General features: G+C 40.3%; 1 protein-coding gene across 1 annotated transcript; it reads left to right on the top strand.

Moving 5' to 3' along the window:
* The first annotated feature begins 56163 nt into the window (after window positions 1-56163).
* LOC122816141 lies at window positions 56164-121041 on the top strand. Its single transcript, XM_044088897.1, has 3 exons — window positions 56164-56233; window positions 103418-104783; window positions 120825-121041. The coding sequence occupies exons 1-2, from the start codon at window positions 56164-56166 to the stop codon at window positions 104665-104667; spliced, it is 1320 nt and encodes a 439-aa protein (XP_043944832.1). The 3' UTR covers window positions 104668-104783; window positions 120825-121041.
* Window positions 121042-144179: the final 23138 nt, after the last annotated feature.

Raw genomic sequence — 144179 nt, 5'->3', positions numbered from 1 at the left:
CACACAAGCATGTGTAATCAGACATCACTCCAACCAGTTAGGGTTTTCCGTCTGATGCGTAGGCCTGGCTTCCATAGAAAAGATGTTTGCTGAGCCACTGCATTCTCCTCAGTGATTCAGTCTTCTAATGATCGAAAAGAGTATAACACCCATTGTAGGTATTCAAGTCTTTTTTCAAATTTGTCTTCGTCTGTGTGTTGAGACTGACAAATTAGAGATTTTCCCCTGAGATGGATTAAGATACTGAATAGTCTTCATTAGTCAGTTCTGCTGCAAACAGTCACTGTTTAGAAGAAACCTACTACATTGTGTAGAAATCACTCTTGTCTATAAAATAACTCTGTTCGCCTTCAAAGAAAAAGGCTTTTCATCACATGAGGTAGAGCATTGTGAAGCTTTAGTTATTTCTCTTCTGGATGTCTTACAGTAATTTGCAATTTTGGGATTGGGGTAATGGTTAATATGTTTACTTCACAGACACAAGGTACAGGGATTCTCACCCTTGAGAGACAAATTGGCTAGGCTTAAAGTGGTCCACAAAGACAGTTAGCCTAGTACTTACCTATGAATGTCTGTTAAGGGGAGGAATTTGGCATAATGGCTAAGGTGTTTTCCTCGCAAACAAGATGTACAAAGTTTGATTCTCACCAAATGGAAATTGGTTTAGCTTAAAATAGCCCACATGGGCAGTTAACCTTATACTTATGAACTTATTAAAAGCAGGATTTGCTACAGTGGGGGAACAAATGTATACTGTTTATATACTCCATTGTGTCTCATAAGATAGAGCCAGGTATGTTCTACAGTATGATACAAGTGCTGATGGAGGTCTGTCAACTTGGTACAGCACACTCGTTTTTTTTTTTTTCAGATTTTGAAAAGGTGCTGTCAGTGGCAGCAGAAAGAAGCTGCCTCACTGCCCAGTGAATGTTGGTTTCATTTGTGCCATTTTGTATGTTACCTTTTACAGCAGTTGAATGGTTTGTATGGCATATCAACCAGTTTTAATCCTCTTAACACCTAGGAGATATGATGCATTTCAGTCAAAAAATAAGGTTACCACTCTTTTGGAGATTGTGTCAGGAGTCGGTCATTTCTTAAATAGGCTTCCCAAGAACTCAAAATGTTTATTTTAGAAAGCTTTGGACTTGATTTTTATATGCAGTTGCATTCCTTGAAACAGGATTACATATAACCTGTAAATTAAACATTGTAAAATAACTTAAAATATGTATCAGAGTGCCACTTTGGGGAAAGCGAATGAAAGTAAGACTTAAGTAGCTGACTGAAGATTGATGTGTTGCTCTGGTAACCAGTTTCATGGTTTATTCTTATTACTAGTATTGTCATCAACAAGCTTGCACAGCTTGCAGTTACTCCAGCTGTACTGTAAATTGGTGTAGCCACTCTGTTGATTTATGCTTTCTTAAATAACTGTTGCTCAAATGCTTGTCAGTATATACAAACTTTAATCCACTGTATTAATGTCCATTTGATTTAACAAATGCAGTATCAAATGCTGAGAATTAGTGTGGAGCACATGAATCTTTGAGTATGGAACAAACAACTTACAAGCATGTTGCATCTAGCAAATAAATGAATCCTTAAGAGTTGCAGCAAAATGAAGCATTGGTGGCAGTTTAAATAGCAAGGAAAGATCTCTTGAAGTCCTCCTGGCAGATAATTTACAAACCTGCCCTCCCCAAGCTGAACACTTAGAAAACAAGTGCATCTCTGAATCTGACATCCAAGGAATCTGAGGACTTCACGGTGTTACTGCAGACATATAGCCATTGCTATGCCATCAAGACATTACAGTGAGACCTACACCGTCTTTTCTTCAGCATCTGAGGTGAATCTCCATGCATTAAACTGGACATCACTTCATATTTTAATTCTACTTAAAATCAGTATCTTGGCTTTAAAGCATCTCTGCAGCAAAGATCAACACACCAGAAGAAAATCATGTCTGATATAGATGGTTGCCAGGTTGAAACCAGCACCCATGAAGAATTTCTACTGAAACAGAAAACAGATTTACTAAAAAGAGAAAGACCAAGAAACCTAGGTGTATTATAACACTTGCAAGTTCTTTGGCCTGCCAGAAGGAGAAGATTCCTTCAGCTTTTTTTTTTTTTTTTTTTTTTTTTTAATGGTGGCTACCACAGATCCTAAGAGATTTCTCAGGCCTTCAACATTAATTCACAAGATTTGATGCAGCCCACCACATCCTTTGCTAAATCTGTGGGCTCATATATGTTTACAAGAGCTGTCGTAATTACCTAGTTCTGTTTGGACACTGGAACTGATAGCCTTTGGAGCCTTTTCATCATGGCAACAACAAACTCCTGCTAGCTCCCTTGGTTCTTCAAATTTCATTCTGTCATTGAGAGTTTCAGTGACTGTGTGCACTGCTTTAATGAGTGGTTTTGATGTGGATGTCATGTGTCTTGGGGCAAGGAATCTTGACTGAGCTTTAATCATGTAAACAGTTTAGCTAGCAGACCCTTCTGGGCTGACATAAAGTGATCCTTAATGGCATACTTAAATCTGATCAGACTAGAGAGAAGTAGAGAGAAAGTTAGAGAGGGATTAAGGCAATGTCAAGGATAAACCATGTCATCCAAAAAGAAAAAGGGAAGAACTGACGCATCTCGCAGTCCCATACTAGAGAAGCTTCTCCCAGTAGAGGTACCTCTAAAACTTGCCAGAGTGTCAGTAAGGTTACTTCGGAGAAGTTTCTAAAAGAATCCAGGATGGAAGACATCTCAGATTTTATTTTTCTCCAAAGGTTTTGTGGTCAGACATGACAAGTGAGGATGTTACACTGGAGATGGAGCATAACTAACCCATGTTAGTGAGTGCAAAGTGAAGGATTTTGTTAACACTAGTGGGCACACTAAGCAATTGTTCAATAGCATTTGTGTTTGTTAAATTGAAATTAGCAGTAAACAGGTTACACCGACAAACTGTAAAGTTGTATATTTGTATAATGACAGATTTGTTGAACCCTGTTGATCAAGCTCTACTGGGAGATTAAGCATTTTCTTTATAACACAGATATAATACTGTCAAGTACACTGTGCTTTCTCAGCTGACTCGTATTACCAAAATGTCCACCAAAAAGTATTTTACAACCACCTTTATAGTTTCAAAACTTTGTTCTTGATGAAAACATTCTATTTGATGATGTTAATCTTCATTCATTCCTTACTGATGGGTGTCTGTTCCATCCTCGGAAGTGAGTTGGCCTTGTAACAAGCTCGTGCCAGCCAAAAAACTGTCGAGCTAAGCTTTGATCCACAGTACCCTTCTCCCTGTTACCTCAGATCTCATTTGCCGCATAGCCATAAAGACATGTCAAGCCAGCTCTCGGCTAAGTACTTCAGATTTTTCATCTAAAAATCGTTTTCTTAATTTCCTTGTTTTATTCCTTTAACGTACTTCTTTAATCGCTAACATTTACCCACCTTCTTAATGTTTTTTTATCTACGGTCTCCCTTACTTACTAGGTAATCCTTAAGTACCATTTTGGTACAGGCCCTTTCTCTCTCTCTCCTTTTTCTTTTTCCCTTACCCTTTAAGGTAATTTTGATACCATTGTTGGTATTCCATTTCCTTTTTTCATATTAAAAAAAAAATAACTTTCCTCTATCTTTCCTTTTAGAGTTTATCATAGTATTAGTTGATAATCTTGTTGTCCGCCATGTCAGAGAAAAAAGGAACATCAGGTTTTAAGCAATGTGACCAGTGTGGTCGCAAAATGCCAAATTCTGACATCCATGTATCCTGTGTGTCCCTCATCTCTCAGTTCAGCCTCCTTGTAATATTTGTAAAGGGTTTAGTTCTCGAACCCTTAATGAGAGAAAGAATAAGTTGATTTTAAAGGGCCTTCTGAAGACACACTTCTCAGAGGGTATTTCTGGATCAGAGGGCTTACCCCCTCCTAGTAAAGAGCACAAAAAAGATACCTCATTCAGCTCCTTCCGCTCCCTCTGGAGATAAGAAGCAGGAACCTAGGCAAAAATTACCCAAATTGACGACTTCTGCCCCAGGGTCCAAACTGGCATCCACAGCACTGTCTTTGGTACCAACTTCGGTGCCATTTTCAAAAATTGTGACTTTGGCGCCGACAATGTCTATGGCACCAACCTTTCCTAAATTGATAATCTCCACTTCGGTGCCATCTTCGCAAATTGTGACCCCGGCACCGACCATGTCTACGGCACTTAGCCTGCCTCCAGTATCTGCTCCATCTGCTCCAGTACTGGCCTTAGTCTCTCAGACACCGGACACTTTCCCCATACATGTCTCTAATCTTGAGACCTTAGTGCCAATAGATCATTTTGCTCAGACCCGATACACCCATGGTGGATCCTTTCTTTGGGCAGCAGTTTATCCCTTTAGAATGGCCTGACTCCCCATCGGGGATATCAACACGATCAACCAGGAGCCTCCTGGAACTGGATGTGGTGCTTCTTGTGGATCAGCTGCTTACAGCTAGAGGGATTTACACTTTCCAAATCTCCTCCCATTTGGAAGTCTATCTCCACAGACTCCAACATATTTTCCTCCTTTGATCTCTGCGCAGGCATCAAAGTCCTCTGCACCAATGCTTCTTTTGGTACCCACTTGTTCGGCTCCAATGGTGGACCTCACCGTGGTGCCAGAGCTGGGCCATTCTCAGGATCATGACTGGACTGTGGGCACTGTGACCCCTAGTACAACACCAGATGTTCGTGTTTCACTGTTGCAGTCATTACACTTGAGTTATCCTGCTGGCAGGCTACCCGCAGTCGGCCAGAATTCCAAAGTCTAGGTCCGGTGACGGTTGCTGTTGCCTCTTCCCTGACGTCAGTGCACCAGGGGTATAAAAGATGCAGCCGACGCCATTTTCGTCTTTCTTGCCACATGGTGCCCGAAGCAAAAGCAGTTCGCAAGTGCCGGTCGGTCAACTCCTGAGATTTTTGAAATTGAATTTCAGAACCGAAGTCTTCAATAAAGCCAAGTACCCCATTGGGGAAACTTTTTCTTGCTCCAGACCGATGTCAGTAAAAGTTAACAATTATATTTCTTGTGGGAAGCAAATACCTCATAAGAATTTTCACTCTTACTGTATTCCTTGCCTAGGCCCTGACCACAACGTTGCAAGTTGTCGGTTTTGTGCTAGATTCAACCAATGCACTATTAAGCGTCGGTTTGATTTTGCTTTTCATTACTTTGGCCGAAAATTTAACTACATAATGCCGTCGGAACAACCAATGACAGGAATTCATAAAAAACGCAAAGACAAAGAAAAAGACAGGCATCCGAGGTCCAAAACCGACAACGAAGCCACTTCTAGGCCAGTCGCCGGTTCTCAGTGAGGTGCTTTCGCAGCCCCTGACACCCGCTACTTCAGAGGCACAGGCTGCATCCTACTCCCACATGGAGACACCTAGGCCTCTGGAAACTCAAGGTATTGGGCCTGCGGAAACTATTCCCTCAGATGGGTCTGGAGCCGCTGAGCAGGCATCTGCTTCTGAGGGTGTTTTCAGACCTTCACAGATTACTACAGCAGCCAAGGCAAAGTCAAAAACACCATTAAAGACAAGGAAACAAGTACAGCATTCTCCCGGACAGTCATCCATGCCAAAGAAACAAATGCTTAAAATGGCCAAGGACCTAATTACTTTGATCAGAGGTTCCCATCCCCCTCCTGATAAAAGGCCTAGGCAAAACACTGACTGACTCCTCTGACCAGGTTTCTATTTCCCCTGATTCCTCTTCAGATCAGGGATATTCTCTCACTCCCTATGAGGACTCTGATGCAGAAGAATCTATACCTTCAACCTCTCCGCCTGAGGATTACTGTTTTGGGGAAACCTTGCACACCATGAGGGAGCATTTCCATTGGGAGAGCCAGGATTATTAAGAATCCAAGAAGAGGCTCAGAAACTTTCTTCTATTGCCTCAGCACAGGCCCCTGGTTATCCTCCCTGTGCTTGATATTGTTGATGATGTTTTCTCCCACTCATCACAAATCAAATCTAGAGGTCCCCTCCCCCTATGCCCATACAGCAGCTCAAAGGGTGAAAAACCTGTGGATTCCTAGGGGACCTCTCTGTAAGCAAACAGATGGGGCAGATATTTGTCCCACTCCCTCTTAAACTGGTCTGTAAATGCTCGTAGCATGGTCTGCAGTGTAGAGTTTAACCTCTCCACGAGACTGTTAGTCTTAGGATGGTAGGGGGTGGTCTTTAGGTGCTTCACCCCACAAGGCTTCCACAGACAAGCCAACAGGTCTGATGTGAAATTGGCGTCTCTGTTGGTCAGTATTTCTTTTGAGAAACCTATGATTTCATGACAAAAACTATAAAGTAGTCCAAAATACTGCCATTGGTTCGGAAAGCAATGACATTCAGCAGAAAAAGCCAGTCAAGTCCTTCAATAAACTTTATTTCAATCCAGGAGATTTCTCCATTAGTATATCAGAGGGGCCAGAACCTGAAAGCTTTTTTGGAACAGAAAAAAAAAAAAAACAGGTTTACTAAGAGGAAGGTCTGGTATGACAAAATGTGGAGCCTGCTCATATTGTAAGTTCATTTATGAGGGGTCCACATTTCAGGTAAGGGATGCAACCTACCATATTAAGGGTATTTTTAACTGTGAATCTGAACAAGTTGTCTATTTAGCGCAGTGTCAGAAGTGTCCCTGTTTTTAGGTTGGAAAAACAGACTGTATTTATGAACATGCAGTATTAAAAAATGAATTTCTCTAATGTCTTAGCTACACGTGGATATGAATGAGTATAGTTTTTTTTAAATATTTGGTCATTGATCATGTCTCAGTAAAGGTGAGGGGAGGGCTTTGGGAACTTTATCTGCAAAAGGAAAGAGTTAGTATGGCAACTAATTTTTAATGCCTATTTTTATTCTGGGTTGAATGACTACAGCAGTATGAAACTTATTTTAGCATTAAAAGCTTTGACTAGATAGGTAATATTTTAAGTAAGTATTAACTACCTTTCGATTAAAATGAGTTATTTAAATAATAAGGTAGTTTGGTCTTGTACCTGTCTTTGTTCTATATTTAAAATGTTTTAAAGAAAAGGGTGGCTGGACCTTTAAAACACTTGAGGAAGTGATGTAATGATTGCATCCTTTTACTTGAGTCTTTTTAAGCAGAGCTGTTACTGTGGGTGAAGACTCTGAAGAAGTTCACATATGGTTCAAGTGAACAAAAGCGCTTGTTTTTATTGAAATAAAGTTTGCAGAAGGACTGACCAGTTTTCTGATGAATGTCATTGCTTTCTGGACCTGTAGCAGTAGTTTGTGTCTTAAAATCAGAAGTTTGTGATTTTTTGTGATCTGCTATGGAATCTGAGGGCTTGGCAGCTTCTCAACCTTTGTTCTCTCAAGAGTTAACAACACAATGAGAGGGCACTGTGGATATTCATGGTGTAAACCAATAGATTGGGAATCTGACCTTATTGTTGCAGCAGCTGACAAAGAAAATGGACACATTGATGCAGTTATTGAATTCTAATGGAACTGAGATACCTGCGGGCCAGCTGCACCAACAAAATAGTAAAAACCTTTTTTATCCAATATTTAATAAAAATAGATCCCTAACACATAACAACATAATGCTGGGTTTGAGAAGAATGAACATGCTAATAGAAATGTTGGCATTACTGAGGCTGGAGCTCATATGGTTTTAAATACTCCCTCCACAATTAACCCTGCTATGGGGAAATTTTGAGTGGTAATGGTGGACAAGGAGTGAGTTCACTTGTAGAAATGGAAATGAATGCTGGCAGTTTATCATTACCTAATTTAGGAGAATGACTTAACAAAGAATTTGATTTAAATATGGTTAGACTCTGCCTAACCAAATGAGTGGCACATTACAATAAAAGCTGGATGAACTGGATTATAAGCTTTTTAAGTGTAGAATAATTACAGTTAGAAAATGCTTTAAGGAATGTGTCAAAAACAAATGGGTACCTAAGGGGCTGGTTGTGACTGCATCCCACCAGCCTCATTAGAAAACTCTCCTTTACATGAGGATTTGCTTATATTATTTGATAGACATTGTTGCGAGTATTTAGAAGTATTAATGAAACGTAATTCTAAATTGCAATGGTTAGAACTTATCTAACACCTTAGCTAAACATGTGAATATGAAGGAGTATAATTTTTTTAAATATTTTGTCATTGATTGTGTCCCATTAAAGGTAAGGGGAGGGCCTTGGGAGCTTTATTTGCAAAAGAAAGAGTTAGTATGGCAACTAATTTTTAATGCCTGTTTTTATCCTGGGTTGAATGACTGCAGCAGTATGAAACCTATTTTAGCATTAAAAGCTTTGACTAAGGTAATATTTTAAGTAAGTGTTAACTACCTTTTGGGTTAAAACGAATTATTTGAATAATAAGGTAGTTTGGTCTTGTACCTGTCTTTGTTTTATATTTAAAATGTTTTTAAAAAAAATGTTTAAAGAAAAAGGGTGGCTGAACCTTTAAGACACTTGAGGAAGTGATGTAATGATTGCATCATTGTAGTTGAGTCTTTTTAAACAGAGCTGTTACTGTGGGTGAAGAGTCTGAAGAAGTTCACATATGGTTTAAGTGAACAAAAGCGCATATTGTTATTGAAATAAAGTTTACTGAATAACCCAACCGGCTTTTCTGCTGAATGTCCTTGCTTTCCAGACCTGTAGCAGAATTTTGGACTATTTTGAGAAATGTACCATGCTGAAAATCTCTAACAAAGCATTTGCCATCTTTTCTACCTCAATGGAGGACAGAGCCACCACCTCAGGGTATCTGGTAGGATAATCAATCAGAATATACCTCCCTGTGGAACTTTGGCTACTCAGAGGCCCTGCAGTATCCATAACTACCCTCTGAATTGGCTCCTCAATCACAGGCAAAGGCATCAATGGAGCTTTGACCTTGTCTCCTGCCTTGCCTATCTTTTGACACTGCTCACAGGCTCTACAGTGCCCTGTTACATGCCTGGAAATCCCAGGTCAATAAAAGTTTTGCATAATACATCTCTTGGTACACTTTATGCCCACATGACCTGCAAAGGGAATGTCATGGGCTATAGGTAGAAGTGACAGATGAGAGGCCCTGGGCACTACCAACTGCTCTATTACCTCATCTTCTTGACCTCCCTCAGGGGTCCACTGTCTACACAGTAAACCTTTGTTCCAATATACAGATTTCCCTTTTCCTTAAGAATCAGGTGCCTGCCTAACTACCTCCCTTAAGCCTTGTAATATAGGGTCTGAGAGCTAAGCCTGTCTTAACTCTGTCTTTGTAACCCTTCCCAGTCCCCCTTCCACAGGAAGTCTGGTCTCTTTTGATAGTGGTGCCTCACTGTCAGCCTGGTTACTACTACAACTCACCTCTGCCTTGCAATCACTCTGACCAAGGGAACATCAATACCCAACAGCAGCTGTGGCTCACCTTCAGTCTCACTGCTACAGGGTAGCTCTCTCTCTCTGACGTAACCACCTTACCAGTCCTGGCTTCAAGTGTGTGGTCTGTCTGTGTCCTCCCATGCCTGTTTCCAAGCCTGACTACATGTAACTGCATGCGCACAAGGTACTGCATCATCAAAATCATTCCCTGTCAGGACATCTGCAAGGATATCCTCAAACACGCCTACTTGCTTGCTTCTTTTTCCATTCTCCCAGTCAAGGTGAACCCTAGCCAGTGGTATTTGGAATGGGGGGGCCTCCCAAAGCTCTGGAGGAAACTGCCCAAGCAAGTAGTGTTCCTCTTTTACCATTACAGACTTCACAGTGGTTAGGTCAGAGGCTGTCTCTCTCTCTCAGCAGTGCCCTGATGTTCTTCATGTTTCACTGTTGCAGTCATTACATTTGGGTAATCTGCTGGCAGGTTGGCTTCAGTCAGCCTGATTAACAAAGTCTTGGGTCCTGCGTCGGTTGCTGTCCCTTCTTTCATGACGTCAGGTCATCAGGGGTATAAAACATGCAGCCGACGCCATTACATCAGTCTTTCTTGCCGTGCAGTGCCCGAAGCAGAAGCAGTTCGCAAGTGCTGGTCGTCAGACTCCTGCAATTTTCATTTTCGAGTTTCAGAACCGAAGTCTTCAACTTAAAGTTAAGTACCCCGTTGGGGAAACTTTTTCTTGCTCTTTACCGATGTCCGTAAAAGTTAATAATTGCATTACTTATGGGAAACAAATACCTCATAAAGATTTTCATTTGTACTATATTCCTTGCCTAGGTCCTGACCTCGACGTACCTTGCTGTTGGTTTTGTGCTTTATTTAATCAGCGCACTATCCCTCGTCGGTACATTTTTGCCTCTAAATATTTTGGTTCTTGGTTTAATTATCCAGAAATGACCTCTGTTATCTGACTATCGGAATTCCAAACAAACGCAAAGAAAAAGACAGACCAAGGTCCAAAACTGCTGATGACGCTTCTCCTAAGCCAGTCTCCAGTTCACCGGTACTCAGTGAGACACTTTCGCAGCCCCTGATACCCAATACTTCTGATTCGCAGGCCTCTACTGAGATCCATTCGGAGTCCGGTATGCTGCGAGATGCTTCACCTATGGAACCCACAGATGTCTCTACCTTGGATGGGTCTGGAGCCGCTGTGCAGGCACCAGCTTCTGAGGGTGTATTCAGGCCTACAGACTTGCATATTAAACTGACTCCACCTTCAATTCTAAGGCCTAAATCTCGATCTATGTCTAAAAAAAACGATGCCCAGGCCACATGTTCAGGCCCCTATGCCTAAAAAACAAATGATCAAAATGGCTGAAGATCTAATTACTCTAATCAGGGGTAGTCAACCCCCCTTCTAAGAGGCCTAGAACTGAGCTTGACTATGAATCTTCTGATCAGGATTCTGTTTCTTCTGACTCTTCTAATGACCTGGATTTGTCCATACCTACTTATGAGGATTCTGATGCAGAGGATTCCATTCCCTCTGCTTCCCCCCTAAGGACTTTTCTTTTGGGGAAACTTTACATACTGTATGGGAGCATTTCCACTGGGAAAGTCAGGAATTTTCTGAATCCAAAAAAAGGCTTAGGGATTTCCTTCTTCTTCCTCAGCATAGGCCTTTGGCTGTACCTCCTGTACTAGACATTGTTGATGTGTTTTTGGAATCCAGTATGGCCCATGATTCCCTACCTCTGGCTCCTAGTAAACCTGACAGATATTACAGGGTTCCTGAGTCCCACAAATTCCTTTTCAAAAATCCTGTTGTGGACCCAGAAACCATTTCTCAGGGGCCCAAGGGCATTAAGGCTTCTACTGCTAAAAATCCTAGACTCCATGGCGCTGGATAGATGGGGTAAAAAGGTTTATACTTCTGCAACCTTGGCAATCAGGGCTTTAAACTGTCAGTTTCATATGCCAAAATATCAACAGCATATCATGGTAATGCTTAAACAGAAAATGATGTTGATTTCTGACTGTGTGGAAAATAAAGATTTACAGGATTTATTGCATTCAGCTGAACAAGTTGGAAAACATACTTTGCAATGTAGTTTTAATTCTTTTAGAGGCCTCTTGCAGGGCTGCTCTTACTGGGTCTGTGCTTAGAAGGCATGCTTGGCTTAAGGAGCAATCTCTGCCTGATCGTGTTAAAGCAAAATTGTTGGATGCTCCTTTAAATCAGGACCGCCTGTTTGACAATAAGGCTGAAGAAGTTCTAAAAAGATAGAAGATAAAGCTAAACCTATGCAAACTGTGAAAGATTTCTTACAAGTGCAATCTCCAAGATTCAGTAGGCACTGGCCTACTAAGAACTGGTCCTTTCCAGCTCCTTCCAGATCCACTCAACCCAAACCCAGACACACCAAAAGCACCAGGTTTCAGTCCCAAGGAACTCTCAGAACTAAGCAATGGGGTGCTTCCACTTCCAAATCTGAAAATAACAAGACACCCCCCTGTGGTAAACAGTCTCAATGACTTTCCTTTAAAATTACCAAGCACTTAACTTTCAGCTGCCCCTTTGGGGGGAAAGATTGCTCTTCATGCAAAAAACTGGCAACTCATAACCCAGGACAAATGGGTTTTAAATAGTGTCCCAGGGATACAGGTTTCATTTCCACACATTGCCAACTCCATACGGGTGGCCAGACCAGCCCCAAAATCAGTGGGCAGAGGCTCAGAAACAAGTACTTTCCCTCTTAAACATGGGGGCTATTCATCCGGTGTCAGAAGAGGAAAAGGGACAAGGTTTCTATTCCAGACTTTTCCTGGTACCCAGAAAAGACAAATCATGGCATCCAATTCTGGACCTGTCTACTCTAAACACCTTTCTGGACATTCCAAAATTCAAGATGCTGACTCTTCAGTTGCTTCCTATGCTAGGCAAGGATGCCTGGTCGGCAACTCTAAATTTAAAAGAAGCTTACCTGCATATCCCAATCAGGGAATCTTGCAGAAGATACCTATGCTTCAAAGCAGGCTACTTGCATTATCAGTTCTCTGCACTGTCCTTTGGCTTGTCTACTGTGCCCAGAGTATTCACAAAGTGCCTGGCTTCAGTAATTGCATTTTGCAGGCAAAGAAATATTCAAATATATCCATACCTGGATGATTTGTCTAATTCAGGCAGAAAACCAGGCCATACTTATAAAACATCTGGCATTTGTAAAAAGGGTTTTAACTTGTCTAGGGTACACCATAAATGAAAAGAAATCACAACTGGTACCCTCTCAAAAAATTACATTCCTGGGTGCAAGCTTGAATACAACTGCCCAGATGGCTTTCCTTACACCAGAAAAGCAAATTCATTTGGTAACTTACTTCATACAGGTGGCCACAAAAACCCTGCTATCTGCAAGACAAATACTGCAAGCCTTGGGGTTCATGGCTTCCTGCATTCTTCTAATTCCATATGTAAGACTGCATATGAGAAAACTTCAGTGGTACTTAAAAAGTTTATGGAGTCAACATTGTCACAGCCTGGAAACAATGATTCCTATCATACCTTGCATGTGCCTAGAGTTCCTATGGTGGGCAGACGCCTGCCACCAAAACAAGAGACTGCCATTCACACTACCACCTGCCACCCAAACCCTAACTACAGACGCATCAGACTATGCATGGGAAGCTCATCTGGCAGGGAAGTGCATTCAGGGCAAATGGAGCCCAAATCAAATGCACCTACATATCAATCAAAAAGAAATGTTAGCTGTACAGAATGCTCTGACAGCCTTCAAGGGCCGCATTCATCCAGGACAACTACTGGTAAAGACAGACAACACCACAGTTATGTTGTACATAAACAAGCAGGGGGAGTGCACATTCCTATCTCCTCTGCAGACTAGCCATGGCACTGTGGAACACGGCCTTGAGCTACCAAGTGCAGCTACAAGCTCAATTCCTGCCAGGAAAACTGAATATTCTGGCAGATGAACTAAGCAGAAATCTCATGGACCCACATGAATGGAAACTGGAACCATAGATTTTCAACTTGTTGACAAGTAAATGGGGAGCCCAGACATAGTTCTATTTGCCTCCCCCAGAACTGCCAGTTGGACAAATTTTGCACAAGAAGTCCTCACAAAAAAGCCTGGAAAGTGGATGCTCTGTCCTTCAGCTGGAAAAATCTATCAGTCTACGCCTTTCCCCCCTCTGCCTCTGCTCTCCAAAGTTCTGCTAAAAGTCAAACAGGACAAACCAAAAATGATTTTGATTGCTCTACACTGGCTATGCCAACACTGGTACCCACTCCTGTGCAGTGTGTCACAGATTTCTCCATGGCACCTGCCTCAGACACCTTCCTTACTGTCTCACAGGAGAACCAAATTCTGCACCCTCAGCTCCCAACATTGAAACTTACAGCTTGGCTAATCACTTAAATTCCCCCTTAGCATCCCTCAGCAAACCTGTGATGGATGTCATTTTGGAGGCGAGACGACCTAGTACTAGAAAATCTTATGCTGACAAATGGAAAAGATTCTGTGCCTGGAATCAGTCTCAAGGGATGAGCACAGCAGCGCCCAATTTACCTCAGATTTTGCAATACTTAACTGAGATGCTTCACAAGGGCCTGTCTTTTTCCTGCATTAAAATCCATGCCTCAGCCATTTCAGCTCATTACAACACAGAACCTCCCCTCTTCTCTCATCCTCTGCTCAAGCAGTACCTCAGAGGGGCCAAAAACTTGAGACCACCCAGGAGAGCTCCAATCCCTGCCTGGGACCTTAACTTTGTATTGGAGAAACTCACTCTACCTCTTTTCGAGCCAGCTGCTACTGCAGACTTAAAAAAATTATTTCTTGGAAAACAGCCTTCCTTTTAGCAATCATTTTAGCTAGAAGGATATCTGAATTGCAAGCCCTTATGGCAGTGGAGCCTTTCATCATCTTTCATGCGGACAGGGTGTCAGTCAGGACCAATCCATCCTTCATGCCCAAGGTTGTATCCAGTGTGGCTCTTAATCAGTCCATTCATTTGCCAACTTTCTTTCCCAATCTGCAGAACAAGGGGGAGTGGATTCTGCATTCATTGGATGTGCACAGACAACTTAGATTCTACTTGCACAGGACTAAATCTCAAAGTAAATCTGAACTGCTGCTGGTAGCATTTGATGCAGGGGCTGAGGGGAAGGCTATTTCCAAACAAACCATTTCTAAATGGATAAGCCATTGCATTCATTTCTGCTTTAACCACCATGGAAAACCTGTCCCCCAGGGGATCAGATCTTATTCCACCAGGACTGCATCTACTTCTGCAGCCTTTCTCAGAGGTGTTCCTACCAGGGATATTCTAGAAGCTGTTGCCTGGAGTTCAGTTCATACTTTCACCAAGCATTATCACTTAGCAATTTTCTCTAAATCCAGAGCTGGCTTTGCCACTGCTGGTTTGCAGGGCCTTATAGCTGGTCCTAATGCTGTATAAATCCATCCTTCCAATCACAGCTTTGGGAATCTACCCAAATGTAATGACTGCAACAGTGAAACATGAAGAACATAGTACAGTTGTGTACACTTACCATAAATGTAGATGTTCGAGTGTATTCACTGTTGCAGTCCTTGTTATCCTCCCTCCAGCCCCCTGTTTTTCTCTTACTATACCTCTAGTTTCTTTTACTATGCTTAAAAGCCTTTTTGGTGTATTTGCTTTTGGTTGGAGGTATATTTTTGTGTTTTTAATTTTATTTTGCTCCCCATTTGGGGGGGGCACCTGACATCTGGGGCAAGAAAAACTGATATAATGGCATTGGCTGCATGTTTTATACCCCTGACATCATGGAAGAAGGGGCAGCAACTGACGCAGGACCCAAGACTTTGTTAATCAGGCTGACTGAGGGCAACCTGCCAGCAGATTACCCAAATGTAATGACTGCAACAGTGAATACACTCGAACATCTACATTTATGGTAAGTGTACACAACTGTACTTTTCCCATCTACGAAGATAGGATATAACCTCTTCTGTTAGTTTGGTACCCTTGTTGTCTCCAGACAACTTATTGCTGGCATTCTGTCATTCCCACTTACTGGCTTCCCCACCTTGCCTCCATGGACATCTATATGCTACATGGGCTCCACTGGTTGCATTTAACCCTTGTTCCTGTTTGTGTACCCAAACTAGTGGCTTCCCCTGTTACTGGTAGACTCTGTTGGGGCAGTTTAGGCTGCCCAACCTGGGTTCCCTTATACCCATGTGCAGCACTGGGTATCCCTTTCCTGTGCAGTGATGCCCTGCTTGCTAGGTATAGGTCTCCCTTTTTCCCTAACTCATCTGCGGTATTGCATTCCATATCTGCCAGATTCTCATGCTCAGGCAAAGTGCTAAGGGCTTGTTCCCTCACCCAATGGTCTGACAGCCCTTAAGAAGTGGTGACCTGACACCCACCTATGAAAATAAGTGCTTAACTCAGCAACATAATCACACACCCTTTCATCTGCCTTGCATCTATGCTCACAAAACTTTTTTTTTTAAAAGCTTCAGGTGTTAACTTAAAACACTCTAATAAACATTTATTTTATTGGTTATAGTATCAATAATCAATATCAGACAATTTAGAAATGGCAATTACAGCTTTGTCATAGAGTAAGGGGGTCAGGAACCGTACCCAGAGTCCTTGGTCAACATTATACTGTTTGCATACCCTTTCAAACATATGAATAATACTGTCAAAATTATCATCCTCTGTAAATTGTGTAAGAAATGTACTGACCTTTATTGCTTCTTGGGTATTCCCTTCCCGATTACCTCCATGACCCTAGCAGAGAGACAGCATCTCCTTTTTATGTTACCTCTGCCTGTCATTTTCTTCACCTTCCAGATGTCTCAGTCTCTCTGCTGATTCTACTTCGACATGCAAATGCCACAGTCTCTCTGTTGATTCTGGCTCAAAACATTTGGCCTTCAGTTCAAGTCTCTTTAACTCCAGATGGATTTTTAAGTCCTCTAAGGCAAAGTTGAACTGTCTTTCTGAAAGTTGTATGTCCCCACAGCCAGTCTGGTTGTCTTCCTCGTTGCTGGTCTGTGATGCAGCTGTGACTAAGGCTGCAATCATTTCTGCTTTAGTTAGGTTTGCATGCACCAGTTCTTTGGCTTGGCACATCTCAGCCAACTGGCTCCTTGTCAGCTTGCCATAATGCCCTGCTGACAACTTACCTGCTCTCCCTGACTAAGCCAATAAAAATTAAATACAGCTTTTGTGATATGAAACTGAATTTTCACCATGTGGCAGCTTGAGAGTACAAATACCTTCTTTAGTGACCATGGTTTACAGGCTACAGGAGCTCAATATCCTTACCATTGAATCCCAATATGTGATGTGATGATCCAGTGCCATCCAATTAATATGTGATGCCCCACCACTGGACAAGTAATCAAAAAGCCTCAATCCTCACCACTGGCACCAGTGTGAGATGTTCACTGAGAGGTTAAACAGGTACGCACACAGTATCTCCAGATGCAGCTCTCTGCATCAAGTGCAATTTCCTTTAAGAGCACACTGAGACCACAGTCAGTCCAGGGCTGGTTTTCCCCTTCTCCTGCAGATCCCCAATAAGACTCCATACTGGCACAGATATACAATAGAGTCATAAGCCGGGGTTCCAAGCCAAGTCCTCCCACACTCTCTCTGTCGTGTCCCTGCCCAAGTAGCTGATACACACACACACACACACCTGGGAAAGGCTGATACAGGTTTACTAGCTATGCCCCCTCTTGCCCAGACAATAATGTAGTTTTCACTGCCACCAGAACCCCTTGACATCTACTTTAAGGCCCTTAAACGGTGTCCATTCTTACTGTGTAATATTAATACAAATGGTAGTTTGACTAAGAGCAAGGCTGCTGGGAGTGGCCTACACAGTGTCACCAAATAAATATGCAAGTACTCTCAAAACCTAAATATCATTACTAAAGATAATCCACAATGAAAGGTTTAAATATATTCAATAATAAAGAACAGAACAAGACAATACTATATATATAGTCACAGTGACAGAGTTCAAAACCACAGGAAATAATTAAAACAACATTGCAGGGCAGTCTCAAATAAATAATGAAAAATATCTAAACTAAGTGTCACTATATGCCTGACTTGTATCTAAAAGAATTACTATACCCTAGTTCTTCTTCTTCTTCTTCTTTCGGCTGCTCCCGTTAGGGGTTGCCACAGCAGATCAACTGTTTCTATTTCTTCCTGTCCTCTGCATCTTGCTCTGTCACACCAACCACCTGCATGTCCTCTCTCACCACATCCATAAACCTTATCTTAGGCCTTCCTCTTTTCCTGTTACCTGTCAGCTTCATCCTTAGCATCTTTTTTCCAATATACTCTGCATCCCTCCTCAGCACATGTCCAAACCAACGTAATCTTGCCTCTCTGGCTTTGTCTCCAAACCTTCCAACCTGGGCTGACCCTCTAATATACTTATTCCTAATCTTGTCCATTCTCGTCATACCCAGTGCAAATCGTAACATCTTCAACTCTGCCATGTCAAGCTTTGACTCCTGCCTTTTTGTCAATGTCACTGTCTCCAACCCGTATAACATAGCTGGTCTCACTGGTCTCTTGTAGACCTTCCCTTTCACTCTTACTGGTACTCGTCTGTCACAAATCACTCCTGACACTCTTCTCCACCCACTCCATCCTGCTTGTACTCTCTTCTTCACCTCTGTTCCACACTCACTATTACTCTGAACTGTTGATCCCAAGTACTTGAAACTTATTCACCTTCACCACCTCTACTCCCTGCATCCTCACCATTCCTCTATCCTCCCTCTCATTCATACACATATGTTCTGCCTTAGTCCTGCTGACCTTTCATCCCTCTTCTCTCTAGAGCATATCTCCACCTCTCCAGGGCCGTCTCCACCTGTTCCCTACTCTCACTACAGATCACAATGTCATCTGCAAACATCATAGTCCACGGGGACTCCTGTCTGATCTCATCTGTCAACCTGTCCATCACCATTGCAAATAAAGGGCTCAGAGCTGATCCTTGATGTAATCCCACCTCCACCTTAAACGCATCTGTCACTCCCACCGCAGACCTCACCACTGTCACACTACCCTCGTACATATCCTGTACCACTTTTACATACTAGTTAACTAACTTAATTAGAGCAAGGCAGATGTGATGAATGGATCTTCTAGTTGTTGTCAGACCCAAGACTGAATACAGAATGCCCTGCCTCACTAAGAGACTTATCAAATCAATATCTGAAATATTACTGCTGGGATAGCTTGCAGAGTGACATCACTTCTTGTCATCTGACTCCTAGTTCCCAGGTGAAACCCCCACTGCTGGAAGCTGGCAGTATTTAGCTTCTACCTGTGAAAATACATAGACCTCAGATCTTTGACAGATGCTGGAAGTCATAAAACAATTGCATTCCTTCATGTTTTCAGAGGTAGTAATTCACTCCGAAGACAATACAGAAAGCTCCCTAGTGTACAGACCCTGTGTCTCTAGATGTCTTGAAACCTGTCAGAGAGCAACTTTATGGCACCCTGTAAAGTAATTTAATTTCAGATATTTTCTGAAGTTTGCTAGACTGAAATTAACCCTCCAGTTTCCTCTGTTAAACATATATATTTAAGCAGTTACAATAGTACATGTACATTTCTGTTCTCTTCCAGTAGGGCATACTGTGGACACATTCTAGGCACAAGTACTTTACAAAATATCTTTTTAACACACGTTTGTACAAACCAGTTTGATATACGCATGACATACAGTTCTAACACAGTTGTAGCACAAGCATCTTATGTAAATCATGTTGATATCCACAAATGGCATGTAATTACTTACAAAATTCCAGGTAGTTGTACTGGCAGTCTCTCCTTTTGTCACACACACACTATTGTGATAAAATAATGACTACTATAGCAACTAAAACTGTAACCCATTTAACCAGTCACTTCAGTCACTGTTCCATGTTTTTCTAACCTTTTCAGATGCTAATTGTACTTTACTTAAATGTTGCTTTATGGTTTCTATCTTGTCTGGAATACAAGTGCAGCACTCTTCGTTGGTCAGAGCACAAAAACCCTTTTGCTTCTCCTGCATTTACATCATGACTGTGGATCTATAATTGCTATAATGTACCAATATGGTTTCCTAATTCTCTTATTCTCCTGACATTTCTTATTTCACCTTTAGATACTTCTTTAGTTAATACCATTGATAGTATTACATACCCTACATAACAGGTTCCTTCCCATTCCATAGGAAGCCATTTATATACTTTTGTATAGCAAATGTAGTATTTCTTGACTACTGTGATATTGCATTCACTTGATCCCTACTGGTTTTGATCCTGTCTGTTGTATGCATACACTTTTTTTGGATCTCCTTACTTTTAAGTTTGGAACATGTACCTTGTCTGGTTTACCACAGCTCTATTCTTGTTACTAATCTGTAGCAAATCTTTTAGTTTATATTCTGTACTCTTTGGTCCAATTAATTCCTTTACTTTGCTGTTTGGCTATTTCTTGGCATACTTCCATTATTAATGCTTTACTTTTAACTTTAAAATACTGAACTGTCCCTGCAACTTGTACTTATGAATCAGTCCTGCACTATCAGTGAACCCTCTTCTAGCCCACATTGCCATATGTAGTCTCAGAGAATTTACTAGATAAGCACTATCATTGTAAATATTTACTGGATGTAGATACTGCAAAACATATTTTACAGCTTCTAGCTCCTGGTAACTTAACCATAATTGGTTTGTCTCCCTTCTGCAATGTCACTATTGCAAACCCAGTGTAATACTTCCCATCCTTTCAGAAATGTGCACCATCAACTTACACTGTAGGAATGTCCTACTAACCTCTTCGGTGATTTTGTTTATCTCACTGTCATTTAGCAAATTTTGACTGTCAGATATGAAGTTTGAACTATAACTCTCATATCCCCCAGTAAATGGCCAAAAACTGTTTAATGCAAGGATATGTTTCCTGCTACAAAAAGTAACCTGTCTTAACTTGGTGTCCATTCCCTGAGATGCTTCTTGTGGCCAAGACTGCAATATCACCACTGAAAGTGTGTCCTTTACTGCTGCTGCTTGCAAAACAAAAGGTAATGTACTGGTGGGAGCTATCCGCTCTGTTGCCTGTGCCAAGTTCTGCTTTAACATTCTGAATGCCTCATCATCAGTGAGACTCCATTGTAGAGTCATGCACCGTTAGTTAATGCTCATTTCACTTTGACTCTCTGTTATCATCCAGCAACTTTTGCTTCCTTTTTGATTTAAATACTCCTTTCTCTATCTGCCTGTTTTTCCATTTTCTGTAATATACACAGTCCTGCTTGATATGTCCCAGTTTTCTACAGAAAAACATGGAATCACTAGGGCTTCCCATAGCTGGAGGGGCTGATGCCGTTCTCAGTACATCTCTGTTCACATCCCCACGTCCTACTGCACTTACTATTTTAAACCCATCTTCATCATGCTATCTGTGTTCTAGCAGTCTGTCAGAAACTATAATATTAAAAATACTCTAATTATTTTGTAGTAAATTCTAATGACATGTCCATACCTAGTACAGAATCTTTATACTTTGAACTGTTAGCTGCTGTAATCTTTAACCCTTTAAATCCTAGCAAAACTGTATTCATGTAACTTGACTGTTATTTCTGGTTTACCCTACACAGCATAAATGTGTATGGTTACTCTTTTTTTTTTGTAACTGACACATCCAGTATGTCTTCCTGAGCACTTTAGCTGTGTCAGCTGAACTGGAATTTATTTTATTTTTTACCCATAAATATGCATGTTTCTGTTGTAACCAGTTCTTTACATTTTGTATATTTGCACAAAGTACAATTTCAAATTCAATTTCAAAAACTTGCAAATTCTTACAAGAGTAATCTGTGTGCACCACTGTACATTCTGTAGCACCCATCTGTATAGCAACATCAGTTCTAGGCAAAATGTCTAAAAGTTTGCATATACTTTCTAACCTGTATGTCATGTTTCTTTAACATTGGCATGTGTTTTTCATTAAGCTCTGTTGACAATTTCTTATCTGTTAAAATCACTTCACTGTGAGGTGTAGGTCTGAAACATTTCAGCTGTCTCTACAACCTGTAAACTTTTAGCATGATGTAAAAATGACTGGAATTCACTATAAAAGGTAGAAACTGGCATTATAAAATGACTTTTGACTTTATTTGACAATTTTGAGTTGTCCTGCATAGTCTTTACTGACAATTTCTGTAAACAAAAACAAACATATCTGTCTCCACAGTTAAAACATTTAACTTGAGTTTTATATTATTGTACATACTGATCAAAACAATGACTGCATAGCACATATAAACTTTCTCATTTGTATTTATACCAAATAATACTGTATTACATTTAACATCACTACTGACTTATTTATACCACTGAAGCAATAATGTCCAAACTTTATCAAAAATCTGGTTTGTCTATGGCCACTAAATGTGTGCATTTAGCACTTATGTCCTTGCTGGTATCCATGTTATTTCAGAAAGAGGCTTATCTTCAGAAATGTCTAATAGGTGGACAATCTGTGGATTTTGCGAAAAGGATGGACATGGCTGTGGTGAATACGTATTTTAAGAAGAGGGTGGAGCATAGGGTAAGAGTGGAGGAAGATGCTCACAAGTTGATTATATACTATGTAGGAGGGCCAGTCTTAAGGAGATTGGAGACTGTAAAGTGGTGGCAGGTGAAAGTGTAGTTAAGCAGCATAGATTAGTGGTATGTAGAATGACGTTGGTGATCAAGAAGAGGAGGGGGGATGTGAAAGCTGTGCCAAGGATTAAATGGTGGAAGTTAAAAAAGGGTGATTGTGAAGTGGAGTTTAGGGAAGAGTTAAGACAGGCACTGGGAGGCAGTGGAGAGTTACCGAATAGCTGGGTAACTACAGCAGAACTAGTAAGGGTGACTGCTAGAAAGGTGCTTGGTGTGACATCTGGACAGAGGAAGGAGGACAAGGAGACCTGGTGGTGGAATGAGGAAGTACAGGAGAGTATACAGAGGAAGAGGCTGGCTGAAGAAGTGGGATTGTCAAAGAGATGAAGAAAGTAGACATGAGTATAAGGAGATGAGCAAAGAGAGAGGTGGCAAAAGCTAAGGATAGGGCATATGGAGAGTTGCGAGAGATTGGACACTAAAGAGGGAGAAAAGGACCTGTGCTAGACAGAGGGACAGAGTTGGGAAAGATGTGCAGCAAGTAAGGGTGATAAAGGATAGTGAGGGAAAGGTACTCGCAAGAGAGGAGTGTGTGAGTTGATGGAAAGAGTATTTTGAGAGGCTGATGAATGAAGAGAATGAGAGAGAGAGAAGGTTGGATGATGTGGGGATAGTGAATCAGGAAGTGAAACAGATTAGCAAGGAGGAAGTAAGGGCAGCTATGAAGAGGATGAAGAATGGAAAGGCTGTTGGCCCAGATGACATACCAATGGAAGCATGGAGGTGCTTAGGAGAAATGGCAGTGGAATTTCTAACTAGATTGTTTAATGAAATTTTGGAAAGTCAGAGGATGCCTGAGGAGTGGAGAAAAAGTGTTTTGGTACCTATCTTTAAGAATAAGGGTGATGTGCAGAGCTGCAGTAACTACAGAGGGATAAAACTGATTAGTCACAGCTTGAAGTTATGGGAAAGAGTAGTGGAAGCAAGGTTAAGAAGGAGGTGATGATTAGTGATCAGCAGTATGGTTTCATGCCAGGAAAGAGCACTACAGATGCAATGTTTGCTCTGAGAGTGTTGATGGAGAAATACAGAGAAGGTCAGAAGGAGTTGCATTGCGTCTTTGTAGACTTGGAGAAAGCATATGACAGGGTGCCTAGAGAAGAGTTGTGGTATTGTATGAGGAAGTCAGAGGCAGAGAATGCGTAAAGAGTGGTACAGGATATGTAATGAGGTAATGTGACAGTGGTGAGGACTGCAGTGGGAGTGACCGATCCGTTTAAGGTGGAGGTGGGATTACATCAAGGATCAGCTCTGAGTCCTTTCTTATTTGCAGTGGTGATGGACAGGTTGACAGATGAGATCAGACAGGAGGCCCCGTGGACTATGATGTTTGCAGATGACATTGTGATCTGTAGTGAGAGTAGGAATCAGGTTGAGGAGACTCTGGAGAGGTGGAGATATGCTCTAGAGAGCAGAGGAATGAGGGTCAGCAGGGCTAAGACAGAATATATGTGTGTAAATGAGAGGGAGGGTAGAGGAATGGTGAGGATGCAGGGAGTACTTGGGATCAACAGTTCAGAGTAATGGTGAATGTGGAAGAGAGGTGAAGAAGAGAGTACAGGCAGGGTGGAATGGGTGGAGAAGAGTGTCAGGAGTGATTTGTGACAGACGGTATCCGTGAAGAGTGAAAGGAAGGTCTACAAGAGTGTAGTGAGACCAGCTATGTTATATGGGTTGGAGACAGTGGCATTGACAAAAGGCAGGAGTCAGAGCTGGATGTGGCAGAGTTAAAGATGTTAAGATTTGCAATCGGTGTGACTAGGATGGATAGGATTAGGAATCGGTATATTAGAGGGTCAGCTCATGTTGGACAGTTTGGAGACAAAGCAAGAGGTTTGGACATGTGCTGAGGAGGGATGATGGGTATATTGGGAAAAAGATGCTAAGGATGGAGCTGCCAGGTAAGAGGAATAGAGGAAGGCCTAAGATAAGGTTTATGGACGTGGTGAGAGAGGACATGCAGGCGGTTGGTGTGACAGAGCAAGATGCAGAGGATAGGAAGAAATGGAAAGAGATGATCCGCTGTAGAGAATGATGAGGTGGACAATCTGTAGACAGGACTGCAAACTGGAAACTTGCTCTCTTTTGAAAATGCTGGTGAATGTGTCAAGAAGATGAAAAGACGAAATCTCGTTTCACCCACTTGGAAGTTCCTGATACTGCTGAGCTGTCCAATACTGAGTGTATTAAGGTTGGAGCCAAGAAAATATAATCTAGTGCTTGTTGTAGTACTTTTATGAATATTTAAAAGGGTCCAAATTAGGCCTGACTCACTATTGTTAAATTGAAATTAACAGCAAACAGGTCACACTGACAAACTGTACAGCTGTATAGTCATATAATGACAGATTTATTGAAACCAGACGACCAAGCACTACTATAAAATTAAACACGTTCTTTATAATACAGATATAATATTGTCAGGTACACTGCACAACCTCAGCTGACTTGGATTACCAAAATGTCCACCAGAAAGTAGTTTAGAACCACTTTTATAGTTTCAAAACTTTGTCCTTGGTGAAAACATTATTTTCCTGTATCAAAGCCTTCTTAGTCTGCATTCTTGTTTCAGTCTAGAGAAAAACAGATGTTCTTCGTGTTTCACTATTGCAGTCATCACATTTGGGTCGGCCGGCCTGAATACCAGAGGCTTAGTATTTTTGTGTCGGTTGCTGTCTGTTGAGGACTGGCATCAGGTTGTCAGGAGTATAAAGTAAGGCAGCTGATTACATCACATCAGTCGTTCTTGCCGTGGAGCCCAAAGCAGAACTGGTTTGCATGAGTGCAGGTTGGCTGCTACCTGAGTTTTCATCTACTGAATTGAAGTTGAAGACTTCTAAAGCTAATTTACCCCATTGGGGGAATCCTTTTTTCTTGCATTAACCGATGTCAGAAAAAGTTAATTGTCTCACCTATAGAAAGCAAATACCACACAGAGACTTCCACTCTTACTGCATCACTTGTTTAGGCCCAGACCACAACGTCCTCTGTTGTCGCTTCTGTGCTTTGTTCAATTCCAGAACTATCCATCGTTAGGCCCTTAATGTAGCCAAATATTTTTTTACAGTCCTCAAATTCCGACATGGCTTCGGTAAGCCATCCGACAGCAGATCTTCCAAAAAAATGTAAAGATAAAGACAGAGACAGACCGCACAAGTCCAAACCTACTGACAACACTTCTGTTAAGCTAGTTGTCAGCCCTCCGGTACTCAGTGAGGCACGTTCGCAGTCGCTGATGCCTGCTTCAGTTGATTCGCAGGCCACTACCGAGACCCTTTCAGAGTCCAGTATGCTGCAAAACTCTTCTTTGACTAAGGATCCTGTGGTCGTCTCTACCTTGGATGGGCCCAGAGCCGCTGAGCAGGCACTGGCTTCTGTGGAAGTCCTTTGCATACCGAATCTCAACACAAACTGACGTCTTCTTTTGCGACTACTGTTCTTTCAAAAATGACTGAGTTTCTTAGGCCCAGGGTTCAAACCACACCCAAGAAACAGACGACCCACTCTCAGGTGCCTGTTACCTTGCCTCAGTCTCAAATGCTTAAAATGGCAGAAGACCTTATCATGCTGATCAAGGGAAGCCAAGCTACCCCCTCCAAAAGGACAAGAGATTGGTCTCCTGTAGTTTTATCTAAGCAAGAGTCAAATGCATCTGACTATGAGGACATGCAACCCCTTTCCACTTATGAGGATTCTGATGCAGAGGACTCCATTCCTTCAGCCTCACCCCAGAGGATTTTTCCTTTGGGGAAACCATGCATACTTTAAGGGAGCATTTTGAATGGGAGAGCCAGGGCTACCCTCAGTCTAAAAAGAGACTCGGGGAATTCCTAGATCTTCCACAGCACAGACCCTCGGCCATCCCCCCTAGTCCTGGATGTTGTGGAGGATGTTTTCCTCTAATCCAGCTTGACTTCTGATGCCCTACCTCCTGCTCCCAGAAAACCAGACAGGTACTATAGAGTCCCTGACTCACACAAATATCTTTTTAAAAATCCAACAGCTGACCCTGAGGTCATTTCTCAAGGGCCAAAAGGGATTAAAGCAACCTCTGCTAAGAATCCAACCCCCTCAGCCAGAGATTCCCAAGCTTTGGACAGATAAGGTAAAAGTATACACCTCAGCTACTCTTGCTATCAGGGCACTAAATTGTCAGTTCCATATGCTAAAATTTCAGCAACATACCTTGGACCTCCTTAAACAAAAAATGTCTTCCTTTCCTGCTTGGGCAGAATCTAAAGATTTACAAGACTTAATGCATTCTGCAAGTCAAGTAACTAAGCACACTTTGCACTGTGGTTTTGATGCCCTAGAAGTTTCTTGCTGGGCAGCAGTCACTGGATCTGTCATTAGAAGGCATGCATGGTTTAAGGAACAACCCCTTCCAGACCATGTCAAATCCAAATTATTGGATGACCCCTTGCACAAAGATAACCTATTTGGCACTAAAGCAGAAGAGGTCTTAAAAAAGGTATAAGAAAAAGCAAAATCTATATGCAAACAGTTAAGGATTTCTTACAGGTCCAGCCCCCTAGGTTCAGCAGGCATTGTCCCTACAAGCACTGGTCCTTTCCTGCTCCATGTAAACCAGCCCAGCCTAGGCCATGTGGAAACAGACCCCCCCCCCAGACAGCAGCCCCAGGGAATGCAGAGATCTAAGCAAGTGGACTACCTCTACTTTAAAACCAGGGAGTTGTAAGCCACCCCCTTATGGTAAGAACTCACAATGACTCACCTCCTCCCCCCTCTGTCCACTTTCACTTACCCCTAAGAGGAAAATTCTCCTTTCACTCAAGCATCTGGGCCACCATTACCAAGGACCAATGGGTTCTGAACGTTGTGTCCCAGGGATACAAATATTCCTTCCACACCCTTCCAGCTCATAAAGGTTTTCAGATGTACCACCAAATCAGTGGGCAGAGGCTCAAAAGCAAATCCTTTCCCTGCTCTCTATGAGGGCAGTAGAGCACATTCCTGCAGAACACATAGACCAAGGCTTCTACTCCAGACTTTTCTGCTGCCCAGAAAGAAGGCATCTGGTGCCCCATCCTTGATCTATCCATTCTAAACACCTTCCAGGTGATCACAAAATGGTCACCCTCCAGCAGCTGCTTCCCATGCTCTCCAAAGACGCTTGGCTGGCCACCCTAGACTTAAAAAAGACCTACCTCCACATTCCTAAAATGTCTGGCTCTGGCCATTGTCTTTTGCAGACAAAGAAATGTTCAAATTTACCCATACTTAGATGACTGCCTTATTCAAGCAGATAGCCAGGAAAAGCTGCTCAAGCACCTGGCTTTTGTAAAGACCCTACTAACCTCCCTGGGGTGCACAGTCAATGAAAAGAAACCCAAACAGGTGCCCAACCAAAAGATAATCTTCCTGGGAGCAAGTCTGGACACAGCATCCCAGATGGCTTACCTTACACCAGAGAAACAAATTCTCCTGACAGCCTACTTCTCTCAACTTGTCACTAGACCCCAGCTATCCACAAGGAAGATCCTGAAAGCTGTGGGGTTTATGGCATCTTGCATACTACTCATTCCATATGCCAGACTGCATATGAGAAAACTTCAATGGTACCTAAAGAGCCTTTGGTGTCAATACTCTCCAGACCTGGAAACTCTTCTACCTATAATTCTTTGCCTCAGAAAGGATTTTCTTAGGGAAACAGCATGCTCCCACAACAAGGGACTGCCCTTCTCCCCACCACCCATACCCTCACTCCAGAGACTCATCAGACTATGCTTGGGGTGCACACCTGGATGGCAGGTGCATACAGGGCCAATGGAGCCCACAGCAAATTCCTCTGCACATCAGTCAAAAAGAGATGATGGCTGTGCAGCATGCCTTGAATAACCCCTTCTCTCTCCAGGGGTTCTCCTGATAAAAACAGATAACACCACTGTGATGTGGTACATCAACAAGCAGGGAGGGACTCACTCCTACTCTCTATGCCAGCTGGCCATGACACTTTGGCTCACAGTCTCTTCCATGCAACTACATGTGTTAGCACAATACCTACCAGGCTCTCTCAACTCTCTGGCAGACCAATTAAGCAGAAGTCTTCTGGACCCACACGAGTGGCAACCCAACAGAAGTACCTTCACTCTAATAACTCAGAAATGGGGAACCCCGAAGGTCGACGTCTTTGCCTCCCACACCAACCATCAGCTCAGCAAATTCTGCACCAGGGAGCATCACTGCATGGCTTGAAAAGTGGATGCCCTGTCCTTCCCCCTGGGTCAAATCTATTGGTCTTTGCCTTTCCTCCCCTACCTTTCATCCCCAGATTACTGCTCAAAATAAGGGAGGAAAACCAAGGACCATTCTCATAGCTCCAGACTGTGCCCAACAACACCGGTACCCCTTGCTGCACAGCCTGTCCCTGCTGCCTCTTTGGCATCTTCCTCATATTCCAAACCTCCTGACCCAGAGGGAAAGGAAATTCATGCATCCCCAATTGCAGACACTCAGTTTGGCAGCTTGGCTTATTCCCTAACCCTAAACCAATCTGCCATACTCAGTAAACAGGCTCTGGGTGTTATCCATGAGTCCAGATGTCCTAGCACCAGAAAGTCTTATGCAGGCAAATGGAAAAGGTTCTGCAACTGGATCCAGGACAAGGGAGCCAATATGGCACAGCCTTCCATCCCTCTCATCCTGGATTACTTAGCTGACCTACTACACAGTGGCCTCTCTCTCTCCTGTATAAAAATTCATGCCTCTGCTGCTACTTCTCATTTTCCCACTGAACAGCCCCTTTTCTCACACCCTTTGACCAAACAGTTCCTCAGAGGGGTTAGCAACTTGTGGCCCCCCTAGAAGGGCACCAACACCAGCTTGGGACTTTAACTTTGTCTTGGAAAAGCTCACTCTGCTCCCTTTTGAACCAATTTCCTCTGCAGAGCTAAAATTTCTCTCCTGGAAGACAGCATTCCTTCTGGCCATCACTTCAGCCAGAAGAGTCTCTGAGCTGCAAGCACTCTTGGCTGGAGAACCCTTCATCATCTTCCTTGCAGAAAGGGTATCCCTCAGAACTAACCCATCCTTCATGCCCAAGGTGGTGTCCAGTGTGGCTCTCAACCAATCAATTCATTTGCCCACCTTCTTTCCTAATCCCCAAAACAAGGGGGGAAGGATTCTTCACACTCTAGATGTGCACAGACAGCTCAGATTCTATCTGGACAGGACCAAATCCTTCAGAAAGTCTGATCAATTGCTGGTTAGCTTTGCTACAGGGGCAAAAGGCAAAGCCATCTCCAATCAAACCATTTCCAAATGGATAGCACACCATCCATTTCCGCTACAAACAACATGGAAATCCTCCCCCCAAGGGGGTCAGCACATACTCCACCAGAGCAGCCTCCACCTCTACAGCTTTCCTCAGAGGAGTCCCCACCAGGGACATCCTGGAGACTGCCACCTGAACATCAATTCACACTTTTACTAAGCATTACCACTGCCTCTCTCCTCAAAATCCAGGCCAGGGTTTGCCTCTGCAGTCTTACAGGGCATCCTAGCCAGCCCTTAGTTTCCTTGACTGCCTCCACCCTTTTCCTCAGCTTTGGGAATCTACCCAAATGTGGTGACTGCAACAGTGAAATATGAAGAACATAATACAGTTGTGTATATTTACTATAAGTATAGATGTTTGAGTGTGTTCACTGTTGCAGTCCTGGTTTCCCTCCCTCCATCCCCCTTATTTTCTTTCTCCTTTTATTACCATTCTTCCCTGTTGTTCTCCTTTCCTTACAAGGGGACATATTGGTATTTATTTTCTACTGGTGGGGTTATTCCACCAGAACCTGGCCTCCTATTTTGGGGGCTCCTGACAGGTTAGGGCAAGAAAAGCTGTTGTAATGGCATCAACTGCCTTACTTTATACTCCTGACGACCTGATGTCAGTCCTTAAGTGACAGCAACCAACGTAGAAATACTAAGTCTCTGGTATTCATGCCGACTAAGGGCTACCCTGGCAGGGATAACCCAAATGTGATGACTGCAACAGTGAATACACTCATAACATCTACATTTATGGTAAGTATACACAACTGTACTTTCTTGCAGCAAGGTGAAATGTTCTTTCACAAATGTTTCATTGATGGGATAGTCTGCAACTTTGTCTGCTGTGTTAGCAATGCTCATCCAGAGAAAACCAGTTCACAGCATGCTGAAATGTTCTTTCATTGATAGGATAGTTGTAACTTTTTCTGCTGTTAGCTATTTCCCTTTAGATTGAATGTCTGTGTGCATCCAACTGTTTAGGATATTTCAACAAACCTCTATTGTTAATGGTATTTGTCACAAAACATTCAGAATTATAATATATTTTTTGTTCCACTCAAGCACATTCTGTTAAGCCATTGCATCATGTGCTATTCTAAAAATATATCAGACTGTTATGATTACCAAACCTCTGTTACTGTGAAGGAAAAACAACAATACTTTTTGTTTTCTATATGTCATGCAAGTACATTCTTGTTATTTCTTCCTGCATTTGCAGGCTCTATATTTTTATGCTATTCCTAAAAATGTCACACTGCCAGTATTAGAGGCAGCAGTTTTATCAATACATGCTGTTACTGTGAGACCAAATCACATATATGCCATTTCTGTGAGGGACAACCAGTTTTACTTTATAATTCTATCAGTGTTGACAAAGTCCAGGAATCACTGATCTTGCACACTAGGGATGGTAGATGTTTCTTAGTGTATGGGTAGTTGAAGTCTGCAAGGAAAATGGTGTTGGGTTTAATGCAAACTGACTCTGGTTCACTTAATGCATTGCTTCCTACGACAGCACAATCATCATGAATGCAGACTTTCTGTATACCAATTAATAGTATACTCATCTTTACAGGAGACGCCCCTGCACTCTTGAAATGAGTGCAATGTTGCTGTTTTCAAAGTCTAATTGCTGAAGTACTAGTAAAGGTGCATACATAAAACTAAGGCACTGACTTGGCATATAGAATCTGACATGATTTGCTAAGCATAACGGTGAAATGGTCAGCACTGGATGGGCAAAGCTGGAGTTAAGGAGTGTTAGCAAATGTTATGAAAAGTGACATACTTCCATGTTTATATTAATACAGAAAGTGTCTGTGATTGGTTACTTTCTTTAAAACCATTTAACTTTACTTGTATTTAAACATCATGTTTGCACGGGTTTGAGCTCAGTTTACCAGAGTTGCTCAGAGATTGCACTGCTGCCCTGCGAGCAACTCAATTGTGTATTGTGAAGCATTGATGCAGTTTTCTACCCCTAGCCCTCAATGGAATTACCACTTTTTGTTAGTCTTACAGCAAAACCTGGTCCATCGAGCCCATTCCCCACTAGTTATTACAGTGTATACCTGTCATAATGTACAGACAGTTTCTACCATTTCTCTAGCCAGCGTGATTGACATGGGCATCCTGAGGCAATAGAGCAATTGCCTCATGTATACTGACAATCAGTTACTCCTAAAACAACTTGTGAGAGATGTATCTGTACTATGAATTTTAAATCAATTCTCTCACATAACAACAAATCAAGATATCAAACATGTCAGCACACACACTTCACTTCTGCACATAACAAGCTCACAACACATAAACCCATATACGCAGAGGTACTTGCTAGAAGCACTTCAGATCCAACAGAATCCACTACACATAATCCACACAACAGTGTCTCAGCAAATAAGCTAAAGTAAAACACCTCAAAACCAAATGTCTTGGTCATAGGCAACTAGCTCCTCTTCAGGCTGGACAAGAAGGTCACGGTCAGTTGCCAGAATCCGTCAGATCACTCACACTCACACACACTCAAGTCTCTCAACAAGTACCATTATGACTGTCATAGTCCATGTTAGAGTGAATGACTTGAGATGTACCTCACTGGACTGGATGAAGAAAGACATGACTGAGCTCTCAGACTCAGTTCCAGACAGGTATGTCCCTAGCCCTTAGCAGTATTCTACCTTCACTCAGGATGGTGCCCCAATATATACAAAAATGATAGACGTCAATAATTGGCTTAGCTTCTGGTATTAATCTAGGAGGATCCAGTGTCTGCAGCCTGGTAGGATATGGTCAACAGATCACGTTACTTTGCCAGAGATGGTCTGCACCAGTCATCGCTTGGCTTTTGGCAATGGCAAAGGCTCCTGCCTCCCCTGTCATGCCTTTTTTTAGACAATGTCAAAAAAAATAAATAAATAAAACGGTTCTTGGAATTCATAAATTCCAATGCCCTGGATCAACTAATCCATAGTCCCACCAGGGGCTCCAATATCCTAGACCTGGTCATTACCAACATGGGAAATCAATGCTCCATACCTATGGTCACCCCCTCGTTAGTCAGGTCTGACCATAAGCTAATCACCCTTAACATCCACATCCCATCCCCACCCCCCCAGGTAAAGAAACCACCATAAAAAACTTCTCCAAAGCCAACTTCATGCTACTCAAGTCAGAAGTGACAAACTTCATAACACCAATGCAGACGGGAACTGAAAGTTCAACTGCTGAATCCTACACTAAGGCACTGTACGAGCACATCCACTCATGCATGAATCGTGCCATCCCAAATAGAACCAAAATGCTCTCATCCAAAAAAAGGAAGCCAATCTGGTGGTCCCCTGCCATAAACAAACTTTACAACAAAAGGAAGAAACTTTTGCAGAAAAGAGGAAAATCCCAGGATGCAAAAAACTCCCTTACTAGCCTCAGAAAGAAACTGAGATGCCTCATAAAATCCTCTAAAGCTAGTTACGAAAATAAAATTGCCAAAGATTCCAGAGACAACCACAAAGCATTCTATAACTATGTCAAGAATCTAAATGGCAATGCTCAGATCTGCTCTGAGCTAAAACAGAATGGCATTAAATATACTGATCCAAAGGATATTGCCAATATCCTCGCAGATCGATTCAGTGCCAACTTCACCCCCCTCTCACCCCCTAAATGGCCCATCTCAATACCGGAAGATTGCCAAATTCCAGTAATAACGGCCACACGGGTACAAAATGCACTCTCTAAAGCCAAGAATACAGCATCCATGGGACCAGATGACATCCCAGGCTGTGTACTACATGAACTACAATATGAACTGGCACCTCACCTAAGTGTCATGTTTAATCATAGCCTCACCTCAGGTTTCGTGCCCACTGAGTGGCACAGAGCTACAGTTATCCCAATCCACAAGGGGGGATCCACCTTGCATCCCGGAAACTACCGTCCCATCAGTCTGACAAGCCTTATCTGCAAGGCCATGGAGCGTATTATGGAACTTATAAACAAAGACATTGGCAACCTTCAAACACTGGACCCCACCCAGTTTGGGTTTGTGAAGGGCCGATCTTGTCTCCTGAACCTGATTGACTTCTTTGAATCAGTCTCCAGAGCCATGGACAAGGGTAAGGTGGTCCACACAGCCTATCTAGACCTTGCCAAGGCCTTTGATACCATCCCCCACTCTGGAATCATAGATAAACTTACTAAGTTGGGCATTAATCCCTATGTCACCCAATGGGTTGCTAAATGGCTTACTGATAGAACCCACACTGTAAAAGTAGCCGACTCCAAATCCAGCTCCAGACAAGTGACAAGTGGAGTACCTCAGGGTTCAGTTCTGGGGCCGCTCTTGTTTGGCGTCTACTTCTCTGAAGTACAGGTCAACACTAAGGGACTCTGGCTAACAAAGTTTGCAGATGACTGCAAACTGGGAGCCATTATTGAATCCCCAAATGATGTGGATACTCTACAAAAGGGCCTTACAGAAACAGATGCTTGGTGCCAGAGCCATGGGCTCAAGCTCAATGCCAAGAAATGTATTGTTATCCCTTTGGGAAAAACATGTATCCATGAATTACCATATAGGTGGCAGTACACTAAACACAGAAAGTGTGATAAGAGACTTAGGGACACAGGTGGACAGTGGTCTCACCTTCGATAACCACATCGCCACAACAGTCAGGATATCCTTCTATGTGGCACACCTCATCACGAAGGGCTTTTCATCCAGAAAAAAGGAGGTCATTGTCCCACTGTACTCATCCCTCATTAGACCCATTATAGAATACAACGCCCCATTTGGTATGTACCTCTCAAGACATCTGCAACAACTGGAAAGGCCTCAGAAATACCTCACTAAAAGAATCACAGGCCTAAAGCAGATGCCCTCGCTGACCGCCTTAAAAACTCCAGCTATACTCTGTTGCATATCGTCTACTCAGAGGCAATCTCTGCTTAACATACAAGGCCATGTCAAACCCAGAGCTGTTGGACATGCTACACTTAAAGAAATCCCAATCCCTCAGAGCTACACGCTCCAGGGATCTAAACCTTGTCATCTCAATAAACAAAACATGCTGGAGGGATAGGTTCCTGACCCAGAGACTCCCCAGACTCTGGAATAGATTGCCCATACATGTCAAGCAGAGTGCCTCTTTGGACCTCTTCAAGAGGAACCTTGACAATTGGATGGGAGAAAGGAAATTCACCCCAGGGATCACGTCAGTCACCCTGCTAGACAGGGGTCCAGGAAAGTAAATAATGTGGGAAGAAATAGCCAGGGAATTGTTATGGCTAGGCTTGTATAGGCCCTAGGGCCTGATAGCCTAGTACCAACCTATGAACCTATGATGCAACAAAAACCTACTTGAGACAAACTCAAGGTTATGATGCTTAATGATGCTTAATAGGAGCCTATACAGGAAACTACACTCCCTGGAAGTTGCTGACATCTGTGCAGTCACAGAGACATGGTTCAGGGCTGAGGAAGACACCCTAGCCATGCAAGGCTACAATGCCTTCCACATGTTCAGACCTCAAAACGAGAGCAAGCATGTAAGGACCAAAGGCTGAGGTGTATCCACCTTCGTTAAAGCCAAGTACACCTCGAGAGTGCTTAAACAGTATGACTCTCTTGAGCTACTTCAGGTTCAAGTAATTATAGGCAAAGTACCCTACCACATCATTTTTAATTATAGGTCACCCACCATGAACCAAGAAAAACATACTGATTACCTGGACCTATTGGAGCCACTCACCCCTTGGTCATGGGAGATTTCAACTATCCTTCCATTGACTGGGTGACACATGAGCACAAACATGACTGCCCAGAGGTTCCTGGACCTTATCAACAAAAATGCCCTGGAACAAATGATGTTCATCGTGCTATACTGCTGCAGTCATCACACTTGGGTTATCCTGTCATCAGGCGGTCCCACAGTCAGCCGAATCCCAAAGTCTTGGTCTGGCGTCGGTTGTCACCTCTTCCCTGATGTCAGTGTGACAGGGGTATAAAAGAGACAGCCGATGCCATTTTCTCCAGTCTTTCTTGCCGTGTGGTGCCCGAAGCAGAAGCAGTTCGCAAGTGCCGGTCGGCCAGGTCCTGAAATTTTCGAATCGAGTTTCAGCCCGAAGTCTTCTCTAAAGCTAAGTACCCCGTTGGGGAAATTTTTCTTGCCTCAGACCGATGTCAGACAAAGTTAATAATTGTATTTCTTGTGGGAAGCAAATACCTCATAAGGATTTTCATTCTTATTGTATTCCTTGCCTAGGCCCAGACCACGACGTCTCTGGTTGTTGGTTTTGTGCTAGGTTCAACAAACGTACAATTAAGCGTCGGGCAGAATTCGCCCAGCATTATTTTGGCAGAAAATTTAACTATAGCATGCCGTCGGAGCAACCGACATCAGCAATGATTAAAAAACGCAAAGATAAGGACCGGCAGCCAAGGCCAAGACCAAGACCAGATACCGAGGCCTCAGCAAGGCCTGACGCCGGTTCTCCGGTTTTCACCGAGGCACCTTCGCAGCCCCTGACTACCGCTGATTCAGAATTTCTGACGGCATCCCAAACCGAAACAGTTAGGCCTCAAGATCCGGTTCCACCTCACTCCTCGGACGCCAGCCCCGACGGGGATCCGGAAATTTTGGATAGGCCTTCGGTCTCAGAGGGTGTTTTCAAACCAACAACTACCTCTGCCAAGCCTTATTCTAAGCTCAAAGCCCCCTTGAAAGTTAGAAAACCGGGGCCACACCCCCCCCCACAGGCCCCTATGCCTAAAAAACAGATGCTTAAGATGGCCGAGGATTTAATTACCCTTATCAGGGGATCCCAACCCCCACCTGACAAAAGGCCTAGACTGGAGGAAGATTATCCTTCCTATGACCAAGCATCCATTTCCTCAGGCATCTCTGATGACCAGGATTACTCCTTCCCTCCTTATGAAGACTCAGATGCTGAAGAGTCCATTCCCTCTGTCTCCCTCCTTGAAGACTACTCTTTTGGGGAAACTTTACACACCATGAGGGAACATTTCCACTGGGAAGGCCAAGATTACTCTGACTCCAAAAAAAGACTCCATGAGTTTCTTCTTCCACAGCATAGACCCCTGGCAATTCCTCCAGTTTTAGACATTTTGGGTGATGTTTTCTCTGAATCCAGTTTAAACCCAGATTCCTTACCTCCAGCACCAGCTAAACCAGACAGATACTACCGAGTTCCTGATACTCATAAGTTTCTATTCAAAAGCCCTAATGCAGACCCCGAGACCATTTCCCAGGGTCCCATAGGGATTAAGGCCTCTACTGCTAAGAATCCACTTCCTTCTGAAAGAGATTCCAGAGCATTAGAAAGATGGGGAAAGAAAGTGTACGTCTGCCACTTTGGCCATGAGGGCATTAAACTGCCAATTCCACATGATAAAATACCAACAGTATTTGATTACACAGTTAAAGCAGAAGCTGATCCCTCAGACAGATCAACTAGATTTGAAAGAGATGCAGGATTTGCTGCATGCAGCAGAACAGGTGGGAAAACATACCTTACAGTGTGGTTTTGATTCATTGGAAGCCTCATGTAGAGCAGCTGTCACAGGGTCTGTCATACGTAGGCATGCTTGGCTTAAAGAACAAGCCTTACCAGAACATGTCAAAGCAAAGTTATTGGATGCCCCATTGCAGAAAGATGTGTTATTTGGTGTCAAAGCAGAGGAAGTTTTGAAGAAAATGGAAGAAAAGGCAAAATCTATGCAAACAGTTAAAGATTTTTTACAGGTACAACCTCCTCGTTTCAGCAGAAACTGGCCATCAAAAAACTGGTCCTTTCCTGCATCAGACAGACCCCAAAGAGGTAGGTACAGGCACCCAAGGGGCAGAGGCCAGCCACAAGGTTCTTTCAGGCCTAGACAATGGCATACAGCAACTCAAAGGTGGAGATGAAAGATCTCAACCCTTCAGGAAACAAACACAATGACTTCCCTCTTCGCCTGCCAAGTAAAATTGCCCTGGCAGCACCTTTGGGAGGGAAACTGGCTCTATTTCCACAAAACTGGTGCATCATAACAAAGGACAAATGGATTCTGGACATTATTACCTGAGGCTACAGATTTCATTTCCACACTTTACCTCGGATGAGAGGCATGCCAAATCTGCCTCCAAACCAATGGGCAGAGGCTCAAATGCAAATTTCAGCTCTCATGGATATGAAAACAATTCAAAAGGTACCTACAAAAGAGCAAGGTCAAGGTTTTTACTCAAGACTGTTTCTAGTCCCAAGAAAGGACAAAGCCTGGAGGCCCATCTTAGACCACTCAATTCTGAACACATACCTGGAGGTACCCAAATTCAAAATGCTCACACTACAGCAGCTCCTTCCCATGCTGGGAAAGGAGTCTTGGCTGGTAACGTTGGACTTCAAAGAGGCATACCTGCATGTCCCTATCAGACAAGATTGCAGAAGCTACCTCAGATTTCTGGTAGGTACAACACATTATCAATTCTCTGCATTGCCCTTTGGCTTATCTACTGCGCCCAGAGTATTTACGAAATGCCTGGCATCAGTAATTGCATATTGCAGACAACGAGGAATACAAATTTATCCATATCTGGACGACTGCCTGATCCAAGTGGATAGCAAGGACATTCTATTACAGCATCTGGCTTTTGTAACACAGCTGCTCAGTTGCCTAGGGTACACAGTAAACAAAAAGAAGTCAAAAACTAATACCCTCGCAACAGATAATATTCCCGGGTGCCAGCTTAAATACAACGGCCCAGATGGCTTACCTCACGCCAGACAAACAAAAACAATTGACTCAATACTTCAAAAAGATAGCAACTTTTACTCAGCTCACTGCAAGGAAAATCCTGCAGGCATTGGGGTTCATGGCATCATGCATTCAACTAATCCCATATGCAAAGCTGCATATGAGAAAATTACAATGGTACCTGAAAAGTGTATGGTCTCAACACAGGCACAGCCTCGAAACAAATATACCTATCATTCCCTGCCTTCAAAAAGAGTTCCTATGGTGGGCTCAAGCATGTCAAATAAACAAGTGTCTTCCTTTCGTTTTACCTCCAGCAAACCAAACCATGACAGATTCTTCAGACTACGCCTGGGGAGCACACATGGCAGGACAGTGCATACAGGGCAAATGGTCTGCAAAACAAATGCATCTTCACATCAACCAAAAGGAGATGCTAGCTGTGCAAAATGCACTGACAGCCTTCAAGGACCTCTTACATCCAGGACAACTTCTAATAAGGACAGACAACACCACAGTTATGTGGTACATAAACAAACAGGGAGGAACACACTCCTACCCTTTATGCAGACAGGCTATGACCTTATGGAACACAGCTTTGACCTACCAAGTACAACTACAAGCACAATTCCTGCCAGGAAAGGAAAACATATTGGCAGATGAATTAAGCAGAAATTTGGCAGATCCTCACGAGTGGAGACTACACCCACAAGTATTTTCAATGATAACTCAAAGATGGGGATGTCCAGACATAGATCTATTTGCCTCCCCCAACAATTGCCAATTACAAAAATTTTGCACAAGGACATATCACTCCCTAGCCTGGAAAGTGGACGCTCTATCATTCAGTTGGACAACACTGACAGTCTATGCCTTCCCTCCACTACCTCTATTGACCAAGGTATTATTGAAGGTCAGATCAGAGAGACCACAAATGATCCTCATTGCTCCGGACTGGCCATGCCAGCACTGGTACCCATTACTAAGGACCTTGACTCACAGTCCTCCATGTATCTTACCTCAATTCCCACTTCTGTTGACTCAGAAAAACTCTCAGATCCTTCACAGCCAGCTCAGAACTTTAAATTAAGCTGCATGGAGAATTCCTTAAATTATCAATCAACACTTCTCTCAAAGGACGTCCTGAATGTAATTATGGAGGCCAGGAGGCCCAGCACCAGGAAGACTTACTCAGACAAATAGAAAAGATTTTGTGCATGGCACCAGGCTAAAGGTCAAAATCCTTGGATACCAAACATTCCTCACATACTGCAATACCTAACTGAGATGCTACACAAAGGCCTTTCCTTCTCCTCCATTAAGATCCATGCTTCAGCCATTTCAGCTCAATATAATACGGATCCCCCAATTTTCTCACACCCTTTACTTAGGCAGTTTCTCAGAGGGGCTAAGAATATTCTCAGAGGGGCTAAGAATATAAGACCCCCCCCCCCAGAAAACCATCAACACCAACTTGGGACCTGAACTTCGTTTTAGAAAAGTTAACACTACCTCCTTTCGAACCAGCATTCTCAGCAGAACTACAATACTTGTCTTGGAAAACAGCCTTGTTACTGGCTATTACCTCAGCACGCAGGGTCTCAGAACTACAGGCACTTATGGCAGTGGAACCTTTCATCATTTTCCATCAGGACAGTCTCTCTTTACGAACTAACCCTACCTTCATGCCCAAGGTAGTATCCAGTGTGGCTTTGAATCAGACCATTAATTTACCCACCTTTTATCCTAACCCACAAAATAAAGGAGAAAGGCTCCTTCACTCTTTGGACATTCACAGACAGCTACGTTGCTATTTAGATAAGACAAAGATCTTCAGAAAAACTGACCAACTCTTTGTATCATATGCTGCAGGTTCACAAGGAAAGGCTATTTCAAAACAGACCATCTCCAAATGGATAGCACATTGTATCCGCTTTTGCTACTCTCACCATGGGAAGACAGTGCCTGTCAATATTAGATCCCATTCTACCAGGGCTACTGCAACCTCAGCAGCCTTTCTCAGAGGGGTTCCAACCAAAGACATTCTGGAGGCAGCTACTTGGAGTTCAGTGCACACCTTTACCAAGCACTACCACCTTCCATTATACTCAAAAACCAGAGCTGGTTTTGCCACTGCAGTTCTGCAGGGCATCCTAGCATCACCTAACCCAGTTTAGTACCAGCCACCCTTCCATAGCTTTGGGATTCTACCAAAGTTTGATGACTGCAGCAGTATAGCACGATGAACATAGTACAGTTTTGTACCTACCATAAATGTAGATGTTCGAGTGGTTATACTGCTGCAGTCCAGGTTACCCTCCCTCCATCCCCTCTACATACCAGGGTGTTAGTTACAACTCCATGTACATCAATCTATTGGATGCATGTCTATATGGTGTATTTGCTAACAGCTAGTACTATTGCTTATCTAGGGGTTGGGAGGGTAGCCTAATGATTAAGGTGTTTGCCTTACAAACCCAAGGTGCAGGGTTTGAATCTCACAAGGGATAATTGGCTAGGCTTAAAATGGCTCGCAAGGGCAGTTAGCTTAGTACTAATCTATGAACCTATGAACTAGGGTATTGTTGCATAGCTATTGCATTGCCTTCCTAGTTGGGGGCACCTGACATCTGGGGCAAGAAAAACTGAAGAAAATGGCATCAGCTGTCTCTTTTATACCCCTGTCACACTGACGTCAGGGAAGAGGTGACGACAACTGACGCCGGACCAAGACTTTGGGATTCGGCCAACTGCGTGACTGCCTGATGACAGGATAACCCAATTGTGATGACTGCAGCAGTATAACCACTCGAACATCTACATTTATGGTAGGTACAAAACTGTACTGTCTGCACCCCCACAAGGGGTTCAAATGTCCTAGACTTACTACTCACCAACATGGGGGGGGTCAGTGCACCCCCACCCTGTGTGGTACCGTCCATAGTAAGGTCAGACCATAAATCAGTCTCATTCGAAGTAACTGTTGGACCTGACATCCCCACAGGAGCAGTAAAACTAAAAAAAATTCACCAAAAATAACTACAGCATATTAGGCGATAGTATAAAAAGTTTCAAACCCCCTGCAAACACAGCCAGCAATGACTGCTATGCAGAGGTGTACACAGTTGTCTTGTACAAACATCTAATCAACTGTTTAGACTTGGCTGAACCTGACCAAATCAAAACCAGGTCCTCTCAAAAAAAAAAAAAAAAAAAAAAGCCACTCTGGTAGACCTCAAGTGTAAGTGGATATAACAAGAGGAAGAAACTGATATCTAAGAGCAGGAGGAAACGGACTCAGCAGAGGAAAAAACCCTCATGAGCTTGAACAAGCAAATCAGACATCTTGTAAAGTCATCTAAAGCTAATTGCAAAACAAAAATAGCATCCCTAGCTAAGGATAACCATAAGGCATTCTTTAGCGATGTCAGAAATTTGAAATGGAATGACCAGCTATGTGCCAAACTAGTTGTGAATGTTACCACTCATACTGCACCTGAGGAAATTGCCAACTTACTAGCCGACAGATTTGGCACAAACTTCACCCCCATCCCCTCCAGCCTTATCCCAAACCATTCCTGTCACTAGTCCCCTCCCTAGTATCTCTAGACAGAAGGTCATATTTTCACTCTTTAAGGCCAAAAACATGGCCTCAATGGGAATAGACAACATCCCAGGCTGCTTATCTAAACCAAGACCTAGTGGAACCACTTGACGCTGTCTTTAACCATAGCCTGAGAAATGGCCCTGTTCCAGGCAGAGTGGAGAACAGCAACAGTAATTCTCTTGCACTAAGGGGGCCCATCAACTGACCCTGGGAACTATAGACCTATATCCTTAAAAGTTTTGGAGTATAGAATAGAAGTAAACACATACAAAAGGTTTTTAAAATATGCAAGGTTCACATTGAGGTTGATTTGTGTTGTGTATATGCTCATTTAAACTACTCAGGAATATTGTTTTAACATAATAAAATGTAATTAATTAATTGATTAAATGTACTGTTGATGGGGGGAGGGGTTACACATATAAAAGTGTATTGTAATTGTTAGTTGCTGTTTCTGAAGAAGTTGGGGCAGGAGCCCTGACGAAAAGTGTATGATTACTTTGCACACTTAAAGCTTATATGTTAAATAAATCGTGTTCGTAAACTTTGCAGCATCGTACTGAGCAGTTTGATTTGGAGTACTGCTATTGCTATTTGGTTTTGGCTTTGCTGTCTGAGTAAGGTGGAGCGGTTTGTGAACTTGGTCGTTTTTGTTTTTAAAAAGTTTGTCGAACTATAGACCTATAAGCTTAACCAGCCTCATTTACAAGGTCATGGAAAGAATCGTCATGGACCTTATCAACAACAACATACGCGATCTTCAAACTCTTGTTCCAATCCAGTTTGGCTTTAAGGGTAGGTCATGCTCATTAACCTGGTAGACTTCTTTGAGAATGACAACAAATCCCTGGATGAAGGTAAGATAGTGCATACCACCCATCTGGACCTGACCAAGGCTTTAGATGCAATTCCCTACTCGGGCATCATTGAGAAACTCACCCAGCAGGGGATTAACCCTTATGTCACTAGATGGGTAGGAAACTGGCTCACAGACAGAACTTATATTGTTAAAGTTGGGAACTTCACCTCTACCAGCAGACTAGTCACAAGTGGCGTACCACAGAGATCTATACTGCACCTTGTTACTGTTTGGAGTCTATTTTTTCAGAAGTTCAGGAAAAAGTAGATGGCCTGTAGCTTACCAAGTTCACTGATGATTGCAGATTGGTTGCAAACATCGAGTCCTCAGCAGTAACATATTACAGAAGGGACTAACACAGAAACAATTGATGAAAAAGCCATGGATTAAAACTATCCTGTTTGGTAGAGAGGACTACCCTGCTAATTACAGTATTGGCAGTACCCCCTAAGCTCAAACCCAGTGGTGAGAGACTTGGGAACTCAGGTTGATAGAAGTCTAAACTTCGATTACCATGTCTCCACAGTGGTAGGGAAAACCTTCTATATTGTGCATCTCATAAGTAAGGGCATTACATCCAGCTCTAAGGATGATATAACTCCACTGTACTTGACCCTTGTTAGACCACTGATTGAGTACAATGCCCCCTTTTGCATATACCTCACCAGACACCTGCAGCTGGAGAGACAACAGAGGTTTGTCACAAGGAAAATTCAGGGCCTCCAAACCATGTCTTACGTGGACAGACTGAAAGCCCTCTCACTGTACTCTGTGCCTTACAGGCTGCTGACAGGCAACTTGTGCTTGGCCTACAGAGCAGTCTCTGACTCTGCCGGAATGGAAATGCTGCACATCTGCAAATCAAATGGGACAAGAGTCAGTCACTCCAGGGATCTTAACCTGGCCTGTGACATCAAGAGAGCATGCTGGAGAGACAGATATATCTCCCAGAGATGGCTGCACCTTTGGAATTGACTCCCAATTCACATTAAGAATAACTCCTCATTGACCATGTTCAGGCATAACCAGGACAATTGGATGGGAGACCATAAATTCACCACGATGATACACTAAGTCACTGCTCATCCAAAAGTAACCAAAAACACGGTAGTCACAAACAAACAGTTTTAATGAAGCTTTCGGGTCTACACCCTTCATCAGCACATTTGCTGATGAAGGGTGTAGACCTGAAAGCTTCATTAAAACTGTTTGTGACTACCGTGTTTTTGGAGACCATAAATTCACCCCAGGGGTGGTGCCAATGCCCATTATGGACAGAGGTAGTTGGTGTTGATCTTATATTCGCTCTGTTGATAATGCCCATCTATCCATGATCATTTGGGATAACTGTGGTGTAATATGGCTATGACTGTAAGGGTAACTTGGGTATAACATGGCTCAGCTTATAAAGGATCCTAGGGCTGTTAACCTAGTAACCGCCTATGAATCTATGGACTTTATGTGATTACATAAAACCATGTGATTACTACTCACACCAAGACTCACTTTCCTACTCAATACAGTAAACCTTTAACTTACTGTGTGAACAATACTATCCTCCTCATAAAAAGTATGCTCATGGTTCACAAGATAATCTATGACCCAAGAAGGCATGATACCATATAACTAGCAAGACCTGCCTTTACCTTGGCCTGTACAGAAAGAGCATTTTGTAAAATATCCCATACCTCATGGACTCGAAGCCCTATCACTATACTGTGTATCCTACAGACTGCCAAGAGGAAACCATCGTCTGGCATACAAGGCATCTTGCGACCCAATACTATTGGATTTACAGCACATCGGCAAGTCAAATGGCAGCAGAAATCTCAGTCTAGGGATCTAAACCTCTTCTGCAACATCAATAAAATGGTTTGGAGTGACATGTATATCTTGCAGAGGATACTGCTGCTGTCGAACAGACTCCCAATCAACATAAAACATAGTTCATCACTGTCCATTTTCAAGTGCTGTATGGATGGGAAGCAGAAAATTTACCCTAGGACTGCGCTTGTATTACTAACAGAGGCAGCCCGTAAATGCTTTATCCCATGCATGGGTCTCCTCAAATTATCTATGGTATGATTCCATTTATTCTCATTAGCTTGTTTCTCTTTTTGGCTTTTCCCGGTTAGGGGCCGCCACAGCGGAACTCCAATCCGCTAATGATTGGCAGTAGATTTTTAGGGTGCCGAGTTGCCAGCCTGACGCCCAACCTTCAGTGAAGGCACACCCATTCATTCTCATTAGTGTTAATATATAATTATCAACTATGGGGCAAGTCCCCAAACAAATAGGACAAGTTAATTTGAGGTACATAAAGGGAAATTGACTAGACTTAAAATGGCCTGCAAGGGCAGCTAGCATAGTACTTACCTATAAACCTATGAATAAAATGCATAATGAACTAATAACTCCAAATAAAATAATTCTATTTAAAAAAAAAAAAGCTTAAAGCCCACTTGACAAAAAGACAATGTGTGATTGCTTTATAGATAAACGCTAGCATACTTTGCATCCTTAATCCAGACAGTAACATTATTCTTTCAGATTCTTCATTGTTGCAAGTATCAGGCTCTATAGCAAACCACTTTCCTTATATTAATGTAAGTATTTATATTTGTATATAGGAAACATTTTTTTCACTCCCTCTCTGTCATTCTGAAGGCTGATAGGCATCCCTGTGCCCCACATCCTACCATGGGTCTACAATTCACCCCCCCCACCCTACCCAGTACTGAAATCTGCACCAGGACCAGGAAGGATAAGGGCATCCTTGGGGGGGGGGGGTATGCTGTCCGTCTTTTAGCCGGGGGTGTATAGATCTTCTACCCAGTTTCCCCACCCCACCTCTGTGATGTACATCCAGACTCCACTTTGGACCTCACATCCCCACAAGGAGCATCGTTGATGAATGCTGCTCCAGGATGAGCACACCTGTCCCTCCCAACTGCTCCGTCAGTTGCTGATGTATATGACAAACATTTTAGCATACTAGTTACATACTTGTATTTAATGACTGTTTACATATATAGTACTACAAATGAGCTGATTTAGTCCTGCGGTGAACTTTACAGCAGCTGTTCAACCAGCAGAACTACTAGCACATTCTACAAATTAAGTTCCCCGCTATAAACACTATAGCTTTCCTTGAGTTTTTACCTGCTACAGTGCTTTTCAGTGATATCCATGTAGTTATGTCAAAGATGCCTTAGATTGTTATTCATGACAAAAATACAGTGCTTTTTTTTTTTCTTTCAGTGTTTGTATGTATATTCTGCTGCACTTTTTGAATATTTCTGCTATTGTCAACTGACTTAAATATCTGATGTCAAATATTGCCATTTACTGCCATGTACTGAAAATGTTCCTTTGACCAGTCCTCCTACTTAGTTAACCAAGGTAAAACAAATAAATAAAAACACAAGATGGACGAGTAATAAAAGACAAAATGAAGCGTATTTCATATGATTAAAGGTGTCTTCTTACGGCAGCAACATCAAAAATAAGGAAATTTAAGAGTACCTGAGACAGAATTAAGGTAATCCTTATAAGTGGTGTCAAAAACTAAGCTGTTGATTAAGTAAGATATGCAGCTTATTCAACGGGCAACCCCCCCCAAAAAAAAAACAAACTTAGGCAGACTCGAAATGACAATCACTCCTTATGTATTGCCAAATAAATATATTGTCCAGACCATATTTTGTGGGAAAAGTACATATAAACTAAAAAAGATCATTCATAGAATGTCAAGGCAGTAAATAAATGTCCTCTAAAAAGATGGTAACTGACATTAAAACACTCAGTAGTTGCATAAATTGTCCCACAGCTATTCTTATAATATACACATTTCTTGACTAGTTAATTTAGGTTTATTTAGTCACTAAGATTAAGTTTAAATGCTTTATACATTTTAAAATGTGTTAACCTCCAGTCCCTGCTCTAAATGAGGTCAAGCCATAAAGGAAAATTTGGTTAGCATGATATAATAAATAAAATACATTTGCATTGAAGTATCTATACTCTTATGTAATATCACTGGGGATGGTTTGTAGACTGAAAGACATAATGTGGCAACGTTGTTACAGTGGTGACTTTGCAAACATTACAACAAAGAGGCAGCTGAGAGACACTGAAAATGACAAAGTAATGATAACGTGGGATCACCCTGTACCAGCAGCTAAGAAGATAGAATCTGATTATGTGGGATCACCCTGTACCAGCAGCTAAGAAGGTAGAAGCTGATTACGTGGGATCATCCTATACCAGCAGCTAGGAAGGTAGAAGCTGATTACGTGGGATCACTCCATACCTGCAGCTATGAATATAGAAGCTGATTACGTGGGATCACTCCATACCTGCAGCTATGAATATAGAAGCTGATTATGTGGGATCGCCCCATATCAGCAGTTAAGAAGGTAGAAGCTGATTACGTGGGATAATCCCATACCAGCAGCTAGGAAGGTAGAAGCTGATTACATGGGATCACTCCATACCTGCACCACTGAATATAGAAGCTGACTATGTGGGATCGCCCCATATCAGCAGTTAAGAAGGTAGAAGCTGACTATGTGGGATCACCCCATACCTGCAGCTATGCAGATAGAAGCTGACTATGTGGGATCACCCCATACCAGCAGCTAAGAAGGTAGAAGCTGATTACATGGGATCACTCCATACCTGCAGCTAAGAAGGTAGAAGCAAACAGACAGAATATTGTAGTTCGAGAAAAAGACATAAACAGCATTGATTGAAACTGCGACACCTAGTGACTACGATGTTTTACGAGCTGAAAGACATGTTTATAAAATATCAAGGCTCGCAAGTAGAAACTAGAACATTGCAGAAAAAGAATACATAGATAGTTCCAGTTGTAGCGAATCTTCAAACATATTTAGATGTACTACCGATGAAAGTAACCACTTATGAACTGCAAAAAGAGGCCATTATTAGTATAGTGTATGTGCCGAGAAGACAAATGTCAGAGACTGAAGCAAAACTGATTTCATGAACTTTAAAATATGGCCTGACTTAGGAATGAGGTCCAGTCTGTCAAGGTATGTAAAAAGTCTAAGCATTTGGTGAAGTTAAACCAAGCCAGAAATGTATAAATCCCACTAACAGAATTTACGACGAGTACTATCAGCTAGGGGGACAAGGCTTTTGCCCTTTGGAACAATAGCGGTAAGTTCTTCCTGATTTTCCTCATTGACAGCTGTTCTCAGGCGCTACCATTTAGAAAGTTCCTACTAATCTAGAAAGACAAGGCAGGAATAGTAATTTTAGGTGTCTGTAAAAAAATCTCTAAACATGTAACAGATGAAAACTACACAATTTCCACTATATCTTGACCAAATTTATATCTGCCACCCTCTTTTGTCACCACTAACAAAAGAAATGAATGCAAGCAGAATAGGGAGGGTGGCCTAATGGTTACAAACACAAGGTGCAGGGTTTGAATCTCACAAGGGATAATTGGCTAGGCTTAAAATAGCTCGCAAGGGCAGTTAGCCTAGTACTAACCTATGAACCTATGAATAAAGTACAAACTATATTTCCATGGTAAGGTTGTCGTTGGTATACTGCCACCAGGTGGTGACATAGATATACACAGCAATTTAACAGAATATATGTTTTCTAATCCTCTATACTGCATAACCCTTTGCTTAAAGGAAAACTGCCATGGTTAAGGATCATGGACTCTGCATGTCTATTACTAACAAAGTGGTACTAGCCTTTGTCACTGTGACTCTAGCAAGAATTCAGTATATAAAAAATTAGCAACTTTTAACCCAAAAAGAAAGGCATTTTGTTTTCCACTCTGCAGGACTGACCTGATGGTACTTCTTCCTTCACCCAGTCATCCCAAGTATTCCATGGGGAGAGAGATGGGCAACTCTGGGCTTTGCTAGAGCCCTACAGCCCATTCAGTTTTGCTGTGGTAGCATACCTCTCAAACTCTTAGAGCAAGAAATCTGGACAAAGCCATAAATAATAGAGGACAAATACCCAAAATTAGGGGCAATTTTTAAATATTTCTCTTACAAACTTAGAAAGTTGATAGAATAACTGGTTTTGCATTGGAATGCATTTTCTGAAGGATGTGAAGTCTGAAACTCAAAATTCTGTCATTTTCTGATTTCAGTCTTTAATGAATTGCCAGAAAACTGCAATTTTATGAAACCTTGACCAAAAATATGAGGCAAAAAATCTGAACATTCTGTGAAAAATCTGTACAACTGAGAGGTATGTTTAGTAGCCTAGTCTACTCATTTGTTATCCAAGTGCTCAAGTGGGTGATAGGGAGCAGACCAGTTTTATGATCCTGTGGAGTGACCTACCCATCTCATAGTTCTCTCTTGCTGTCATAACTCGCAACCTTCTATATCTAAACTGTGGAGCACTCCTCCTTATAACGTGGAACAAATGAGCAAAATGTGGAACATCTACTAACAGTTTCAGTTAGGAAGCTGAAACTTTTGTTCAAAATGTACTTTATATTGATAATTTCTTTTGATGAATTGATATGATTCAATACTATTTAACATGAATGGACACTGAATGTGTGACAGACCCTTTCAATGTGGTGCTGGGAGGATCATGTACTTTTTAAGACTCAAAATGAAGATTCCTCATAATGACGTAGACTTGAGAGGTATTTTTGCTGTGTGTCCCAGAGTTCTGCTAAAGCTGCTTGCCCCAGGCAACATATGGAGACATGCACACTGTGGCAGCACATGAGCATATGCTCATGCTCCATGAGTGCAACATCTAGTGCTTCCACTAGGTGTCACCCAGGAAGACAGCCAAAGGTGCCATCCTCCCCAAAGATGGGTGAGCTAGCAGTGGATTCTCACTGTCATCCTCCTTAGCAAGCTGTGTCAGGTTCCTGAGACACTAAACAAGCTCTGGTCACCTGGGCAGTAGTCAGGGCTTTATCCCTCTGCATCACCAAAGATGTATAAGGTAGGCATCATTTTATAACTTAGTGAAGAAGAGGTATAATTCCCACCTCTCTGGACAGAGCTGGAAATACATGGCATGTCTTGGTTACCTACACTATATTGGTCCATATGGGAAACAAGAATAAAAATAACGTATGGCACAGTCCCATAAGTCTCTATGCTTGAAATAGGGAGTCTAACCTTTAGTTAAGACATCACATAGTTTTCATTTCATAGACGGAATTAAGTAATGTAATATAATATAGTCATATATGTTCATGTTATCATTCATTTTTAAACATAAAATAGTATTTCCCCGAGGTTATTGTGAATAGGTCTGCAGCATAATGATAAGAAGTACAAGCTGCTAATGTTAGTGAAACAACATTCACTGTGTCACTGTCTAAAATTCTGATATCCTTGTCAGGATAATGCTTACAGTGTTTTTATTCATGCTATGTTCAGGGATGGCAAAGGTTAATGGCCTTTAGGTGGTAAGCTATAGTTGGGAGGCACTCAGGACATTTTCACTAGGTATCCAAATGACTTCAACTGGCTGCTCTCAGTCCTGAGGAGCAGTAACCCTAAGACCCTCACAGATTTAGTTCCTCCTTCTGTCACAGAGACTTAGCCCAGCAACCCCTCAGAGGAACTTCACTTCTGTCACTTGAATCTGTGATCTCATCCTTTCAGTCAATACCCAAAGTTCATGACTATATTTGAGGATGAGGACATAGACTGGCAAATTAGAAGCTTTGTTCCAGGACTTGGCTCCTGCCTCACCACTGCAGTCCTGTAGAATGCTGCAGTACTACTGCCACCACACTCATCGTCTGGTCAACCTGCCAATCTGCTCTACCTTCATGTGGGAATAAGACCCCAAGATATTTAAACTGCCCCACATGATGTAGCTGTTCCTCCATCACCTGCAGGGAGTAACCTACACTTTTCTGGGGAGAACCATGACCTTGGATTTCGAAGTGCTGATTCCCTTCAGCTTCATATTCAACAGCAAACCCCTCCAGTTTTATTAGAGGTCACAGTGACTTACGGACAAAAAGGACATTGTCCGCAAACTAGATCCTTTCCAAACCACGGATAAGTTTGATATGGTGTCAGTGAAAATTATGAACAAGGGTGAACTCAGAAGATATAGTCTTGGTGGAGTGCTGTAAACATGATAAATGTATTTGAATTAACACCTAGAATGAACAGACAACTCTTGTTCCACAAATTTTGAGACCAAACGGCATGCAATAACAGCCCCAAAAATGCCACATTATTGTTTCACCCACAAGACGTTCTGTGGTATTCAGTCATGTGCCTTCTCACATGTACACAAAGCTGGCAGAATCCCATTGATGTTCAGTATCCCAGCAATTTAATCTGCCCTTCCATGGTCCAAATGGAATCTAAACTGGTCCTCATGAATCAAGAGTGTCAACTATCAGAGAGAGGCTCCTTTACAGCATCACAGAGTAGGCTTTCTCAGGAAGGCTGATACATATGATCTCTCTCTCTCTATAACAGGAATACAGGATTATCTGTCATTTTAAGGGGGCTAGCAGCCCTCTCCTTGCCTTCCGTGTCACACTGAAAATGTGCATTAACCATGGCACCCCAATAGTGCCCAGTGATGTTAACACTTCTGGCTGGATCTTATTAATTCCTTCCACATTGACACTGAGGAACAGTTTAATTACTGCAGTGTCTTCATCTATAGGAATGGATCTAATCTCACCAGTTGTTTTTGGCAATGCCTCCTAAGAGGATGGCATGACCACTGAATTCAGGAGTTCCTCAAAGTGTTCCTTTTGCCTCCCAACAATGTCCCTGGACATGATCAGCATGTTTCTGCACTTGCTGATAAAACTATTGGTAATATCTTTCCCACCCACCCTGAGTCAGTGGTTGGTTTTCCAGAAACTCTAAGTGGGCTCACCTTTCTGCAAAGCTTTATCTATCTGCTAAACAATTACACTTTTATTATAAATGAAAACATGCAATTTCCAAAATTAAAACCTTTTTCATTGAAATCCACCTGGTACTTCAAGTGTATTGCCTTTGAGGCAGCTAAAAAAAAGTCAACATTTTCTTAAGATTAGTATGCAATTAAATTCATCAAATAATTTACATTTAAAGACATGACATTATATAAGACAGAATTAAAGTTCAAAATAATGTATTTTAAATCTGTGTTTAATCCAAAAGGTATTGGTGTTTTGAATTTCAAAAGCAACTGTGCTTCCAAAATAAGTAATAATTCTAGATTCCTCCCCTGCTTTAACAGACAGCCTGAATAAAATACTCATAGGCATCCTTTGGATGTTTTGGCATGTTTTTCCTTACAATGTATTGCCATTTGCCACAAGATTTGACAGCTTTCATTTAAAGGTGAATTTTTCAGTCCATTGCTCAAAACTAAGAATTTGGTTGTGACTGATGGCCTTTTCATAATCCACTGTAACTTGCCAGTGCCACAGCATAATTCCTGTTGGAAGGAGGTCCCACATTTGGCTATTTGGCTGTCTTGTCTGTATGATGCAAAGCAATGTCTTCTTGCCTAATTACTATACAAAACTTGCATTGAGTGGTGATTTAAATTCCTGTATTTAAAACATGGTCATTGGAATTTGTTCTTAATACATGATTCCTGTTCAACACTGAAATATAAAAAATAAAAGGCTTGTATGACTGGAAAATAAAAACTTAAAATTCAAAAGTAGTAACAAAGGTAAGCGCTTTCGAGGTTCCCCTTTTCTTCAGACCTTAATAAAAATGTGAATATCAAGACAGTTTAAATACATGCCAACAACCAATAAAAACACTTAAAATAAATCAATGCTGTAAGCCTCTGTTTCTTAGGAGAGGTTTTAAAGAGACAGCATTGTTAAGGCCAGGTGATGCATGAGCTTTAAAATCAACAATCCATCTTAATCCTATAAACTCTGTTTCATTACATATATCACCTTCTCTTAAACTTTCATTAATAATCTGTAGCACCATGAATTTAAAAGTATGTTGCAAACCAAAATCTAAACAATGCTTAGCTAAGGCATTAGTTACTTTATTGTTCTTTATATCATTGAGATGCTCCATTATTCTCTCTTTTAGCATATGATAGGTCTTACCTATGTAGTAAGCATTGCATAAGCTGCACTTAGCAAAATAAACTATATTTTTGGTGCAACAATCAGCATAGAACCGAAATTCTATTGGTTTCAGGTACAGTGGATGCATAATCATAGTGGTTGACCAGATATTACTGCAAATGTTGCATGCTCTACACACACAGGTTCCCCTGCATTTAGAAATAGACTTAGCTCTAATATTATGTCCGTTACATAATCTTTGTTTAAGATTTTTATTATTCTTAAAACTAAATTTAAGAGTAGGACCTAGGACCCTACTAATATCTGGGTCTGTAAGTAGGATGGGCCAGTTCTTTTTAACTATTTCACAGGTTTTGCTCACATCCCTAGAGAATGTTAAACACATCCTACTGATAACCTGATCACATTTGCCCTTTGTATCCAATGTTTCTGTTGAAGTCTCACTTGAAAAATATGGCTTAATCGTATGTTCATCTAGAGAGTTAATCTCTTCCACAGCCTTGTCAATCTCATTTATTTTATAACCTCTATTCTCAAGATCTACACAGAGGCCTTTAACTGCATCCTGCAAATCTCCCTTGTCTGTATACAGCCTTTTGCAACACTTGATTCTTAATAATGTTTTTAGTGACATGGCCTGGATGCATACTAGACCGATGTAAAATCTTATTTTTCCTGCAGCTTTTTTTATGCATCTTGGTGGTGATGCTACCAAGCATGTCCTTATTGACATTGATTTCCAAAAAGTCAATTTGAAATTTAGAGTGTTGTGAAGTAAAAGATAGATAGGTAGTCCTGCCTAAATAGTTGACAAAAAACTCTAGTTGTCTCTCATTGCCATGCCAAACAAGAAAAATATCTTCAACAAACCATTTGTAAAAGGTGACATATTTCACAAACAAGGGTGAGCAGAATACCTTATCTTTCTCCCATTGGGCTAAGACAATATTTGCATAGGTATTAGCACAGGCTGTGCCCATCACAACACCACTTTTTTGTAGAAAAAAAACTCTTTCTCAAAGAGAAATACATTGTTTTCCAAAATCAGGTCCAACAGGGCACAGATCATGTTAGCCTTACTGTTGGAAAAGTTGCTTTCTTTAGATAAGAATTGTCTTATATTCTCAATACCATCGTCATTTGGTGTAATAGTGAACAAAGAGTTCACATCCAGTGTTACAAAGAAAGCATTCCTAATGTCAATTGCAGATCTAGACTCAGCCCATGAGAATAAGTGTTCCAAGAACTGTTTACTATCTATCATAACAGCTGGTGCAATACTGAATACCTGTTTAAGTTGTTTCTCTACATAGGCTCAGTTATCTAACCTCTTCCTGACACAATCGGTCGAAGGGGTGGATCTGAGAGGTCTTTGTGGACCTTAGCAGGCCATGCATAGCAGGTATAGTGGGAGTAGACACATAATGGATAATCAATCTGATCTGTCATTAGTAGGTCGTATAAACAGAAACTGAGTCTACTTATAATACCATTCACCTGAAACTTGTGTAACATGACATATACATTTGCATCATAAAGCATCCTACGCATTCTATCTAAATAGTCCCTGGTGTCAAAGACAACAATCCCCCCTCCTTTATCAGCAGGTCTAAACACAAGATGTTCTGCCTTAGTCAGATTAAACAATGCTTCATTTTTGTTGATAGTTAAATTATAAAAAGATTTCTTAGGTTTATCAAAGGCTGCATTCCTAAGATCTTGTTCACACATCTTGATAAAAGCCTCCATTGCAGGAGAGTTATTCGGAACAAAATTACTTGTTTTTTTTAAAAAACACATATATCCGCATTCACTTTGTCATCATAAATGGTTTTCAACATAATATTCCTAGCAAACGCATTTAAATCCAGAATAGTGTCTACAATATTCATTTTGTTAGCTGGAACATATGACAAACCCTTATTCAGAAGTGACAATTCAACTTCTGTCAATTCCATAGAAGACAAATTAAAAACTAAGTTATTTATTTCCGACTGCGTGTGTTTATACTTTTGTGCATTTGGGCAGAGGAATTGGATTGTATCCTTCCTCGCCTCATACGACTTCGAGACCTGCCCGTCCATTTCTCCTGCCTTATTGGTAGGGTTTTCTCTAAAAAAGCTGCAGAAAGGTGGCTATTATTTCCATTCTGAACAGTAATACTTTTACCAAATACTTTGGGTTTAACTAAAGGTTCATTACCACTTAGGCTCACATTATCCTGTGCAGCAACAAACTCAAGAGAATTATCATGACTTGATATAGTAACATCACATCTTTCACCATTATAACCAACATCCATACAAACAGCATTATTAATGTCCACATTGTCTGTACCTGGAAGTGTCTCTATTTGATTGTCATTAGACAGAATGATGCGTTGGTTATATTCTGAGTGCTCATTTGGTTCAATCCAAACATCATGCCCATTTTTAAAGGATGAAAACGAATCTTTTACCAAACCGGGATTCTGATTTAAACTGAAACTTTGCGCTGTTTCTGAGTTAGCATTAATCCCCTCAGTAACGTTGCCGTATTGAAATTCTCATGTACAGTCACAGTCTTGCTAACTACAGACTGTACAGTTATTTCTGACTCCTTATTATGTTTAAAATTAGTGCAACTGCCTCGAAGCACGTTGTCTGAGTTAGCATCAGCTTTTGGAAAATGATGCTGCTTGCTAGAAGAATGCATACTGCCATCAGAGACTGGGAGCTGCCCTTCTATTCTCGATCCCTCCCTCAATGAATCAGCTTGCATTCTGATTGGTGAAGCAGTCCTGGGCCAAGAAAAGACATTTCCGGCTCGAAAGTCGGCAAGGTCTCTACGGAGCTTTTTCATTTTTTCTTTTTCTAATTTCCTATCATATAAGGAGACATTTAACAGTATTTTATCAATCAGCTGAGTATAGGCTTCACCTTTAAAGTTGTCCATAAGCATATTGGTCAAACTCTGAATGTCATTTGCCAGAGATTCTTCTTCTGGCATGAAAAAACTATTAATGAGTGACATATAATCAAAACTCAGTTGCAAATTTAAAACTTGCCATTTCTTCAGCTATTTAGGGTATTTGTCGCCATAGGAGGGCATATTGAGTACCCTTAGCCCTCTAGTTATCACTTTGTAATAATTTGCAGCTTCAAAATGATACCTTTGCCATAAAAGGTGTTTATGCTTCTAAAGTTTATCTTCTAGTTCTTTCAAAGTACTTCTAAATGTTGTCATGTCATCCAAATTTATACTAGCCTGAGCAATGTCTTCTTCATTGAAAGATATACCTATTAATGGATTCTTAGAGCGTCCAATGGTAGTAGCAGACTCTTCAGTCCATGCTTTCTTCTTGGTAGCATTTTCATATACCTCCAGACTCTTGTTCACAGTGTAATCATCCTCACCAGGATTCTTTCCAGCCATGGTCCCACAAAACAGACAAAGTAGAAAATCCAAAAAACGAGAAAGTGGTGGAGCCAACAAACCCAAAAGTAATAAATATAAAAAATAAAAGGTGTGTAGACTGGAAAATAAAAACTTTTAATTCAAAAGTAGTAACAAAGGAAAATGGAAAAGATACTTATCACAACGAGGGAGTGTTTGCAATTCATGCTGCAACTTCTGGGATGCATGTGTTCCATTTGGTTTCATGTACTTTTCTATGGACCTGCCATGGACTTATTTCCAAGATAATACAGTGAATTGTGTCCTGTGATTCAATGCAACACTGAGGAATCGTCAATTAACCAGTCCAGTAACATTTTTCTGTTTTTATAAAAACGCTATATGGGACTTTTCTATATACACCCAAAGGCTTCCTTTTGGCGGCCATACTCTTAATGGTGGTGTTCAATCAAGCATTCAACTGCAAAGATTTATTTTGGGCTATCATCCCACTGACTTTGATTTATCACAACAACACACATTTTTATTTTTACTTTTCGGCAAGATTAACCCTTGTCGACGGGTGTTATATTTATAACACTATTGGAGCAACTGTTCTGTATATTACGCTATCAGGCCCTGGATGGGATGATATGTTTGTTACCACAAGCATTCATTTACCAGCAAATGGACATTTTTTGGAACTATATTTGTGTGAATTCATGAGGATTTGGACTTCATAATTATTGTGGAGACAGCAACTACCGGGGCAACATTCTTAAGTCATATTTGATGTTTCTGCATATATACTCAACGGATTTGGTGGATGGACATACAATTATCAGACTGATATTTTTTGTGTTTTCATTCTAACCAATTCTCAGATAAGGTCTGGACATTTATTTCGTACTGTACCTTCGAATCTTTATTTTTGCATTATAACTTTATGTGTATGGTACAACCAAGAGGGATGGTGCTTGATACTTATACACAAGGATTATTTTATATATTGGGACATTCTAATTATTTGTCTTGTTTTCATTATACAAACACTGTTTTTCATTCTGTTTGGCAGTTTTACAGTCAGGTGTACCCTCATTTGCCGAGTCATTTGTTGAGATCGTCTTCAAGTAACTTTAACAGGGGAGGTCTAAAACTTCATGACAAGTTATATTTATGTTTTATACTAAGCGGAGCATAGTTGCTTAATAGTAGCAGGTTAGCAGGACTGACATATCCACGGAGGGCTGTGTGCTATATATATTTTAGATAACATTTATACATTCAGCCCTTACTTTTTGGGCAGTATATAGCCTTTGGCCGTTAAGAAAGAATGGATATACCCTCAATTGTTGTATTATCTGTTGTATTTTTTCTTTATGCAACCATGATTAGGGGCTGTTTAAACCAATATGACAAATTATATTCATGTCTTATATTCAACGGGGCATAGTTGATCAACAACAGCAGATTAATGGGATTGATATATCCATGGAGGGCTGTGTGTTCTATTTAATACTCACACATCCAGCCAGTAGTTCTGGGCAGAATATAGCTTTTGCATTGTAGTTTTCATTTTTTCCCCATGCTAACATTTGGCTTTTTGAATTGTAACCATCTATATGAGGTGCTGGTTGGGTGTAATATTGCTCACCATACTAATTCAGTTTTCCTGACTATCACTTAGTTAATGTCAACTATTTAAGGCAAGACAATAGAACTATTGTAATTGGTCAATGGTTCAATCAAGGTTAAGCAACTAAGGCAGGTGATATCCTGTTTTTTCACTTAATTGTGGTAAGCTTATATATATATATATATATATATATATATATATATATATATTGGATTTTTAATCCATGGCCTTATGTCTTACAAATATTGATTTACCACACCCTTTTTTATACAAAAATTTGGATTGGCAGCAATTATTATTGTTACAATTTCTTTTCATTTTAGAAATTAGTTCTATTAGGTATGGTGCCTGTTTGAATCTAGGCTGTATATACAACTTTGCTTTATTTATAAATTGAAATTTTGTATTATATGATACTTTACTGATGATTGTATTTCACAGCATATAATCCTGGTGATTGGCTCAACAAGTTTTAATATTAATTCTCTCATGAAGGTTATATATCAGGTTTGAGGCCTCACCAAACTTACATAGATATAAATTGAGTATCAAGCTAGTTTCCCACTCATATTTATATAATATTTCATGGTCTGCATAGGATGCATCCTTTTGATTATGGTTCAACACTCGCATATTAGTAGGTTTTTTTTATAGACGCTTAGAAATGCTTATAATCACCATACCATTGGTTATTATTGCTATTTTCTTTAGTTCATTCCACATTTTTTGACTTTGGAGTGCAGCACCTGGGCATTTTTATCATTCTAATCCCATGGCAGTATTTCATTTTTTCATGCATAAGCCATGGTTGATTTATTATATTGTGAACAAAACATAAATTTCTGATTCTAAAATCTTCAGATTTTGATTTGGCAAACTTTTATTACAAGACCTGGGACTTATTGGTTCATACAAGGATCGGGTTATGGCCTATTATAATATATTACTGAGCACGTTTTGTGCTGTACTCAATTTTGGTGATAGTGTGTGTATCCCATTTGATGGCTGAGTGCTTATTGATCCAGCTATGAATCGGCCAGTGTCGTTGTTATATAAAATATTATGCTACAAATACATTGTTTACGACCATTATATTTATGTGGCCTGCTTTTTCTACAACTTCTGGGTCCTCTTTTTGATATAATTTTGGGCCTTTTAGCCAGTCACTTACATTCCAGATACAACATGGAATTGGACAATTTATTAAAGGGCCTTGCTTCTGATAGGGAGGACCTATCAGTCTTCGGATTGGGAAAACATGGAGAGAATGTGGAAGGCACTGATGCTGTACCCAAAGTTGAAAGTTGTGAAACAACTTTTCTGAATTTAAGCAAACATATGCGCTCAATATGTAACAGTGTTTGGAATTATAAGCTTTTCTGGGCTTACTAAACTAAAGGTATCGCTCCACGTGGTTTACGTGTCCGCACACAACCACTTGTCAGTAATCCTGATGACCTTTTATTGAAACAACGGGGTGAAATACAACAGGAAACATCTCTCAAATTTGTAGAGATATTAGCTAATCACCACAACAGGATTATAGATCAAGAGATAGAATCCATCATCCATCATCCAGCTAAGTGGTATGGCAAAAAAGTATGAAGGACAACCCACATACCACAGTAGTATTAAAAATCTAAGTAAGGAACTGTTGACTCTAGAAACTCAGCTTAAGGAAAGAAAGAAAAAGATGTTCCTTAGGGATTTAGGGGACTACAATAAAGGGGACTCCTTTAACTTTGGTAAAGAAAAACACGTCCGATTTACCCAACAAAACTGGACATCTTTCAAAAGGAAATGCACAAAATCCATTTTAAAAAAAGGGACCCATACATAGTACTGACACATCAGGTGAGGAATCATCCTCAGGCTTCAATACAGATTCAGTGGGTGCCACAGGCTCACCAGCCATGAAAAGAAGGAATTCCATAGCCTTACAGGATTTACACCAAGGAGGAGGGGGGGGGGCAGGAAACATCGTAGAGGTAGACAATATAGAGAGATTACTACAAATGTTTGTACGCAAAGAACAAATGTAAACATAACCAACATTTCTTCTCATATCTTCTCTTCCTCTGTTACTGATATCCTAAATAAAGGTTTATCATTCATACCTGTTTTTTTTTTTTGTTGTTTCTGAAGAAAATGTTGTTACTGATATTCTTTCATTTTGCAGGAATCTTAATTTAAAATTATTTTTTCAGGAACAGATTATCAATGACTTCAAATACCATAAATCTTCCTTTATGCCCCCTATGAATCAGAATGTATCTATGTTTCAAAATGCCATTATCAAAGATCTTCATTTTCAGTTTAGGACACATAACCCCATGGCTAATATATCTAAAACATCTATGGTCAATATTATTAAGCTAGCTAATAACCATGAGTTAGTCATAATTGGAGCCGATAAAGGTGGAGCTGTAGTCATACAAGATTGGGAACAGAATGACAAAGAAGCTAATAGACAGTTGTCTGACGCACGCTACTACACCCACCTATGTATCGACCCCACCTCCTTCTTCAAACAAAAAATTGACGAATTTCTTTCTTTAGCAGTAGAAGAGGGTATCATCAGTAACAACACCAGAATACAACTAACTATTACCAACCCATGTCCACAATATATATACTTTTTGCCCAAAATTCATAAAGATCTCAAGAACCCTCCATGCAGACCCATTGTCTCTGGCAGAAATTCACTTACTGAACCTCTATCCCTCTTTCTAACCAAATACTTGCAACCTCTTCTAAAATGTGTCAGAGCACGCATCAAGGATACTACAGAATTCCTTCAGATTATCTCTGAGGTACAATTAGAACCAGATTGGTTGCTGTGTACACTAGATGTTACATCTCTCTACACCAATATTCCACATTGGACAGGATTAGAAGCCTTGGAATATTGGCTAAACAAGACAGAAATGTACAAACCCGGTTTCAACACTCTATTATTGTGCTTGACCGAACATGTTCTTACAAAGAACATCTTCTTTTATCGGAACAAATGCTTCTTTCAAATAAAGGGCACAGCTATGGGAGCATCTTTTGCACCAATATATGCAGATTTATTTATGGCATACATTGAAGAACAGATTATTTATGATAACTCCCATAACATATACATAGATGAAATGGATATCTGGAGAAGATATTTGGACGACTGGTGGTTGGTATGGAATTCACCCCATATTTAAATGAAAACAAATGGGGAATTGAATTTATTGTCAACTATGACAAAAATAAATTTTTTTTTTGGATGTTTTGGTCTCCCGTGCATCTGACCATATGTTAACAACTGAAGTATATCGGAAATTTCCCCAAAACAATTTGCTTCTTCATGCCACCAGCTTCCATCCACCCCATATTTGTAAGAACATTCCTAAATTTCAATTTATGTGAATGAAACACATTTGTTCCAATAATAACACTTGCAAAACATTTCAGAGATGATTTGGTTCTTAGATTCAGGGACAGAGGTTATAAAATGGGTCAGGTCTTACATACCAAACATGTAGTGGACACCAAGGAGCGGGACAACCTCCTTCTCTACAAAGAAAAAAATCAGAAAACAGGTGGGCCACCTAGACTAATCACCACCTATAGGCGCAACACCAAAGCATTAATGAATATTGTCCAAAACTGGAATATTTTGACATGTGATTCCAGACTAAATGAGCTGCTGGGGGATAGATGCCTCTTTTCATTTCGTAAATGTAAAAATCTTTCTGCATTTTTCAATCATTTCAAACATGGGCAGTCTACCAATACCAAAGTAACTCAAACAACTTTATCAGGGGAGCCCTTAATCAGATGCTTTCCTTGTGGTCATTGCATTCATTGTTCAAGATTATTAAAAACCAGAAGTTTCAGGAGTCAGAACACCCCTCAAGTCTTTGACGTTAGGTTTTCTGCCAACTGCACCTCCAATTGGATGATTTATTTGGCCAACTGCAGTTGCTCAGCTTTTTACATAGGTCAAACTTCCAGACCTTTGAAATTCAGGATATCAGAACGCCTCATCGAGATAAAACACCACAAAGAAACCAATGCCCTTTATAAAGACACTTTGTTACACAGAAATGCATATTTCAGTTTCACTATTATTGATATTGGTGCCACTGTATGCTGGTCTCTTCATGATATTTGGAATGCCTTTTATTTAAATTGAGACCCTGCAGCTGCCGTACTCGCAGAGTTTCTGCATTTTGTGTACCACAAGAAAACCATTAATAAGTCTTGCATTACACTGATAAATAGTGAAACAGCTTCTGAATGTCTGGTTTACAAACTGTCTTTTTTTTTTTTTTGTGTATCAGGTATCCCACCTGTCCCCCAGTATATACCATTTTGCAGTTCATTGTGCTAAGTATGTATATATATATATATATATATATATATATATATATGTGTACGTGCATGAGCGTAGACACACACACATATATGGATAGATTAACTATTTGATCAGATATGGACTGGATGACAAGACACCTTTATAGCAATGTATGAATTACAGTTTGAATAACAAACTGTAATAAAACTAGCATACAATGTGCTTGAATAGAAACCCTGTAGAATAACTAAATTACATTGGTTATTTCAATAAGAAGCAGAAACAAATTGCCATTAATATCCATATGCTTAAAGCAGATATGTGAAACAAAATCACAAGTGATGCAAAAACACTTGTTTATTAAATGAAATAGACAGATATGTCTCACAGAGGTTACCTCTCCTCTAGAACAAACTTCCAATTCAGGTGAAGCAGAGTCCTTCAATGACCCTATATTATTGTAATTTGGATGATTGGATGAGAAACCACAAGTTTCACCTGTGTCCCTCTTGGACAGGGGCAGTAGTTGTTGACTTAGTTTCACTCAGTATTTTGATATTTTTGGAAACGGGTTGTACTGTGTTACCCTTGTAAGGGCCTCAGAGCCATTAGTATAGTAACCTCCTATCATCCTTGTCACAAAAGGAGATACTGCCAGCCCAGCTAGCTGGAATTTTGTAAATAATTATGTCATTTGTGAATATTATGATTTATATAGAAGTGTAACAAAAGGGGATACTGCCAGCACAGCTATCTGGAATTTTGTACATAATTATATGTCATTTGTGAATATTGATATGCTTTATATAGAAGTGCAAGAAAATGAGATACTGCCAGCCCAGCTATCTGGAATCTTGTAAAGGACTGTATGTCATTTGTGAATATTAACATGATTTATATAGAAGTGTAACTAAAGGAGATACTGACTGCACAGCTGTCTGGAATTTTGTAAATGGTTATGTTTTATTTGTGAATGTCAACATGCGTCATGTAAAATGCTTGTGTTACAGATGTATTAGAACTGTATGTCATATTGCACAGATGTGTGCTGAAGAGATGTTTTGTAAAATACTGAGAAAAAATGTATATACACTACTGTAACTGTTTAGATGTATACATTTTAACAATGGAAACTGCAACACAAGAGGTTAACTTCAAAAGAATAGTTGAGATTGAATTACTTTATAGCTAGGCCATAAAAGGAGATGTTCTCTTTCAATTTCAGTGCAACAGGAGACAATGTCTAGAACTAGAAGCTTTTTGTATTGTCTTTAAATGTGCAGGAATGTAAATTATTTTACAACTTCCACCATTTGCCAAAAGATCTGAGGTCTATGTATTTTTACAGGTAGATGCTAAATGGTACCAGCTGCATCAGTGGGAGTTTTCACCTGGGATAGAGTCAGATGACAAGAAGTGATGTCATTCTGCAAGCTATCCCAGAGTAATATTTTGGATATTAATTTAAGAACTCTCCAAGAGATTGATAGCACTTTGTATTTTTGACCTGACAAGAACATCCACTCACCATATCTGCCTGCTTACTCTGTAAGTAAGTCCTAGGGAACAGTATAATTCTTTTAGATATAGTCAGGAATATAGGTGAGCTTAATTTAAACATTTTTCTTTATTTATTTGAGACTGTCCTGCAATGTTGTTTTAAATATTTCCTCTGATTTTGAACTCTGATGTAACTGTGATTATATACTGAGTATTTTCTTGTGCTTTTATTATTTATTATTAAATATATTTAAACCTTTGATTTTGGCTGACATTTGTGAGACATATTTAAGTTCTGCGAGTACTTGCATATTTATTTGGTGGCACTGTGGGCCACTCCTAATAGCCTTGCTCTTGGTCAAACTACCATTTGGATTAATAGTAACATTACACAGTAAGATTGGATACCCTTTGTTAAGGGCCTTAAGGTAGCTGATAAGGACATGGCTGGTGGCAGTGATAACTACCTTATAGTCTGGGCAAAAGAGAGCATAGCTAGTAAACATGTGCCAGCATTTCCCAAGAGTGTGTGTGTGTGTGTGTGTGTGTGTGTGTGTGTGTGTGTGTGTAAATCAAACCTCAAGGAGTATGCGTGTGAGCTACTTGGACAAGGACACAAAGCACTGGTTGGACAGAGAGGGTATTGACGGTCTTGGCTTGGCCACTCAGCTGAGATCTCAACTCTATAGCTGTGCCAGTGGAGAGTCTTATTGGGGATCTGGAGAAAGAGGGATAAACCAGCCCCGGACTGACTGTGGCCTCTGTGTGCTCTTAAGGGAAATTGCACTTGATGCAAAGAGCTGCATCTGTAAATACTGTGTGTGTACTTGTCATCCTCCCAATGCACGTTCCTCACTGGTGCTAGAGGTGAGGATTGAGGCTCCATGACTACAGTTGCCAATGGTATAGCATCACAATCCTATAAACAATCCACACAGGAAACTATTAATTTAGTACTTCCAGCAGCCTAATAAATGTTAAATTAATTGTTCCATAGCACTGTCTTTAGTATGGCCTTACTCTGTGTTTCAGTGGTGAGTCAGATTTAAGCACATTTGCATGACAATAACAGGACCACTAAAGATTACAGTGAAATTTCCAATTTTGCAATAAGAAATTAAACAGCATTCACTGTCAATCAGCATTGCTGCAGTTTGCCAACCTCTGTGCATATGCTGGGGACATAAAGTAAAGGTTTTTTTATGGACCATTTCTTGACATGCATGTGTGTGTGTGTGTATATCTATTTTTGGACCAGATTAAATGTGTGAAAAAGGGGTGGATAGGACAGTGGTGAAAACGAGCTTGGCAAACAGAGGGAAAAGAATGCAAGAATTTGCAGAAGGGTCATGGGACAGCACAATAGATAACCACTTTTTCACTACATCAGTGCACAATTGTACCCACGACTTCATGATTTTGTAGTCACACGCCAGCGATGGGTGACAACAGAATAATGCTGTATGGCCAATTGGACCTAATCAGTTGTGTCAGGATGACACATATACAGAGTGGACAGTTATGTATGGGGCATAATATTTTGTGGGACAGGTACCCATTTTTTTTTAATTTGGGAGAGAGAGAGAGAGGAATGTGGGGAAATGTGCTTAGGAATGAGAGGGTCAGGTAAGAAGGGTGTGTTAGGAAGCATCCAAACGCATACAGGACATACAAGACAGACAGGAATGGTCATGGAGACAAAAGTTTGGGGGACACCATGATTGGGGATAGGTTGGGGACATCAGAGGTACACTCATCTCTAGCATGAGTACAGTGAAAATCTAGTCCTCACCCTCAGAACTGTCATCACTGTCTCCTGCAACAGCTCCTGGGGTCAGTACTAGATGTGGCATTGTATTTGCAATGTGGCGCAGGACCTTTTCAACCCTACAGATACATGCACTGATGCCAGTTCTCCATTATATCCTTCACCAGCCCTGTCAGCTCCTGCCGGGTGACAAAATCTCTACCTTCACTACTACTGCTCATGAAGGGTACCACTGCATCAGCAGATTTTGTGGAAGCACTCTGAAAGGTTGTGACCCTGAAGGACTGGGTGTTTGTGCTATCACCTGTAGAGGTATGACAGGTCGAGCTGCAGTGGTTGGTATACCTGTATGTGCTGATGAGGATTAATTTTCATCAGGAAGTTATGAAAATAGCAGATTGTTAATAAGTTATAAACCTCCCACAAAAACAAAAGAGATGCAAGGGTAGGAGGCAGACAAAAAATAAGAGATAATTTGATACTACTCATTAGGAGACCACCTCCCTGCCTTCACCCTTCGAGCTACTCCCACTTCCTCACACTCTCACCAATACATTCATACTCATAACCTATCTAACTTTAACCCTACTACCTTCTCTGACTCCCTTAAGCTAACTAACTGGAACCCCCTAAAAATACTACCATTAGACAAAGCCATTGACTACTTCAATTTAATATTCTTAACTGTCCTTAACTCCCTAGCTCCAATAAGAACTAAAAGAGTTAAATTTAAAGACCACCCCATGGCTCACCAAAGATGCAAAAAAGATTATGCTACAAAGGGATAAAACCTGGAAAGCCTACCTCCGCTATAAACAGCCAGAAATATTACTTAAATATAAACAGTTGAGAAACCTGGCCAAAAAACAAGTCATTAGAGATAAAAAGTCTTACTACATAAAACTACAAGAAAATCATGCAAAAAATCCCAAACAATTCTGGAACTCTATTAATTCCCTCATCAGGCCAGGTACAAAAAACAACCTCTGTCTGGACGACAGCAAATCTGACCCAGAAATTGCCTCACTATTCAATACCTTCTTCACCTCTTCTATCGCTGAGCTAACTAAGACCTTTACCAACAATAACCCTTCACCCCTCCCTGCTCAATCTTCCCCACCCCACCCTAATTTCGAGCTCAAACCCATCTCCACCAATCTAATAAAGAAACTTCTTTATAAACTAAAGCCTTGCTCCAATGCCCCTGACAGCATTCCGTCCTCCTTCCTAAAAATAGCTTCAGATGCTATTGCTCTGCCTATCAGCATCCTGATCAATAGATCACTACTTGGATCTTATGTACCCAAACTATGGCATTCTGCATTTATTCTTCCACTCAACAAGGGTGGCAAAAATTGTAATGTCTCCAATTTCCGCCCCATAGCCATCCTCTCCCCTATCTCCAAAATTCTTGAAAAATGCATCCACCTGCAGCTCTTGCCATTCCTTGCCAAATACCAGCTACTCTCTCCTACCCAACACAGCTTCCACCCAGGCACAGTACTAACTCCACCCTTCTCTTATATTCTGTCAATTCAGCCCTTGACTCTGGTAATATGGTATATTCTGTTCTGCTGGACTTATCCAAAGCTTTTGATACAATCTCTCATACCCACCTTCTAAACTATCTCTCTAATCTCAACCTTTCCCAAAAAAACTCTTTCATGGTTCTCTAGCTATCTTTCAAACAGGTCCCAAGCCATGAAATGGGGCCAAGCCACCTCCACTTTCCTTCCTACCTCCACTGGCGTACCCTAAGGTTACATACTTTGCCCATTACTAGACAATATCTTTATTAATGACTTCCACAAAGCCATTCCTAACACCAAAATTGTACAATATGCTGACGATTCCACTTTGATCTGCTGCACCATTAACCTAACAGAGCTCCAATTTCTGACACAAAATGCCTTCTCAACCACTGAAAACTGGATGCTCCAAAATCACTTCTCACTAAATGCCAACAAAACTAAGATCCTTCTATTCTCCCCCTCAAAATCCTCCCCTCTTGATAAAAACTCTCTTCAAATTACCAGCCTTAACAACTCCACTATCGAGATCGTACCCACTGCCAAACTTCTTGGTGTCACAATTGACAATCAACTAAAATTTAACACTCAAATCCAGCTAAACATCAAGAAAACACACATAAAATGTGGCCTAATTTACAGAAACAACCACTTCCTCTCTCCTTCCACCAGACTAACTCTTGTCTCTACCTATCTCCTTCCCTCTCTTATGTATGGCGCTCCTCTGCTCACTAATTTATCTTCCACACTTGCCTCCAAACTGGAAGTATGTTGCAACAAAATCTCCAGATTTGCTACCAATGCCAAATCCTCCTCTCATCACTGCACCTCCCTTCACTCTTTAAACTGACTTGAACTCCCCAACCTACTTGACTTTGACCAAATAACCACAGCCCACAAATTATTGTTCCAACCCACTAACAACCATATACCCCCCTCAGACCCCTTAGATCTTCTCACCAAAACTTGATCACCATTCAAAAACCCAAGTGCCCAGCTGGTCAGCTTCTCTTATCCTTTACCCTAGCAAAAAAAATGGAATGTTTTGCCCTCTTCTCTAAGGACCTGTAACAACCATAATAACTTCAAAACTCAACTTCATTCCTACCTCTACCTAAACAGGAAATGCAACTGCACTCTTCCGCTCATACCTCTCAAGCTCTCCTCCCCCTTCACTCCAGGCTAACCTTTTTTACCTTCCTAACCTCACTCTCAATTGCTGATTCGTATATGTAACTAAATAGTAAAATCTAGCTATCATACTATATGCTTGTTTTTATCTCCTGAACAAAATTGTAATTGTTTTTGTCTTATTCTTGTTGAAGAAACCCATTGTTTGTATTGCAAACTATCTTTAAAATTTTACATGTTAATAAATTTTGTTCTGTGGAGCTTTTCTCCCAGGGCTTCCACTGAAAACGGTCCCTCAAGCCCAATGGACCTCCCCGGTAATCAAACTGGAATAAATAAATAAATAAACATGGCATTTCGCAGTACTGTATACGTTAATCAAAGTTTTTTTGGCAATACATAAACAATTATGATAATTTACTTTTACAACATCCATATATGATGGAATTGTATTTTTGTGTTGATATTTAAATAAATATCTCTGCTCTGATATAAGAAACAGCTGCATTTATTTCACAATGATGGACTGGAATTCTGCATTTTAACTTAATAATCACAATTACCATAATGTCATTTTTACTGATAGACTGACAACTGATCAGTTGCCATATGAAGATACTTTAGATCCTTCCACAGGAAACCAGTACAAAACTTCAGTTGGAATTGCATAGCAAAGGAAGGAACAGGAAACTGTGGCAACTCTGACAGTCAATGTTGTGGAGAGATAGGCCAATGCATTCCCATATGAAAGAGCAATGGATGACATAGGATGAAGGAAGGAAGAGACTATGGCACAGGAAGATGCTCTGGAACTTTCTGTAGAATGCCTGGAAGAAATGGAGAACAAAGAATGTGCTCTCAATTTAGAAGAAAATGATCTAATAGAAGAGTCAGTTGATTTAATAGAGATAAACATAGTAAGAGAAAAAAACTAACAAAATATCTTCAGCTGGTACTCTCCCAAACATTCTCAGTGATCACCTCCCAGCCTTTATAAAACACTCTCCCCCCTGCTATCAAAATCACCTCAAGAAATTGTCTCCCTCTTTATTTCTTCATCAACACTTTAGCTGATATTATGGCTAACTTTCCCCAAGCAACATGTCTCCATCAAAACTATCCTGTCACACACCTTTCTCTGCTCCCACCCATTATACTCCCCATTGCACTGAAAAGCCCACTACCCACTCTACATCCACTTTCCCTCTAAATCCCATTACAATCAACACAATAAAGAGACTACTTTTAAAGCTCAAACCTTCATCTAATGGTCCTGATGACATTCCCTCAGAATATGTAAATATTGCTGCAGATGACATTGCCTTCTCCATAAGTATAGCTCTAAATAGATCCATCCAAGAATCCTATGTCCCCAAAATCTGGAAAAAAAGCATTTATTCTCCCTCTTCACAAAGGTGGCAACAATACTGACATCACAAACTTCCGACCTATCATCATTCATCTCTTATCTCCAAGATCTTGGAGAAATGCGTACATATTTAACTTCTTCACTTCTTCAAAACCAAATCCTCTCACCTGCACAACACAGATTTGGAACAGGCCATAGCACAAGTGCCCTTATTTATTTTATGGACATAGTTAATAGAGCCAGTGACACTGGCAAAATTACCTCCATCCTCTTCCTAGACCTATCAAAAGCATTTGACAGTGTTTGTCACCCCTTACTTCTAACCCAACTCTCTAAGATTAGCCTTTCCCACCCCACACTCAGCTAATTCTCAAGTTACTTAACAGATAGACAACAGGATGTCAAATGGCATAACTCCATCTCCCCATTTCTTAACACCTCTACCAGGGTTCCCCAAGGCTCCATACTTGAACCTGTCTTACTCAACATTTTTCAAAACAATTTCCATGCATCTCTATCTCAAGGATCTGTAATTCAATACACAGACGACTCAATTATTGTCTGTTCTGATGACTCGATTTCCGACCCACAAAAATCAACTGAAATGGCCTTCTCTTCCACTGAATCGTGGATGTACAATTATCATCTAGCCCTGAACCCAAATAAAACCAAAATCCTACTATTCACCTCCTAAGAAAACAACTCCCTTAAATCAAACCCAGTTCACTATCTATTCTCAAAGTAAGGCAATAATCAAAGTTGTTAACCACACAAAACTCCTATGAGTCACTATTGATGAACACATGAAATTTGACCAGCACATACAACATAACATCTGCAAAACTCAACAAAAACTCAGAATTCTTTATACACATAATTACTTCCTTAGCCCCACCAAGAAACAAATTCTTGCTTCCACCTTCCTACTACCCTCACTCATCTATGGTGCCCCTCTACTAATAACCTCCAATCCTCATTAAAAGCTAAGATGAAGGCATGTTAAAACAAAATTACCAAACTTGCGACAAATTCTAAACACTCTACCCATCACTGTACTGCTCTACACTCTCTGAGATTTTCTAAACTACCACACTATCTCTCTTACTTCCAACTACCTACAGCTCTCAAAATGCTCTTTAAACCTTCACATTGCCCTGTCCTTAGTTCTATATTTAGCTACTACCACCCAAAGAGGTCCCTTAGATCTGAGAATCAGAAATTCTTGCAGGCACACAAACCCAACCTCCCACGTGATCAGCTTCCTTACTCCTGCTCAGTAACCAAAAACTGGAATGCCCTACCACTATCAATTAGAACAAACCAAACTCCTACCTTTTCCAAAACTTTACTAAGCAAGTCACCTTAGAATATGTATTACTGTGATGTTTTATTATCTACTATCAAATAGTTGTGTGGAAATTGTCACTACTCTAAATTTACGCAATGTTACTCTTTATTTTGATGTTACCTGATTGTTTATCTTGCACCTATAGGTCACCTAATTTTTAGTGTTTCTCCTTTGTTGTGTATACTCTTGTATCACTGTGTGTATCATTGTATGTATTTCAGTCCTTTATGTTCTTGTACTGACCCATCTAATTTTTAGTGTTTTTCCTTTGTTGTATATATTATGGTGTCCATTTCCCCTCTCATTACACCACTAGCCACACCTCTTCACTTTCTCTCACATTACACCATTAAAAACACATCCAACCAACCCCACACATACCCAACATCTTAACTCCCGTCATCATTACCCCATCAGTACAACCTCTTCTCCATCACCACATCTTGCTATTGCCCACTAATTCTCAGTCCTTTAGTCACCCACATCCCATACTACAATGTCCATCTCTAGTATCACTACTCTACTTACTTTATCGCTCTCTTTCAATCTCCTACTACATCATTCTTTTACCTCTTCCTCCCACTGCTCATTATCCTGTCTCCCCATACAGTATGAACACACCACTTCCTTCTCAGCTATTTCAGGCAGCCTTTACAACACAAGCATATTATTATGTACCATAGTAAAAATCCTCCCCCACCATCACCACAACAATAATATTTTGCCTCTAAATTATCCAATCAAAGTAAGATGGAAACTAGAATAAACTATTCTCCCATATCCTGTAACAAATCTATTGCTATGCAGAGACATACATTCCAACCCAGGTCTCATCTACTCTTTTCTGCAATCCCCCAACTCCCATAAATCATTAAACTTCACTACAATTAACCTGCAAAGCATCAGAAATAAAATACCTGACTTCCATGCATAGATAGCCCACACCAAACCTGATATTATTGCCTCAACTGAAACATGGCTAAAACTCTATATTAAGGACACAGAACTCCTTCCCCCAAATTTTGCTTGTCTTAGGGCTGACAGTCCCCAAAAAAAGGTGGAGGCATCTCTCTAACATATCCCATGTCCTTCACTATTGTCCCATATGCAAAACCCATCCCACAATTCTTCACAGCCGAACGTCTAGTTTCTTTCCTTAAAATGAATAATTGCAAAAACCTTTGTGTGATAGTCATTTACATTCCCCCAGGCATTAACATCCCAATTCTTGTGGAAATTCTTGCCTGGGCATCTACTGACATAAAAATTGAGACTATCATGCTGGGAGACATAAATGCCAACTGGCTAGACATATCCCCACACCACTCTAACTGCAATATCAATCTATATAAGTTCACCCAGCTAGTTAACACCATAACTAGGCCTAATAAAAGTAATACTATTGGCTCTATCCTAGACTGGATTTTAATGTCAGACCCAAATAAGATCACATCCACCGGTACACTCTCCAGTAGTATAAGTAACAACTTACCAGCCTTTATACAATGTGAATGTACCACAACAATTAATAAACATCAGTACAGGGTTACCAGAGATGAATCCCAGTTCTGTCCATCCAGCTTTAACCAAAGGTTGCTTAGCATCAACTGGGATGCACTAAAATCACTTCCCCTTGATGAGGCAGTTGAGTTCTTCATCTCAGCCTTCCTCAGCATACTAAACAATCTCACTCCCCTTAGACAAAAGAGAGTAAAGACCAACCATGCCAGTTGGCCAACAAGATCCGCTAAGGATCTCATGAAATGTAGGGACAAATCATGGAAAATCTGGCAAAAAAAACAAAAACTCATCGGACCTCGCCCAATACAAACAGCTCCAAAACCAGGTTAAGCGCCTAGTACTACAAAACAAAAAAGAACACTAACTTACATTAGAAAACCAACACAAGCAAAACCCAAGGAAATTCTGGAGCTCTCTCAACTCTTTATTAAACCCAGGCTCTAGTAATAATCCTTGCCCAGACCCAAATAAAACACCCAATGAAATTGCTGCAACCTTCAACTCCTATTTCATAGATACTATAGCCAATCTAACCGCTACCTTTCCCAAGACCAGCTTGCCCACCACAGACCTCTCCACAGCTAACACCAGTACACCCCCTATTCCCAACTTTACTCTATCACCTATACCCACCTAGACTATTAAAAAATTGCTTCTAAAACTCAAACCATGCACAAATGTCCCTGACAATATACCTGCCAAATACCTGCAAATCTCAGCCATCTCTATCACTTACCCTATCAGCATACTTCTCAACAGATCTGTCCAAGAATCCTATATGCCCATCATCTGGAAAAAAGCTTATATCCTCCCTCTACACAAGGGGGCCCAACATAGACACCACCAACTTCTGCCCCATTGGTATACTATCACCTATCTCTAAGATTCTGGAAAAATTGGATTCATTCTCAACTTCACCATCTGATTCACAACCACATCATCTCCCCCACCCAACACAGATTTAGGCCAGGACTTAGTACCACCACTGCCCTCATATCCTTCATGGACATGTCAACTGAGCCTGTGACACTGGTAAAATCATATCTTCACTCTTTCTTGATCTTTCTAAAGCTTTCAATACTATATCCCACTCTCTCCTAACAAAACTCTCCAACATAGGTACCTCACCTCAAACTGTAAACTGGTTTTCTAATTACCTCACTAACAGGCAACAATCAACTAAATGGCAGAACTCTTACTCCCCTTTCCTAAACACCACCACTGGTGTTCCTCAAGACTCCATTTTAGGCCCACTTCTGTTTAACATATTTGTCATAACTTCCCCACCACACTCTCTCAAGGCTCAGTCATCCAGTATGTAGGTGACTGCACTATCATCTGCAATGCAAACAACTCCTCAGAACTACACCAACACACCCAAAATGCCTTCACCTCCACCAAAATTTGGATGCCTAATAATCATCTTGCCTTGAACCCCAACAAAACCAAACTAGTAATCTTTGCCCCCAAAAAGTCCACACCCCTACAAAAAGAGAACCTCACCATTCAATCTCTAAATGGTACCACCATCGACACTGTACCTAGCACAAAACTCCTATGTGTCATCATAGACGAAAACCTCACATTCGACCTGCACATCCAGTCCAGTGTCAAAAAGACACATCAAAAGCTTGGCACTCGCTAGCGACACAAACATGTACTCAGTGCAACAGCCCGACTTTGCTAAGTTTGTAACTAATGCCTCCTACTCACCCCACCACTGCTTATCATTATGCAACCTAAAATGGCTTGAACTCCCCAACTATCTCACCTTTATCCAACTACAGCTCACAAATTCATTCATAATCCATCCATGTGCCCTACTCTGTCTTCTATACTTACTTTATACCATCCTAACAGACCACTCCAATCCAACAACCAACTGCTCGTAAATGTAGAAAAACCCAAACCTTTGGCTGGCCAGATGCTTTACTCTTTACCATCACAAAGCTTCCTTCCCCCCAACACTTAGATCTACCCACTCAGTAACCCTCTTCAAGTCATCTCTGAAACAACACTTCTCCTCATCTTGGCTGTGCACATGTGCCAACGCCACATCTCATATAACCTAACCAACCATAACAACTATTCCCACCTCCACGCTACTACTCTGGCATCCCCCTTTTACATCCACCTGTCATTTTACTTACTCTGACTCTCCATCCTGTCCACTTCCCTCTTCTACTAACCCTCATTGTCCTACCATTGATCCCTCCTCTCTACTTCCTTCTCTTCCAAACCATTCTAGAAATACCATTGAACCAGGTGAGACATTCAGGTACTCTGCCAGCTTACCTTAATATCATACCACCATTTATATCTGCAACAGTATTCACCGACTTTGTTGATTCCTGCAACAGGACTCATATAACCTATTGCTCAGCTATTGCACCTCCTAAATGTGTGAAAATTTTAAGTACCTAGTCTCAAACTAATTCCTATATCTGCTTTGCACCCACTACATGATGTGTCCTATATATAAGTTCTGCTAGCTGAAAATCACTCATGTAGAATGTTCTCATGTATATATTCTGTATTGCTAGTATAATATTTATTTTATTTTATTGCATTTGTTAACTGGGTATGTCTGATTGGGCCAGGGGCCCATTTTCAGTGGAGACCTGGGGAGGAAAGCTCCACAGTAGTACACTACAGCAAACAATCCTGAATACAATACAACAAGAGTAATACAATAACACACTGCAAGCAAATAGCACAAATGCAAGAACTGGAAAATATTATATACAAAAAAGAAATGAAGATACAAGTGACGGTGGGAAAAGTAAATATTAGTGGGGGGGTAATTAACATGGAGAGTGGCAGGATCACAGCCAATGACTGGTAAGGTGTTCCTTTAGGAGAGATTTGAACGGATTGATCATAGGGTTTTTAGTTATAGTCTCTGGAAGAGTGTTCCAGAGTTTGGCTATTCTGTGTGAATACAGGGAGTTGCCATAATAGTTGTGGGAGTTGGATACCTTTAGTAAAAGTTTGTTGGAATATCTGAGTGATCTGTGGTGATTACTAGGGTGACCGAAATGGGAGATGGCAGGGCAGTTGCTGGGATTATAGATTATTTTGTGGATTATTTTGTAATATCTTTGATTTGAGAATGATTACTTACGTACTGTATTTTTTCACCAATTGTATAAGCTGCCAATAATATGTACTAAATGTCTTTATTAATGTAAATTCTATAATGTATGTGAAATGTCTTTATATGTGGAGCTTTTCTCCCCGGGACTCCACTGAAAATGGGCACTTCTGGCTCAGCTGGACCATCATCCTGGCAAACAAATGCAAATAAATAAATATCACTGAATGTATTTCAGTCCTTTATGTTCATATACTGAGGAGCTTTTCTCCCTGGGCCTCCACTGAAAATGGGTTCTCAATGGCCCAGTGGACTTTCCCGGTAAACAAAATGCAAATAAATAACCTGCAGAAAGTAAATAAAACCCAGAAAGTTAGAAGTATGATAAAACAAGTGAACACAGTAATTAGGACTGTTCATAGAGATTCATGTGATATAACAGAAGTAAATGGGGTATATTACTGTGTAGCATACCCCTCCACTTCTTAGTGCAACATATCTGGACAAAGAAAGAATGGAGGGACAAAGGCCCAAAATAGGGACAGACTTTAAATATTGCTCCTATAAACTTTGAAAATTGCTAGAATAAAAGGTTTTGCATAATTATGTATATTATTTAGTGACTTCAGGCAAAAATCTGGACATTCTGGGAAAATTTGTGCAGTTGAGAGGTACACTGTGCAGCTCAATTAATGACAAATAAAGTCTTACCACAAAAATACACAGCAGTAAGGGAAAGGAACAGGAGAAATCAAATGCCATCATGGAAGTATCGCATAGAGAAAACTATAAAGCAATTAAGACAAGAAGTGTCACTGTTAGAAGAGGTAACAGATCAACAAAAATACGGAGAAAGATAGACGCGATAAAAGCAATGAGCAGTATCGGACTAGATCAGGATCTATCATGCACTATCGCAAATAATAAACTAAAAATATCAGCACATGCAGAAAAACTTGGAAAATATGCAGAAAATTTAAAGAAAAAGTACAAAATAAGCAATTTATTGATTACCCCTCCCCCCAAAAAAAGTTAGAGAGAACTGGGAAACAAGGCAAAAGGAATTGAAACACCACCAAAAAAGATGAAATAGGCACATTTTGGAGAAATATCTATGAAGATTCTGTGGAACATAACAAAGATGTTGAATCGATAGAAGTAAAAGAAAGAATAAGAAGTTCAAATGTATAGGATATGAAATGGGATGAACTAACTGCCTGAGAGAGTGAAACAAAGTTAAGAAAAGCTCCTAATTGTTTAAAAGTATTAAAAATCTTTACATGAAGATTTAGCCATGAGTAAGAACTATATATATATATATATATATATATATATATATATATGTGTGTGTGTGTGTGTATATATATATATATATATATATATATATATATATATATATATATATATATACATATATATATATATATATATATATATATATATACATACATATACATATATGTGTATATATATATATATATATACACACACACACACACACACACACACACACACACATATATATATATATATATATATATATATATATATACACACACTCTGATCATGAAAAACAATACCACTACATAACAGCGAACCATCAAGCTAACCTAAAAACTACAGACTAATAATTTGCTTTCATACAACATAAAAGCTATGCACAGGAATTGATGCTGACAGAGTTTATAGCCATTTAGAAGAAAACTTAATCAAGGTAATAGAACAAAAGGGTAACAAAAGAAAGCTATATGAAACAAAGGGTCATTTGTTGTTAAGGTCATAAAGGAGAACTGTAAAAAGGGGAAAAAATCTAAGTATGGCATGGATAGACCACAAAAAAAAAGCATTTGACAGTATCCCATATTGATGGATAAAGGAGTGTTTAAAATGTATAAGATGCACCCTGCATTGATTACATTACAGCAACCATGAAATAATGACGAACCACTTTGCAGTTAAGCCATGATAAAACATAAATTATTATTCCAGGAATAAAAATTTAAAGAAATATATTCCAAGGTGACTCTTTGTCACCGCTGCTCTTTTGTTTTGCCCTTAACCCATTAAGCTGTCTACCTACCAGATTAAGTCATGGCTACAATTTGGCTCCAAGAAAACAACAAAGTGTCAATATTTCTCATCTTCATTTTGCGGATGATTTAAAACTGTATAGTTCAGATGAGGAACTGAAAGGTCAACTGCAAGTGGTCAAAACTTTTTCAGATGATATAAGAATGACATTTGGTCTTGATTACTGTGTTAAATGTGCAAAAGCAACCTTTAAAGCAGGAACGCTGCAGCACCAAGAAAACAGCCTGGGACAGCAATGTGATATAAAAGAACTTGAGCAAGAGGGAGTGTACAAATATTTGGGAATCGATGAAGGCTCTACAAGAAAACATGAACAAATGCAAATAAAACATAGTATTGACTATTTTAGAAGACAAAAATTAATACTGAAAACAGCACTGACATCTTGGAAAAAAGTCCAAGCTATAAACCAATTTGCTCTTCCTGTCCTAACTTACAATTTTGGAGTGACTGACTTGCCCTAAAAGGTGTTGGATCAGTTGGACAGGAATACAAGAAGGGTGCTTTATGCTTATCAAAATATTTAAATCAGTGTATACCAAGACTATATATTCCCCATTCTAAAGGACGTATGGGCTTCCTCAAAGTTGATTACATGTATAAAGCTGCAATTATAGTATAGGACTGCATACATGTCTGCTGGCCTCACAAGACCCAAATGTATTTAAAGTTTTCAAACATGAATAGAATAAGTCTAAGATGATTTCCCTACTTAGTTAGCAGAAACATATCAGTGTCAAGCGAGAGTGGAAATCAAACCAGAAGTATATAAAAATCAGGCAGCAACTGTATCTGCCAAAAAACAAAAGAAAGAATATAAGGTGAAGGGTGAGATGAGAAGGTAAGAACTGTGGAAAAAACATAAATATAGTTGCCAAGTACAGAGGTGTGTTTGAGCTACCTAGGGAAGTCTAACGTAATTGTTTCACTTTTCCCCTTAAGCAGTGAACCCTGATTGCATGTTGTCAAGTAGAGAGCAAGTAGAAAAGACATTAGAAGAGTAATATATGTTACTGAAATTGCAGATAGTGAATGAAATGCAATGCATGGGTATATGTAGCAGACATCTCCTTGCAACATCAGACGTACTTTGTGGAACACATTATCAGAATTGCAGTTAATGACACGTTATGTTAAAGTGAATAGACTGATGATCAGATGTTGTGAGCAATAATGACAACAGCTGATTTTTAAACAGCAACACAACAATATCACAAAATGTGATTAATATATATTCAGACAATCCTCTGTAAAAGTATCATGTCAGGGGATTCAAACCTTGTATCAGCTTATACTTCATATACAAACTTAATGCACTTACACCTTGTGCCACGAGAAAGTTAACCATCAGGTGTGTTTTCTTCCCTGAGTACTATGCAGAGAGCTGATGACCATACAATGCCACCTGCCTGGTTTGCACTACCTATGGCAACCTAAACCAAAATTTTTACCATTTTTCTTAAGCCATAAAAATTATTTTGCACTGCCAAGCGGCACAAAAATGATACAAGAAAAAATGTTGTTGTGTCTTTCGTCTTTTCCCTGTTAGGGGTCGCCACAGTGGAACTCCGGTCCGCTAATGATTGGCAGTAGATTTTTATGTGCCAAGTTGCCAGCCCTGACGCACAACCTTCAACGAAGGTACGCCCATTCATGCATGTCTCCACACAGAAGACGCTCTAGCTGAGAATCGAACAGGACAACGTCTTACTATGAGGCGACAACGCTACCGCAGCACCACCACCGCAGTAGATACAAGAAAACATATAAAGTATTATTTAACGACCTCAGTCCTCTGTTTGTTAGAAAATCTACAAATTTTTACGAAGAACAAACCAACAATATAAGGAAAAAAATCTAGGCAGTCTGCAAAATTCTAGACAGTTGAGAGGTTTGGGTTCTAGACATCTGCAGATACTATTTAAATACTGTCTGCTGATAAACTATGCCAAACCCAATGAAATGAAAATAATTAGTTTCATGATTCAGATTTGCAAGGAAGTAGAAACAGCAGGCATGAAACTACCCTAGGAAGATCCAGAGTTCTGGTTTTGTGCATTATTATATATTCAAATAATCTGATTTTTATCAGTCCTCAGTCATTAGAATTTGCATATATAACAAAGCAAATAACCTGGAAAAGAAAGTCATATAATGGCTTTGTAATAGGACCGAATAAACATATATAAGCTTATTCAGATGCATTTTGTCTCCCTCTCCAGCAAGTCTTGCTGATGTCACATACTAGGTTGAGTTCCCTAGAGAGAGTGAATCTTATACTATCTGATTTATGAATGCACGGCATTTCCGTTAGAGCAGGATCTCAGATTGCTTTACATGGAAGGCAGAGGTCACTTCTGAGTAGTCTGTAAGATGCAGAGTATAGTGACAGTGATTTCAGTCTGTCAACATATGACATATGCTGAAGACCCTGAATTTTCTTTGTAAGAAACCTTTGAGGTTTTTCCAATTGCTGCAGGTGCCTGGGAAGGTACATAACAAATGTATCATTGTACTCTATTATTGGCCTGATGGGTAAGGAGTACAGGGGGGTTATAACCTGTTTTTGCTTGGATGTCATGCCCTTACTTATGAGGTGGGCAGCATAGAAAGCCTTTCTTACCACTGTGGAGACATGCTGGTCAAAGGAATGGTTGCTGTCAATCTGTGTGCCCAAATCTCTCACCACTGATTATGTGCTTAGGGTGTTATTAATATGGTAATCTGCAGGGATGTCACCCTTGCAGAAGGGGATGATAATGCATTTTGTTATATTGAGTTTTAGCCCATGACTTTGGCACCAGTATTTAGATAATTACCATGTTTCTAGCCTGATGGCACAGTACAATGAGTTCCATTACAGCTTTATGCCAGTTTATTACTTCATGACAGTTCATATTCTTATCATATATTTACTTGCAAACATCTGGAACAGTTAATGTAACATTCATTAGGCTGCTGTACGTACTAAACTAGGAGTTCTTGTGTGGCATGTTCAGATAATTACTCTGTTTGTAGCCTGATGTTCTGGGGTAATGCCATGGGCTTGATTAGAGCTGTATGTCAGTTTACTAATTTGTGGCAGTTCATATTCCTATCATATATTTACTTACAACCATCTGTATTTCTCTACATATAATACATTTCCTTAACATAACATTAGAATAGTGTAGCAAGACATCATTTTCAAAAACACTGCATCCCCAGCAGCTAGATTTAGTAAGCTATCCTTATCCTGGTTAGGTATTCGTGTTTATTGCACTCTACCACCCCTTATTTGTACCTATAACAATCAGTTTATTCTACAGATGTGCTAGGCTAACGTTGATTTAAGAAGTAAGACTAAAACAGCACGCAGATGTTTCAACATTTCTTACAACGCATATTTTAATATTCTCCTCTGCATTTGCCTGTAACTCTCTCTGTTCACCCCTCCTACGTCAGTAAGGTTTCAGTGTGATTCCATAGTGTTGTTTTAATGCTGTGCAGCAGTAATTCTTTTGTGGCACGAACTGCTGATGATGAACTGTGAAGAAAGATTTCTTAACAGTTTCAAGGGTTCTATTCTAGACATTAGCTGAGTGTTTTGGTTCAGCAGTTTAGGTGTACCTGTTGGCTACATATTGTTGTGAAGCACCATTATCTTTCTTCAGTGCTAATTTACTTTGCCCTTTCCTCCTTCCCATCCTGTCAATGTATCTTCTCCATTCTATATCATTAATCTTCCCATCTGCATTTGCAAAATGTCTGGCACTGGGCAACAAATGCAACTAAGGATAAATGCCAAGTACATTGCTTATGGCAATATCATTGGATTTGACTGCCTTCATCCACATTACTCTGTCTCACTTTGAGCTAAGTTATGTTTATTCAGTTTACTGTAAATTTAAACAAGAAGAGTCGGATGTACAGCTTACAGTTGTCAATGGGTAATCAAGATGATTACATACATTAATGCAGTAGCGTAGCTACGATGAAGCAAAAGTGGCAATCACCCCAGGCACTGTATTGTTGAGGGCACAATTCGCAGATGTAAAACTAAAAAAAATATTTTAATCACGTATCTCTTTTTTTTCCTTTAAGGTAATGGCAATGTGTTTGCTCTAAATGGGCACCCAGTATGCTACTGCTTTTTTCTCTCCCTTGCTTATGTCATTTTGCTTTGGCACCACCCCAAAAGAGCTGTGATTTGTTGTGCAGGTAGAGGGGATGGTGCCACGGTGTAATAAGTGCAGTCTCTTTACTTATATCTTTGGCAGCCACAGCGAGCTGAGGAATATCATGTACTGAGAATGGGAATTGCTTGCTCTGGGTACATTTGGTGAGTGTGAAGAGGGACTGAGCAGGGAGACAAAGGCAACGCGTCTCTCTGAAGTAAATAGTTTTACTTACTAGTATTATTGGACAGACTACCGAAGGGATCGCTTAGGGAAACATTTCATTTTGGTGCTTGTGCATAGTTGAACAGGCTACTGAATGGGGTCAGTGAGGGAATGTGTCATTTTGGTGCTTGTTCATACATGGACGGACTACTGAAGGGGTTGTTGGGGAAATGATGAATTCTGATGTCAGTGATATGCTTCTGCAGACAAGGAAATACTACAGAAGGGATTGTTGGATGAAATGTTTCATTTTCAAGTCAGTGAAGTATTTATACTACTGAAGGGCAGACATGGACACAGTTGTTGGTTAGGGGGTGCCTTTTCATTTTGATGTCAGTGATGTGCTTGTGCAGACATGGACAAAGTTGTTGGTTAGTGGGTGCCTTTTCATTTTCATGTCAGTGATGTGCTTGTGCAGACATGGACACAGATGTTGCGAAATGTTTCATTTTGGCACTAGTGTATAGTTGGACATACTACTGAAGGGGTCGCTTAGGGAAATATTTCATTTTGGTGCTTATGCATACATACTTGGACGACTACTGGAGGAGTCACTTGGGGAAATGTTTCATTTTGAAGTCATTTGAGTACTTGTGCATAACATGGACAGACACACACACACACACACACACACACACACACAAATGCAGTTGCATAACTACATGCATATACACACACTGACACAAGGCTAGACACTCACACAAGTACACACACACACACATACAGGTTCACATGTACGTGTGTGTATAAATATATAAATTCTCACACATACAGATTCACACACACACACACACACACACACACACACACACACACACACATGCAAAAACATACACACTCAGATGCATACACGCATGCACATGCATGCTTGCACACTAACACACACACACACACACGTGTGTTTGTATAAATATGTAAGTTCACACATAGATTCACAGGAGTGTGCATAAATATATAAATTCACACACGCACTCACACACACACACAATTGCATACATGCTCACACATGCACACACACACACACACACACACACACACACACACACACACACACACACACACAGGTTCAGACATATGTGTGTGTATAAATATATAAATTCCCTTACAGACACCCAAACAAATATACACGTTCACATGTATTTGTGTGTGTGTGTGAATTTATATATTTATACACACACACACACACACACACACACACACACACACACACACACACACACACACACACACACATGAGCGGATGCACATAGACCCACACAGATGCATACACAAATGAGCACACGTACACACGGTTTACTATCAATATGTCGAACATCAAAATAATTTGAGCACAACATATCGAAACTAAACCTCGAAAGTGAAAAGAAGAAGTCACAATGTCGAATCTGCTGATTGACTTCAGCATTGTTTTTGAACACATCACGTGATGTCTGTATAGGAGCTCACGTAGAGTAAACTCCTATACCTAACATCATGGTTTTGCAGGCCGGCAAGCCCCCCTGCGCCCCCACACCCCCTGCTAACTCTGAGATCACACTACAGTGAGAAAAGGGATGAATTTCCCAAACCACACTGTACCGCAATGTCTGTACAGTTCTTTGAATTTATATCAGTGAATGCACAGTGCATTTGCTAATATAAACTTTTGAACATTGAGATGTTCAGCCAGATGAAAATTCGAGTATATGTGCGTCGAATTTTCCATCTGCAGACATCTCAGTCTTGAAATTTTAATAGTAAACCTGTATATACACACATACACACACACATATATATATATATATATATATATATATATATATATATATGTATGTATAACTATGTAAATTCACACACATATGAATACACCCACATGCACACAAACGAAAAACACAAACACACAGACATACATATAAATATACGCACCACACAGACACAGGTTCATAAATATTCTGTGTGTATATGAATATGTAAATTCACATACATGCAGAGGTGTATATATATATATATATATATATATATACACATACATGCAAAGTTTTATATATGTGTATATATGGATATATTTTATTTATTATTTGTTTACCAGGAAAGTCCAACTTGGAAGGAAGCCAATTTTCAGCAAAGGCCTGGGGAGAAACACTCCAGATGCATGTATTTTAAATGTGGGAGGAAACCCACATAAATGGAGGGAGGACATGCAGACTCCGCCTAGAAGGCACCCCCAGCCGAGAATCGAACTGAGTGTGTGTATAAAAATATATAAATTCACAAACATGCAGAGGTTCATACATAGGGGTGCATATATAAATTCACATACATATGCACAGGATCATACATATGAGTATGTGTATATAAAAATATAAATTCACACACGCACACAAAGGTTCATACGTTTTTGTGTATATAAATTCATACACATGCAGAGGTTCATATATATATATATATATATATATATGTGTGTGTGTGTATGTGTGTATATAAATTTATAAATTCACATACATGTGCACAGGATTATACATATGTGTGTATATAAATTCACACACATGTAGAGGTTCATATATATATGTGTGTGTATATATAAATGTATATATTCACATACATATGCACAGGATAATGCATATGAGTGTGTATATAAATATATAAATTCTCACACACACACACACACATTTGTGTCTATATAAATATATAAATTCACACAAACATATGTTGAATAATGGTGTTAAAGAAAGGACCAAAATCAAATCAAAACATGATGCTTAAAATCAGGGTCTAACATGAATGACAGCCAGTGGAATATTCCGGTAAAAAATGGATGCTTTTTATGTGTATTTCTCCACTGCACATAGAAGAAAGCATTCACAGTTCTAGGTTACAGTCTGAACCCAGCCACTGGGGATGCACAAGCCAGTGCATTTCTTTGTGCTGGCCCCAAGCCCATGTAAATGGAGAAGGTTATGTCAGGAAGAGCATCTGGTGTAAAACCTTTGCCAAATGACATATGTGGACAACAATACAGATTTCCATTCCAGATCGGTTGAGGCACGGGTTAACAATGACCATCACCAGTACTGTAAACCAACAGGGTGCTGGAGGAAATTGGGCTACTGTTGGCCAAAGGAGAAGAAGGGGGGGCATGCCCGAAGGCAGGAAGAGAGGAGGAAGGTTAGGAGTGTGGTAGTGAGGGTAGGAACTTTGAATTTTGGCATTATGACTTGTATAGGGAGAGAGCTAGCTGATATGTTTGTGAGAAGGAAGGTTAATATATTGTGTGTGCAAGAGACCAGATGGAAGGGAAGTAAGGCCAGGTGTATTGGAGGTGGGTTCAAATTGTTCTATCATGGTGTAGATGGGAGGAGAAATGGGGTAGGGGTTAGCCTGAAGGAACAGTATGCCAAGAGTGTTTTGGAGGTGAAAAGAGTGTCGGATAAAGTGATGTTTATGAACCTGGAAATTGATGGTGTAATGATGAATGTTGTTAGTGCATATGCTCCACAAGTTGGCTGTGCAATGGATGAGAAATAAATATTTTGGAGTGAGTTGGATGAAGTGGTAGTGAGTGTACCCAAGGGTAAGAGAGTGGTGATTGGAGCGGATTTCAGTGGGCATGTTGGTGAAGGGAACAGAGGGGATGGGGAAGTGATGGGTAGGTATGGTGTTAGGGAGAGGACTGCAGAGGGTCAGATGGTAGTGGATTTTACAAAAAGGATGGACATGGCTGTGATGAATATGTATTTTAAGAAGAGGGAGGAGCATAGGGTGACCTACAAAAGTGGAGGAAAATGCACACAGGTGGATTATATCCTATGTAGGAGGGCCTGTCTGAAGGATATCAGAGACTGTAAAGTGGTGACAGGGGAAAGTGTAGTTAGGCAGCATAGCATGGTGGTCTGTAGGATGACATTGGTGATTAAGAAGAGGAGGAGGAGTGTGAGGGCAGTGCCAAGGATCAAATGGTGGAAGTTGTAAAAGTGTGATTGTGAGGTGGAGTTTGGGGAAGAGTAAGACAGGCACTGGGTGGCAGTGAAGAGTTACCAAATAGCTGGGTAACTACAGTGGTGGAATGAAAACATACAGGAGAGTATACAGAGAAAGAGGTTGGCAAAGAAGAAGTGGGATTGTCAGAAAGATGAAGAAAGTAAACAGTAGTATAAGGAGATGGCAAAGAGAGAGGTGATGAAGGCTAAGGATAAGGCATATGGAGAGTTATATGAAAGGTTAGACACTAAGGAGGAAGAAAAGGACCTGTACCAATTGACTAGACAGAAGGACCGAGCTAGGAAAGATGTGCAGCAGGTAAAGGTGATAAAGGATAATGAGGGAAACATACTCACAAGCAAGGAGAGTGTGTTGAGCAGATGGAAAGAGTACTTTGAGGGGTTGATGAATGAAGAGAATGAGAGGGAGAGAAGGTTGGATGATGTGTGGATAGTGAATCATGAAGTGCAGTGGATTATCAAGGAGGAAGTAAGGACAGCTATGAAGAGGATGAAGAATGGAAGGGCTGTTGGTCCAGATTACATACCTGTGGAAGCATGGAGGTGTTTAGGAGAGATGGCAGTGGAGTTTTTAACCAGATTGTTTAATGATATCTTGGAAAGTGAGAGGATGCCTGAGAAGTGGAGAAAAAGTGTTTTGGTACCAATTTTTAAGAATAAGGGTGATGTGCAGAGCTGTAGTAACTACAGAGGGATTAAACTGGTCAGTCACAGCATGAAGTTATGGGAAATAGTAGTAGAAGCTAGGTTAAGAAGGGAGGTGATGATTAGTGATCAGCAGTATGGGTTCATGCTGGGAAAGAGCTGATTTGGCCTAGTGCTCTGTTGCTCTGATTTTGATGCAGAGGGCCCTAGGTTCAATACTTGGTATAAATTTTCCCTAATTCTTACAGAAAGGCCTCACTGAGACCAATGACTGGTGTCAAAACCATGGCCTTAAGCTTGGTGCCACAAAATGCGTTATCATACCCTTTGGGAAAAATTCAGTTCCCACTAATTACCACATTGATGGGAGCCCACTGAACACTGAAGGTGTTATAAGAAATCTGGGGACACAGGTTGACGGCAACCTCTTCTTCGACCACCACATAGCCACTGTGGTCAGAAAGTCCTTCTATGTGGCACATCTCATTACCAAGGGTTTTGCATCCAGGAAGAAAGAGGTCATCATCTCTCTCTCTCTACTCTCCCCTCATTAGGTCAGTCATCGAGTATAATGTCCCATTTGGCATGTACCTTACTAGACACATGCAACATCTGGAAAGGCCAGAAAAGTACTTCACGAAGAGGATTCTAGGCCTTAAATATGTCATATATGGACAGACTTGAAAAACCTCCAGCTATTCTCTGTCTTATATCATCTACTAAGAGGTGATCTCTGCTTGACTTACAAAGCCATGTCTGACCCAGCTCTGTTAGAAATGCTACATCTAAAGAAATCTCAATCCCTCCACACCACATGCTCCAGAGACCTCAACCTCATTACCACAGTCAATTGAACATGCTGGAGGGACAGGTTCATAACCCAGAGACTGTCCATGCTCTGGAATAGACTTCCCATACATGTCAAGCAGAGCACCTCACTGGCCCTCTTCAAGAGAAATCTTGATGAGTGGATGGGAAATAGAAAGCTCACCCTGGGGATCACTCCAGTGGCTCTACTTGATAGAGGCACTGGGAACTAACGTCGGGTGGCATGATGTCAGGGCACTTCTATGGGCTAGGCTTTTAAAGGCTCAAGGGCCATTAGCCTAGTACACACCTATGAACTACAGATGTAATGTTTGCTCTGAGAGTGTTGATGGAGAATATATTGAGAAGGTCAGAAGGAGTTGCACTGTGTCTTTTTTGACTTAGAAAAAGCATATGACAGGGTGTTTAGAAAGGAGTTGTGGTATTGTAAGAGGAACTTGGAAGTATGTAAGAGGGATGCAGGATATGCATGAGGGTAGTGAGACAGCGGCGAGGTCTGCGGTGGGAGTGACGGATGTGTTTAAGGTGGAGGTGAGATTACATCATTCATCAGCTCTGAGCCCTTTCTTATTTGCAAGGTGATGGACAGGTTGACAGACGAGATCAGACAGGAATCCCCGTGGACTATGATGTTTGCACATGGCATTGCGATCTGTAGTGAGAGTAGGGAACAGGTTGCAGAGACCCTGGAGAGGAGAGGAATGAAGGTCAGCAGGCCCAAGACATAATATATGTGTGTGAATGAGAGGGAGGATAGAGGAATGGTGAGGATGCAGGGAAGTAGAGTTGATGAAGGTGGATGAGTTTAAATACTTGGGATCAACAGTTCAGAGTAATGGTGAGTGTGGAAGAGAGGTGAAGAAGAGAATACAGGCAGAGTGAATTGGGTGGAGAAGAGTGTCAGGAATGATTTGTGACAGACAGATACCAGTAAGAGTGAAAGGGAAGGTCTACAAGAGGGTAGTAAGACCATCTATGTTATATGGGTTGGAGAAAGTGGCATTGACAAAAAGGCAGGAGTCAGAGCTAGACGTGGCAGAGTTAAAGATGTTAAGATTTGCACTGGGTGTGATGCGGATGGACAGGATGAGGAATCCGTATATTAGATGGTCAGCTCAGGTTAGACGTTTTGGAGACAAAGCCAGAGAGGTGAGATTGTATTGGTTTGGACATGTGCTGAGGAGGGCAAAATGATGCTAAGGATGGAACTGCCAGGTAAGAGGAAAAGAGAAAGGCCTAAGATAAGGTTTATGGATGTGGTGAGAGAGGACATGCAGATGGTTGGTGTGACACAGCAAGATGCAGAGGACAGGAAGAAATGGAAACAGATGATCCACTGTGGCAATCCCTAATGGGAGCAGCTGAAAGAAAAAGAAAGTTCTAGGTTATGGTCTACAGATGGTTCAGTGTGTGCTGAAAGTTGATGAAGACAACACATGGTCCTTGGTGGCAGTTGTACTCCGCTTCTTCTGTGGAAGCTGAAATACATAAAAGCTAGATTTTTTTCAGGTTATAAATGGTAATTACTTTATTCAGCCTTTCATTTACTGATGCCCACTAGTAGAACTCAAGGACTGTGTTTACACATCTGCATTTGTTTTACATACTTTGCAATGCTTTCCAAAAGTGCAGAGCAAGCAAGAGGCCTGCAGGCATGCCTAGACAATTTGTTTCATTTTGTTTCATTGACCCTGTAGGCACCAGTTGGTACATAACAAAAGTCAAGGTACAGCCATGAATGATTTAAAGACTGTGTCATCCTTTGCTCATATTTTCCCTGGTCTTAAACTAATGCTTGAGCATTGATCCCAAATGTGTGTGTTCCATAAAGTTAGATGATATTATATGTGACAGAACAACAATCACATGTCTCTATTTAATACCCCTAGTACACAATGAGATGAAAATACCAAGATGTCATTGCATCTGTCCACTTCAATGTAATGCCCTGTAATGAAAGTCAGAGTCTAGAATCACAGAAACCCTCAGATGCTGCCAATTTCTTTAGCTTCCCCTGGGATTCCACCTGTGTCCCTTCTGGACAGGGGCTTTGGGTGCTGACTTGCCTAAACATGGGCTAAACCCTTGGCTAGGCTTATAAGGACCTCAGGGCCAATAGCCTAGTAACCTCCTATGATTCCTTGATTTATTCTGAGTGGATTACTTACTAATTGTCAGCAGATGACTGAAGTTGATCACGCCATTTTTCTGCAATAACCTGTACATCTCAAATATTACATACCTGTGGCTCATTATACTTGCAAAATATCAAAAATAAGTTTCTGTTTTTTTTAAATGGGTTGCTAGAACAGAAGCTGAACATGGTGACTTGTGGAACAGCTCATTAATGTGAAATCTCTGCATTTTAAAAAATCTCTGAAACATTTTTTTCAACTAATGAAGATAAGCACTTCATTTGTCAGTTGTGTGTGTGTGTGTGGTGTGTGTGTGTGTGTGTGTGTGTGTGTGTGTGTGTGTGTGTGTGTTGCGGGGTTGCACCATTCTGGAAATTGATATACAATTTATGTACAATTCTAAAACTATATGATTTATTCTCGATACTACTTTGAGTTTTGCTGTAACATTTAAGTGTCCATAGTTCATGCTAATGACCACCAGGGTCTTTATAAACCTAGCCATGCAACCTGACCCAGTTTTGTCCCTGAGGACCTTGGATACCTATATGGTGGGGTATGTTAGTGAAGAGGTAGCTAAGGTTTATGTGGCGGGTATGTTAGTTGGGGATTACTTACTATCAAACCTCTGTTCTTCAGAGACATGAGGGCCAGACCAGGGGTGAATTTGCAATTTACCATCCAGTGATCAAGATTTCATTTGAACAATGTCAGGGATGAACTCTGCTTCATGTGGATGAGGATCTTATTCCATAGTGTGTGGGGATCCTTAGAGACATATATTGGTCTCTCCAGCATGTTCTATTTACATTGAAGTCAAATTTCAGGTCCTTCGATCTAGTGTTTCTGGTGCGGTTTGTTTTCCAGATGTGCAAGAGATCCATCAGAGCTGGATCTGAGGATGCCTTACATGCCAGGCATAGATCACCTCTCAATAACTTGTAAGAGGCTGAGTACAGCTATAGGGCCTTAAGGCTATCTGCGTAGGGCAGGGTATTCTTACCATGGAGTCTTCTGGTGAGTAACCATGGGTGTTCTAAATGTTGCAAGTGTCTGATTAGGTATATGACAAGGGGGGCATTGTACTCCATGGTGGGTCTTATAAGGGCTGAGTAGACTGGGTACATTAATTTCCTTGCACCTGGATGCCTTATCTTTGCTTATGAGTTGGGTAACATGGAATGATTTTCTTACTGTCTTGGCTACATGTTGGTCAAAGGCCAGATTACTGCCTGTATATGTTCCCAGATTCCTAACTACTGGGTGAGATCTTAAGGCTTTTGTTTTACTGTGACAGTTAATACAGTTAGTAGAAAATGTAGTCCAGCACCTGCTCTAGAATAATAAAAACACAAATGTGCAAGTTGTGTAATCTGGTACAGATATGACATGTATTAATTTGGATGAGATGGATAGGGCCAGATGGGAGGTTGGAAGTCATTGGGTGATGTATATGGAAGGTAGTGGGGAAGGGGTACTGTGAAGCTGTTTGCCAAAGATACCAGTTCACCTAAGGCCAGTCATCTACCCAGAGTTTCTTCGTGGTTTATTCTTCACTTTGTTTAACCTAAGTTTGCTATTTTCTTAGACTAATGGTATTTAGCAAAGTGGGGCAGCAAACAGAAATGGGAGAATGCTTATTCACAGACTCTTGCAGAGTGAGGCAGGGGGATGCCATAAGTACTACCCCACCACCAATCCCATGTAATTTTGTATAACACAGCTTTTAACAGCTGTCATATTGTCCCTGATGTGCTAAAGTGGTTCTGTATTATGGATAATGTAATCAGAGGTGGAAAGCAAGCGTTACATCAGGTTATATGGTACTAGTGTGGGTGGAAATTAGAACAGAACATGAAATACATATATAACTACCTATCAAGTATGGTTTTAAAATAAGATATAGAAATCACAGAATTACCCATCCCCCACAGAATGAGGCATGAGTAATATTTAGACTCCACCCACTAGAACATTATGCTTATTGACATTGGAGTGTCATAACAGGCCTTATAATTACTCTGTTCTTTAGCTTAGTTTATGCTTTATGACATCACTCACAGTTTGCAGTGTCACAATAGCTTGTCAACTCACTGTGTTCTTAATTGGTTACATTATTTATTCCGAGCAAGTTCCTCATCTTGATCACACGATTTTTCAGCTGCACAGTAAACAGAAACCTAGAAGCTTGAGGCTTACTACATTTACAGAATAATAAAAGGTAAGATTGTTGGTGTGGTTTCAAGGCCAGTGAGGATATAGGATATGAGTGTGAGGTTATACTCATTGTGTGTGTGTGTGTGTGTGTGTGTGTGTGTGTGTGTGTGTGTGTGTGTGTGTGTGTGTGTGTGTGTGTGTGCGTCTGTCTGTCTGTGTGTACACATACCACTACATTCTAGAAGATGCCATGGCATTTTATACAGAGTTCCAACACTCCTGTCTATGCTCTCCTACACAAATGTTACTTGCTGTAACATTTAACAATTTATGATTTTTTGTTTCTTTGTCACAATTAAATAGAATCAGTAAAATACAGGCATCATAAAAAGTAGCTCTATAATACTACAAAAAAATTTTCACAAACTGCCTAATTTGCTGTATACATCACAAACTGGTTAAATAGTGATATACACAATATAAGTTTCAGACAGTGCAAAAATTATTAAATGTGTATTCTGTAACACCCCTGTATAATGTAGAACATACTAATTAAGACTTTAAATCATTATTATGACTAGAAATATGACAACTGCATTTACACCTAGCTAGTCCTGTTTCTACACAGCTGATCTTTAGCTCAGCATCAGAGCATCACCTTTTAATTTTATAAGGAACTGTTCTAGGAAAATAAAGGCACAAAAAATGTCAGGATTACAGAAGATGTCAGGATAACTAATATCGGTGTCCTACTAGACTGTGTGCTTACTGTAATCCAAAAATCACAATAACCATTTCTGTATTTGTCAAAACACATGGAAGTTTTACCCTACATCTACAATAGTAACTTTGATTTAATTGTCAAAAACTTCTTTAAGATAAATGTTTGAAAAGAGAAGTGCAAAATTAAAAATTATATTATTTATTTATTTTTATTTTATTTTATTTATTTTATATTTGATGACCGAGAAAGTCCGACTGGACACAGGTCCATTTTCAGCAGAGGCCCGGGGAGAAACGCGCCACTTAAAACAATGCTACAAATACATTTTATAAAATATATATGACTGTATTCTTAAGGCATACAATTAAACATTTAAGAACATATTTAACATTTCTTCACAGACATAAACATCAATAGCATTAGAATAAAATTTAACATTTCTTCATAGACTTATAAATCAATACCATCAGAATAGACCATTGTTTGGTAAGAAAAAGTATTCAGAGGTTAGAAACTTATAGGTGACCTTTGGCAGAATCCTTGCAACACTGCAATGTAGTGGATTAGCCTGGGGAGTCACATGTGCACAGCCAATTGTTAAAGTAGTGGGTTTTGAGTAGCTTCTTAAATAGTGAGGCAAAGCTGGTAGAAGTTATATTATTTGAGAGTGAGTTCCATATTTTTGCTATTGTACAGCCAAAGAGAGTTTTACCCGCTTCATTCATATGTTTGATGACATTTATGAGATTTTGGTCGGTTGACCTTAAGGCTCGGGTGGTGGTGGTGTAGGGCTGTATTAGATCCTGTAGTCCGGGGGGGTTGTCAGGGAGGTAGTACAGTTTGTGGGCTGTGGAGAGCTGAGTAGTAAGATGTAGTTGGGGCAACTCAAGCCAGTTGAGCTGTTTGAGGGAAAGACAGTGGTGGGATCTATTAGTGGCACCTGTAGCAAACTTGGCAATCTTGTTATAGCAAGATGCCATTTTGTTTTGATCGCTGTGGCGAAGATTAGTCAGGACTGGGGAGGCATACAGTAGGGTGGCTAATAGATGCGCTCTAGCAATAGTGGCTTTGGTATAATTGGTCATGAATTGCTTGTTCCTATATAGTAGACCAAGCTTTTTGTTTAATTTTTTGATTGTTTGGGCTATGTGTATATCAGATTTGAGATTATCGATTACTACTCCTAGGAGTTTAGTGTGTGTTGTTGAGGTGATTGAGGTATTATCTTTGGAGTTTATGGTGAAATCATTACTTAGAGCAGGAGATCTACCAGGACTGAAGAGAATTAGTTTTGTTTTTTTGGGATTGAGTACAAGTTTAATGCTAGAAAACCATGCTTCACCCTGAGTAAAGTTATTCTGTGTTATTGTTTGAAGTTTGCTTAAGGTTGGGGCGGCGCATATAGTGTCGTCTGCATATTGCACTATAGAGGCAGAGGGAAAGGATGCAGCTATCTGATTTGTAAATATGGAGAATAGTAAAGGACCAAGTATGGAACCTTGAGAAACTGCTATGGATACAGGTAGAAGGGAGGATAGTTGGTCCTGCTAAAGAACTGCTTGTTGGTGGCCTGATAAATAGCTGTTGAACCAAATCAAAAGGTGCTTCAACAAAGTATTAGTTTAAGGGTGTGCACACTTATGCAACCAGCTTATTGCACATTTTTTATTTTTTATATTTTTTCCCCTAACAGATTTGTTTTGTTTTTCAATTGAACTGTACAGGTTATAGGTCACATTAAAGGTGGGAAAAGTTTTGAAATTATTTATTGTGGTCTCATTTTTATATCACAAAAACCTGGAATTTTAACAAGGGTGTGTACACTGTATCTAAACATAAACATTATCTAATTAGAATACTATAAATTTGAATATATACGTGTGTAATAATATGTAATAAACATCCATCCATATGTATTAGTGTGCATAAAAAACAAGTTATTTATAGCTCAGAAAAAAATGTCTGTGCTTTGCAGATGAAGAAATAAAAACCCTGTCAGGACAGTTTTTATGTTTACAGCCCCCAAAAATGTTTATTCTATGAAAACCAGTAGAAATAAACACACAAAAACGTAGGAAACAGTGGATGAAGTAAAGTAGTAATGTATAAATGTGTGCAGGTATGTGCATGAGTGTGCAGCAGTATGGTAACTGGAGGAATTATACCAACACTTTTTGGTAATAGCGGCCCAAAAAAAATGTGTGTTTTGAATTTACCGTTTAAGTCTCTGGTGTGATGCAAGAATGTATTAAATTTAATCAAAGCAGAATTTAGGTAAAAGTACAAAAAATATATAAATGTATGCACATTCTTCACATATTTTTTTTTTTTTTTTTAGTATGTTTGGTACTTCAAATGCATAAGACTATTTTCTCAAAAATTCCCTAAGAAACCTTTATAGATTATGTGGCAGCTTATAGTAAATTCAATGCACTGTTAATAGAGCAATTGTAGTTAAATCCTGGTTTTCCGAAGGCATTTAATTTCAGCTGCCATTATAATTATTTTTTCTCCAACACACAACTTACGTCCCCTTCAAGATCATCCATCTGCACACAGTCCAGAATGATAAATTTAAAACCAGAATGTCTGGGGTGTTCTAATAAGTGTTTGGATAAGGCTTCCCTCTCGCATTTATGTCTGATGTCACAAAGATGAGCTGAAATCCTCCTTTTTAGTTTATTCATAGTCTGACCCACATACAATGCAGGGCAGTCATTACACATGGCCCTATTTACAACTTTTTCAGTGTTACAGTTACCACCTGCTGAAGATGTCACCATCTTTTTAAGGCAGGGGTACTCAAATCAGTCACACCCCATCAAGTACTCACAGAAAGTGCAGTTAGGTGGCCCACAGATTTTAGTACTCATGTCATCCTGGTGTTCTTTAATTTTCTTTTCCACATAGCTACATATGATTCTGCTTTTTTTGTATACAAAAGAAGTGTGTTCTAAAACCCGTACAAGCTGCTGATGGTCAGTGAGGTTGGCCCAGTTGTCCTTAATAATGGCTTTAATTGTATTGAAATCACAGGTGTAAGTTAGACTGCAAGTGTCCTTTTCTCTTTTTTTGGGTTGGGGTGGCCTTGTTGCATAATTCTACTAAAAGACCTATTCCACATAGGGCCATTGCTAGTTTTCGAACCTTTAATGGGATCCAGGATCATATGTAATACGTTTGATTCATATCCACTGGTTAAGAAATCATTTTCAAGTCATTCATATTTTTGAGAAAAGAGGCCAAATCTGTGGTAATGTGTGCTAAAAAGAACACAGTACAAAATCATGGAAAAGGAGAACACCATCGAAAGGGAAATAATTGTGATAGCATCATCTGACATAAAAGGCAAAAGATGGCCTAGATTTTGGAGAGAGATGAGAAAGTGCTTCTCAACATATACTGAATGTTTCTAGAAGATCTTTTAATAAGAGATGATGTAGAAAACAGTGGGGAAATGAAAAAATTGGATAAAGATCTAGGAATAAAATAAGACATTTAAGGATCCTGTACTAATGTCAGGTAAAAATGAATAAAATATGTAAGCCAAGTAAACCCTGCTTTATACATTTGTTGACTACACAATCGGCTCTGAAATTTTGAATTTTTATTAGCTTACAATTGATGATGATCCACACACAGTTTAAACGTGTTTTACTGTTACAGATTTAGAACAGAATAGACAAAATGAAACTGGATAAACTGAAGAAGAAGCTACAAAGATTCAGAAAGGGTAAGAAAGGAGAGCTTCTGTGTTTTAAGGTGGTATATTTTTAGACTGAACAGTGTCTTTAACAGGTCATATAATAACTAGACAGACTCTGATTGAAACAGAAGTTTTCTCTTTACTTTTTATTTCACTCCTATATCCATCATAGATTCTGTTCCTGCTGCCTTTAGCTAGCCTTCCCATTAGCTGCCTTGCCTCTTGTGTAATGACCCCTTCTCACTGCCCCCCCCCCCCGTATGGTGCTGTATGTTGTTTATAGTATAATCCATCAGCGATTAATCAAGCTTCTATTCCAAAGAATGAGCAGCCTTGCAGAAATTTAGAATAATTCACAAAAAGGACTTTCATACGGTCCTGGGTCAGGGTGATAGGTAACATCTAATAATGAATGCTGTGGCTGCAGAACTGAACTGGTACAAAGTTCTGTTTGCTAGACTGAGTTTCCCAAACCACTGTCTCCTCCCTGTTATTGTACATGGTGCTTCTAGTAAGTAATGTTCCTTCCAAAATTCTGCTTTTTTTTCCTGCCACAGAAAAAACTTTGTTCAGGTGTTTTCAAGCTGATGAATTTAAATACCAAACACAATGGAATAAGGACAACTTTCATAGGCATTTAACAGCATACATCTCAACTGTGCACATGTTTGCTTCATAGTTTTGGTCTGTCCCTTATACAATTTATAATTTTCTGTAAAATCATTGAGGATAGAAGTCAGCAAATAATGACATACATTTGAATTTCAGATTCCATATCCTTCAGAAAATGCATGTTAACACAAACCTGTTATTCTGACACTATCCTAAGTTTATAAGAGCAATAGTTAAAATCTGTGCCTGGTTTTGGACCTTTGTTACCCTCATAATTTGTTACTTTCCCCAAAATTCTTGCACTTAGATGCTGAGAATATGGTTACTATGCATGCAGAGGGCCATTAATAAGCTTAGTCAAAATTCCTAATTGCACCAAAACAACGTCTGGTCAAATGACTTGCTCAAGGTGACATAGTAAGAAAATGAAGGCTGGGGGATGTGAACCCTGTACCACAAGAAGCCACCCATTAACAGCTTAGAGATTTAATTTCTGTGCACCATCTTCATGCATGTATACACATATATCCAATAAGTTTAATATCAACAAATTATCACAGAGAAATGTCAGAAAATTTTTTTTTCAAAAATGGAAACATTAATAGCGCTGCCTCCCCATGTTACGTAGTTCTACTAATATACTAGCAGCATGTGGTAATGTAATTGTTAGCGCTGCCTCCCCATGTTACGTAGTTCTACTAATATACTAGCAGCATGTGGTAATGTAATTGTTAGCGCTGCCTCCCCATATTACATAGTTCTACTAATATACTAGCAGCATGTGGTAATGTAATTGTTAGCGCTGCCTCCCCATATTACATAGTTCTACTAATATACTAGCAGCATGTGGTAATGTAATTGTTAGCGCTGCCTCCCCATGTTACGTAGTTATACTAATATTCTAGCAGCATGTGGTAATGTAATTGTTAGCGCTGCCTCCCCATATTACATAGTTCTACTAATATACTAGAAGCATGTGGTAATGTAATTGTTAGCGCTGCCTCCCCATGTTACGTAGTTCTACTAATATACTAGCAGCATGTGGTAATGTAATTGTTAGCGCTGCCTCCCCATGTTACGTAGTCCTACTAATATACTAGCAGCATGTGGTAATGTAATTGTTAGCGCTGCCTCCCCATGTTACATAGTTCTACAGATATACTAGCAGCATGTGGTAATGTAATTGTTAGCGCTGCCTCCCCATGTTACGTAGTTCTACTAATATACTGGCGCTGCCTCCCCATGTTACGTAGTTCTACTAATATTCTAGCAGCATGTGGTAATGTAATTGTTAGCGCTGCCTCCCCATATTACATAGTTCTACTAATATTCTAGCAGCATGTGGTAATGTAATTATTAGCGCTGCCTCCCCATGTTATGTAGTTCTACTAATATACTAGCAGCATGTGGTAATGTAATTGTTAGCGCTGCCTCCCCATGTTACGTAGTTCTACTAACATACTAGCAGCATGTGGTAATGTAATTATTAGCGCTGCCTCCCCATGTTATGTAGTTCTACTAATATACTAGCAGCATGTGGTAATATAATTGTTAGCGCTGCCTCCCCATGTTATGTAGTTATACTAATATACTAGCAGCATGTGGTAATGTAATTGTTAGCGCTGCCTCCCCATGTTACGTAGTTCTACTAACATACTAGCAGCATGTGGTAATGTAATTATTAGCGCTGCCTCCCCATGTTACGTAGTTCTACTAATATACTAGCAGCATGTGGTAATGTAATTGTTAGCGCTGCCTCCCCATGTTATGTAGTTCTACTAATATACTAGCAGCATGTGGGAATGTAATTGTTAGCGCTGCCTCCCCATGTTACGTAGTTCTAGTAATATACTAGCAGCATGTGGTAATGTAATTGTTAGCGCTGCCTCCCCATGTTACGTAGTTCTACTAATATACTAGCAGCATGTGGTAATGTAATTGTTAGCGGTGCCTCCCCATGTTACGTAGTTCTACTAATATACTAGCGCTGCCTCCCCATGTTACGTAGTTATACTAATATTCTAGCAGCATGTGGTAATGTAATTGTTAGCGCTGCCTCCCCATGTTACGTAGTTCTACTAATATACTAGCAGCATGTGGTAATGTAATTGTTAGCGCTGCCTCCCCATGTTACATAGTTATACTAATATACTAGCAGCATGTGCTAATGTAATTGTTAGCGCTGCCTCCCCATGTTACGTAGTTCTACTAATATACTAGCAGCATGTGGTAATGTAATTGTTAGCACTGCCTCCCCATGTTACGTAGTTCTACTAATATACTAGCAGCATGTGGTAATGTAATTGTTAGCGCTGCCTCCCCATGTTACGTAGTTATACTAATATACTAGCAGCATGTGGTAATGTAATTGTTAGCGCTGTCTCCCCATGTTACGTAGTTATACTAATATACTAGCAGCATGTGGTAATGTAATTGTTAGCGCTGCCTCCCCATGTTACGTAGTTATACTAATATACTAGCAGCATGTGGTAATGTAATTGCTAGCGCTGCCTCCCCATGTTACGTAGTTCTACTAATATACTAGCAGCATGTGTTAATTTAATTGTTAGTGCTCCCTCCCCATGTTACGTAGTTGTACTAATATACTAGCAGCATGTGGTAATGTAATTGTTAGCGCTGCCTCCCCATGTTACGTAGTTATATTAATATACTAGCAGCATGTGGTAATGTAATTGTTAGCGCTGCCTCCCCATGTTACGTAGTTATACTAATATACTAGCAGCATGTGGTAATGTAATTGTTAGCGCTGCCTCCCCATGTTACGTAGTTCTACTAATATACTAGCAGCATGTGGTAATGTAATTGTTAGCGCTGCCTCCCCATGTTACGTAGTTCTACTAATATACTAGCAGCATGTGGTAATGTAATTGTTAGCAGTGCCTCCCCATGTTACGTAGTTCTACTAATATACTAGCAGCATGTGGTAATGTAATTGTTAGCGCTGCCTCCCCATGTTACGTAGTTCTACTAATATACTAGCAGCATGTGGTAATGTAATTGTTAGCGCTGCCTCCCCATGTTACGTAGTTCTACTAATATACTAGCAGCATGTGGTAATGTAATTGTTAGCGCTGCCTCCCCATGTTACGTAGTTCTACTAATATACTAGCAGCATGTGGTAATGTAATTGTTAGCGGTGCCTCCCCATGTTACGTAGTTCTACCAATATACTAGCAGCATGTGGTAATGTAATTGTTAGCGCTGCCTCCCCATGTTACGTAGTTATACTAATATACTAGCAGCATGTGGTAATGTAATTGATTGGATAAGCACTCATTTGGCTACATGGGATGTGGAATTAATTGCAAATCAAGTATGTAACTGCCACCTTGTTACATTAACAGTTTGGCAAAAACAAATAACTCAAATTTTTTTGCCACATTCTTACTCTAACAAGTTAGCAAATGTATACTTGATTTACGTTTCATTCTGTACCCCAATTAATGTAATTAGTGTTTGTCTGAACAGTTATATTATTATATGCTGGCAGCATGTTATTATAATGACAGGACATTAGGAGGTGTGACTGTAACATTTCTGCATTTTTGTGCTAGATTTCTAAGCTAATTTTTCAATATTTATTGTAATACAAAAACTATTTTTAACCAAAAAAGTGTTCACAAGCATGAATGATCTCTAAGCTTTAAACTCATTCGATTTCATTGTAGTTTATTTTTACAGCATGCTTGTGGTATCTTCTTCTACTACTGCTTCAAAACATAAGTAACCTTGGCCTGAGAGTTTTCCTTAGCTGACTCACATCTCGGGTGCATTTTGAGTCTGGATCATTTTCACAGCACCATAGTGAATTAAGAGTGCAGGGAATTAACTGAGACTACCTGTACATAAAGAGGCAATGCAACAGAAAAGCTCAAATGGTGGATGCATTATGCAGATTGTCCTCAGTACAATGAAGGAAGAAAAACTAAGAATGGGTCACTCAAACAAGAGGGACACAAATGAAGGAAGAAAAGTGTAAAGAGAGTCCAAGGAGAGCAAATCCAGCTGACCAACCAGCTATTTCCCCCTTGGCACTGGTACATAAGGCACTAGGTTTGGCACAGTAGTACCTTGTGGCTTCCTGTTGCTCAGGGTGACACTCTCTGCTCAGGCAACTCCTCCTATATGGTTCAAATGGCAGCCACTGCTGTGTTGTTCTTTACTTGTACACCAGCTATTCTGTGCCTGTGCCAGTGTTTCCTGGGAAGCAGAATAACAAAGTAGCAGTCTGGTATGAAGTATCCAAACTGCCCTCTGTTCTCTCGCAGGCAGATGACCCCCCCCCCATGTATCTTCAGTGCTGATGTCCCTTCTTACAAAGTTGCAGTCTGGTATGAAGCATCCAAACTGCCCTCTGTTCTCTCGCAGGCAGATGACCCCCCCCATGTATCTTCAGTGCTGATGTCCCTTCTTACAAAGTAGCAGTCTGGTATGAAATATCCAAACTGCCCTCTGTTCTCTCACAGGCAGATGACCCCCCCATTATCTTCAGTGCTGATGTCCCTTCTTACAAAGTAGCAGTCTGGTATGAAGTATCCAAACTGCCCTCTGTTCTCTCGCAGGCAGATGACCCCCCCCCCCATGTATCTTCAGTGCTGATGTCCCTTCTTACAAAGTAGCAGTCTGGTATGAAGTATCCAAACTGCCTTCTGTTCTCTCGCAGGCAGATGACCCCCCCCATGTATCTACAGTGCTGATGTCCCTTCTTACAAAGTAGCAGTCTGGTATGAAGTATCCAAACTGCCCTCTGTTCTCTAGCAGGCAGATGACCCTCCCCATGCATGTTCAGTGCTGATGTCCCTTTTTACAAAGTAGCAGTCTGGTATGAAGTATTCCAACTGCCCTCTGTTCTCTCGCAGGCAGATGACCCCCCCCCCCCATGTATCTTCACTGCTGATGTCCCTTCTTACAAAGTAGCAGTCTGGTATGAAGTATCCAAACTGCCGTCTGTTCTCTCTCAGGCAGATGACCCCCCATGTATCTTCAGTGCTGATGTCCCTTCTTGCCCAGAATCAGGCACATCCTTCCCTAAATGGTCAAGTAAAAGCAGCTCCTTTCCTGCAGCTGCAGATGTTCATCCCTTTGTCATTGTCAGACTTCTCAAGTGTCCCTATTTTAGAGGAACATTCCTATTTTCAGACCTGATTTCGAATGTCCATATTCTTGGAGGTGTGTCCCTGTTTTCAGGCTTGATTAATCCCTCTACACACTTTTCTGACCACCCAGCACAAGTGGTTTGAAGTTGTCTAGTACACAGAAAAACACACTAGATGACCAATATGTTAAACGCAGGAATAATTTAAGGAAAAGTTGAAAAAAAGATTATGGAAAAATATAAGCATACTATCAAATAATCAGAATGAAATCTGCAGACATTAATGAACTGTATCATATAATTCTTCCACACACAGTCATTAATTTGGCATCAAAAACAAGAGTTGCAATATGTTTGTCCTTTTTCTTTATGTTGTTGCTACTATTATCTTAGCAGTGTAGTGTTTTTGCTCTGTACTAGCATAAAAAAAAAATCACGTGATGAGGATGTCACAAAATTGTGTGTAGAGTAAATCAAGCCTGAAAGTAGGGTCACATCTCCAAAAATAGGGACATCCTGTAATGGGGCATATCAGGCCTGAGAATAGGATGGCACAGCGGTGCAGCAGTTTGCATTGTCTCCTTACAGCAACAGGTTCCCCGATTCGATTCTCACCTGGGGTGCCTTCTGTGTGGAGTCTGTATGTCCTCCCTGCATTCATGTGGGCTTCCTCTGGGTGCTCCTGTTTCCTCCCACATTCCAAAGACATGTGTCTTGAGTGTTTCTCCCTGGGCCTCCACTGAAAATCATCTCTGTCCAAGCTGGACTGTCCAGGTAAACAAATGATAACTAAATAGAAACATTGTTCATAACTAGGGAGAGTTGAGTGGCCTGATATGGACACTAGTATAAACTATGTAACTGTCTACGAAGAAATAGCAGCAACACTACAATAAAAGAAAATACAATGTTCTTGACTCCTTTAATCAGGCTGCTGATTTAGTAATATTATTTTTACCCTTCTGTCTGCCAAGACATTACAAGAAATCAACATCTGATTTCTCACATCCAAGACCTTGAACACAATTGAGCAAAAGCACTCTTGTTATATGCAAAATAATGGAATAGTTCAACATAAGTGTTTTTATTTGTCAGGGAACAAGCTCCCCACGCTCTCTATATAAGGACATGTCCTCCAAACTATGAAGCTGTATATACCATCTTCTTAGTCATACGACACTCAAAGAAGGGGAATTATGCATAAACGGTGCTCTACAATCTCAAGCTATTGTCTTGCTCCAACAAGACAGAGCAATTGCATTCTGAACTCTTGTTCCCTGGGAGAATACGATTTCTCAGTGATCCATACATTTCAAAGGAATGGATTGTTTTGTGTACCTAGTGATTTAAAACTTTACAGAGAAGAGATATGGATTCAGAATTCAGATAAACAGTACTTAATGAAAGGCACTGAAGACTAGGGACAGTGGCTTTTATGCATTAGTTTGCTTAATTTAGTCAAAATACTACACACCTAAACCTACTTCTGAGGGGGAAAAGTAAATCACTTGTGTTCATACACTATCTGTTTGAGATTTCTTTATAATTGCATACAAGGCTATAGCTTTTCATGTCCTCAGGTGACATAACTATGTGCGGTCCAATGCAAAATAGCAGGTATAAGTGTACAGTGACCTTAAGTACATGTAATATTTCAAATATTAATACAAATATGTCTTCAAACAGTGAAAGTGGCTCCATGGCCAGTTAATGAAGAAGACTGCATACAAAAACCAACTCCTAGATATGCCTGGCCTGAGACACAAGTGACCACTTCTACAAAGCCATCAGGTGAAGTGCCACTGAAGCTTTACTTCAACGTACGTTGTGATTCTCATGAAGAAACCTGTCCTGACTGTGCTGGTGAAGAACCAGCACTATGGATACCCAAAGAAAGTGCCATCAGCACTGAATATACACAGAAACAAAAGAAGAGCAGCAAAGGGGTACATGGCAGAGTATCTTCATTTCAGCATCGCTCACCTTCTGCCTGTCCTGTATCCACCAAAGATATTCCAGATAACTTATCTAAACCTAGTATGTCAACAGAAAATGAAGACACTGTCCATAGCAAAGGTTTTGCCAGACGAAAACCTGCATCATTCTTTACTAGGATTGCTGCAGTGCTTTCCTCAGCTTGTTCTCATACCAAGGCAATTCAGAAACGAATTAAAAAGTCATTTTACCGCTGTGTACCTTGTGTAAATGTATCAGCTGAATCACAAACAGAGGAGCAGCTCGACTTCTACTGTAAGCAAAAGAAAATTCCACAGAAACAGCACTCTGAAATAACAAAAGGGCCTACAGAGACCATTCCTTTCACTCATGTAGCAGATGAACAGTCTGAAATAACAAAAGGGCATACAGAGACCATTCCTTTCACTCATGTAGCAGACAAACAGTCTGAAATAACAAAAGGGCATACAGAGACCATTCCTTTCACTCATGTAGCAGACGAACAGTCTGAAATAACAGAAGGGCCTACAGAGACCATTTCTTTCACTCATGTAGCAGACGAACAGTCTGAAATAACAGAAGGGCCTACAGAGATCATTCCTTTCACTCATGTAGCAGACGAACAGTCTGAAATAACAGAAGGGCCTACAGAGACCATTCCTTTCACTCATGTAGCAGACGAACAGTCTGAAATAACAGAAGGGCCTACAGAGACCATTCCTTTCACTCATGTAGCAGGCGAACAGTCTGAAATAACAGAAGGGCCTACAGAGACCATTCCTTTCACTCATGTAGCAGAGGAGGCTGTAACAACACTTTCTGTAGAAAAGCAAACTTCTACTTACGTCACAGAAGTTACTCAAACAGTACAGGAAATGAAGGAAGAAGAAAAGCCCAAAGAGCAAGTATTTGTGACAAAGCATCACTCACTACAGTATACAATGATCAACATGGCTCTGAACTTCCTTAGGCAGTTATGAAAAAAGCTCCTTCAAAGAAATGTGTGTCTGAAACTTTCACATCAGGATCTCCCACCAAAAGAAAAGAGCGACAAAAAAAATGCCAGTTCTAGGAAAGAGGAAGAATTCACAAAAAGGTAAGAAATGTTTATAAAATTAACATATGTCACTCTGAGCAGGGTCTATACATGTCCTGAGGGTTACAAAAATGTATATTTAACCTGAAGTTTCTGTAAATATCATTTAAACATCTAAAGAAGAAATATAAAGGTCAGAAGGATGTATCCAGGCATACTCATTGTAATCAACCATCAACTTTTTTTATGCATCTCTCAGAAACATTATAGCATATAGACCCTAGATGTCTAGAATTTCATTAACTAATCCTTAAGGTATAGATACTTGTTCTGCATGCACAGAGAAAGGAATAATACACTAAAAATATTTTGCAACTGCAAGTAGCTAAAACTAAAAGCAGGTACATGTTTGCAGAGATGTACATATATTTTATTACAATATTGAGGGTGTAATGGGCAATCCTATGAAAAATGAGCACAGAAAAGAGATTTCTGGATACATTCCTGATCTGGTCAAATTGAAATACATAGAAGGAGGAAAGGGTATGATCCACTAGAAAGACTCAGTACTTCTTCAGTTAAATTTGGTAAACAGGAAACTTCAAAAGTCTGCATCAGAATATTTCAAAATACCACAATTTCATAATCTTCTGATGTAAAAAAATAACAACCCTTGCACACCAAGGGGGGCAAAATCTCATATACCTCCTTCTGCTGGTGATAACATGCCTCCATTGCTCTTCCCTTCATTTAACATAACATTTCTGAGGTTATAAACCATCAGGTTTGCAGGATCATAAAAGGCGTCAAGGGCTCCCTAACTGCACTACTGGCATAGACTTCAGCATTGCTAAGAGCACACTTTCTTCCTGTTATAAAGATACCATTTATATGATTTTACATCATTTTTAATGACATTCCAAAAGTAAATTACTAATAAGTTTTGCTGAGAGAATCAAATCATAGGATCATAGGAAGTTACTAGGCTATTGGCCCTGAGGCCCTTATAAGCCTAGCCAAGAATTTAGCCCATGTTTAGAAAAGTCAACACCAAAAGCCCCTGTCCACCAGGGACACAACTGGAATCCCAGGGGTATATTTTTTGTTTCCCATCCAGTTATCTAGGTTGCACTTGAAAATGGATAATGACGTACTCTGCTTAACATGGACAGGGAGTCTATTCCACATATGGGAGACACAAATCTGTCCTGTCAGCAAGTCCCATTGATGTCACAGACCAGGGTGAGGTCACGCATGCAGGTTACTGGAGTGGAACTTGACTGTGCATATGCAGCAATCCCATCAAGGCAGGGCCTGAGATTGCTTTGAATGCCAGACAGAGGTCACCTCTAAAGAGTCTGTATGAAACTGAGTAGGGGGATAGGGCTTTTAGCCTATTTGTGTAGGGTAGATGTTTGAGGCCCTGCATTCTTCTGGTGAGGATTCTCTGTGGTCTCTCCAGTTGCTGCATGTGCTTTCATATGTTAGGAGCTTCTTGTCCCTGGATGAGATACCTGTACTTATGAGGTGGGCCATGCAGAAAGCTTTCTGTACAATGGAAGCAACATGGTGGTCATATTTTCGATTGCTATCAACCTGGGTGCCCAAATCCCTCACGACTGATTGCATGCTTAGAATGTTGTTATTAATGTGATAATATATGGGGACATCACTCTCCCTAAAGGGAATGATGCATTTTTTGGCATTTAGCTTGAGGCCATGTTTCTGGCATCAGTCATTTGTTTGGGTGATACCCTCTTGGAGATGTCCATATCACTTGGGGAATTGATGACCATGCCCAGCTTGCAGTCATCAGCAAACTTGGTCAGCCGTAGCTCACTGGTTTTGGCCTGCACCTCAGAGAAGGATATCCTGAATAACAGAGGCCCCAGGACTGATCCCTGGGGTACACTGCTCATTACAGGTCTACTGCTTGAGGTGGCTTCCCCTATTTTGATTAGGTGGGTTCTGTCAGTGAGCCAGTTTGCTACCCATTTGGTAACATGTAGATTGTTGCCTAGTTGAGAGAGTTTATTATGCCCAAGTGGGGAATAGTGTTGAAGGCTTTGGCCAGGTCAAGGTAGGCGGTGTGCACCTTCTTCCCCTTGTCCATGGCTTTGGTGACTCTCAAAGAAGTCATCCAGATTTAACAGACATGACCTCCACTTGACAAAGCCAAACTGTGTGGGGTTGAGTGTTTGGAGGTTACCAATGTCCCTGCTAATGAGGTCCATGATAATCTGTTCCATGCCTTGCAGATAAGGCTAGTTAGGTTGATGGGTCTATAATTTCTCGGATCGGAAGATGCTCCACCTTTATGTAAAGGTAAGACAGTGGATGTCCTCCACTCAGCTGGGACAAAGCCAGTACTCAGGCTTTTGTTGAATAGGGTGCCTAATGGTGCTGCAAGTTCCTGCCTGAGTTCATGTAGGATGCAGCCTGGGATGTTATCGGGTCCCGTGGAGGCTGCATTTTCTGCCTTGGAGAGGGCAGTGATGACCTGTTCCCTAGAGATAAGGAGAGGGGGGAAGATACTGGGGATGTCCTAATTTACTGATGGGGGACATAGGGGTGAAATTTTTTTTTAATCTGTCAGCCAGTAGGTTGGCTGTATCTACAGTATTTGTGTATGTGGTGTTCTTGACCACCAGTTCTGAACAGATCTGGGTGCTTCCTTTGAGATTGCGTACATATGTGAAGAAGGCCTTATGATTGTCTCTAGTAGATGTGGCCAATTTGGACTCGAAGTTAGCTTTAGACGATTTCACTAGTGCTCTTATTTGCTTGTTCAGGCTAAGGAGAGATTGCTTCCAATTGGGCACCTGCTCCTTCTTGGTCCTGGTCAGCAATTTTTTCCTTTTGTTATATAGTTTATTTATTGCAGATGTCCACCAAAGAGGTTTACTCTTCCTTGCGGAAGATGGTTTTTGTCCTGTCAGGTATTCCTGATTCCATGCATCTATATAAGTGCTCATATAGTACTTTTGGACATTGGTACCAGTTCATACAGAGGGGGAGGGGGCTGTGAAGCTGTTCATACCATCCCTCAGGAGGTTGTAATTAGCTTTGGAGAAGTTTTTTTTTATTTTACCTTAGGTAGAGGGGGTCAGGGGAGATGCTGACTTCAAAAGTGACTGCTTTATGATCGGATCTTACCAGGGAGGATGATACTGTAGGGGTACTGCAGTGGTTACTCATGTTGGTTAATACCAAGTCCGAGATATTATCACCTCTTATAGGGGTATTGACTAGCTGTCCCAAGGCATTTGCATTGATAAAAATGAGGAATCTCTGGGCATTTCTGTTCTGGCATGAGTAGTTTTTCCAATCTATGGTTGGGTAGCTAAAGTCGCCCAGGATCAGGTAAAGCGTAGAATCTTGATAGATTCAAATAGGTCCAGATAGATGGAGTGGGCATCTTGAGTCAAATTTAGGGGCCTGTAACTAGCTATGATTTGAATAGGGGTCTTGTCAATGGTTAACTGCACCTGGGGTGTCTCCTGTGTGTCATACTGTTTGACAAGCATGGAGGCATGTGTGTGTGTGTGTTTGATATATATTGAAACTCCACCTCCTTTGGCTTTTCTGCCCACAGTTTGGGGTCTGAATGTATGATAGGATGAGTAACCAGGTAAGGCTGGGGTGCTCGCCGCAGCTTTCAACCAGGTTTCTGTGACTGCACAAATGTCAGCATCTTCCAGAGTTAAAAATGCTTGCAGTGAGTGCAGTTTCATGTTTAGACTCCTAGCGTTTAGCATCATGACCTTTAATTTGCATTTTGTTGAAATTTTTATGTTGGTTTTATTGACCTCAGGACTTTTCCTAAAAAAGGCACTATGGGGGAGGCAAGGGCCTTTGCCAGAAGCCTGAAGCCCAAATGAGATGCAGGTCATCTCTAGCAAAGCATAGTGGTCTGTCGATCATATCTTCCCAGGCTGTTAGGTACTGGATCCCCCTGGAATGACACCAGAAACAAAGCCAATTATTAAAGTAAATCATTTTCTGTTTGTATTACGGCATCATTCTGGGTGATGGTAGAAGGCTGCTTAAGGCTAGGTACATACCTGCTTGGGTCACATATTCAGTGAGCTCAAGCATGTCTCTCTTCATATAGTCCAGGGAGGTACATCTCAAGTCATTCATCCCAACATGGACTATGACAGAGTCATAACAGTACATGTTATTGAGAGACTTGAGTGTGTGTGTGATATGGCGTATTCTTGTATCTGACAGACAACTAAACGTGACTTTCTCCTTATCCAGCTTGGTGAGAGGCACATCTGTGTGTCTCACAATGGAGTCTCCTATGACTAATATGTTGGGTTTATGGTTTGACCTTTATGGTTGTGAGACACAGGTGTGTGGACTATGTGTGGTATGTGGTTTGGAGGGTTGTGAAGTTTGTTTGTAGTTTTGCCTCTGAGATCTCCTTTGTTTGGGTTTGTTTTTGTTGAGAACCTCCACATATGTGGGTGTGTGTTGTGTAGTTGTGGGTGGTGTTTGAGGTGTTGATAACCTTCTCAATGCCAAATATACTGGCTTGTGAGGGAAAGAGCATAGACTCTAGGTTCTTAATATAATTGCATCTCTCACAAATTGTGTTCCTAGGTGGTAGTAATAGATGGTTGTCCATGTACATGAGGCAGTTGCTACACTGTCTCAGGATGCCCATATCAACCAGGCTGGCAAGAAAAAAACATAGGAAATTATCCATCCATATTTGCCAGAATCTGAAGGAGAGAGGCCAGGGAGAGCTAATGGGTAGGCCTAAAGCCCAAGTTTTTAAACCAAAACTAAGAGGCTTAGAATAACACTTACAATTTAAGCAGGCTAAAAACAAGCAGTAATAAATGCAGCAGAAAAGGTGTAATTGAACACTTTAGAGAACAAGTAGCTGAAAAAGGAAGATGAAGTAATAGAGTAGGAGGACAAAACAGAAATACTGTAAAAGCAGTGGAATACATTTTTTTCTTTCTTTTTTTAAGTAGAGTGGAAAGGGAGAAAGGAGGAACAGAAGATAATTCAAGGTTAAGAAACTAAGGGGGTTGGCCTTTCCAAATGTTCTTTCTGTATTAGGTAGAATTAGCTAATGACACTGGACTGGGAAGAGTGTCCCAGATCATATTTACAGTAGTGATGACCAACTGCAAAGCCACCAGTTTTAAGAACAAGACAACAATAGGAAGGAAGGCTGGGAAACTATGCTACAGCTACTACCTACACTATTTTAGGCAGAAAACACTACAAAAATGTTTATCACAGCAGAAAAGCAGCAGCGAGACACTAAATGAAAGTTTTAAACAGAAAAAGAAGTGAGACTCTAGAGAATGCTTTTAACTGCAGACAAATCAGTTATATGATATACTCCTTGGCAGGAAAACAAAACAACAAACAGATGCTTAGCAAATGGAGAAAATTTCCAATTAATACCTTTCGTACAGTGAAACTAGCTAAAGAGCTTTACAAAAAGTGATGCAGTAACAAAAGTAATTTAACAGGCCCAGTAAGGCAGACAGTTTCAGTACCCATGACCTCCCTATCTTTCACCCCCTCCACTATAGCCTGGTTTAAAAGCTACCTATCAGGCAGACAATCTGTCCAATGGCAAAACATACAATCTCTCCTACTTCCAACAACTATAGGAGTCCCACAAGGTTCGGTATTGGGCCCTCTACTCTTCTCCATATTTACTAACAGCCTTCATACAGCCACCCGACATGCCACAATTATACAACATGCAGATGACTCAACACTCATCTGCTCCGCACCATCACTTACAGCCCTACAAAAACTTACCCAGGAATGCTTTACCTCAGTGGAAAACAGGATTACCCAAATCCAACTCGTCCTCAATTCCCAACAAGACCAAATTACTCATATTTGCTCCCAACATAACTAAATCCACCCATCAACCTTTTATAATAACATCCAAAAATGGTACTAAGATCTCCCCCACTGACCACATCAAACTTCTTGGTGTAGAAATTGACAATAAACTACTGTTTGATGTCCACATATCACAAACAATCAAAGGCCCACAAGAAAGTAGGTACACTATACAGACACAAAAAATTCATGACAAAGCATGAATTACACTAGCCCAAACACATCTGCTGTCCACCGCCCCAATCCTTACCCATACAAGAAAACAAGACCTTGAATAACTCAAATCATGTTATAATAAAATCACCAAATTTGCTAGTAACTCCAGCTTCAAAACCCATCACTGTCAGGTATTACAGAAATTTAAATGGCTAGAACTTCCACAACTAATCAAATACCACCAATTAATACTTGTATACAATATTGTAAATCATCCCAACAAAACCCCTTCCCTAAACCAACTTCTAACCCAATACACATCAAGTCGCCTCCTCCACTCTTCTGAAAAAATCTCTCCTCTGTATCTCCAAAGCCAGTAACTCTGCCGGGAAAGCTCTGTTCTCCCACAATATAGCCAAAATCTGGAACAACCTTCCCCCTACTCTGACCTCTGCTACATCAACTACTCTGTTTAAAAACACTCTCAGAGTGCACCTAATGAATTCCTGGCTATGCCCATGCATCATATAAACCCCTACCTCATGTAACAACAAACTAACTACCCTAAGGTATTTCTGTTCCTCTTAATAAACTCAGGAATCCCTACTACAAACCTCCAAATGTATTTTCTATATGCATATTAACCAAGAATTGTTTCTTTCTGTATAAAAAGTGCTTTTGTCTATATTTTAATTGTGACTTGAATCAAATGTGTAAACTATATTGTTACTTGTACAGAGCTTTTCTCCCCAGGCATCCGCTGTAAATGGACCTGTGTCCAGTCGGACTATCCCGGTTAACAAATGTAAAATAAAATAAAATAAAAAATATATAAATAAAAAGGAGCAAGGAGACTTTAGAGAAGGGTTTTAACTGCAAAGAAATTAGTTATACTCCTTAGCAGGAAAATCAGAGCAACAAACAGATACTTAGCAAATGGAAAAAAATCAAGTTAATACCTTTTACAGAGTGAAACTAGCTAAGAAAGCTTTACAAAAAGTGAGGCAGTAGCAAAAGTGATTTAACAGGCCCCATAAGGCAGACAATTGCAGTACAATAGTGCAGGTTAGTTTATAGCAATAAAATACAGTAAAAAGTAGGCAGCAGACAATAAAAAGTGTAATAAAAAGGCAGCAGTCAATAAAAAGTGCAATAAATGGTAAGAATAAGCAATAACTAGTAAACATAAGCAAGAAAACAGGATACTTATTGTTATATATCATAGATCAGAGTTGTGGTCAGTGCCCCTTCTCTGTTCAGCTCAGTGTGAAATTCCTTTAGGAGACTGTCAAGTGTTGTACCGTTTCATTTTAAGATAGAATCATGACAGCTGAGAACATTTTCTCTTGTTAAAAAAGAAAAAAAGTTTTTCAAGGAATTTATAAACCTTTTGTAGAGCATGCACCTCAGTGTTCCTGTCTCCTGCTTACTTGCCCCTCTGTTAGCAAATAATCATTTGTCAGAATAAAAGAGTAAATGTAGAGAGTCCTCTGTAGTTCCTCTTGACCTGACTCTGTCTTCCTCCTGCTCAGCTGCTGAATGTTGAGCAGCCTTCATTGTAGATCTCTGATATCTCTATATGTTGTCTAAGAGAGAGAGAGAGAGACAGAGAGAGAGTGAGATTGAGACACAGAAGAGCAACAAACATAGTCTGAGAAAGAGAGCAACAGATATAGAGAGTGAGAGACGGAGTCTATATCCGTGGTCTGGGAACTTGTCTGTGATCTTGCTACAGATCCCCCATCATGCCCCAAGATTCTCACTACACCTTTCTGAACATACTGGAAAATGTTAAGATACAACCAAACACCCTAATACTGGGTGATTTCAACTACCCTGCCATTAATTGGGAAAACTACTCAGGTACCAACTCCTTTTCCCAACGGTTCTTGGAATTCATAAATTCCAATGCCCTGGATCAACTAATCCATTGACCCACCAGGGGCTCCAATATCCTAGACCTGGTCATTACCAACATGGGAGATAGATGCTCTACACCAGTGGTCACCCCCTCATTGGTCAGGTCTGACCATAAGCAAATCACCCTTGACATCCAGATCCCACCCCCACCCCCCAGTAAGGAAACCTCCTTAAAAAACTTCTCCAAAGCCAACTTCATGCTACTGAAGTCAGAAGTGACAAACTTCACAACACCCACGCAGAAGGGATCTGGAAGTTCAACTGCAGAATCCTACACTAAGGCACTGTATGAGCACATCCACTCATGCATGAATCGTGCCATCCCAAATAGAACCAAGATGCTCTTCTCCAAAAAAAGGAAGCCAATCTGGTGGTCCCCTGCTATAAACAAACTATACAACAGAAGGAAGAAACTGTTGCAGAAAAGAGGAAACTCCCATGATGCAAAAAACTCCCTCACCAGCCTCAGTAAGAAGCAGAGATCCCTCATAAAATCCTCAAAAGCTAGTTACGAAAATAAAATTGCCAAAGATTCCAAAGACAATCACAAGGCATTCTATAGTTATGTCAAGAATCTAAATGGCAATGCTCAGATCTGCTCTGAGCTACAACAGAATGGCATTAAATATACTGATTCCAAGGATATTGCCAATATCCTAGCAGATCGATTTAGTGCCAACTTCACCCCCCTCTCACCCCGCAAAGGGCCCATCTCAATACTAAAAGATTGCCAAATTCCGATAATCATGGCCACACAGGTAGAAACCGCACTCTCCAAAGCTAAGAGTACAGCATCCATGGGACCAGATGACATCCCAGGCTGTGTACTACATGAACTACAAAATGAACTGGCACCTCACCTAAGTGTCATGTTTAATCATAGCCTCACCTCAGGCTTTGTGCCCACTGAGTGGCGCACAGCTACAGTTATCCCGCTCCAGAAGGGAGGATCCGCCTTGGATCCTGGGAACTACCGTCCCATCAGTCTGACAAGCCTGATTTGCAAGGGCATGGAACGCATTATCATGGAACTTATAAACAAAGACATTGGCAACCTTCAAACACTGGACCCCACCCAGTTTGGGTTTGTGGAGGGCCGTTCTTGTCTCCTGAATCTGATTGACTTCTTTGAATCAGTCTCCAGAGTTGTGGACGAGGGTAAGGCGGTCCACACAGCCTATTTGGACCTCGCCAAGGCCTTCAACACCATCCCCCACTCTGGAATCATAGATAAACTTACTAAGCTGGGCATAAATCCCTATGTCACTCGATGGGTTGCCAACTGGCTTACTGACAGAACCCAGGCTGTAAAAGTAGCTGACTCCAAATCCAGCTCCAGACAAGTGACAAGTGGACTACCTCAGGGTTCAGTCCTGGGGCCACTCTTGTTTGGCATCTACTTCTCTGAAGTACAGGCCAACACTAAGAAACTCTGGCTAACAAAATTTGCAGATGACTGCAAACTGGGAGCCATTATTGAATCCCCAAATGATGTGGATATTCTACAAAAGGGCCTTACAGAAACAGATGCCTGGTGCCAGAGCCATGGGCTCAAGCTTAATGCTAAGAAGTGCTTAGTTATCCCCTTTGGAAAAAAACACGTACCCATGAATTACCACATAGGTGGCAGGACACGAAACATCGAAAGTATGATGAGAGACTTAGAGACACAGGTGGACAGTGGTCTCACTTTCGATAACCACATCGCCACAACAGTCAGGAAATCCTTCTATGTGGCACACCTCATCACTAAGGGCTTTTCATCCAGAAAAAAGGAGGTCATTGTCCCACTGTACTCATCCCTCATTAGACCCATTATAGAGTATAATGCCCCGTTTGGTATGTACCTCACAAGACATCTGCAACAGCTGGAAAGGCCACAGAAATACCTCTCTAAAAGAATCACAGGCCTAAAGCAGATGCCATATGCTGACCGTCTAAAAAAACTCCAGCTATACTCTGTGGCATGTCGTCTACTCAGAGGCGATCTCTGCTTAACATACAAGGCCATGTCAAACCCTGAGCTGTTGGACATGCTCCACTTAAAGAAATCCCAATCCCTCAGAGCCACATGCTCCAGGGATCTAAACCTTATCATTGCAATGAACAAAACACGCTGGAGGGATAGGTTCCTGACCCAGAGACTCCCCATACTCTGGAATAGACTGCCCATACATGTCAAGCAGAACGCCTCATTGGCTCTCTTCAAAAGGAACCTTGATGATTGGATGGGAGATAAGAAATTCACCCCGGGGATCATGTCAGTCGCTCTGCTAGACAGGGGCCCAGAGAAGTAAATATTGTGGGAAGAAATATCCAGGGAATTGTTATGGCTAGGCTTGCATAGGCCTTAGAGCCGATAGCCTAGTACCAACCTATGAACCTATGAAGGCCTGCAAATTTTTTTTCTGTGGTTTTAATTTTGCATTTAAAATGTGAGCAGTGTTATTAGCCAGAAGGCAGCAAATATATGAGTCTCAAACTCCTGGTATTTGAACTCAGACAGTAGATTCACACCCTCAGAGACAAATAAAACTGCATACAGCAAAGAGCCTATGGCATGTACAGTAAAAGGGCATGTGTCAGTCACCAAGGTGCTCTCCGTAGCTGAATAACACTTCTCTTCTTCTGTCTACTGGAATTAAGGTTTGTTCACTCAAACCACAGGTGGAAATTTCTTCCATTTTCCATGTTCTTGCTACCACACTGCCTCGGGGAGGGGAAGAGGGGTCTGGATGAGGAGGTAGTACTAGAATGAACCACTTTGATTCTGATCTGGCTGCAGCTGTAAAAATATCATCTCCTGCCACAACTTTCCAAGTTAAGAAAACAAACTCTTGTGCCTAGGATAGTGATTCACTGAATCTTTCTCTCATAGAAATAAAATGTATAACATGGCACTGAGTCTATACCGGGTATCGAACCTGGGAACTCTTCACTAACCTGGGACTCAGGGAAGCCAAACAAGATTACTTTTCCTCCAGCTGCTGATGTTAAGATTTATTTTCCTACTCAGCAGGTGACTGTACATTCTATTTCCCCTGCTCTTCCTAACACTTCATTGCTTCAAAGTGGAGGGGGAAAAAGTAGCACTTTGAAAGACAATCTTGATTGCCACCAGAGTTCTAATAATGATGTATGGTGTTAACAACATGCAAGCAAAATCTACCATCTTGGACACCAGTTTGCAGAGATCTGGTATAAAACTAGTGTCTGGATATATTCCATATTCATCTTTAAAGATTTCCTGTAATTTTGCCACTCTTTTAAAGGGTCAGTTTCTAACTACTGTGATTAGGATGGACACCAGACATTGGTGGAGCAGAAACCTGCTTCATGGCATCTGTTATGTAGTAGCAGTAAAGGACTTTTCTGGTCATCACCAACATGGGCGACCGGTCAACCCCTCGCTGGTTAGATCTGACCATAAACAAATCACTCTGGATATTCACATTCCGTCACCACCCCCCGGTCAAAGAAACCACCGTGAAAAACTTTTCAGAAGCAAACTTCACGTTACTTAAGACCGAGGTGGGAAGTTTCAAAGCCCCCATGCTAAAGGATAACGCTGTCCAAGCTGCAAAATCCTTTACTAATGCATTCTACGGGCACCTACAAGAATGCATGGATCCTGCTATCCCAAACAAAACCAAGACTCACTCCTCCAAGAAAAGGAAACCAGTCTGGTGGACCCCTGCCATAAACAAGCTATACAATAGAAGGAGGAAACTAGTACAGAAAAGAGTAAAATCCCAAGAAGGGAAGACATCCCTGATAAATATCAGCAAGAAACTATGTTCCCTCATAAAATCATCCAAGGCTAGCTTCGAAAGAAAGATTGCCATGGACTCCAAAGATAACCACAAGGCATTCATTAGCTATGTCAAGAATCTTAAGTGTCAGTTCTCAGATCTGCTCAGAGTTAGTGTAGAATGGCACAAAATACACTGAAACAACTGATATAGCAACCATCCTTGCAGACAGGTTCAGTGCAAACTTCACCCCTCTCTCACCCCCAAAAGGGCCCATAACTATACCAGAAGAATGTAGTGCTCCTGAAATCACAGACACTCAGGTTAAAACAGCCCTCTCCAAAGCCAAAAACACAGCATCAATGGGACTGGACGGTGTCCAGGCTGCATCTTACACGAGCTCAGAGATGAACTAACCCCTTACCTAAACACACTGTTTAAACTCAGCCTCTCCACAGGCTATGTGCCCACAGAGTGCACACAGCAACGGTTATTCCACTCCACAAAGGTGGAGCCACAACAGACCCTGGGAACTATCACCCTATAAGCCTGACTAGCTTGGTCTGCAAAGCTATGGAGCGCATCATCATGGATCTCATTAACAGAGACATTGGAAACCTCCAAACACTGGACCCTACCCAGTTCAGCTTTGTTAAGGGCAGATCATGCCTCCTAAACCTGGTGGACTTCTTTAAGACAGTTACCAAGGCTATAGATAAGGGAAAGGTGGTCCACACAGCCTACCTAGAGCTTGCAAAGGCCTTTGACACCATTCCCCACTCAGGTATTATAGACAAGCTCACCAGCCTGAACATAAACCCCTACATCACGAGATGGTTTGCCAACTGGCTCATGGACAGAACCCACATGGTAAGAGTTGTGGGAGCTAGGTCTGACTCCAAACCAGTTACAAGTGGCATTCCCCATGGCTCAGTCTTAGGACCCCTCCTGTTCAGCATATACTTCTCAGAGATATAGGCAAGCACAGGAGGACTATGGCTGACCAAGTTTGCAGATGACTGCAAACTAGGCACTATAATTGACTCTCCGGCTGACACAGACATCCTCCAAAAGGGTCTCACTGAGACAGATACCTGGTGTCAAAACCATGGCCTCAAGCTAAATGCCAAAAAGTGCATAGTCATCCCCTTTGGAAAAAACAAAGTACCCACAAACTACCACATAGGTAGTAGCCCCCTAAATATGGAAGACGTAATAAGGGATCTGGGGACCCAAGTAGATAGAAACCTCTCCTTTAATAATCACATTGCCAAAGTGGTTAGAAAATCCTTCTATGTGGCTCACCTAATCACAAAAGGGTTTGCATCCAGATCGAGAGAGGTCATTGGGCCCCTCTATGCATCACTCATCAGACACATCATAGAGTACAATGCCCCATTTGGGATGTACCTTACAAGATACCTCCAACAACTGGAAAGACCACAGAAGTACCTCACCAAGAGGATTACTGGCCTCAAGCAGATGCCCTATGCAGCTCGACTGAAGAAACTCCAGCTGTACTCGGTTGCATACCGCCTACTCAGAAGTAATCTCTACCTGACATACAAGGCCATGTCCAACCCAGAATTGATGGACATGCTCCACTTAAAGAAAACTATTTCCCCTTGAGCCACACGCTCCAGGGATCTAAACCTCACCACAACAATAAATAGGATGTGCTGGAGGGATAGATTCCTGTCCCAGAGACTTCCCATGCTCTGGAACAAGATTGCAATCTACATTAGGCAGAGCTCCTTGCTAACCCTCTTCAAGAGAAACCTTGACAAGTGGATGGGAAACAGAAAGTTTACCCCAGGGATCACTTCAATGGCTCTGCTGGACAGAGGCACAGGGAACTAATCTAAGGGGGTGGTGAAAGCCAACACATTCCGGCAAGGCTTATAAATGCCTTCGGGCAGATAGCCTAGTACCTACCTATGAACCTATCTAATACCAATTTTTAATGCTAGGGCTCACATGGCTCGATTCAAAGGATATTGCTTTTGATGAGGCAGTACATTTGTTGAAGCACCATTTCTAATCAGTTACCAAAGCATTATCACTGTCCATGGAAAGATATGAATTATGATGCACCTAAACTAATTTCCATACTTCCGATAATTCCATGTTTATAGGATGAGCGCTCTGAACTAGACTCTACAGATGCACAGTTAAACAGTGGCAGCTGGCTAATTCATGTTTAGCCATTAATATTATTCCCATTAGAAAGTACTCTTGGAGAATCAGCAATCTCCACTGGCACTAGTGGTTCTAAAGGGGGATTAATATACAGAGAGACCATAGTAAAAAAAGACCAGGAGATTTGTGGTACAAAATCTATCTGCTTTGACTAAAATCCTTTACTAGAGCTGCAATTTCCTTTTCTCTTGCTAACTGTAGTTCTTATAAAGGTGTGATCCTTTAACCATGGTAGCAAACAGGAGAGATTAAAAAAAACTAAAGCATGTAAGGACCTGTGTATGCATGTGTGTGTGGGCATGCATGCAATACACATCACGTGTTCCAGCTTCAAATATATAAATGAAATAAAAAATTCTGAGTCGGCCATCAGTGAATATAACTGTGTTCAGAATGATGAATGCTTTGATACTTTACTAGCTGTCCTGTTAAAGCCTTCTAATGTAATCATGTTGCTATGTGTCACATTTTAAATTGTACGTTTGATATTTATAGCACTGAGAACAGGTAACTGTACTGGCAGTGGTTACAGCAGGTGAATCTGCTGTACAGATCTCAAATTTCTCAAGGGCTGAGTGAACAGTAGTCTGAAAGTTGATGTACAATTCCAAAAATCCTGGCTACAGCCCTGAGAGGTACAGGTATACATCACTATTCTGAACACTCTCCTTTTTTCTTTCTTTTTAAATTAAAGACTAAACATTTTTAAAACTTTTTTCTTTTTGTTCATCAATCTCTGTCATGCTGGATAAAGTTAATTGGGCAAACACTGAATCAAAATCCTGTATTCTAGTTTCACTCTTATACACTGGGGCATTATACAAATAATGTATTGCAAATTATACAATGACTGGCGATTAACATTGTAAAATGAGCACGCTGATTGGCCAGCAAAACCAGCGTGCCCATTGAGAGAATATACAATGGAAAAAGGTCTGGTCGCCATGACTTTTTTTCCGTTGATATATTCTTTAATTTTAAGGTTTTTTTTCAAAAGAAAAAGAAAAGTGGAGCAACGGAGATCTTCTTTTCTCCCCTGCTTACTTTCCTGGGCACTGATGTACTGGCTGTCCATGGGAACGGAAGTTCCAAACGCATGCGCAGTACATCAGATAGAGCAAGGAGGAGATATCCAGAGGCAGAAGGAGAGCACGGTGCCGTTATACAAGGGCATTATTTAAGAAAAGTAAGTATTTTTTTCTTAAGTAATGTCATTGTATAATAGCAATAACCCACTTCTGGGTGTGTGTAATGCTGGATTTACCCACGGTTGTCTTTGTTTGGTCATGAGGGCGAAGCCCAAGTGACCAAACCACACCAGCCGTGGGTAAATCCAGCATTACCCACACCCAGGCATGGGTTATTGCTTAATAAGCGACTCCGTGGTTGTGGTATATTGAAATTTACCCATGGTTGGCTTTATTTAATCACACCAACCCTGGATAAATCTTCAATATACCACACTACATAATTGGTTATTGCTTAATAATAAAATGCCCAGAAATAGGTTACTGTATATGCATGATATACGGATACTTACTGTAGACTGCAGATGTGGTCTCTGTCCTTTTCTAGCCTGCAGCTGTAACTTCTGCATTACAATGAGGAAGCAGGTATAACAACAGTAATGGAGTTTGAAGTTTTATATGTTTGTACATTTAACATTAAGACAATAACTTGAATCCATGATGATTCCTGATTGCTTAACATTTAGTAAGATTGCCAGGGGAAAAAAAACATATTTTTCTACTCCCAACTCAATTAGCAATGTAGAGTGAGATTTGAAAACTGCTCATAACTTTATAAAGAAATACAGATTTAATGTCCCCTTTCTGTAATTATTCTAACCAGACTGCCGGTCTTAGTAACGTATTCACCCTCCCATTTGTCTACACACTCATGGATGTACATATTACATGGGAATAAACAGTATGGCTGGACAGTTTTGTTTGCAGGGATGTGTACAAAGCACCACAGGAATGAAAAACTTAAGAAGAGGAAATGTAAATCTGTTTTATTCATCTAGGATCATTTCAGATTTTTTTCTCATTTCATAAAAGAAATTAGCTTTAGTGGTGTTAGAGTTGACAAAGCTATCTTTAGAACAAATGTAAAATTATAGATATGAGCAGAATAAACTAACGAGAAAGTAATATGATAAATAGTAACATAAATATATATTTTACAGTGAAAGTGATTCTACCACCTACAAACGAATCTAAGTCCGTGGGAGACAAAGCTGACAAACATGCTTGGCGTGCAGTTGAAGACAACAAAACACACTACAAAACCATCAGGGGAAGCACCAGAGAATTCCACAAAAAGCAAGCAAACCTCTGGGTCAAAGGAGGGTTCATCAACAAATATAGTACATAGAAATCAAAATGATGTGAACCAACCATCCACAGCCGATAAAAACAGAGTTTATTAAAACAAAATAGTAAGTGCTTTCATGCAATAAATGCACTTCATCAAAGATAAAAATCAGAGTAAAACACATCTCATATAAATAGTAAGAGGCAATTAACTTAATGAGCTAGCTTACATGCCTTGAGTGCCAGCTTTAAAGGTAGAATAACATTTAAACCAGGAACCCTATATGCTTGTAGTGTGATAATCCCATTCACCTCTGCCTTCTCAACTTTATTAACTATGTCTCCTCCTCTTAAACGGCTAGTGAGTGTCTGTAAAGCTAAAAAAGAAAACCTGGGTGCAGTGAAAACATCCATATGTTTAGCTAAAGCATTATTTAAATATCCACATTGTATATCCCTAACATGCTTTAAAATACACTCCTTAAGAGCAGTTGGTCTTTCCAATGTAGAAACAGGTACAGTTATTACAGATTGCCAAATATGCCAAATCTCTTGAAGTTCAATCTGAATAAAATGTAGGAGTAAACCTCTTACTAGTTACAGGTTGCACAAAAACCTTATTGCTAAATATATACCTCCAAGCTTTACAAGAGAGGCACGCAAACATACCCAGTCTGTCAGACATCAAAATTCTATTATTTCTCTGGGCTCCTAAAGTATAACAGAGCTACCTTTTTAAAGAAGGACAATTCTTAAAACTAAAACTTGGTGTATCTCCCACAATCCTCCTGGTAGTCTCATCTGTTAACAGAACTGGCCAGTTTTTGTAACTGTATCACAAATTCTACCTACATCACTGTTGTGAGTGAGCAAAACCCTAGCCCCTTTACCAAGAACAGGCTTTCTATGTATATTTCTTCACCCATCAGAGAAGAAAGGTTTAGCTGTATTATTCCTTGCATTATAGGCAGCTCCTACATTAGAACTAACCTCAAGTTCAGAGTACCCTCTTTGTTTAAAATTATCAGACAATAAAGTTACTACTCTGTCAAAGGTGATGTTATTGATGCACAACCTGGACACTCTGTAACACTGTCCTCTAACTACATTACAAAAACGTGTCCAGGATGCATGCTAGTCCTGTGTAAGAGATGATCCCTCCATGTTGCCTTCCTGTACAGTCTAGTTTCTAACTGTCCATTACTTAGAATTAAATTAGCATCCAAAAAAATCAATAGATTTTTTTTGATGAGCAAGTAGTAAATCTTAAAAAGTTACTAGTGTTACTTAAATATGTCACAAAATCATCCAAAAGCTATGGGGAACCATCCCATATTAAAAAAAATATCATCGACAAATCTTCTGTAATATCTAATATGTGTAGAAAATCTATGAAAATTCAAGACTAAGAATAATATTAAATATTACAGAAGATTTGTCGATGATATTTTTTTAATATGGGATGGTTGCCCACAGCTTTTGGATGATTTTGTGAGATATTTAAGTAACACTAGTAACTTCTTAAGATTTACTACTTGCTCATCTAAATAATGTATTGATTTTTTGGATGTTAATTTGATTCTAAGTAATAGACAATTAGAAACTAGACTGTACAGGAAGGCAACTTGAAGGGATCATCTCTTACACAGGACTAGCATGCACCCTGGACACGTTTTTGTAATGTAGTTAGAGGACAGTGTTACAGAGTGTCCAGGTTGTGCATCAATGGCATCACCTTTGACCGAGTAGTAACTTTGTCTGATAATTTTAAACAAAGAGGGTACTCTGAACTTGAGGTTAGTTCTAATGTAGGAGCTGCCTATAATGCAAGGAATAATACAGCTAAACCTTTCTTCTCTGATGGGTGAAGAAATATACATAGAAAGCCTGTTCTTGGTAAAGGGGCTAGGGTTTTGCTCACTCACAGCAGTGATGTAGGTAGAATTTGTGATATATTTACAGAAACTGGCCAGTTCTGTTAACTGATGATACTACCAGGAGGATTGTGGGAGATACACCAAGTTTTAGTTTTAAGAATTGTCCTTCTTTAAAAAGGTAGCTCTGTTATACTTTAGGAGCTCAGAGAAATAATAGAATTTTGATGTCTGACAGACTGGGTACGTTTGCGTGCCTCTCTTGTAAAGCTTGAAGGTATATATTTAGCAGTAAGGTTTTTGTGCAACCTGTAACTAGTAAGAGGTTTATTCCTAAATTTTATGCAGATTGCCAAATATGCCAAATCTCTTGAAGTGCAATCTGTAATAACTGTACCTGTTTTTATATTGGGAAGACCAACTGCTCTTAAGGAGTGGATTTTAAAGCATGTTAGGGATATGCAATGTGGATATTTTAATAATTTAGCCAAACATATAGATGATGTTTTCACTGCACACAGCATTTCTTTTTTAGTTTTACAGATACTCACTAGTCATTTAGGAGGAGAGGACATGGTTAACCTAGTTGAGAAGGCAAAGATGAATTGGATTATCACACTACAAGCATATAGGGTTCCTGGTTTAAATGTTAGTCTACCTTTAAAGCCCACACTCAGGCACGTAAGTTAGCTCATTAAGTTAATTGCATTTTACTATTTACTTGAGATGTGTTTTACTATGATTTTTATCTTGCCCTGATGAAGTCCATTTATTGCATGAAAGTGCTTACCATTTTGTTTTAATAAACTCTGTTTGTATCGTCTGTGGATGGTTGGTTCATTTTGTTTTGATTTCCAAGGTACCAGAGAAGTATTACTGCAATGTATGTTCTGGTTCTGGTGAAGAGAGATGTCCTGATGATGCTGATGACGAGTCTGTGTTCTGTGTATCCAAACAAACTGCTATTGCTACTACATATACAGAGGAAGAAAAGCAGGACAGTACGTGGGTGCATCTCAGAGTATCTCATCATCAGTCAAAGGCATTTCTTAGCTTTCCTGGGTCATCTAAAGATAGTCCATGTAATATTCCAGTAGTAACAGCTGAATGCTACTGTGTGCGTATTAACCTACCTTCAGATCAGGGGCATCCTGTTGTCAATGAAGGTATTCTTCAAGTTCTGGATATGGAAACTCCAGATTCCCAAATATGTCCTCTGCTTAGAGACACATCTTACAGAGAGTACAGACAGAAGAGATCTTGATACAGGAATTGCTCAGTGTCTCACCCAAAAGAAGTTGTGAACAATGCTCCTCCAGAGAAATCTTCATTTAAAATCTTAACACTAGTAACTTCCATTCCAAAAACACAGGCACCAAGAAGAAATACGTCAGTGCAAATTTATAAGAGAGAAGCTTCACCAGTCCTTTGCTGCAAGGAAGTGAGCCTACATAAATGTGTTTTAGTTAAAAATTGTTTAGCACTCTACCAGCCAAGTGCACAAATGCCAATTCTTATTGAACTACCATTATTTGGAAACACTTAAATATGTCAACAGTAGGCTTGCCCTACAGTTTGCATGTTGTTCTGACAACTTACACTAGACATAATATCTGAAATAATCAATAACTAGAAACATTTACATTGAACTGAAGCAATGCACACTTAAATTGCTATTACCTCTGTTATCATGCTGTATTTGCCTTTTGCTTGGGTTGTGTGGGTGAGAGTGGACTTTGATGTGGCCCACTAACCCAGTAATCGAATGAATAAATAAAATAAAATATAAAACCATCTGTAAGATGTCATTGGCATATTATATGTTTGTAGGACTTGATTTTGAGTATTGGAGTAGCATGTTGGTAAAAGTAAATGGTTCTGATGAAGTGTTAAAGGCAAAAGCTCTCGACCATTTTTAATTACAGGATTTGTCCAGGAGAATCATTTTGAGAGTGCTCTCTTCAGTTAAGTTTGTAAAAGAAATTGTCAAAGAAGTCTGAAAAAGAATCATTTACATCTGTTGAAAGCTGGTTATCCAATGCCCATCTTCTTCTTAATCCTAACAAGACCAAACTCCTTATCTTCCAATCCTCCAAATCCAACCAAACTATCACCCACTTCAACATCCTTGCCAAAGACAAAACCATCATTTCACCTTCAGATCACACCAAATGTCTTGGTGTGGAGATTGACAACAAGCTCAAATTTGATGTCCCTATATCTTTTACCATACGAAAGTACACAAAAAACTTGGGGCACTTCGAAGAAATAAACTGTACCTAACCAAGGCAGCTAAAACCTCTATTGCCCAGTCCCAACTCATATCCACCTTGCTCTACACATCACCAGTGTTTATGATCCTTAGACTGACCGAACAGGTTGAAACCTGTTTTAATAAGATAGGACAGTTTGCAAGAGGTGCATCCTACCATAGCCATCACTGCCAGTCATTAAGGGAACTTGACTGGCTTGAACTTCCACAACTAGACTACACTCAAGTCTTATCTAAAATGACACTGGCTCTGCCCCTGCCCCTTTCCTGACTAAAATACTCATTCACCAAATAATTTTAAACTCTGTTACCTATATAATACAGTGCATTTTAGATTTAAATTCTGACTCTGCAATGTTATTACAATAAGTTCTGTTTCTCTAACCCATCAAACTCTGCATAATCTATTCCTGTTTTAATGTATGTTTTTATTAATTTATTATTCTTGTATCATATGTCTTAATTGTATATTATTACTTCTATATTTTTATTGCTCTGTAATTTACTGTTTGTCATTATCACTACTGTAACGGTTTACTATCAAAATGTTGAAATTCATATGGTCGACGATCATAGCGTCAAAATCATTACATCGAACGTTCAAAATACTGAAAATAAAAATGCTGAAGTTTAAATGGTCGACAAACACCTGCAAACTAACACTAGTGTTTTTGCAGGGGGGCTGCACCCCCTACACCCCCTGCTACTTATATATTACAACTCTGAGATCGCACAACAGTGATGACAAGGGTAAATCCTTGCCTGTTGTCAACATAACGTCGACAGATAATTTGCATGCACTTTCTGTCGACCAAATGAACTACTTAATATTCATGTGTTGATCAAATAAACGTTAAACCATATGAATTTCAACATTTTGATAGTAAACCCTACTGTGACACTATTTATATACTTGGAGCTTTTCTCCCAGGGCCTCTGCTGAAAAAGGACCTGTGTCCAGTCAGAATTTCCCGGTAAACAAATGTAAATAAATAAATAAAAAGGTAAGAGACGCTGAGCCTGATTTCAAAAGACTTGTTGTCAGTGTAAGTGACCACTTAGACCGAGAGCAGGCTCTGAGCAGGTCTGTTGTAATCTATCCCTTGGTGTAAGCCTCTTTATAGATAGACCTTTCATTGAAGAAAGTCACTTACACAGAGAACAAATCTTTCAGAATCGGGGCAGACTTACACTAACAGCAAGTCTTTTGGAATCTGGCCCGATGGCGTTGTAATGACTCTTAAGTGTCAGATGTGCATGCAGTAATAATGACAACTGCTACTGAGATGAATGTCTCAGTATGGCCAGAGTGTGACATGAATGCAGTGATTACTGTTTACAAGATATTTTGAAAATATCATATAAATAGCTGAGGAAATACATTTTAGACCCAAGGGTGTATCCATGCACACTCAATATAATCAGCTGCATACCTCTTTCTTCCCATTTCACAGAAAAAATATGTCTCAGAGTGCACAGAATATCAAGAACCATCTAAACTGTTGGCTTACTATTTTTTCATGTGGTGGAATCTTATAAAATACACCAGATACTATACAAGGAAATAGACAGAAGCTCCCCATTAAAATAGGTTCTGAGTGTGAGTATATTATTAATAGCCAGACAAAGTGTTAACATGGCAGTGGCTTTTCATTAATTGGAATTAAAACTATTTTACGTTCTTTGAATCTGCCAAGAAAATGAATCAAAATTACAAAATAACTATACCTGTTCAGGTATTGATGTGAAACTAGTGTCTTCTCTACAACTGCTGAATCCAGAGATGAAATGCAGATCGATACACACCCAAAATGTTTCTCCCATTGTCAGAATTGGCACTTCTTTCTTAACCACCCATCCATCCACAACCCCTTTTTTCCCCAATTTTGCACATGAGGTTGAGATGTCACTCAGAAATTTGTCACCTGCTAGAGGACCCCTAAGGTTCCATGGACTCAAGCTTAAATATCAGTAGTTTAAATGATTACCTCTAGTACAGACACATACTTAGCATGCTTACTGAAAGGAGGGCCCCTCTAAATGTGAAAATGTCAATTTTACCCATTTTTATAGTTGTACACGGCAACTGAGATTAGCATATATGCTTCTTAAACCTGTAAGAGGCAACATTTGGAGAGATGTACACATATTTTAGAATGAAGACATGTCAGAAAAAGCACAATATGAAATCTATGTACATAACAGAACTTTAAGGATACAGCCGTCATCTGGTCCTTTAGAAATATGCTCACAAAAGGCTGGAAGGTATAATCTACTAAAAAGCTTTTAACACCTCTAAGTAAAATCTAGCATAAATGAAAGCTAAAACTCTGTCTCAGGATATTTCATAGGTTCATAGGTAACTAATAAGCTAATGGCACAAGAGCCTGTACAAGCCAAGCCAATAATACTCAGAATATGACAATATTATATCTTAATTCCCCAGATATGGGATGGGGTAGTATCAGGGTAGTGGGTCATTGGGTGTTAAACTCCTGAGTCATTTTACAGACTGCCTCTGTCCATAAGGGACATGAGCAGTACTCCTGCAGTGAATTTATTGATCCCCATCCATTTATCCAAATTATTTTTGAAGAAGGTGACAGATGTCCTTTGTTTTACAAAGATGGGAAGTTTATCCATTGACAAGGTAGCCTTTGAGATATGAATCTGTCTCTCCAGCAAGTTCTGTTAGAGTCACAAATAAGGTTCAGGTCCTTGGAACATGTATAATTTTTTCTTGTGAATATGTAACATTTTCATCAGGCTGGATCAGAGAATGCCTTGTAGGTCAGGCATAATTCCCCTCTCAATAAACAATATAAGATGGAGTAAACAGATAGGGCCTTGAGTTGTCTGCATAAGACTTGTTTTATGCGTTGTAATTTTTTTTTTGTAAGAAACCTCTGGGGCCACTGCAATTGGTGTAAGTGCCTAGTTATGCAGAAGGAAGCATTACACTTGGTTATGGGCCTCATGAGGGCCAAGTACAAAGGCACTATGACTTCCTTTGCTCTTGATGCCATGCCTTTACTTATAAGTTGAGCCACAAAGAATGATTTCTTCACTACTGTAATTACCTGGCAGCCAAAGTTTAAGTTGCTATCTATCTGTATTCCTAGGTCCCTCACCATCGAGTCTACTTTTAGGGGTGTGCTATCAATATTATAATTTGCACAGATATCTGGTTTACCAAAGAGTAATATTATGCATTTTTAGCATTCAGTCTCAGACCATGGTTTTGGCTTTAACGAGTGCAGTAAGGGTCTTTTCCTCATAATGAATAGTAAGGGGATGGTTGAGGGTGTTTTGCTGTGGTAGGAGGTGATGGGGGGGGGGGGTAGAAGTTTGAAGTGAACTTGTCAGCCGGCAAGTTTGCTATAGTTTCAGTCTGCATGTAAGTGTTGCTGTTTATGATTAACTCTGTACATTGCTAAGTACTTGCCCTGAGGTTACAAACATAATTTAAAAAGCCTTATGGCTATCTTTCGCCTCAGAGGCTATCTTTGCCTCATAGTTTGCTTTGGCAGATTTTACCAGCTCTCTAATTTGTTTGTTTATACTGGTGAGTGTATTTTTGCAGCATTTTGTCTGTTCCTTCTTGACTTTGGAGGGGATTTTTTTTTCATTTTATTGATTTTTTGAATAGCCATTTATGCTAGGGGTCCACCAGGGTGGTTTATTTTTGCAGTAATCATAGTTTTAACTCAGACAGGTACTGTCTTCTCTATACAGCTATGAAGGTATGGTTGTACAGTGCCTTTGTCTACAGCTCAGAGAAGGCCTCAGTGTCATCTGGGTTTGGAGGGGCTTTGAAGTTTAATAAGCTGCCACTTTGTCTGAGGTAATTGGCCTTAGCAAAGTTCTTAACAGGTTTGGGAGTGTGATGGGGGTTCTAGGTTAGATTTAATACTAAAGGAGATCATTTTGTGGCTAGATCTTACCAGGAAAGAGTTAATGCACAGGAGGAAGCACCATTCCCCCATGTTCAAAACTACTAGGTCTAGGATATTTGTATCTCTAGTTTGGGAGCTAAGTAGTTGCTCCAGGGTGTTTGCAATGACAAACTTCAAAAACTTCTCTGCAAGTGAATTATTGGTCATAAAAGTCACCCAGTTTATGGAGGGGTAGCTGAAGTCACCCATAAGTATGGTGTTAAGCTGAATGTTAAAAGATTCTAGTAGGATTAGGTAGGAGGTGTGGTTTTCCAGACTCATGTTAGGGGATTTGTAGCTAGTAAGAATATGAGAGGGAGTCACACCTATGATTGGCTGGGCATGGAGCAGCTCAAGTGATTCATGTTGTTGGACCAGTCTCTGTCAGTGTACTTGTCCTTTATGAACACTGATACACCTCCTTCCTTTGTTTTAGCCTGAGCTGAGGGGGATAGAAATGTATGAAAGGCATTGTAGCCCTTAATAGCTGGGGTGCTGTCCATGGCTCTGAACCATGTTTCCATGATTACACATATGTCTGCATTCTCCAGGGTGTGGAGTGCTTCCAGGCAGTGCAGTTTTTTTTTTTTTATTTAAACTCTTAGCATTGAGCAGTAGCAGCTTTAGGTAGCTGTGAGTGATTTTTGTTATGTTGGAGGGTGTAACAACTTGGCACAGCCTAAAAAAGACCCTATGGGGATAGACAAAGTTTTTGCCAGTATCCAGAAGCCAACTGCAAACTATTTTTGGCAAAGCATCATGGTTTGCTGATCATGTCTCCCAAGTCTGACATATATTGGATTCCCTTGTTGTGACACCAGAAACTAAGCCAACTGTTAAAGTTAAATATTTTTTTGCTGATACTGTGGCATCATCATTGGTGAAAGTACGATGATACTTCAGGCTAGATTCATACCCGTCTGGGACACATATTCAGAGAGCTCCATCATGTCTCATTCATAGTCCAGTGAGGTACTTTATATCTTAGGTCATTTATGCCGACATGAGCTATGATCATGTCATACTGATAGTTTCAAAGTAATATTATTTCCAGTCATTCTGATTCCATAATTAACAATACTCCACACCACTGGCGGTGAAGGGGTAAAACTCCATGAACCCTACCTGTAAGGTTATAGGTTCGTAGGTGTTTACTAGGCTAATGACCACAAGGGCCTTTTTAAGCCTAGCCATGCATCCCAAATCTCTGACAAGTTTTGATACCCTTGATAAGTGTAAGCAGGGGGTTGGGAGATGAAACATTTACAAACATCGACCTGGGAGATGAACCATTTACAGGTTGCCTGTGTCCATTAGAGACGTAGGTGCCAAACCAGGGATGAATTTCCCGTTCCCCATCCAATTGTCCAAATTGAACTTGAATTGGGTTAGGGAGGAACTTTGCTTCACAGAGATGGGGAGCCTGTTCCATACACGGGGTAGTTTCTGGGACACATATCTATCTCTCCATCAGGTCCTATTTATATCAGAGGCAAGGTTTAAGTCTTTAGAATGGGTAATTCTGGTGCTGTTTGTTTTGTGGATATGCAGGATGGCCATCAGAATGGGGTCTGACAATGCCCATATGCCAGGCATAGATCTCCCCTCAAAAGCCTGTAGAAGAGAAGACAGAATAAAGGGATAGGGCCTTGAGGGGGTTTGCAAAGGACATTTTATTTATGCCCTGTATTCTTTTAGTAGACGTTCCAATTTTTGTTGGATATGCCTGATTAGGTACATACCATAGGGAGCATGGTACTCAATGATAGGTCTGATGAATGCCGAATACAGTGGAACAATGACTTCCTTGGATTTGGATGCCGTACCTTTGTTTATAAACTGCACAACACAGAATGATTTCATCACTACTGTAGACATGTGATGGTCAAAGGCTAGATTACTATCTATGTGTGTCCCTAAGTCTTTAACTACTGGGTCATTTCTAAGGGGTCTGTTGTCAATATGATAATTACCAGGGGTGGATGACTTCCCAGAGGATATTATTATGCTTTTCTTGGCATTTAGTTTCAGTCCATGGCTCTGATACCAGTTGTTTGTCTGTGTCAGCCCCTCCTGGAGAACATTTGAGTTAGTGTAGGATTCAATGACAGCTCCTAATTTGCAATCATCTGCAGATTTAGTCAGCCAGAGACCACTGACATTGGCCTTGACTTCAGAGAAGTAAATGCCAAAAAAGGAGCGGTCTAAGGACTGATCCCTGAGGGATTCCACTTGTGACTGGTCGCTTTGTTGTGGTGGACTCCCCAATTCTAACATCCTGGGTCCTGTCTGTGAGCCAGTTGGCTATCCACTGGGTGACATATGACTTTGTACCTAACCTCCTGAGTTTGTCAACAATACCCAAGTGGGGTATTTTGTCAAATGCCTTGGCCAGGTCAAGGTAGGCAGTGTGAATGATTTTGCCCTCATCCATTGCTTTGGTGACCTTCTCAAAGAAGTCCACCAGGTTGAGTAGGCATGATCTTCTCTTGATGAAACCAAACTGTGTTGGGTCCAATGTCTGGAGGTTTAATATATCTCTATTGATCATTTCCATGATAATTTATCCATGATTTTACATATAAGACTAGTGAGACTTATGGGTCTGTAGTTTCCTGGGTCTGTAGATGGCCCACCTTTGTGCAGAGGAATGACTGTTGCTGTTCTCCATTCATGAGGTACGAAACCTGTTTGGAGGCTACAGTTAAATAGTAATTCCAGAAGCCCTGATAGGTCATATTTCATGCTATTTAGATGGCATCCTTGGATATTGTCTGGGCCCATTGAGGCAGTGTTCTTGGTCTTAGAGAGAGCATTAGGGACCTGTTTCCCAGTGATAGTAGGGGGAGTTATATTTGATGGTATTTCCTGAGGGAAGGTTGACGGGGAGGGAGGGGTAAAGTTGGAGCTGAATTTATCAGCCAGGGATGTTTCCTATATCTTCTGGCTCATTATAGGTGGCTTTATTTACAATGAGCACTGCACACAATTGTGTATTGCCTTTGAGGTTGTGGACTTAACTAAAGAATGCTTTGTGGTTGTCCCTGGCCTGGGAGGCCAAACTTAAATCAAATTTGGCTTTGGTAGAGACAATTTGTCTCCTCAGTTGTTTAATTTGATGAGAGTGCTTTTATAATGCTGGATGCTGCATCTCCATGATTTTCTTCCTCCTGTTATACAGCCTATTGATTTTGTGATTCCACCAGGGGGCTTGCTTTTTCAGTTAGTTATGTTACTTCCTGGTGGGTACAGCTGCCTCTATACAGCTATTAACATGCTTGTACAGGATTTCTGTGAACAGTTCTGCATAGGCAGAACTGTTCTCAGGGTTTATGGGGGCTTGACATTTTTCCAGGTTATCACTTAATAGCAGGAGGTTAGCCTTAGAGTAGTTCCTGAATATTACAAGTTTAGTTGGGGGTGCAGGTTTTATTTTTACTTCAAAGGAGACCATTTTGTGGTCTGACCTTACCAGGGAAGACATTACAGTAGGGGGTGTGCAGAACTCTCCCATATTAGTGAGGACCAGATCCAGTATGGTTGCACCCCTGGTTGGTGTACTTACTATCTGGTAGAGGTGTTTGTGTTTATAAAATCCAGGAATCTCTGTGCCTGTATGTTTGATATCATATAGGATTCCCAGTTAATAGTGGGGTAATTAAAGTTATCCATGAATATGGTATTGGGTTGGATGGTTAATGTTTCTAATAAGTTTAAATATATAGTATGGGTTTCCTGGTCATAGAGGGGGGCCTATAGCTTGCAAGGAAGTGGTATTGGATTTTGCCAATGGTGAGTTGAACATGGAGCAGCTCAAGTGAATTGCCCTGTTTGACTAGCCTTGAAGTATATTTATTTTTGATGTAAATAAAGACACCTCCACCTTTAGTCCCTGCCTGTGAAGTAGCTGTTATAAATGTGTGGAAGGCATTGTAACCCTGCACTGTTGGTGTTCTCTCCATGGCTTTAAACCATGTCTGACCTCACAGACGTGGCATTCTCTAGGATGAAGAGAGCGTCTAGGGAGTAGAGTTTTTTGTTTAGACTCCTAGCATTGAGCAGTTATACCTTTAGATTTTCTTGGTTTTGATTTGCTGTGTCGGAAGTACTTTCAGTTTGACATAGCCTAAAAAAGACACTATGGGGGAAGACAGTGGTTTAGCTAATATTCAAAAGCCTAGAGCGGAGAGGTGCAGACCATCTCTGGCAAAGCAGCGTGATCTGTTGACCATCTCCTTCCATGCTGACAAATATTATACCCCCTTAGAATGACACCAGAAACTATACTCCATCAGAGAGTTTTGGAGTTTATTTGGAGGATTGGAACAAGAACTCAGAGGACACAAATGCACTATAGTCTCTTGCTTCAGCAGTGATGCATAGTTTTTTTCATGTTATAAAGACATATTGTACATGACTGAAGTATTTTAATGATGTTACAAAAGAAAATTAAAAAGTGCTATTTTGACCATCAAATTCTTTCAGCAGAGGATTTGATTTCAAATGGCACTGACTTCAAAGGTACAGATAATCGGGGGGGGGGGGTCATCTCCTGTGCTACCACTACTCATTACTTAAAGTCTATCCTGATGTTAATTCCACTGCTGGGCCCTCCTCTTTCTGGAAATCTTTAATGCTATCCTTCTGGAAAGCATACTTGCTTTAAATGGCCCCAGGCTGCTCTGAGTTTCTTTTTTTCTTGAAGATTCTTCTGAATTCTGTTAGAGATTCCTCAATATTTTCATATTCTGTCATATTGTCCATTCTGCTAGGGCTTCAACTCAGTAAGTGTGCTTGTGTGAAGTAACTTTTCCGTGTATTCTCTCACTTAGGTGTGTGCTCTGCTTCAATGTGCTCTTTCCAGAACTGAATTCTCACTATATCCACTTTCTAGAAAACTGTCATTTGCAGAGGCTTCAGTGACATGACTCTGATGTGACTGTATAAACATACTGAAAAGTGAAATGACTGATATATCTACATCTATATCTATCTATATAAAACTTTGAAGCCTCCTTTACTTCATGCTTTACACATCTAAAAAACAGTAACACTACCATTGCAGAGAGTGGCAAGCAGTGGGGGCACACTTACCCTCCTGCCACACACTTACAGGGAACACCACTCACCCATTCCAATGGCCTGATGACACTGACCAGCTAGTTCAGTGAGTCCCCTACCTGCCATAGAAGGGATTGCTGTACATTGACCCAGTCATTGCCAGGTAAAAACTTCTTCCAATCCATGTTCCAACTCTGGATGATATATACCTGCCAATTGGGGAGAGCTACTGTCTTGTGATGGCTCAGAAAATTTGTCCTGATTGCCACTCTGTTCACAACCTCAGTCGAAGCAATCATTTTAGTTTTGCTTAATTATAGTGACATGTAGTGATGCTTCTTTCTACTTTTCTGCTTTTTTCCCATGTTTTAGCTAAAAAAGTTATCTGTTTGCATTTTTTAAGTTTGTTCTGGGGCCTTAATCTTGTATTTTATTTAGCAGTTGTGGAGAGATTATGCTTCTAAATTACTCTGCACTTCTATTTCCACAAGTAGAATTACTAGTAAAAGCAATCCATTTGCATTTTAAACCCTTCTGGGCCATGGTCTTGTAATTTAATTCACAACTGTGGCAGGACTGTGTACCAGTGTCTGATATGAGCCTGAGTAATTTTTTACTGCATTTTTTTCCACAGTTTTACTGGTAAATGTCTGCATAGTCTGATACCTTAAACTGTAAATTCAATAGGAGAGAATTATCTCCACTCCAGTTTGTGTTTCAGTGCTTTTATGTTCTGCTTAAGGTTTCATTCTTTGTCTGCCTCCATCCTCCCACTAACTTATAAAGCTAAAGTTTTTGAAAGAGCGCCAGTATTGGCTTTATTTGATTGAATGCCTCTCTAGCTAAACTGCTTGTCTCTTAAAATTGTTTTCTAAAACTTCCTACCCTTTTGTTGTGGTGGTTTTGTAAGGCTGTGTCTCTGGCCTCCACATCTTATGGAAATATGATTTCCAAAATCCCTCCCTCCCCTCTTTCATTGCTATTGTCTTTTGTATAAGGTATTTATGCAGTCTTCCCACTAATAGTTTTCCATTGAATCATGATACTAAGTATCCACCCAGCAAACCAATGTTACTCTTGAGTCAGCCTTCTTTATTACAGATTGTATCCTGCTCATTTTCTTAGAGTTTAGGAAAGTCTGGAGCGCTAGCCTGCATTCCAGAAGTGCTTTAGTTGTATCCATTGCCACCCAGGCAAAGTTAAGTACCTGTGATTGCTAAATTGCACTTGCTTAAGTTATCCTGGGTGATCACTGCTGTTTCCTGCTTTTATATGTGTAGTTCACTGTAATTTTTGTAAAACAAAATTGCTCTTTCTCTCACTGTTACTGTAAGACTGTCTAGAAATCACCTTCAGGAAGGGATTTCTGATTAGCTATCTAAATGGTTTATGGTAGCATTGAACTGTTGTGTTTCTTCTACTGTGTTGTTGAATTTGGAGGATTGGGTTTATTCATTTTCTGTCAGAAGGTATTTGCCTGACCTATTTCAGTTGGAAAATACACAACAGAATACTAGTGTAGTTATTTTATTGGCCAGAGGGTTCATTAGCAAGTTTTCAGTTTTTTTCTGTGCTGCTATAAATTTTGTGCATTTGCATGGGTTAGCAGTGTTCTGTACAGTAGCAAACACCTAGAAAGCAAATTTTCCCTGTAGAATGGTTCATGAAACTGTAGCCTGTAAAGCAGCAATATAGACCAAATGCCTTGCATGCTAACAAGCTTAGAGGAGCTAGTTGGGTGTTGATTGGCAATACCTACAGATTTAGTAGAATTCAGCATTGTATAAACATTTAAGTTTGTAGAATGTAGGCCTGTTTAGCATAATCTACCTCAGTAAAGCACCCTTGTTAGTCTACACCAACAAAGCACCCTTAATAACCATCTAACCCCAATACAACACCCCTTTGTAGCTCACCAATCAAAGGACTGGACAGTATGGACATGCAATTTTCTAACTTCTCTGTAGTCATCTTGGTGAATATGGCATCTTGAGACAATGTAGCCACTGTCTCATATGTTTATCAATAACCACTTAATCCTTAAAGAAGCAGACCCAGTATGTGAGAGGTGTACTTACACAATGATACTGGAGGTTAAACTCTCACATAAAAGTGCACATCAGGTTGTTGAAACCACTCATGCAGCACCCACCTCACACAACATGCAACACATACATAGAGTAATGTATGTCTAGGCACATAAAAGCAATCTTTCTAAACAATGAATGGCTTGACCAGCCACTGTCAAAGCTTGGGCTCAACAAGCCCAAAGGCACTCAGAAAAAGCAACACATAACATCACACATACTATCACTCTCAGTGCAGCCCCAAACACTAAGCCCCTAAGGCAGGCAAACACACATCCTAGGACTCCCATCATAGGGGAACCATTGTAAGGTATACTGATGCCCCTCTAACTTGGATAGACAAGAAGAAAACTGTTTGTTGCTTCTCCTGAGCCAGGATCTGCCAAATCATGCATGTACTCAAGCCATTATGCCACAGGTACCGGTATGATTCCATCACAGTCCATGTAGGTGTAAATGGCCTCAGCTGTATCTCTGTGAACTATATGAAGAGAGACATTATGGAGCTTTTAGACTATGTGTCTTAGGCTGGTATGAGCCTAGTATTAAGCAACATATTGCTATCACCAAGGATGATGCCACAATATGAGCAAAAAAATTGATTGGTTTCAACAATTGTCTGTCTTTCTGATGTCACTCTAAGGGGATCCAGTATTAGTCAGCTTGAGAGGCATTATTAACAGACTACATTGCTTTGCCAAAGATGGTCTGCACCTTTCCCATCAAGGCCTTCCAATACTGGCTAAAACTTTATTCACTCCATAGTGCCTTTTTTAGGAAACGCCAAATTAACAAACCTACCAACATAGCAAAATCAAATCAATTGAACAGCAAAGTGTTACTACTCAATGCTAGAAGCCTAAATAAAAAAAATAACACTCCCTCCAAGCCCTTCTCACACTCAAGCATCTGGACATCTGTGCATTTACCGAGACATGGTTTACAGGGACACAGTATACCCCAGCAGTGCAAGGTTTCAGTGCCTTCCACACTTTTAGATCAGTAGCCGCACAGATAAGGGCTAAAGGTGGAGGTGCTTCAATATAAATCAAGAACAACCATGCCTCGAGGGTAGTTAAACAGGATGACATGCTAGATTTCCTGCACATGCAAATCACCAGAAACAAAATCCCGTACCATATCCTGGCCAGCTATAGGCGTTCCAATAAGCTCACAATGCAAACTTGAACCTACTGGAGATACTTACCATCCAATCTAACACCCTACTTATGGGAGACTTTAATTATCCCTCTGTAGACTGGGAACCCTACATGGCCTCAAATCTACAGATACAAAGATTCCTGGATTTTGTAAATACAAACACCCTTGGACAAATAATGAACATGCCAACTAGAGACTCCAACATATTGGACTTCATGCTCACAAATACAGGAGAATGCTACACCCCCCCCCCCCCATGTCTTGTCCTCTCTGGAAAGGTCTGACCATGAAGCTATTTCCTTCAAAATCAAAATCAATGACGTAATCCCATTAAAGCCAGTAACAGAAAGTATTCTGAAGCAAATTACCATTTATTAAGTGACAGTTTGTCAAGATTTAGTGCCCCTACAAAGACCAAGAAAACAGCAAACAAAGCTGAATTGCCCAGAACTAACCATAGAAACAAACCACCCTGGTGTCATCCCTAATCAAAAAGAATATAAAACAAAATGAAAAAATATGGCAAAAAACAGGAAGGGTAATTCCCATAAAAATAAAAACTTTCTCATCAAACTTTCTCATCAAACTAAATAGGCAATTAAATGGCTAATTAGGTCAAACAAAACAAACTTTGAGGTTAAGATAGCTTCCCAGGTGAAAGATAACCATAAGGCCTTCTTTATCTATGTTATCTATAAGAGCAACACACAGCAATGTGAAGAACTGGTGGTTAATGGTGCCACATTCACAGAACCTGGCAATATAGCGAACCTGTTAGCAGACAAATTGAGTTCAAAATTTACCCCCTTCTCACCCCCAATCATGCCCTCAAAAATACCTCAAGCATAAACTCTCCAACTATAATTTAGGGAGCACATACTGGCTGTGCTCACTAAAGTCAAGATATTCTCACTGTTCTCTGATAATGTCCCATGATGCCTCCTGAGCAATCTAAAATATGGCTTATGAGGACTCCTAGAGTCATTATTCAGCTATTGTATTAAAACAGGCTTTGTGCCACATGAGTGGAGGACTTGGAACTCCCTCATAAGGAGGACCTTCAACCGATCCTGGAAACTACAGAGCTATTAGTCTAACTAGTCTTACTTGCAAAACCATGGAAAGAATTATGGAAATTATCAATGAGGACATTGGCGATCTCCAGATAATGGATCCATCCCAGTTTGACTTTGTCAAAGGAAGGTCATGTTTACTGAATCTGGTGGACTTTGAAAAGGTCACTAAGGCCATGGATAAGGGGAAAATGGTGCATACTGCTAACCTAGATCTGGCTAAAGCATTTGATACAATACCTCACTCAGGCATTGTCAACAGACTTATGGAATTGGTTATAAACCCCTTTATAACATGCTTGATAGCTGGCTGGCTCACTGATAGGACCCAGTAGGTTAGAATCAGTGAGTCCACTTCCACAAAGATGTTAGTCACCAGTGGAGTACCTCAGGGCTCTGTGCTAGGACCACTCCTCTTTGGCATCTGGTTAACCAGGATCTCAGATGATTTCAGACTGGGAACAGTCAATGAATCCCTCAAGAGGAGAACTTTAGGAAAGTCTAATACACAGACAAATGCTTGGTGCCAAAGCCATAGCTTAAAAATCAATATAAAAAAATCCATTATACTATCTTTTGGGAAGTCCACCACCCCAGGTAACTATGCCATCAATAACACAACCTTAAAAGCTGATTCACTTGTCAGGAATCTGGGAACACATGTAGATAGTAACATAGCTTTTGACCAACATTTGCCCAAGATTCATAGGTTCATAGGTTGGTACTAGGCGATCGGCCCTAGGGCCTATACAAGCCTAGCCATAACAATTCCCTGGATATTTCTTCCCACAATATTTACTTCCTTGGACTCCTGTCTAGCAGGGGGACAGACGTGCTCCCCAAGGTGAATTTCCTATCTTCCATCCAGTCGCCAAGGTTCCTTTTGAAGTAGGCCAAGGAGGTGCTCTGTTTGACATGTATGGGCAGTCTATTCCAGAGTATGGGGAGTCTCTGGGTCAGGAACCTATCCCTTCAGCATGTTTTGTTCATTGTGATGACACGGTTTAGATCCCTGGAGCGTGTGGCTCTGAGGGATTGGGATTTCTTTAAGTGGAGCATGTCCAACAGCTCAGGGTTTGACATGGCCTTGTATGTTAAGCAATGACCACCTGTGAGTAGATGATATGGCACAGAGTATAGCTGTAGTTTTTATAGATGGTCAGCATAGGGCATCTGCTTTAGGCATGTAATTCTGTGTAGTAAGAAAATCCTTCTGTGTTGCTAGCTTATAAGCAAGGGCATGGCATCTAGGTTCAGAGAAGCCATCATACCACTGTACTTGGCCCTCATCAGACCCATCATAGAGTAGAATGCCCCCTGACCAGACACATACAGTAACTGGAATGTCCACAGAGGTTCCTTACAAAAAGAATGCAGAGAGTAAACACAATGCCCTATGCTGATCACCTTAAAGCTCTGTCTCTTTACTGAGTATCATATAGACTTCTGAAAAGTGATCTTTGTCTGACATATAAGGCACCTTTTGACTGCGTTTTGATTAACCTTTGTCACATCAGCAAAACAAACTGCATCATAACTACTAGATTAAAAGAGCTAAATTTTGCTTGTGATATGAATAGGACAGGCTGGAGAGACAGATATGTTTCTGAGATCTCTAGAACAGGCTTCCTGTCCATGTGAAGAAGAATTCCTCCCTATCCCTACTTAAGTGCAAATTGGACCAATAGATGGGTAATCAGAAATTCACCCATGGTCTGGTGCCTTTGTCTCTGATGAACAGAGGCAGTCAGTAAATCACCCCTATATAAATCAAATGTGTGGGTCACATTTGAGTTGCATGACTATGCTTATAAAAGGCTCTAGTGCAGTAGGTTGGTACATAAAAGACTTCATGTCCAAAGATAGCAGCAGACAAATGTTTGCATATTTTGTATGTACACATATATACAATTGCGTGTTTTCTGTTCTAAATATTAATTTTGGTTGCATGAGAAAAGAAATATGTATTTTAAACCTTATCTATTATATTTGATCAACATTAGTTGAATTATTTTTTTTTATTATTTGTCTGTGACACATGCACTAAGTCATTGTCAGCCAATAAAAAGATTGCTTACTGTGATGTGTCAGCTACATACTGAAGAAAAGTCATGAGGAACCACAGTGTGTAGAGGGTTCCTGGTGTTTGATAGCTTTCCAGCAGTGTGAACCGGGGGAAAGATAAACAAAAACCAATGTATCAAAAATCAGAGTGATCTAATGTTAGGATTTAGTGCTCATGTCCTCTTCCTTGTGGATAAAATAAGGAAGAAATCTACTAGATCAGGTATTCGTTGCAAATATCCACTGAACAAAGTGCTGAAGAAAACATTGTTTGAAATAAAAGACTTTATTTGAGATGAACAGGTAATAGTAAGTGGTGTGTACTTACATTATCTTGCTATATAAGCATTTTTTACAGAATACAGTGGAGGAAACAGTGAGCAAGGAAACCCACATTGATTGATTGTTAGATCATGAGATGATATGCTGATTGGGTGTGTGGAAAATCACCTGCATAGGTGGGTAACTCATGAGGTTTCCTGACTTGTCAGATTCCTTTATACTAGATGGGGACAGTTAGACAAAAGAATTTTTATAGAAATACAGTTTTTACATTGTTTATTATTACAGAAAATGTAGACAAGTAGGTGCCCATTTAATTAGGGCTGTGTGTCCCTTGGTTTAATCATTTAGTTTATTATTGTCCCTTTTCAACTAACATTTGTCATACTTATGCTCCTTTTTGTGAGGCTACTGTCACTAGTGGGGACTCTTTAAAACTGTGTTTACTTTCCATCCCCATTAACTCATGAAAATGATATCTTGTGCCTTCCTTGAGACAGATTCTTTGTGCGGGGAGACTTATTTTAAGTGGTTTCACCCACTTGGCTTCTTTGGATCCATCTCTCATTGTCCATGAATGTGTAAGGAAACAGAAAATTGCTCCATGACTGTTGTAATTATTAAATTAAAAGTAGAAAAACTCCTTTTCACAGTAGAGTTTTACATTAACACTGTGAGGGAGTAACCATAGAGAACCATGCTGATTGGATAATGATTCTTAGTCATTTAGGATGATTGGGCCAGGTCTATATCATATTATCAAAATCTAAATCCTGTGAGCACCATTTTATTGACCTGTTTTAAGCGAAACCTCATGTCCTTGAATGATTGTTCCATCGAAATTTTTCCCACGGTAATTAACCAGTGGGCCAACATAACGATCCATCAAAAACATAAAAATTTAAAATCCACCCTGGGGAGAAGCTATGTCCCTCACACCACCCCCGTCACTAAATATACCAACTCTGAGATCACACTACAAGGGGGAAAAGGACAAATTCCCAAGATGGCCCACTGGTTACTTACCGTGGGAAAAATTTTGATGGACTGAACATTCCAGGACTTGAGGTTTCGATTAAAACAAGTTGATGAAGAGACGTTCCCTGGATTTAGATTTCAATACTGTAATATAGACCCAATTGAGCCGATGGAAAATCATCCAGTCATCCTGTATTAGTTAAATATCATGTAGAGTTACTGAAGTAGTCAAGCTCCTGTCCTCAGAAAAAAAAAATGTTAAAATAACTTGATTTCCATCATCCAATACCATTGCCAGAAACTTAGACTCAATGGCACCTGCTTATTTGCGGCTGTGTCTCCCTTGACTTAACAAACAGACATGCATAAAAGCAACTAGATCACATACACCTAAAGAGGTATTAGGACTAAAACGAAACATTTAGTATTGAAACCTCTCTAAGTCTAGGTTTACACCATCTGGAAAAATGATGCTATTAAACCTGCAGTCACTCTAATGCGAATGGTTTGACGTTATTCTCTTATGATTTGGAGTGCTGGTTGGCTGTTCCTGGCAGCTTTTGTTTGATGCCATGATGTTCCGTGTAATCTCATTCTAGTTTAAGTTATTACCAGAAGTATTAATCGAGCATTATACTCATAATTTGGCATAACGATAAATCATGCTTTATTACTTACTGACCACCCTATTAGGGTCAACATTCCTAACTGTAAACAGAATGTCTGCTCAAGGAGGATACCTCACATTTCACTGCTGAATGCAACTGAAATGCTTACACACATACATACACACTTATATATAAAATCACATTGCCTTTCTATCCTTCTGTACTAAAAGTCTTTCAGTGTCTGCCATGGATTTCATCTGATTTGCCTTCTTTATCTGGAGATGACCCTGTCAATATCTCTTGCCTCTTTGTGTACGCCTGTATTTACTACTAGGGATACTCTTCCTGTCCTCCCTAGGGGCAGTTCTATAAAGCTGGCATGCACAATATTTGTAAAGAAGGCACAAACTAGTATAAGAACACAGTGGACTTGACCACACTGCAAAACTCCCCCAGACAAGGTTTAATTTATTAAGAAAACTAACATAAACCAAACAAATAAAAACATAAAACATATGTGCTTTTGTCTCAGTGTTTGAAACACTTTCCCCAAGTTGCACAAAAGTATTTAACAGCCACCCATGCACCCAGTAGTGGATGCACGGGCCAGTATCACCCACCCCTGGGATACCAAGTTAAAATCTCTGTTTCTTGAAAGAGCCTCAGATTTGTCATGACTCATGAGAATTTCTGCAGGAAATGAATACTATTCCATTTAAAGCATCCTACATACTTATAACCATAGATGTTAAGGACCTTTATTCTGCTATACCCCATGAGTTGGGGGTTGAATAGTTTTGTAAATAGCTGAAAAAAGTCTGCCACAAGATAATATTAATCTTTATGAAAACTTGCTAAATATCGTGCTAAAAATAATTTTTTAACATTTGACAAAGTCATTTACCATCAATGTGCAGGGGTTGCCATGGGGCTTCCTTGTGGTGGTTTGTTTGCAAACATTGTGATGTTACAGTGGGAGAAGAACCATTTACTTACACCACAGTTCTATACTCACTGTAAGTTTTAGGACTCCTGGTTATATTCACTGTAAGTTTTAGGACTCCTGGATGATATATTTATTTTATGGGATGTAAATGAAAACCTAATCCCGCCATTTATCCAGTTCATCAATGATTCAAACCTGTTTCTTAAGTTTACCTATACCTATAGCAGCAAACACATTGCATTTCTTGAAATATGGTTTACAAAGGACAATTAAAATGCTATGTTTCTTTCCAAATAATATCGTAAGAAAACATATTCCAACTGTTTTCTTCCCTTTGATAGCTCCCACCCCATTATCCAGAAAAAGGCTTCATAAAGGGCCAATTTATCCATACAGCCAGGATGACTTTGAGTGAAGATGATTTTTGGGATGAATACCAGATTTTGAAATCTGTTTTCCAAAAGGGGTTATCCCACTGCCTTTATAATCAGTGCCATGTATGAAGTGATGAATAAAAGGCAGACAAACTATTTTGTTCCTGTTCTATCCCAAAAAAAAATGTCTGTCATCACACATTACAAGTTAACTCTCCAAGCTTCAGGGAAGCCGATGGGGTATCTAATGTTGACAACAAGTTATGTTCTTTTATTACTGTGTTCACAAAAGATAGTCTGTTAATAAATGACATACTTCAGAAGAACTGGACAATTCTAGTTGATAAACATCTCCAAAGGGAAAATATTGGTAAAAAAAACAAGAATTATATATCGCAGGGGAACTACTCTCAAGGCTTTGTTCGAAAAAGCATCAAAACAGGCTAATGTTAAGGGCAGGAAAACTTGTGGGGCTGCAATTATTGTAAGGTTGTCATCACTACATAACAACTA

Source organism: Protopterus annectens, chromosome 12.part0 (genome assembly GCF_019279795.1).
Source record: "Protopterus annectens isolate FY-2018-M chromosome 12.part0, PAN1.0, whole genome shotgun sequence".
NCBI lineage: Eukaryota > Metazoa > Chordata > Ceratodontiformes > Protopteridae > Protopterus > Protopterus annectens.
This window is presented reverse-complemented; position numbering and strand designations above follow the sequence as displayed.

Bases quoted from the DNA above. Each gene is read 5' to 3' on its own strand.
- LOC122816141 (XM_044088897.1), top strand. From the start codon at position 56,164: ATGGTCCCACAAAACAGACAAAGTAGAAAATCCAAAAAACGAGAAAGT. The intron at 56,234-103,417 runs GTAATAAATATA...GTCTTCAAACAG, and splicing joins TGGAGCCAACAAACCCAAAA to TGAAAGTGGCTCCATGGCCA.